This window comes from Centruroides vittatus, unplaced genomic scaffold (assembly GCF_030686945.1).
Source record: "Centruroides vittatus isolate TY-2023 unplaced genomic scaffold, ASM3068694v2 contig_357, whole genome shotgun sequence".
Taxonomy (NCBI): Eukaryota; Metazoa; Arthropoda; class Arachnida; order Scorpiones; family Buthidae; genus Centruroides; species Centruroides vittatus.
In genome coordinates this window covers 1,533,407-1,677,585 of record NW_027122180.1, presented here as the reverse complement: position 1 = coordinate 1,677,585, position 144,179 = coordinate 1,533,407, and the positions used below count along the sequence as shown (strand labels likewise).

The following is a 144,179-nucleotide window of genomic DNA, read 5'->3' as shown; positions in this document are numbered from 1 at the left end:
GACTGCATTATATTACAGAATGTTGCCAAGTAAAACCTTACATCTAAAATGTAACCCACAAAAAGCAGGATTAAAACTAAGCAAGGAAAGGATAACAGCTTTATTTTGTGTAAATAAAGCTGGTAATCACAAGTTGATGCCATTCATTATAGGTAAAAGTCAAAACCCACGATGTTTCAAGTCAATTAATATAAAATCTCTGCCAGTTGTTTATAAAAACAGGATATATAAATGCTTGGATGACTTCTAACATATTTCATGACTGGTTTCACAATTCCTTTGTTCCCTCTTGCAAAAATTTCTGAGAGGATTGAGTCTAGATCCAAAAGCTTTTCTTTTCTTAGATAATTGCCCAGCTCATCCACCAGCTGATAACCTTGTGTCTGATGATGGTAAAATAAAAGTAATGTATCTTCCAAAAAATACTACTGCTCTTATACAACCCTTAGATCAAGGCATTATTAGTGCTTTCAAAACAAATTACCAAAGAGAAATGATGAAGTCATTATCAGCATCAGACATTGATGTCAGTAATTTTAAAAAAAAATGGATCTCAAAGACGTGTCCTACAGTATTGGACTTGCCGGCAGGTAATCACATCAGAGACAATTAGAAACTGTTGGAAAAAATTAAATGAATCTAATAATCAAGTTGATCTCGACCAAACCACATCACATTCAGATTCAGCTTCAGGTAATATCTTCCCTGAGGCTGAAATTTCTCGTATCTGGGAAATATTGAATGAGCCAGAAATAACTAATGATTCTTTGACTGATTGGTTAGATGTGGATGCTAGAGAAGATATTTGTCAGAATATGATTGATAAAATGATTATCGAATCCATTTGCAGTGATGAAGATTATCAAGAAGAAACAGATGATGATGAAGAAAGTGCCAGTGGGATAGCTGATATGCTACCAACAACCAAAGAAGAAATAATAGCCATGGAAACTGTTATAAAATGAGTTGAATCACAAGAAAATATTAACAGTGTCAGATTGTTGCAATTAGCATCTTTCAAAAGGGAAATGATACAGAAATTATGAAAAAGCAAACAAATAAAAATTACTCACTTTTTTAAGTGATGTTTTGTAATTGAAATGATGTCGAATACATAGATTTTAGTCAAGTTATAGATAGTGTTTGTTTTTACATACAGTACTGTATTTTCAAGCATACCTTATGTATGTAAATAATACATATACAGTATGTACTTATTAAGATGTATAACTATGTTATGTGAATTTTAATAAAACACTTAATAAATAAATTGGTTTCTTTATTAAAATACATAATATGTATGTAGTTGATAGGAAAGTTTCAGTATATAGCTCAAATCGTTCTGAGTAAATTTATTGTGTTGCCACTGCGCCGCTCGGTATAACGCGGTTCACCTTATAACGTGGGTGTTGTTTCCTGCCCGACATGCGCATTATATCGGGGGTCCACTGTACCAAGTAGAGAGATAATACATGGTATCAATATTTGAAAATAATTTGATACCTTGTCTTTTGATATCATGTCTAACACCAGTATGTCTTTTTATAAAGTACAATATCAGTTTTAATTTAATTATCTGTGTTGAAATAGTTTTTATTGCTAGCTATTTTAATATAGTAAATTTATTATACATTTCATTTAAAAACCTTACCAGAAGTTTTATCAATATTAAAATATTTATTTTCTGAAACCAATTCATATCCAGCAATATTAGAATCAGGATCAGTAGCAACCATTGTTGTTACAATACTTCCCACAGGTTGTTCTTCCATGACATTTATTGTTATTTCTGGATGATCTGGTGACCAAGGTTTTGCAAACATTGGTGGAAAATCATTAACATCAATTATTGTTACAACAAGTGTTCCTGGAAATATATTAAATTATACTGATAAAAACGTTTAAATTAATATAAAAACATTTATTATATATACAATCACATCCACAGTAATAGAAATAATAAGTGTCATTATGTATTCATTAAACTAAAATAATGCAATATTATCTTAAGTATCAAATTGAAAAACCTCTTCTGATATTACAGTCAAGATCAAAATAAATATATAATAAAAGTTCAAAAACTTTTAATAAAAAATAATTTCTTCAAGAATAAATAGAACTGTAAATAGAGCAGCATTCTTACAGAATATTAAAAGATAAATTTCAATATAATTGTGAGAATTGGGATTTATTAGGTTATTTAATGTAAGAAAATATATTATTTCTCTAAATATTGTTTACAAGAAGGGAAGTTACATTCATCATTTTTGAAGAAAAGGGAAATCAACTTCCTTTCCCACACGGCCTTATCTGTAATTTGGATGGCCAATGTCTGTTTACCCTCTCTGCACTCATCATACATCCTGTAGAAACTGCCGTCCCCTTAGATGCCATTGGCTAGAAAGTGTGGTAAGAAGGGCAAATTTCCTCTCTTGTGAGGCAGTCACCAGGGCAGTTCACCCAGAGCAGTAATTACTACATAACTCCGAACAGTCCTTGAAATCCTGAGATGCCATAGGAGGCATTTCCCAAAAAGTTCAAATAGACCAGCATTTCTCAAAGTGGGCGATAACGCCCTCTTGTGGGCGGTGAGTAAATCTAGGGGGCGCTGAAAGCAGGGTACTGAACGGTGATCAAAGGTAAAAGTTCCCTTTCCTCTGTCAAACAGATAAGAGGAAACATTGCATTTAATGGTTTCCAGATGTTGAGAACAACGTACGGTAAGGACACAAGTGTGAGATTCATAGAAAAGTTTTCTTAAGAATATTTCCAATTCTTTCTCACATGGGGGCGTTGGGTATAACTTTATGGAACAAGGGGGCGGAGGATCGAAAAAGTTTGATAATCACTGAAATAGACCATAGAAGATGGTCTGCTGCCATAAGAAAGTCCTCGCCATATAATTTCATTTGTGCACTGAGAAGCAAGAAGATTGTCATGCATCCACCTCCCATACTCCTCCGACTACAGAAGAAGACTACTCACCGACCAACAGTCATAGTAGTGTACATTATATTTTTGTAAACTCTCTCTCTCTCTCTCTCTCGAGGAATAATAGGTTTTGTTACTCTCGCAATTAGGATAAGAAATATTATTCTCTCAATATATCTGTATTTACTTTGTTAACCTTTATTAAATCTTTTTGTTTTGTTAATTAAACATGGTCTCGTCTTTGAGCTCAGCTCTACGTCAGCGTACCCTCCCCACTTGTGGAATAAGCCCTCCTACTTAAATTTATTCATTATCTTATACCATGAATTAAACCGTGATTTCAAACAATAGTTTAACTGGTGTCGGGAAATCCTGATAGGAAACAATTGTCTTGTCTCTGCCTCTTTTTTTAATTAATTTAATGTATCAATGCCATCCTATGACTCTTTGGACAGATCCTACAGATCTGTTGCCGATAAGCAGTTGAGATTAATATACATCTACCCCCAGTTATCCTCACATAATTAATGAGAATAACTCAAACATTTACATACAGATAAAACATGAATAATAAAAATATTTAAATTGTCATTAACAAAGGATGCAGGAAAAAAAATTTAAATGAAATTATTTAAATAAAGTACTCAAGAGAATAGATTCAAGCTACAAAAGATATGTAGTCAATGAAATATAATACATCATATGATTATCTTTAAACAATATTGTTATTGAAGGAAGATAATTATACAAATAAGATTCAAACATGTAAAAACAATAAAAATTAATTAGCATAAAAATATATACAGTTAATATAACCATAATATAATGATATATAAACTTTCATAACCAGAACTATTTTTCTCCAAAAATTAATAATTCAAATTAAATTAGAAACATGAATGCACAAATAATATAGAAATAATCTGATTGAACGGTAAAAGTTCTGTAGAGAGTATATATGAAATATTTTGAAAGTTACAAGGAAGGATCAATAAAGATAAAATGTTTATATTAAGGAATAAATGGATTCAAACAAAAGAAATGACTGGAATAAATTTGACAAAAATTTATTTTTGTAAATATCAAGGAATTTAATACTCAAAATTTCTAATAAATATCCATAATCTAGTATACACACTTATTTATACTTGTTATTGTCATATATTTGAGCCAGGGGGCATGGTGTGATTGCAGGAAAATAAGTTGCAAGGTGCAACTCTCTACAGTTGTTTTATCTAGTTTTATGTAAACCCATACATATCACACAGTATAACAGTTCCTTAAGTAAATTTAGTAAAGACAAGCTCAAGCTATACATGAAAACTTCTATTCAAATGAAATTATATTTATAGAATAATGTAAGAACTTATAAATTCTGTACCATTAAATGGCTATTTCATTTAACAAATTTAAGAATTTTAAACACTACTGTTAATTTAGATATTGGCACATTCACTATTTATTTAACAATAGAATAAAGCATATTAATTTAAATAAAAACAATAATAATAATAATTACCAGTTCCAGTTTGTTGTGGAATTGCACTGATATCAGTAACAGTGACTGTTAAAGTGATAATAGCTGCTATATTCCTGTCTAATCTTCGATTAACACGAATGTCTCCAGTATTTGAATTTAAGTCAAAAAATGACTAAAAATAATTTATAAATATAATTTATTTAATAAAATAAAAATATATTTTGATAAATATATTTTTCATTACCTTATAGATTTTTATAGATTGATCAATTTGCCTTCCATCCTTATCAATTGCAGTTATTGGTTCTGTTATTTGAAATTTTAAAGATTCTGGAGTATTTACATCAGGATCTTTAGCTTTTAATTTGTAAAACACATATCCTGGTTCAGCTCCTAGAAAATTAATATAAAATATGAAAAATTAAGATAAATCTTTGAAAGAGAAATATAAAATGTAAATTTGTATATTAGTTCATTTCAGAATTAACAATATATTAAAATATATTTGAATTGAAATATATGTTAAGATTATTGAAACTGAATAAATAACAAAAAATATATGTTACAAAGATTTACTTTACAAATAAATATTATAAAGATGTTATGCAAATAACCATAATAAAGAAAATTTAATATGAAGCTAAAATTAGCAATATTTGCCAGATATAATCAGTCACTTTTATAACCACTTAACATTGGTTTTTTTGGACAAATAAACTGAAGTGTTATGTCCTTTGAATCTTCTTGAACTCTGATGAGCATTGGATTCAAAGGACATAACAATTTGGTTTATTCATCTAAAAAACTTCTTTTAAGTGGATATAAAAATGAAAGAAAATTTAAAATAATAATGTGTATTACAAAATGATTTCTTTCTGCTATCATTTTATCATTTAACTTCAATGTGAGACAAATCATTTATATTAAAAATGTAACTACAATAACACATTTTTATTTTTACAATTATTCTATATTTATATGTGTATAACTGTATAATAAATGATATAAAAAATATTGTTCTTATGTATGATTAAATTCACTAAGATACAAAAAGAGGCTTAAAAGTGATACCATATAAATCTTTTTTATTCATAATTTTAAATCCAAAATAGCTGTAGACATTTGTTTTATCCAAGTTTTCAGTTATCTGAGAATAACTGGAATTTTACTGTACTGTACATATAACTGAAAAATTTATTAAAAATATGTTAAAGTTATAATTAAATACAAACCTTCTGAAACTTGTGTTCTTTGTGTACTTGGAGTAAAATAAGGAGCTTTATCATTATTATTTAGAATGTGAACATTTAAAGTAGTAGTGCCTGTTCTTACTGGAATCCCACCATCTATTGCTATAATCTGAAAACAAAAAAATAAATAAATATCATACAGTTATATTACAATCCATTCAATTGTTGAATACCATATACAATTTAAATTATTCAAAACTAAACAAAAACACATTACAACCTTCCAAAAGATGTAGTGTTATTTTGTGTTCAATAATTGAACTGCATCATTTTTATATTTAGTTGGTGAGATTTACAGGTTCAAACTCTTTTTAACATTTTCCAGACAGAAATTCTGCTTTATTGGAGCTCAGTCAAGTAAGGTGCAGGGATAGTGGAAGAAATAAAGGAAAGAGGATGGTTTAGGAGTTTCTAAGAAAGTATAAATATACATAAAAAGTTTGAGGTAAAATAATTAATATAAAAGACTGTGACATTTCACGTATCTAAAAGCCTTTTACCGGTGCGCGTCACTCTAAACCAATTAGTTACAAACGTTTTCGAACCTTAACGGTTCTTCTTCAGGTAACGATCCCCTAATGGAATGCGCTTCAATTCTAAGTTGTAAAGAAATACGATCCGGAACGTTGTCCCGTCCCGATGACGTCACTACAGACCTACATGCCACGCTTGTCGTGCTCTAATTTATCGTTTTATCTAGTAGAGCCTGCCATGCTGTCGATAGAGCTATCTTGTCCTTGTAGTTAATGCAATTACCTTCATTAATAGCGTTAAGACATATGTAGATCGCCTCTAGCCATCTGAGGTGGTTAGTGCGGTGGGTGGTTGAATGACCTTTGCCTGGGTGAAAATGGGTTCAATGTCAGGGTCCGAAGAGTAAATGGCTAGAGCTGTGCTGTTTCTTCCATTGTTAATATCAGCCATGTGTTCTTTGATCTGCGTTTCGAGGTAGTGTTTGGTAGATCCTATGTATATCATGCTTCTGTTACACCTGTGATCCATAACGGGGATGGTGTAGACGCTGGGAAGCTTATTTCGGTCTGCTGTATCTTTTCCATTCCTTAACAATTCAAAAATTGTAGCACATCTTCTAAAAATAATATGGATATTCTTTTTCCTGGCGATCTCCTTGTACAAGGATTTGAGAACCGGGTTATACGTGATAGGGATGCTGTTACTCGGAGTAATGTAGGGAAGTATGTTACGGTCTGCTTCCTGATGTTACATATTGTTGCGCAGCTTCTTAATAAGCCCGTGGTAACCGTGTCATTCAGCAATGGCTTCTATACGTTTCATTTCAGATCGGAGCTCCCTTTGGGAATTTTCACCCAGGCAAAGGTCATTCACACCACCCACTGTGCTAACCACCTCAGATGGCTAGAGGCGATCTACATATGTCTTAACGCTATTAATGAAGGTAATTGCATAAACTAAGGACGAGATAGCTCTATCGACGGCATGACAGGCTCTACTAGATAAAACGATAAATTAGAGCACAACAAGCATGGCACGCAGGTCCGTAGTGACGTCATCAGGACGGGACAACGTTTCAGATCGTATTTCTTCACAACTTAGAATCGAAGCGCATTCCATTAGGGGATCGTTACCTGAAGAAGAACTGTTAAGGTTCGAAAACGTTTGTAACTAATTGGTTTAGAGTGACGTGCACCGGTAAAAGGCTTTTAGATACATGAAACTGTACTGTTCTCCGGTTGATATTCTACATCTTTCGACTGTGACATTACAAACGGCTTCAAAATGGTTTCTAAATGAGGAGTATAATTAATTAGGGTTAACATCTCATATCCTTTTGTGATTGTATGGCAGACTATAAAATCCACAGCATATTGTTTGTTACACAACATAATTTGTTAAACATATTGCTGATACACATAACACTTTTTAACTACCATTTGATCCAATTAATCCATTCAAATAACTTTTTTTTCTTTTACAATTAATATTATTATATATACAGTAAACAGTTAGGAATTTAGGAAAAAATTTTAGTGACATTCTTTTAAAATTTTTTCTTAAATTTTTTTTTATTATTATTAATTTTGATTTATTTGTTTATTATATTTTTATTGATTCAACAGTAAAAAATGATATTCTCTTTTATAAATTAAAAAATAATTATATTTTAAAATTTATATATAAAACATTATCTTGAGAAAGCAAATATACTGCTATGAATTTAAAAGAAAATAAAATACTTTTATCAATACTTTGATGTTTACTTGAAGATTTATATTTATTTAATTCATATAAATTTGTTAAACTTTTAATCAATATAAAATTTATTTACTTCTATGTTATATTCTCTTCTATTATCATAATCTAACTTTGAATCTTTTGCTACTGTGACAATACCAGTTGAAGCATTTACAGCAAAATCTTCATAAGCACCTTTTTGAATTCGATAAGAAATTTGTGCGTTAATTCCAGTATCATCATCCCTTGCTGAAACTTGTTCCACAATTGTACCTAAAAATTATTTTTAATAATAAAAGTTAATTAGTTTAAGTTATATTATAAAGCAATAGTTTGAAAATATTAATATTAATTTGTAAAATTTAAAAATTTTTAAAATCTCATTTTCTTACAATTTTAATAATTATTGTCATATCAACTAAGAATGGTCAATGAAATCAATATAATTAATTATTTTAAATACAAACTTATTGAAAATAAATGAGCAATTATTTATTGTAACATCATCATAATGCCAGGCTGCAATTTTTAATCATATTTTTAATTTAAATTATATGCTCTCCATCTCACATGGCTTGCCCCTGTATGGTACATCATACTTTTCCTTTAACAACAGAGTCATGCTAGTCATCTATCTAACACCTTCGGGGGAAAATTTTTTGAATTGAAATAACATGACTTCCGGTTTGCATCAGAAGTTCATATATAGTTAATTTGGGTTTCCTGCCCTTAAGCTTTCCATATCTGGTCTTGTCTTTCACCTATATAACTGTTCTCAAGATTATGGAAAGAAAAACAGCAAACAGATGATAGTGGGAATTTATAGGTCTACAATTTTTCAAATTGCAGCCCAATTAATGTTGTTATAATTCAAAACCAAACTCGAAATAAATAAAAAGTTTAATTAATTGTTATCATTTCAAATATTAAAATTTTTATATAAACATTGCACAGAAATAAAATATAGTACATTAAGTTTAATGATTCAATCTATTTTAAAAGATGATTTTCTATGTTGATTATAGTTTTCTTTTAAAAACATGTTACAAAATTGAAATGCACTGTACATAATTGAGGAAACATAATTATGAGTTCATCATAGCATATACAGTTTAATGTCACATTAAAAATTTACTTTATTTTACCAATCTGAAAATATTTTAATTGTTATAGTCATCCCAATAAGAATTAGATGTGAAGTTATATTGGCTTTCATTGATCAGTAGCACATATACCAGAAAATTATTTTATTGGTATCTATTGGTTTAAATAATTTATTCACCTAGAATACTAGTAGAAAATTCTATTGGTTTATGAGAGAGAAATCACACTTAACCGACATTAAAAACATGTATTTATTAAAAATTCTGAGTACTTCAAAGACACAGCCTTTGTCATCAGGCAAAATCAAACACAAACTTTAAAACATAAGAACAGAACATAAACAGAGCATATCTTTTTTAAATTCAATTAAGGCACAAGATTGGAATAATGAAAATTCAATAAAAATTGGAACAGTCTAATAAAAATGTGATGCATGTAAAATTATCAACAAAATAAAACTCCCAAGTGAAGATCTTTAGAGCATCTACAAAGAGAAATGCTTAAATAATTCTATTCATAAATATGGAATATTGATGGTAAGGGTATTACAGGATAAAAGTGATCAATATAAAGATTTTCCCATTTGAACAGCATTCTTTTGTCCATAGCACCATCTCAGTAACCTAGTGTTAGTCCAAAGGGGCACATAGACATGCTCTAATACCCTTTTTGAAAGCTCAGTTGCGAGTTTATTATTGGCAATATCCTCTTGATGTTCTGATACCCAAACTTGCAACATCCTAGATGTAGCTCCATTGTACATTAATGTTGTTCCTGAAACCAGCTGTTGCAACAAAATTGCATAAACCCCCAATTTTTCATACATGACAACGATGTCCCTATCATACATAACAATCCACAAAAGGTAGACTGGAGAAAAATTGGTAAAATGAATCCATGAGTTCTAAAGAGATGGACTCTGTGTAACAGTAAAGAGCTCACAAAAGGAATTGGCAGATGAACAATGCAGTGGTCTTGTTTATTGGAAAGGAACATCTGAGGATATATTGAATTTTTGCCACAATTAAGGAGATACCTAAATTTTGCTTGGTAATATCCTGCCCTGCATACTACATCTGATATAGTTCACACCTCTTTGTTATATTTTATAGTATTTTATTACTTAGAAATCAACTAACCATCAGCCAAATTAATTGGGCAGAAATTAAGCTACAAATATTAATTTAGAAAAATTGTAGAAAAATTTTAAAATACATACCAGCAGGAGATGATTCTGGAAGAGAAGCAGAATATTTTGGTTTTTGAAAAAATGGACTGTTATTGTTTGAATCCTGAAATATAAAATTTTAATTTAAATAAAATAAGTTTAATATCTACATTTTGATTCTAAATATTATAGTTTTTTATTGTAGATATTGAAATATATTACTACTAAACCTGTAATAAAACAATCTTAAATTTTTAAAAATAATATACAGTAGACCCCCTGTAACACGGGTTCATATAACCGGATTTGTATAACGTGGCAAAAAAATTGCGATCGTGTTTGTATAACACGGTAAAACGTCATCGCTGACTCGTGTCACGACAGGATTGGTCGAATCTGGACCAATTGCGGATATTGTACAAATCCTTGAGTTTAAACAAGCACTGGACCTACTAAAAAACATTTATCCAATGGCCATAAAAATTATATTTTTATTAATGATGTCTCCAAAGTTAAGTTATTTTTCTGCGAAAAATTCACTGATCAGGAAACACGCGCCCGCTGTTCGATGAGCCACTCTGCGACAGAAGCAAGCTTAAGCAAGGGCGTCATCGAACTGTGCACACTCAGTAAGTAATCCTACAATTTTTTGTTTATAGCATAGTTTATATGGATTATCCCAGAAAAATTATACGTGATTTGAAAATGTTGAATCAAATTAGTCAAGAATCAATTAATTTTATGGAAGAAAACCTTTCAAACAGCTGTAGCCCCTAACTGCACACGTGCCGGGCTGTGATTGGCTCACATATTTAAGTGACTCGCACAACATGGATTCATATAACACAGAACGTATCTACCATGTTATAGAGGGTCTACTGTATATATTATTTTTAAAAATTTTTATATTATATATTTTTATATATATATATATGTGTGTGTGTGTGTTACCGGCAAAACCCGATTTTACGCCAAACTAGTTTGGCATAAGCATGTCAGGCCAAACTAGTTCAGAATTATTATTATTCAAGTATATTAATGGTTAAATATATTAATGGTTAATTTAAGTTCATCATAAACACAGATAAGTCCATTTTCAATTTTAGTTTGATTTTAAAAGTTATTTTTATTATTTCGTTTGAATTTTTAAAAATATTTTTGAAAGTTAATTACCTTTAAAAGTGCATGGCTTAATTTAAAAAACCACAAACTGATAAGTACTGATTAGCTTATTTTTATTTTATAGTTTTGTACAAGTGTTGTGTGACTTCTAATCAATACCGTTTTTGGTTAATGTTACCCTAGGTATCGAAGATGGCGGCTCGTCTCCGATTCCAGCGATCAGAAGACATAATAATTTTGTTGCTAATAATTATGGTAATTTATTAGAATAGGTTAGGTTAGGTTCAAACGTGCGTCCCCACTGTTCCCTGTCTTCTGATTGCTGGAATCGGAGACAAGCCGCCACCTTTGATATCTAGGGTAACATTAACCCCATTTTTTATAATTAAGTAAACTATGTTTGAATAAATATTGTTCATCTAATTGATTGCCTTTTAATTTTATTTTAATTATTAATATATTTAACCATTAATATACTTGAATAATAATCTAAACTAGTTTGGCCTGACACACTTATGCCAAACTAGTTTGGCCTAGGCCAGGGATGGCAAACCTTTTTGAGTCCACGTGCCATATTGCAAACATACTTAGCTTTAAAGATATTAATGCATGCCAAAGTCTTAGACTCCTAATAATGATATTTAAAGAAATTAAACGAATACCCTTTAATTCGAATAAATGTCAAAAATCTGATTGAAAAAAGGATGATCAGGTGATAAACAGAAAGGATGATTAAAAAAAAAAAAAAAAAAAAAAAATCATATGATACATTACGTGCCAGATGATTTCTCTTATGTGCCACTTTAGGCACGTGTGCCATAGGTTCGCCACCCCTGGTCTAGGCAAAACTAGTTTGGTGTAAAATCAGGTTTTGCCGGTAACATATACACACACATGCCAAAATTATATAATTATAAAAGATACCATCTTTTGGCATTATATTATTTTAATATTAACAAAAAGATTGCTGAGCTAGTATTTTCAACATTCAACATTGCTTGAAGAAAACATTAATGCAAGTTCAGCTATTTTTTATTAATATTAAAATAATACTGGTATAATGCCAAAAGACAGTATCTTTTATAATTATCTTAAGGTTTTACTTTAAAACAATTTATTATAAATTATATTTTTTCTTTATAGTTTATAGTGCTTGCTTGATGAAAGAATGCAAAACTTTTGATTTCATTTGCCTGCTAATCTGAATGAATATATAATTTTTCCTATCTTCCCACTTCAAAAAATCAAAGTTAAACATATACTCAAAATTTATTCACTTGTATAGTATAGCTGGTTTAGTCCTTAATAAGTTATTAATTTATTTCTTAGAAAGTTTATAACTAGTTTGATTAGTTAGTACCTTTAATTAATATTAAATGTGTGGTGAATCAGTGTTAATTTGAACCCAATACATTGTTTATTTTTAAGTATTTTCATTTTTGTAATGTTACTTTTGTTGGAATCAACGATTGAAATTATTGTCAAATGCTATACGACATTGTTATGTACAACGAATTGTGTTGCGATGTTTTGTAAACATTCTTCTGTTACGCAATAAAAGGTCGGTGGTGCTGTTGACCCCTCTGAGACGGTGACCTCGTTTCACACTCCCCTTTCCAGCACTGACCTTCTGTGAGTCAAGACAGTGTAATCTTTGTATATTCTTTCTTTCTTTGTTATATAACCAGTTACTCGAGTCTAACTAGTTTTTACTAATCTCTTCGACAAGCAACATCTAGTCTAACAACTTTCAGTATTGCTTATTTTAAAATACTGTATATAAAAAGATGTAAAATATGTTTATATTTAAACATAAAATATATTTAATATAATTGTTAAATAAAAAATTATATTATATTGTAATCAATTATACATAAAATTAAGAATTGATTTGTGGATTTTAAAGTCAATGCTCTATTGAAATTTAAAAAATCAACATACCCGAATAGTAATTTTAACAGTTGTTGTTGCAGGATTTGGACCTCCATCAGATCCTTGTATGGTTAATACAATACTATCAAAAACATTATTTTATTATTTAATGTAAATATCAAAAACTTATTGGTTATTTTGTTCAACTTACAGATCTGTTCGAAGTGAAGAAACATCTAATCCTGAAGGATCAGTGATTGTAATTTCACCAGTTTTTGGATGTACTGCAAATAATTTCCTATTATTTCCAGCTATTATTTTGTAAGTCACAACTGAAGTAATATCAGCATCTTTTGTCTAAAATTAACAAAATATAATAATTTAAATCAGTTATTGCAAAATAATATAAATTAAGTTTACTGACATTATTTCATAAGATAATTCTAATTTCTAATAACAATAAATATTTTCAATAACTTAATCAATACACTTTTAATAGTGGGTAAAGTTAAAGGAACGCTTTAATTTCACTCACTGTTAAAAGGTGCATTGGTTAATTGAGCAGATTAACTATAATGGTTAGTTTATCCTTATTTTGGATAAATTTCAAGTAATAGTTTCAATAGGAAAAAATAAATAAATAATTTTCCAGAACATTTTTAAAATAAGATATCTAAATAGCATATTTATTTCTATAATATTCATTAAATAAAAATATAATCTAAATAATATAATTATTACCAATACATAAATTGCAAATAAGCAATTCAAACTATTATATTAAAAATCTTCTTTTGATTAAACATATTTAAATGAAATAAAAAAATTATAAATTATTGTAAACTCCATTACAGTGTTTTTTTAATTCAAAATTTACAAAAAAAAATTCAAATTTTAATAATGATTTAATTTTATACCCTTATGAAAATTTTTTTTCTAGAATAAACTATATTTTGCTAGAATAACTCATTTAGCAAATATGATTTGATATTCTATCCATTAGAATAAAGAACAGATAAATAAATCATCCAAAAATATTTAATTGTTAACATTCACATAGATCAAAATCAAAGCTGTGCAAATGAGGGTTTGAGGTTAACCCCTATTTGGGAAGAATTAAAAAATAAAAAATAAAAATGCACCTCGTTAAATTAGGTAAAATCAATTAAAAATGTTACCAAGTAGAAAATAATATAAAAAGAGTTAGCAAGTTCAAGAAAATATAACAACAAATGCATTGAAAATTTTCACAACAGTTCTAGAATGTTTTGTTACCAAACAAAGTAAAAGGTTATCAAAAAGAATGATGGTTTGTAGAACATAGTGAAAATTTATAGTGTATTGTATGAGGGTATATAAACAATATTTCTGTATAAAGTGAGCTACTTTGTAATTAGAAATCAGCAAGTTAAAAAGTGAAATAATGACTTAGAAATATTATAAAGAATTTGTTGAGTTATTAAATAAAAGTTTTGAATGAAGAAGGCTATGTTCAATAAAGCAGGGAATATCATTGATGTAAACATTTTTATTTTTAATTCAATCTCATTATTTTTATGTGTTCTTAGTAAAAGATGTCCAGTGTACAACTGAATTCTTCATTAAATTATTATTTTTGCAAAAAATAATGGATCCTTAAGAGATAAGTTATTTATTTATTGGAATTAAACCTATCCAAATAAATAAATTGAAGAAACAAAATTAAAATATTCTCTATTTTTTTACAGCTGAAACCAGAATGCAGTTCCCACTTAAATTTGACATATGATGCCAGTGAAGTCTCAAACTCAGCACACTGAACTGATGAAATGTTGGTCCTGCTGACAAGAATAAATACCAACTAACCAGCAATAACTTACACAAAATATATCCTTGGAATGTGGTTTCATTTTTTAAGAAGAAACTGAAAACAACTATTCCAAATGCATATAAATTTGTCTGGTTCTCTAAAAAAGTATGAATTCACTTGTTCTAGAATAGAAATATTCATTTCCAAGGACACTGGCCAAAAACTTTCCATTGTTTGGATTACTCCAGGAAAGAGGATGTAACTTTTTGTAAAGCTGGTATTAGTTCTCAACTTGTCAAGGAATTAGTAAGTGAATCACACAGAAATTGGAAGAAGAACAAATTCACTGTTTATCATGAATGTAGCATAATGGAATTAGAAAGTTTTAGAAAAATTAGTAAAGACAAAATGTTGTCTATTGATATATAATTAAGCTTTGAAAAAGAGGTAAAAAAGAAGAAACTGATGGACATTGTAGAAACAGTAAAACTTTGTGGATAGCAAAGTTTAGTCTTGAAATACTCAAAGAAAGGTTGTCAAATAACACCCAAAGTGCTTGCTGTAAATGATGGCAATTTTCAAGCCCTTTTTTTAGTAGTGAACTAGAACAGATGACAGATTATTTCATATAAGCTTCTTTAATATTGGTGAATAATCTAACCAATACTGTCATTTTATTTATTTTATTTCATTTAGAATCATTAGTTGATAGATAAATAGGTGTTTTACAAATTTTTAATGTTATTTGGGAAACGTAGTAAAGTGACTAGATTATGTCAGAATGGCGTACAAATTTCAACCATAAGAAATAATGGAAAAACTCTGTTGGAATCAATGATTCAAGATGTTAATAAATATATCAATGTGTACATCGTATTGTGTCATGATGATTTTTGTAAAGTTTTTCCATTAGGTAATATAAGGTTGGTGGCACTATTAACACCTCAAGGAGCCATTGGTGATGATGACCTCATTTTACTCTTCTTTTCTAGTGCTGACTTTCTGTTTAGTCACGTGAAGTCTTTTACATAATCATAATCTTTTGTCACACAACCAGTTATATGAGCATATCCAGTTTTTCACAAACTCCAATAAGCATATCAAGTCTAACAAGCTCTATCCCTATTTACAATATTTTGATTTACAAGATTTTGATTTACAAGAGGCTTTGACGAACAAGGTATGCTCGTAAATAAGGGTTACACTGTAGATATACATACTGTACTTGTAAATCAATATAGTTTTGCATAAAGTGCTATAATCTTTAGAATAAAGAATAATAAACTGATATAAGAATAATATATTAATTTATTATTTAAATGAAATTAATTCATTTTAAGCATGTCATTACTGATTTATTTATATGAAAATATTACCAGTAAATATTACATTTAATGAATCCATTATAACATTGGGCTGCAATTTGAAAAAATTATAGACCTATAAATTCCCATTATTGTCTGCCTGTCTGCCCTTCTGTCCTTAATCTAAGAATGGAGTTAAATAGATAAAAGTTGAAACTGGATATGGAAAGCTTAGATGCAGGAGGCTCCAATTAACTATATATTAACTTCCAGTCTAGACTAGAAGTCATGTGATTTCAATACAAACATTTTCCCCAGAACAAAGTTACATAGATGCTGGCATGACTCTGTGTTATCAGGAAAAGTATGATGTACAGAGGCAAGATATTACTAATTTGAGGAGCAGAGCATATATTTTAAATTAAATAAATTAAAAATTACAGCAAATTAAAAATAATTACATTTAATAATTATTGATTTGTTTTATGTTACTTGGTAATACAAATAAACAACAATTTAACATAGAATTTTAAGTTATTCTATTAAATAGTTATTATGTGAGAGGTAAGCATTATTAATACTTGTACTTGCTGCTACTTACCTTTACTTGTAATGGAGGATGGAATTTATTTGCTGCCTCATCAATTATAGCAGTATAAACATCTTGCAAAAATACAGGAGGATTATCATTAGCATCTACAAGAGTAACAGCCAAAGGAACAACTGCAGTTTTTCCTTTTCCTTTATTATCAGTAGCTTGATATGATAAATAATAAGAAGGACGAAGTTCATAATCTAAACAATTTCCACTTCCTGGTGTTTCACAAGGTGCAACTGTAATAATTCCTGAATTTGGATTCACAGAAAATCTAAAAAATATAAAATATTTCCTTTTCAGAATATAAAATTTAAATTTGTCTTTTATGGTTTGAAATATAACTTTAATGGGATTATTTCAATCTGAATAAAAAGAATGCTAAATAACTGAAGGAATTAATAATTACTAAACAATTGATCAATGCAGTATTCATGATAATGAAGGATAAAAGATTACATCTCCATCAGCAACAATTACTTCTTTTGTACTTTTCTTATATTTTCTAATGAATTTATAACGTCTAAGCAAATTTACAATAGCATGAGGTGTAAAAGAAAAGTAACACTAGAATCAATTAATGAGTGAAAGGTTCAACTCAGATTAAACATTTTTCGGTACAACATATCTCATCATCAGATCCTACATAAATTTGAACAAGAATATTAAAGATACATTCTAAAGCTTTTGAGCATTTGGAATTTTCAAATATTTATTTAAAAACAATTTAAGGTGATTCTAGAAGGATGAAATGGGTGATTTGAGTCTAATTATTTTGTTGTTAATTTATAGTAAATTTTTTTTGTTGATGTGAAAACACAGCTCTTGAACAGAGAATAGGAAATGTCATATGTGTAGTGAATGGAAGATGTTAAGTAATTTTCTTGGCAGAAGGTAGAGTAGTTAGGAGTAGATGTCAATGCTTGTAGATTGTTTATATCTGGTGTCATTTAAACTTAGGCGGTGGTTACAAAGTTAATTCATTTATGCATTTCCTGATTGGTTGCGTGAAACTACTTGAGAGAAACTTGTTAATAAAGTGAACTAAAGTAAAGCAGTTTATTGTTTTTTTATATTTTAAAGACATATGATTAAGAGTATTTTCAATAATATTTTCAACTTAGATCTTAATTTTTAATTATTGAAAATTTTCATTAAATTTTCACTTAAATTTCTTATATAATTCTTTGCTTATATTTCAGAAATTACCAAATAAATATATATTGCTTAAATGAAAAACACATTGTGAATTAATAATAAATAAATATTTCATTCATACTTTTCAGCTCCATTACCAAACAATGAATATACAATTCCCTTTTCTCCATATATTCCTGTGTCTCTGTCTGTTGCCTAAAAATTTGAAAAATTAGCAAAATTTTAATATCTGAAAAATTTTATAGTTTTACATTTATTAAGTTTAATTTGCATATTTTTATCTTAAAATTATTGTACAATAACTTTACTATATCTTATTATATGAATTTTTTTCTAAGAATCTGATATAGGTCTAAAAATAAAAATTAATTTTAAATATGTATGGAATGAAATCTTGATTAATATAGAAATCTAGTGTTACAATTAATAACCAAACTGACAGATATACTTGTTATGATATACATGTTTTATCAAAACATGTGAAACATGTAAATATATATATATATGTGTGTAGTTTATCCATAAACTACATATATATATATATTTGCTTTCATGTGGAATATCTGTAATCATAAATAAAGTTTAATTAATGTATTATATATTTTATAAAAAATACTGTAAAACTCTATTAAAACATTATTGGTTTATTCAAAGTTAGTATTAATGTGAAATAGATTTGCAGTCCATGGACAAGGATAGGCATTTCAATGTTAAGGAGTTTAAGTGCAAAATATTGGTTAATATGTAAAACAAAACTTCTTGTAGCCACATAAATTTAATAACAATTATATTACAATATATAAGCATAAAGCTCACTGCTTCCAGTTTCCACAAAGTTACATGAGCCAAAGAGGAAAACACAAGACATATGACCATGTTTTTCAACTATAATGTTGGCCACAATACTTATAATATTAATATTGTTGTTGTTGAGCATTACCAACAATCCTCATTCCAACTAGCAAAATTACTCTCTCTTAAAGTCAGTGCTTTGTACACTGACAATGCTGAACAATTTGGTTAAGACAGTTGACATGCATTGGAAACTGAAAATTTTGTTGTTTACTTTTTATGTCCTGTTAGCACTAAGAGAACTTTTTCCACACAGGCCTACAAAGGGATGCCATGTGTTAAGAGATGGGCCTGACATATCTGGGACAGACTGTCCCTGAATAGTTCCTGAGTTTTTCAATCTGCCCAAATTCTATCCCAGGCATCCCAGAATAGTAGATACTTTAACCAGCTTGTCCATTTCACTGGTGAGGAGGCTAAAAATTTATAGGATTGGGAGATTTTTGATTAAAAATCTGTAGTTTTACAAAATAGTTATTATTGTTTATTATTTAATAATGAAAATAACAAAACACCTAAATTACAATATTAAATACTATAATTAGTTTGTAATTTTAAAATTAAAAACAAATCATTTCCATCAAAATCCAAGCAAATAATTTATTTTTAAATTTGTAGTTTCAGGCTTGCACAGCTCCTGGTTTCAATTTGGCCAAGTCAACCTATTATATTCAGCAGCTTTTATCATTGTTCTACCAACTCTAGCTGATAAAGAATCAATGCTAATTTTTTAATAAGTCATTGTATCTCAATAAAATGTATGTTTGGAGTAACACAAAAGTTTATTTGCTTATTTATTTTTTAAACATATCTAAACAAGATACATCAATATAATGAAATAACTGAAAAAAAATTTAGCTTTTCTCTTTTGATGGTGTGATCATTATTTTTGTAAAGTTTGTTTAATACAAACCTCATTAACACAAAATGCCAATTTTTAAGTCCCTTCAACTTTGTATTAACAGAGTTTGACTGTATATTTATTATACAGTCATTATAAATCATTATATTGTTTTATTATATTGTTATATTGTTGTTATATTGTTGAATTATAAATCATATCTTTAGATTTTATATGAAAATATACAGTGTATACTCTATATCAGTGATTCTCAACCACTGTGCCACGAGATTTTTGAAGTGTGCCACTACTGCAAATATCCATACATAAGCGATGTCAGACAAGTAGTTTAATCGGTTCTACCTTCCTAGAGTGCATTTGGAAATTGTAACCGGTGTTACCGTTAACTGTTGGTAGACCTACACATTTAGAAAATGTGATCTAAATAACCAACTGTGTTTAAAAATCACTGTTATGTCATCACTGGTTGTCCTGCAGTACTTACCGAAGTAATCGTGTGTGCCACCAAATTTTTAAATTATTAAAAGTGTACCATGACAAAAAAAAAGTTGAGAATCACTGCTTTATATACTTTATATATATATATATGCAGTCAAACCTCCATATTATATGTTTCTCAGTTGTATGTTTTTGTAATTATATGTTAAGTATTTTCCAAATGATATTTTCTCTATTATAAAACAATTCAGTTATACATTTTCCATTTATACAACTTTGCACTAATATATCATATTTTACAGTACTTTATAGCAGTGATTCTCAAAGTGGGGGTCATGAAAAATATTTGGGGGGGTCGCTGAAAAATTGATTCCAGATCACTTTTTTTTCAAATATTTTATAAATTTACTAAGGATTCATGTTTAGAAATAATAGAAAAAATATATATATAAAATAATTTTTACTTAAATAAATTGCATGTATAAACAATAAAAATAATATAAATATTTAAATACGAGCCTAAATATAATATTCATAAATTTGTGCGCTATTGGGGAATCCCCTGAGTTCCACTCTTTGCCTAAACTATCGTAGAACAACATTGTAATTTGGAACAGTGTTCACTAGCAGCATTGCGTCTGTAGGTAAGTCGAGTTAGAAATACAGTAGAGCGTCGATTATCCAAAAATCGATCAACCGAAAGCATTTCAGTTGGCAAATTCAAATTTCCATTAGTGCTGTGGCGCTACAATATTTGGCCATGTCTTGGGATACTTCAATATTATTTTAGTTGATATGCGTTTTTAGCTGGCAGCACTGGCGCAACCATGAGAGGGTACTTAAAGATGTGCCAGTATTTGAATGAGAATTTTTTCCCATCGTGAGTGGTAAGTTTTGCTTGTTTTTCTGAGGACTGTGTTGTGCTGAATTGGAACGTTTAGAGACTAGATTAACTTCTGAAATATAACTTTTTTTTGTTTTTATATTTTTCAATATATTTATTTTGTTTGTGAAAAATAAAGAAATAATTAAAAAAAAATTTTGTTAGTCTTAACATTGACAAAAATTCAATGCAAAGTGACATGCAACAGGGAGAAATTTCAACATGGAATAGATTAATTAAACAAAAGAAATTAACTTCTCCTGAATTTAAATTGACCCCCTACCTCCGGAATGTTTTTCTACACATACTCATTCTTCGGGGGTCGTTTGAAATTTTTCAGTGCAAAAGAGGGATTACAGACCAAAAAGTTTGAGAAAACACTGCTCTATAGCACTTTTTTTCTCACTTATGTGTTATTCACTTTTTGAAATAGAAAAATAAAAATGCAATTATTAAAAAAACCAAAAAAGCAAATTATGAATTCACTTTGAGTTAGTCCACACTGATAGCAAAGTGCTAAAAATGAAAAAAAGCAGAGAAAATAATATGCAACATGTTACACAATTTCTGATAAATTTTTCTGTTCAAATTATTCCACCAGTCCAACACATTGAAAATTTTAAATTTCCATATTTTGTAGTGTGAATAAATTTTGCTAGGCAAATAAAACTTGCTTTGCAGTTTCTTAATTGTTTTTGTTATTTGTTGTCAGTGTGAGCTAACCTTTAGAATGAATATTCATTCTTTCACATAACTGGAGTTTTGGCAGGAGAAGATATCAGTTATCCATTAAATAAAATAAGAAACAAACAAAACTTGATCAATTTAAAAGTATATGACTTAATTTTACAATATTTTATACGTTGTTCAAATATATTATATATATAGTAAATTGAAACTTCTTTGTTAAGAATTACACATACAATTCCAGTTGTACAGTGTTAATATGTGTTATGCTATACTTTTGTAATGACTAAAATCATTCTGGAAACAATTCAATACCAGTTTCACTTGTACATTTTTCTCACTTATACAAACAATATTTTTCTTGGTTTCTTTGAAAAAAATATAAATGTGATATATATAATGATTTTAAAATAATCTGACATCTTGTTTATTTGTTTATATTATTATTATGTTATATTGATAAAACAAGCAATATTTTAAATTTTATATAATAATCCTAGTTGAGTAGATTCTATAGATAAATAGTTGATAGTATTCTATTCCTATTTTTTACTAATTATTATATATTAAGAGAATACTTTCTAAATTATTGATTATAATTAACTGAAAATGATAATTGATGCCAGATAATTATGTTTGCTTTATTTTTAATTATGTACTATATGCTGGTGTGAAAATTCGAACCCGCCCAGAACTAAACCGTTAATAATAAAATATTTAATTGCTTGGTTCCCACGGAGAAAATATGAATCAGGAGGAACAAGAGTTGAAAAACGCGGGTTAGCGAAACTGGAAAACGTGACCGAGACGATAAAAGGGAGACGAGAGCGGGAAAAGGGGTCGGTTACGTTCTGTCACTTTGACGGTGTGTGTGTGTGAAAAATCGAGGGGAAACTGCCCGAAATCGAAGGAATACGTTGACCTAAAGGACCAACCCGGATCACGAGGTATGACCCGAATTTATGTAAACTCTCCCTCTGCGGATCCGAAAAGAGGAGACTGTCGCGCGCCTCTTTTGTAATTGTAATGTTAGCCTTAATAAATCGTTGTTGTTGTTATTATCCGTTGTAATGTCCTTTATTCGAATACTGTCACCGCCGCTCTACCGTCGAACCCATCCACTTCCTCCACTCGCGCAGAACGCGTAACGCGTAACACTTCAGAACTGCCATCTTGACGTGGGCAGGTCTAATGGACCTGTGAGCCGAAAAAGGAGGAACGAGACTCCGTCCGTCTCCCGGCACCCACAAATCGGTGTCAGGAATGGGGTTCGAACCCCACGTATATATGTAAATTGCATACCTCTATCCGAGAACAAATAGAATTCTCATGTCAATGACTGTTTATAATTAACTTTTTGTGAGTACCAAATAGGACGACAGCCTCCCCTTAACGGAACCCTCACCGGAACCTCCAACTACCCACCGAAGTTAGACACCGACACCACTACCCTACAACGAACTACGAAAAGTCACTACTCCTCTGAATCCTCCAGCCATCAAGCTCCTGTTTATCTCCAACGAACAAGCCAGCAAGGTAGCACCATCCAACGAACTCACTTCCACAAAGGAAATATAACGAACACTCAAGACCTTGAACTTTCACTCTCGTACCCCAGCGACACAAAAAAGCTACATTGACACCACGTGCCAACGGGAAGAACGACTTTACTTCCGGGAACTCTGTTATTGTTTACAAACTAAAGTGACTGTTTGCAACACAGAACTCTGTTTTAACACAGGAAATTATTGTAACGGGCACCCGAATAATCTTTTATTGTCGCGAAGGAATAATTTGTTAAATTTGCCATGTAAATCATTGTCGCGAATATTTAAAGTCGCCATGTAAATCACTAGTTAGGAAGGGAAAAGTGCCCTTAAAATAGCCATCCTCCCCAGCAAAAAAATCGAACCTGCCCTTCAGGGACAGCTACGATTTTAGAAAGCCCAAGGTGGTGTGAAAATTCGAACCCGCCCAGAACTAAACTGTTAATAATAAAATATTTAATTGCTTGGTTCCCACGAAGAAAATATGAATCAGGAGGAACAAGAGTTGAAAAACGCTGATTGGCGAAACTGCAAAACGTGACCGGGACGATAAAAGGGCGACGAGAGCGGGAAAAGGGGTCAGTTACATTCTGTCACCTTGACTGTGTGTGCGCGCAATATCGAGGGGAACCACCTGAAATACACGGAATACGTAGATTACGAGGACCGACCCGGATCACAAGATATGACCCGAATTTATGTAAACTCTCCCTCCGCGGATCCGAAAAGAGGCGACCGTCGTGTGCCTCTTCTGTAATTATATCATTAGCTTAAATAAATTTTTGTTGTTGTTATTATCCGTTGGCTATGTCTTTTATTCGGGTATCATCACCGCCGCTCTATCGTCGGACCCATCCACTTCCTCCACTTGCCTAAAAACGTGTAACGCATAACCCTTCAGAACCGCCATCTTGACGTGGGCTGGTCTCACGGACCTGTTAGCCGACAAAAAGGAGGAACGAGACTCCGTCCGCCTCCCGGCACAGCCACACTTGTATGTAATTTGAAAAAATTATAAAATGCTATTAGCATTTCATGATTTTTCCACAGTAAAGATTATTAATTTAACTTTTAATTCTAGATTTATTAAAACTTTAATTCAATCAAGATTAAATTAATACTAAAGATTAAAACAAATATAAAAATTTTTGTATTAAATCTGAAGTTTAATAACATTTGATTTTATAAGTTTTAGACTTTCAAAATGAATAAAATGCATTTACCATTATTGTTCCTACTACAGTTCCAGCAGACGCATTCTCAATAATAGTTGCTTCATATTTTTGTTTTTCAAACTGTGGTAAATTATCATTAACATCCAAGATGTTAACAGTTACTGTTGCAGTACTTGACAATTTTGGATCAGTAAATGCTTCAACAGCTGTAACCTAGAAAAGTATGGTACTGTATACTAAGCATTTAGAAAATTCTAATGTCAGCAAAATTGAAAACCATTTGTTATTTATTCATGAAAAAATTTTTAAAAATAATCCAAAATGTAAGAAAAAATAAAACATAGAAAAGTTACAAGTTAATTATAATTTATGTTTGAAGTAAGGGCTGATTATAAATACTGGTATGAAAATGTGATAATGTTTATTATCCCATTGTTACCATCATAATTAAAATGTATTTGACAAGTACAATTTATAGAGTTCAGAGAAAAAAATTATCAATATTCATTAAAATGTTCATAAAACATTATCTATATTCCACTATCAATATTACTGAAATTAAGTTTAAGGTAGTCACCAATAACACTTCACATCAAACAAGATATAACTGAAAGAATAACTCCAACTTTCAATGTTAAATATTGAAAGTTGGAGTTATTGTTTCAGTTATAAAATACGTTAATCATTTATGTTAAATTTAATAGAGGAAAATTAGTTTAGATTCTCTATATATTTTTTCCATTTATTCTATTTTTTATTCATTCTGCCCCACAGGCACTAAGAGGGCCTTTGGATGTCCATCATGGAATAAGAATCACAAAAGCTGGGTTATGAGAGACAGGGCCTGACATATCAGGGACAGACCATCCATAAACAATTCCTGGAATTGCTCATTCAAATTCAAACCTGGATCCCCAGAATAGTAGGTTGATGCCAACTGCCTCAGTTGGCCAGTTGACTCTCTAATAGTTTTAGATTAATTAATAATCCTCTTGTTAGTAATTTGTTAATTAAAAAAATTAGCAAATAGTTAATTTTTAGTATAATTAAATAATTAATTTAATAAATTTTTTAATGTTAAAATTAAGTTACATAAATTTTCTTACCAATAAAATATATTTTCTTTGATTAGGATTTTCATAATCTAATGGTCCATTCATTACTCTTATACTGATAGATGTTGAGCCAGTGGCAATGTGTGGTTCTACACTAAATATATTTGATGAATCTATGATGTTTATATGAAATACTGAGTTTGAACCCTAAAAAATTTGTAATTTTTTAAAAATATTATACATTATTTCTATAATTTTCCTTATATTCTTGAATAAAGTTTTATACAAGTAAAAAAATTGTTTTGAACCTTACATAATTTATTATAAACAATAAGAAATTGCCTTGTATTAAATAAATCAAACTTTTAATGAAAACTTATTTTAGTTTAAAAAACCATTTTAATCATTTTTAAAAGAAAACTATGAAACTAAAATAGAAAATAAGAATGAAAGAAAACAAAATAAAAATCCTGGCAAAAACAATTGGACAACACAATTATAAACTAATCAAAAGTAAAATAACCTTTCTTAAATAAAAATTAATTCAGTCAGAAGTTAAAAAAAATAAATTGCGAGATTATATAAAGTACAAAGGAGTTGAACCAGAGAACTTTAGTGATTTCTTCGATAGGACAAATTGATAACAAACATGCTTGATAGAGCAGATGCTTAGAAGGGGGAATCCATTTATCTCAGTAGGGACTAGACAAAGACAACTATCCAAATTAACAAGATAACCCTTTAATTTTCCTTGGAACACACAATACATCCAGGGAAACACACAGGAATGTATGGAGTCTGACAATCCAATCTACTGAATAGCTTTAACACACAATTCTCCCGACAATAATATGCTACAGAATTCCCATAACACACAGACATAAAATGTATCAACAATGAGTTTAAAGTGTACCTCTTTTTTTACTTCTTATTGGACAGGAAACAGTTTGAAAACAAAATCTTACCACTGACCTAGTTGTACAGTCTTTACTTTCTGGCTTCCCGACTATTTTATTCACGCACTTTCACACACCACACTCTTCCCCACTGACTCTTCCTTCTCTCTCCACTTCTGTTCTAATTTCTCGAGACACACCCTCCAATAAATCTCCCACCCTAATTTACACACCTAGATTTACACAACTCCTCTCCAACGAGTCGGACCCACCACGTGGTGAAGGGGGGTAGGAAAAGACGTAAGGCACAAAATTATAGAATAAAGCAATTCAAAAGTAATTGTAGATTAATATAAAAACTGATGATAAAACATTGGATCTGGAATCTGGACTGAAAAAGTTATTAAAAGAAAATAATACAGGTACATAGACCTATGATGTGGTTATAATCTTGATGTTTTTAAACATAATTTTTATGTATGTAATGTATTTTAAAAATACTTTGCTTTTGTTTTTGATTTTAAGTTTTAATATTATTTTTATAAGCTTTATATTTAGATTGTAATGGATAATTCTTCACTCTAAAAATATTGAATTTTATCACTTTATGAATACTCTAAAGACAAATACTTTTATAAATAATATAATCTAAGTAGCCATTAAAAATTTATTTTTAATTTTTTAAATTCTTTCCACTCTTCAGTCACTAAGACATGTCCTTTTTCATATCTGTTATAAGTTCAGCCAGATGCACAAAGCATACAGCTAGGTGTTGAAAGATGAAGTCTGACATATCAAAATCAACCTAATGATGAAAATTTCTGAACTGATAGACTCAAATCTAAGTTTCCTAAAGTGGAGCCTTTACTGTTTCAGTCATCTGACTATATGAATTTTTTTCTTTTTAAATAGAAAATAAAAATACTGCTATAAAAAAAGGCAATTTTTGTTTCTCAGGAATGTATAGAAACAGAAATAGTTGACTACTGAATATTTATAATAAAATATGGATCAATTGAAAAGTGTTCATTGTAAATTTTATTTATTTTTTTAAACAGAATTATATGAAAAAAGTGAAGAAATAAAAATATTCAATTCAGAGATAAAACACTTTAAATTTGGATACATCTACTGTATTTTTAATATTCTAATTTCATTTATACTTCAAAATTGAAGTACTCATTTTCTATTCCATTGTTTTAATTGTTAAACTATAATTAAAAATATTGAAGATACTTACAACATCAGGATCTTGTACAAACATATCCAAATTAGGTAAAGGTGTACCATTTGGTACATTTTCATTAACATTTACTGTATAACTTATTCTGTTAAAAGTAGGAGCTTCATCATTGACATCTTTAATAGTTATTGTTACTGATTCAACAGAGACAGTTTCAGAATCATTTCCAGGAATTCCATCAATTAATTCAATAGCCTAAAAATTTTATTTATTTTTTAGTAAATACAAAGAGTTTATTAAAAAATATACTATTATTATTACCTTTATTTTAAACTTATAACACCATTAGTAGAAGAATATAGCTCTTTATCCAATGGTTTTATTGTTCTTAATTCTCCAGATTTATAATCAATTGCAAAAGAATCTTCAGGATCTTAATAAAGTTTATAATATTTCATCAGTGAATAAATCATCTAAAATTTTTATGGATAAATTTGAATAAAGAAAATAAAAAAGACTAATATTAAAAAATATTTATACATAGAAATATAAAATTCTAATACTTTAAAAATAAATCTTTATAAATATTAAGTTTTAGATGATAATAATTTATGTAAGATGTTACTTATAAAACTGACTTGTTAATAATTCATAAACTATTTCATGGGGTATTCCTTGATCTCCATCTTTAGCAGATACTGTCATAACAAGTGTTCCCTAGAATAAAATTTACCTAATTCATTAAGTGAGGTAGCATAACATATGTCTGTGAACTAATAATCAATTACAACAAACATCCCACTCCACTTTCAGACATTTTAACTCTTAATTTTGTATATTATATGGATTAAAAATATATTAAAATATTTTTATAGATTTTTTTATACATTAAAAGTAAATTAACTAAAGTAAGAATATAATATAAAATCAATTGACTTTTATTTTCAAAGGAAATAAAGTATAAACAAATAGCTGTAAATATAAGAAAATACAATATGTTAAAACTTTTGATGTTTTTGAAGTAATATTAATTCCATCTTCAAAATTATAAAAATAATGAAACTTCAAAATGGAAGGCAGATATTATATAGCAGAACATAACAAACAGTTATATTATTTAAAGATTTGTTTATATGCAAATTGCATTATTTGAAAATATATACAGGTAGGCCTCCTACAACGCCAGGTACCTTTACAACGCGTTTTCGTTCCAACGCGGTTGGAAAAATGCGGAAATTTTCTTACAACGCGGTTTAGGGTATTTTAGAAACGAATTATCTTTCATATAACAGAAAAAATCGCAACGGATCACATAAGTGCAGTGGAACTTGATGAAACAAGCACAAGATCTTGAAATAAGGCCAGTCAAACATTCTCAAACAACTATAAATATGTGACGACAAGGACTGAATTTGTGAGCATAACATTATGTTTGCTTTTTGATTTTGACTTGAATCATAATCTTGTTTAGTTTTTATATGATGTTGAATTTTATTTAAGCTTTTTATGTATATAAATTTAAAAAGTGATGAAAATGTTACACCATAAAAGGCAGTTTCTCTTTTTAGAACTGAATCCGAGTTTTTGTAGTAAATTCGTGTCTCCTATAACGCGATTTCCCACAACGCGGTATTTTCAAGGAACGTATCTACCGCATTGTAGGAGGCCTACCTGTAGTTTAAAATTTAAAATTCTGAACTGACTAAAATATAACTCAAATTGTAATTAATAATTAATTATTCTATTTAAACAAATATTCTCTTTGTAAAAGAATAAAACTTTTTCATCAAGTTTTTAGATAAAAATAATTAAAATGCTTAAAATATAATTACAGTTAATTTAACATCAAATTTTCCTTAAACTAAACCTAATTATTATACAGAATATTGCATTATGTAATATGTACAGTACTGTACATATACTTCTTTATAAAATTCAGAATTCAGTTTCAACTCAAAATTAGCAATATTATTTATTGTAGAATGGCAATGACAATAACAATGAATTATAAAAATATGCAATTTTTCAAAAAAGGTGTTTAAATTTAAACTTTATTATTTTAATATAGTAAATAATCACATTATTTAAGAATATCCATTTTTACTTTATTTATTTTGATACTTTGTCAAATTTACATAAAGAATGTTCAATACCAATAAGTGATCGCATAATCTGCATATTGGCTGAATAGAAACTATTCAAATTATGTTAACTGAGTTTAAAGAAGAATATTATCATTGGCAACAAGAAAAGTTACTATTGTTAATAAACTAAAGTTACTATTTAAAATTATTTCATGAATCTATTATTCTTCACTTTTTATATGATAACTTTAAGAATAAAATTATTAAATATTATGCAATAGAGGTATAAAATTATGATTAGATTTTATAAATAAAGTACTAATATAAAAGTTTTAGTTAAATCAGAATGTGTTAAATAATGAGGTCGTTTGGAGAAAAAGTTTGATTATTTAAGTTGCAAATTTTCAGTTAATTCGATTTAAAAATATTATTTACTTTTTATATAAAAAAAGATCTTTGAATCCATTTTATTTAGACATAATAGTTAAGTTATAAGGAAAAGTAAAAAATTAATAACTTTTAAGAATTAAATAACAAAATAACAAGTATCTTGATGTAAAAAATTAATATATTTTCAATATGTGCCTTATTTAGTTGAAGTTGAATTCTTAAACTGTTTCTTCTGAGAATTCATCTCATATCTTTTGTTTGTTAAAATACAATAAAAATATCAAAAATGTTAAATATCTCATCTCATCTATTAATCATTTCTTTTATTTTTATGATGTAGTAATTAAATATCTGCTCCTTTCTAACTAACTAATATTTTGTCTTATTTTAATTAAAATAATGAGCCAAAACAATAGTAAAATAAAATATTACATTATTTAAAACATGTATGATTGTTATTAATTAAAAACTTCTTTCTTTCATTGAATTTTTCCTATAAATTTTAATTATTTTCATTAGTATAGGTGAAATCAACAAAAAGCTGAAATTGATAGTTCTGCTGTTATAAGCAGAACTTTTAATTTTAGCTTTAAGATTTAAGACTAACCTTAAAGCGATTAATCTTATTAAATAAGCTAAAATTAAAAAAAGCTGTTTTATATTATTGTAATTATAATATATTGTTTCATTTCAGTTAAAAGATATGAAAACTTATTAAAAAAGATATTTTTACCACTGGATCATCTTCATTCACAATTCCTGTTAAAGAACTAGTGAAAATAGGTGGTTGATTTTGAACATCTCCAACATTGACAATTACAGCAGTTGTAACATTATGGCTTCCATCCTATTAAAGATTTGAATAATATAAATAATTATTAAAGTATCAAAACAATAAAAATATTATCTTAATGTAATAGATCTAAATTTTTAAAAAATTTTATATATTTTAATTATTTAATAAAATCAATGAATACATTTTTTATCTACAATATCTACTTATTTTAAAATACTTTCAAAAACACAATTCTTTATCTTTTAATGAAAAAAAAAATCCTATTTACAAATAAAAGAAAACAATTTCACAATAATAATATTTTTTAGAAACTTAAATCAGATTATTTTAAATTAAACTGTAATAACAATGATGAAAGTAATGAAATTTGGTATAAAGACAGGCAGTTAAGCTGTGATTAAGATTCTTTTGCATAGTAAATTAAAAGAAGTTAATGATTTTGACTTATATATTAAATTATAACAAATATAATTAATTATAATATTTTTATCAAGTTCAGCTGAAATGTTAATAGGTGAAAAAACATGTTTATATAACATTTATCAGATGTACTCAGTAACAGATTAAACAAAAAACTAATGTTTCAAATATTTGTATTCAAATATCAATAAACTTTAATCATGTAGTCTGAACCAATTACGGTGTGTAGATGATGAAAACAAATGTTTTTGAATTCCTTCCGAGTCCTTCATCAGGTTTTTCAATGATTCCTTGATGGTTTTTCATTTTGGAATAAAATTCAAACAAGAGAAAAGGAATTGTTTAAAAACTGATGAAGGATCGGAACGAGTTCAAAAATGTTCGTTTTTATTTGTTTTCATTAACTACACACCCGTAATTGGTTCAGAATAAGTGATTAACTATATCCCATTGTGGTGAATAGTTGTTTAATAAACTTTAAATTTGTATTAATAATCTCTTTAAACAAAAAAAAGAAACCTACAATCCAGCAGGAACTTCTAGAGAACAAATGTTTTCAACTGTATTAAACAGTCATTGTCAGCTTCAAAACTGCATATGGGAGGGAATGCAGTTTTGAAGCTACTATGTTACATTACTATGTTAGCCAGATCTGGTTAACATTAAAAGGATTGAATACACATTAGAATAATAGTAAATTGCAAACCTGACAGTGAAAATAACTACATTAAAAATGGAAGAATGGAAGAAGGATGAAATAAACAAATAATTTAAGAAGTAATGAGAGTCTGTAAAAATTAATATTGACGTTTATGTTAATTTTGTTAGTAATATTGATATTTCATTTAACTATTATATTGATAGGTGAAAGTTAAATATACTAATGAAATGATGTCATACTAAAATAAATATATAGATTTTGCACTGATATCATAAAAATTGTGAAAATTGAAATAAACTCTAATATACTATATTTTACTGGATATATTAATGAAATAAGTATTTGTCTACAAATTTTAAATCAATGTTTATCTTAATCACTATTATATTTCTATTATCTGGTATTATCTTAAAAATCATTCCATACTTATTGTTCTTACCTGAGAACCATTACATAAAATAATTTTTAATAGTTACAATAGAGAAACAGCTAATAAAAGGATATGATATAATACATCCCACATATCACTAACACATTAATATCTATCAGTATAAAAATAAACCAATACTTTAATTTTATTCTATATTTTAAATTAGCACTTAAATTGAAAAAAGAAAAATTAAATGTCTTATAAAACAATACCAATATTCATATATTATGTTCTTTAATTAATATTAAATTAATTTAACTTACTGTGGCAAGCAATTTAACTTGATATATATATGCCGTTCAGCATAATTTAGATGTTTTCTTAATACAAGATGAGCTAAAACATTGTGTGGTGTTGCAGAATAACTGACAATATTAAATTTTTCACATGCATCTGGAAACTTAAATAAATAACATTTATTATAAACTAAGTTTTTATATTGAGAATAGAATAATGTAAAAATAATGATAACTAAAGAGATTTTTAGTGTATTATTTTTACGTCATTAATTTACCTTACATTAATCCCCACCCTTTATCACTCCATTTACCCATTAGATTTATCCCTTTGAGAATATTAAGTATTTCTCAAGTTAAAACTGAAACTTAAAGAAAAATAAGTTATGGATGTTCCCATCATCCAAAAAGCAGTGACTGACAAATTAAAAACAATCCAAAAAGAAATTTTATGCATATCTCTGAAAATTATATGACCACAATAAAGCCTACATATTGACTATAATAAAGCCAATGGATTATACTTTAAATAAAAAATATGCATTATCTTTCCCTCATATACTTTTTAGTTTTTACAATTACTGTTCAAAAATTTTATGGTCTACACTGTGTATTTCATTAAAATGTAGGTTGTTTTACAAGATAATAAAAAAATTACAATTGAAATGTTTACTTAATGCTATATTATTGTAAAAATGGATTCAAAAATATTCCATTTCAATTAAAGTTATTGACATTTGAGACTAGCTTAAATTTTTATGAGTAAATATTTATAACTTATAAAGAAACTGTAATTTTATTTTCAATAAAAACTTACAATTAAAAGTTAATAAAGACTAAACTTTACATGAAGAAAATGCAGTTTTCATAATTCATTCATTCTCATATCAGAGGAATAATAATTCTATTTGGTGAAGTCCACCTTTCATTACAAGCTCTACACAATTTTAGCATATTGAGATGGGAGAGCCTAAAATAAAAGATGGACTTTATCAAATAGAATTATTGTTCCTGTGATGTGAATATGGATGAATTATGAAAACTGTGGTTTGAAGATTTTCTTCAGGTGAAGTTCAATTAAATTTGCAATTCAGTTTTTAATACTTCATAAAGACATACTTTATTTTATATAACAAGAGATTTAAAGAAATGCCAAATAACAAGTACCATAATCAAATTATTTGAAAAACTTTTAACCTGAAGATGCTTTGAAAGATTTCAATGCTTTCAGAAATCAAAATTTGAATTACTATATCCGAAATGATTATTACCAGACTATTAGAACCAATTATTAGTGCTTTCTAAATATCTTTTTTACTCTTTCAACCTTGTTGGCACCATTAACTTTTTTAACCATTGACATTTTAAGTTATAAAACTTTTGAAATCTCTTGTTAAACTTAATCTTGAACTTTATATTAAACTTAACTATGAATTTTTATTCAATACTCACTATATATTTAGAAATATAGAAATATTAATAAGCATTAAAAAAATGACTCCAAGTTTTTCTTATGTTTGTTCTAGTAAAAATATTTTATTTATATAAGATTTCATATAATTCCTTAAAATTAATAATAATACACAAAAATACTTCGAAAACGTTTAATATGCAGCTAAAATTATCACAATTAATCACAATTATCACAACTAATTAATAATAATTTTTTATTAAACTAAATTCCAAAAGATCTTTTGTTCTATCATAAATAAATAAATAAATAAATAAATGTAAATTATGTAAATAAATATTTTTGTGATATATTCAATTAAATTGCAATAAAAATTTTTACCTGTGCATGAAAAGAACAACTGACTTGAAGAACATTTCCAATATCATCAGCATCAGTTACATTAATTCCTTTGAAAACTATCATTCCTATTGATGCATCCTGCCATGGAGTATTTTAATTTTATATTAATAATAAACATTTAAATATTGATTTATTTTTGTAAATATTTAGAACTATGTCTTTCTGAAATTAAATAAAAATTAGTTCAATAAAATTATTATCTGAAAATAATCATTACTTAAACCATATACTGTATTTGCAAATCACTAGAAACAATATAAAGCTTTTATCATTTCAACTATTTATAATTTAAATTTAGAGATCATTTTAAATTAATAGTAGACTATCTGACATATTTAATTACCGTATTTTACGGACTATAAGCCGCACCTTAATTTTTAAGCAATCTTAAAAAAAAAAAAATACCTATAAGACGCTATGGACTATAAGACGCACCTGAATTTTGGAGGCAATTTTTCGAAGAAAAAAGTGCGTCTTATAGTCTGTAAAATACGGTATACATGATTAAATCTTACATTCAAATATTTAATTTTGAAATTTATTAGCTGAAAACTAATCACAAAAGAAAAAAATTTCTTAATTTTTCAAAAAAAAAGAGTCTCCAAAATGTTAGTCATTTTACAATAACAGCAATTAATAACTTTTTGTCATTATTTTGTTTGATTATTCTAAAGCAATAAAATATTATCATGTTATTTTTGGATATCAAATCTGTTTTTGACAAACAATTATCTATTGATGAAGTTATTGAATTCAATATTTTAAAGATCAATATATATTTTTTTTTTATTAAATACAGGGCTATATTTTAGCCAGAATAGAATTATTAGGCTAAAAAATTCTACATTTTCAGGCAAGAAGTCTGGTGACTGGTGCAATAAAAAAACTTGGCCACTCTATTGGTCACAACAAAGACAATGGGCTGATTGAAGTTGACATAAAAAATAAATGGGATGGAGACTTCCCTTTTGTTGAAGGCCATCTTTTGATGAATGGATAATACTTTCTGATAATTGTATATCCACACTACATCTTATCAAGAAATGAGGTTTATGAATAACTGCTAATGATAATATTTTGTAAGGTAAAGGTAAAAATACAATTACTAAAAGGGAACCATTTAGCAACTGATACTAAATCAAGACACAACTGACAAGATAGGGAAAAAAGTTTAGATGGAGATATACAAAAAAAATATGGAAAATACTAAGTACTAAATGATATAATATAAAAATATATACATTTATAAAGAAAAATAACAAATACCTAGTGGTACAGTATTAAATACTGTTTTTTAGTTATTGTTACATTTTTCCTAAAACAGAACTTTACTTTTAGTCACTATATACATATACTGGCAGTAATATTTTCAGAGAAAGAATACTGGTTAAATATAATTGATTTTGTGTTTTTGAATTTAAATTTAAATTTTTCTATGAAGAAATAAGTTTCCTATAAAGAAATATGGCAAGTCCTGATTTAATGTCATTTTGTTTAGCATCACTGTGGAAAAACACAAATACATTTGTAATTATTTACAATTATTGTTGTATAGTCTTTATAAACAGTAAAATTGATTCTATGAGGTGGAAAGTAAATACTGTAGGTTACAAACATAATCCAATTAAAATAATATTAACTGATTTATATCTTGTTTATATCATTTAGCCTATGATAAAATTGGTTTATTGGGCTGTAATTTGAAAAAATTATAACCTATAAATTTCTTCTGTCATCCATCCATATGTCTTTCCTTAATCTTGAGAACAGAGTTGGATAGATGAAAGATGAGACCAAATATGGAAATCTTAGGAGCAGGAGGCCCCGATTAACTATATACAAACTTCTGCTGAAAACTGGATGTCACATTAATTCAATTCAAAAATTTTTCCCTGAAAGGTGTTAGATAGACGACTGGCATAATTCTATTGTTAAAGGAAAAGTATGATGTGCAGAAGTAAGCCACTAATTTGAAGTGGAGAGAGCATATATTTTAAATTAAATTAATTAAAAATATGATTAAAAATTGCAGCCTGGCATTGTGATGATGTCACAATAAATAATTGCTCATTATACATTATGTTACTTAATGTTTCCAAGAACCTATCTGTGACCGTTGGTCATATTACTATTTTTGTAATTAATAGAATTTTTAATTTAAGTTAGGCTTAAGGTTTCCTTTGTTTCTTTCTCTATCTTTAACCTGTTGACTAAGAAAAACAATGCTGTAAAAGAATAAAGTAATAAAATAAAGGGGGAGACAGAAGGCAGGAGCGGGGATCAAAGAGTTCCCTCTTAATTGCCCTATCATCTGGAGGGGAGTGATATCTCCGACTAGAAAAATGACTTTTAAAAACAACATTGTAAAAGGAGAGTAATAAAAGAAAAATATAGAAGACAAAGGAAGAAGGATCTTAGCTCTCGACGAGGAAGGTCGAGAAGAAAGGAGCTCTGGATCGGGATGAGGAAAGTGAGGAAGTGTAACTCAATGAGAAAGGTTGAGGAGAAGAAGCCATCTGACTCATCAAAGGAGGCCAGGAACTTCCCATAGAACTACTGATTGTATCAGACAGACTCGACACCGACGATACCGAGGAAAGCGAGTAATCAACGAGATAAATTGGACAGATATATATATATATTAAGTAAAAGAAGAAAGAGCCGGATAAAGTGTCGGCAACAAAGGTAGAAGAGTCCACAGTAGCCCTGCCCAGTACTATGGAGCATCAAAGGAAAAGCCCGGGTATTTGTTCCTTCCCCTTGTTCTATCCTTATATTCTCCAACTTTTTTCCCCTCATAGTTTATAATTATAGTTTGTAAGTAGGTTAAGTATAGTTATAGATGCTTGTAATAAGAATAGAGTTTTGTTTTGCTCTTTCATATATATAAAGTTCTGTATTTTACCACCTACATGTTGGGATCCAATGTATAAAGAACCTGATAATATAGCAGATTAAAGAATAGTTTGTAAGTTAACAAGAAAGTGTTTGTTAATTCTCGTTTTGTTCATGAAAAACGAAACAAATAACATTTCATTCTCTGTCGGTTATCACATATCTACATGAGGACTTGCTGTAAATTACACTAAATTAATAAGATAATACTAATATTTAAAAATTTAATAAATAAATAATACATATATGCATCAATATAATTGTAAGGACAAATTAAAAGTTTACTTAAGTAATTAAAATGTAATCATAAATAAGACCTATTAAAATTTATCAATATTTACTTGCTTGTATATTATACTTTTTTAAAATTATTCAATCATTATATAATTAAATAAACTTCATGTAAAAAAATAATTTGTTTTAATTTTAAATTAATGAAAATTAATACTAATTATTTAATATTCTCTTAAATGAAAATTAAAGAGAATATAAGAAAATTACATTAAAGATAATTTATTTTGTTCAATTTAAAAGTATAAATCAGTATATTCTCCAGTAATTTATGGATATTGTGGATTCAATGCCAAAACACTGAGGGAATCACTTCACAAATTATCACTAATCAAACCAACCAAATTAACAACCATTAAAGATAAGCCCCTAAACCATGGCTTATCTAGTATATATGTAAATCTAAATCAGGGCTACCCACCTTTTAATGAAATGTGAGCTACTTTCAAGAGTCAAAAATACCACTGACTTACCATCATATTTTAATTACAATAAAAATATAAATATAAAATAGTATATGATCTATATCATTTCCATAAAAATTAAAAGTGTTTTTCACAATTTAACAGATTAATTATCCACAATCACATAAAAATGATGCTGTGATTGACTAGTTGGTCATGCTTGATCTATAGTATATGATCCAACTAATCAAATTATTAATAAAATAATTTTGAATTTAAAAAAAAACATTAAAAATCAGTTTAAAATTTATATAATTGAAAAAAATAAATTATAAGATGCTAAATAATTTAAGATGGTAAAAATAAAAAATAAATTTAAGAATGAGATATAGATAACTTGTTCTTTAATTACTAGAAACTAATATACCATAACAAATTGAACACTTCTAAAAATATTTAAAATTATACTGAAATAAAGAAAAGGTTAAATTTTATGTTTTTAATGTTTTTATAAATTATAAAAACTTTAAAGAAATTTACCTCATTAACTGTTGCTTGATATGGCACTTGTTGAAAACGAGGAACATTATCATTTTCATCTAAAATTATAATTGTTACTGGTACCCGAACCTATAAATAAATCAATCATTTTATAAAATTGATATGCATTCATTACATTATTTGATAAACTAAATATTTTTTAATATATACTATAAATTATTTCAAAAACAAGGAGTTTCAAGTATTACATCAGCAAAAATTTATCCTTTTTTGTTTTATTCCATCCCCCATCATCACCAGTCATCAGAAATCAAGATACCCTGTTGCCTGTAATCAGGTCATCAGGCATAAATTTAAACCATTCACAAATTTTACATCTCAAAGACTCACCTTCTTTCCCTTCATCACCTGCAATCATCAGATATAAACTAATTCCACCTTCCTCATAAACTGCTGATATAATACTTGAATGATTCCTATGCAGACTCAAAACTTTCATTAAAATAAGTGTAACAAATTAAATAAGTATATAAATAAATAAGTATTAAAAATTTAGCTAAGCATATTAATCATCATTTCTAAATCTAAAATGATAAAATAAAGCTCATAATGATGAAAACAGATCAAAGATTTCAGAAAACAAATTTCAGAAAACAGATAAAGTCCTTTCTATTGATCAGTAATAAATTACATTTATAATAATTTAAATTTAATTAGAAGAACAGCATATAAAATATATATTTTATTGTTTTTTTTATTTGATATATATATATATATATATATATATATCAAATAACTGATTAACTTTTATATTGAAAAATCTAAAATGATATTTGTTTGAACTATATAGATATATATATATATATATATATATATATATAGTTCAAACAAATATCATTTTAGATTTTTCAATATAAAAGTTAATCAGTTTTTAAAGAATTACTGTATTTAAAATTATATATATATATATATATATGCCTGTATCAGATTGCTATCAACAAAACTTTCAAATACAAATAATTCAAATTTATTTCAATTATTAAAAGTCACATTAAATATGATAATTTTATTTTGAAATTCCTTGAACTTATTTTTACTTTATTGTTTTATTTTAACTTACCAAATTATTATCATTTCCACTGCCTACTACATCTTCTAGAGTCACAAAGAACTTTAATGTGTCATTTCTCTATAAAGGATGAAAAAAATAATTAATTACACAAATCAATATGCAATTTAATAAAGCAGAAATTATTTTAAAATTAACCAATTCATTGAAATTTGTACTTTTTATGTGTTTTAGTTATCTTTGCTGATCGGCTATATAAAACTTTAAAGTTACAAATCTTCAGATTCTTAAACTTAAGATTTATAGAAAGTTGATTAAATCTATATGAAAATTTAATAAGTAATCTTGAAGATATTTAAGAATATTTTGAAATTTTTACTATTATTTTCTTATGTTCTAATATACTTAGAAATTTAGCCAAGAAATTTCAACATTTTAAAAATTTCAGAAATGTCCTCAACAATGCATGACAAAATGTTTTTTAGAGTGATTTATAATGTTTATTTTTATTTTGTTTTTTTGTTTTGAAATAACTTTATTTTTAATATATTCTTTCTTTCACCAACTAATTTTAAAATTCAAATAGAAATTTATCACAATAGACTAAGAAGTCATTATAATTATTAACATTTTAAAATTTTTATTTTGAATTGGAGTCTTTAAGACTGTGTGATGCTGATAAGAATAGCCTCATTTCTCAAAAGAAAAAAGAGAATAATAATGGTTATCATATCACATATCATGGTATCTGTAACTAGAGTTTGTGTCATCCTGAAGGTTCTAATGGATATACGAAACTTTTAAGTTATTTTAACAAAATATAAGTTGGATATAGAAAATGTAACATTGTCATCATACACGTAATTAAAAACGATTAAAAATTATTTTCGTTAATATTCTTATAAAGAATTTATTTTTCCAAATTCCTAAACACACAGCTATCTTTTTTTCCCCGAGATCAAGATGTACACATTTTCATTAAACTGTAAGATTTTTTGGCTTTCCAGCCCATCCTCAAAGTATTTTTACAACTTGTTCTGCAAAAAAGCAAATAGCTGTATGTGAAATTAATAAATCCAAAACAAGTAAGGAATGAATCTGTTACATCTAACAATCTATTCTAAATTAACGTTTCTTTCTTACAACAATAATTTAAAATTAGAAGTACTAAATCTGAATCATTTTTAATTGAAAATCTATGAGGACTTATCAAAACTATCCAGGACAGAATTTTTTATAGAGAAACTACTAATAGTAGCAATGCAATAACCATGGAGGATATTTGACTATAACTCCTGATGCCATGTGTCAGAGTAGTGACAGCACAATTCAATTGTCAGTGGGTTGAGCAACAGTGCAGAGATGTTTCCCTCTGTCATGTTGTGAAATGGACAAATTGAACAGTGTGTTTGCATTAATTTTTGCTGAAAACTTGGTAAGAAGGTCACCAAAATGTATGAAATGTTTCCACAAACATTCAGAAACAGCACTTAGTTGGTCCAAACATTTGAACAGTATTCATTTATCAAAAATGGCTGCACTTCAACTGATGATGACTTACACACAGGCTGATTAATGGCACGAGACTGTTGATGTAGACTGTAGACAATCTGATAATCAATGAGATTGATCTACAGAACTGTTCTGCAGTGCCTCAGAAATGCAATTTGTTAGAAATGCCCTTACAAATGTTCTTCTGGTGACTTGTTTCTGCACCATGACAATGCACTATGCCATACAGCCCTGAGTGTCACAGAATTTTTGGCTAAGCACAACATCTTTGTATTTCTCCACCCACATTACTCATCAGATTTGGCCCCCTGTGACTTCCTCTTTCCAGGCTCAAAAGCACCCTAAAGGAAAAAAATATCAGATGTCACAGAGATACAACTAAATATAACACAACAGTGGTAGGCATTCCCAAACAAGCCTTCAGACATGCATGGAAAAGTGGAGAGCTCTCTAGAATCATTGCATACAGTGATTACTAATTATTTTGGTTTCCTACTGTTAATTCTGTCCTGGATATTTTTGATCAGCCCTTGTATTCTATATATATTTATTAAGTAAAAATTTTATAATTGAAGTAAATTAAACAATTGTAATTTGTTAATTCAAATAATTTTTATAATATATGTAATAACATTAGTTATTTATTTGTACATTTCTAAATTCATGTTTGTTAAGTTTCATTAATGCTCTATAATTTCAATAAGTAATGTATTATTTAATTTTTGTACCATTAATTAGTTCACTGTAATTTTTATGTAAAATTATATTTTACATCAATTTGTAAAATGTAATTTTACAAACTGATATAGTTTATATAATATAATAAGTTCAAGATCACTGATTAAAAAAGCTACTTCTAATATTTAATACTATAAATCATATAAATCTTAAAATCTGTTGCCATAATCTGTATAGAATTTTCAAAATTCTAACTGATTATGAAAAGAAATTTTCTGAAGAAAATACTCAAAATAAAAGTATAAAAAATGTTTATTTTTCAAAAGAAAGAAATAAAAATATGGATATTGAAAGTTTTATTCATTTTTTTACACCCAGAAATGTAAATTAAAAATATAAATAGCATTAGAATATAAAAATAAACCATCATATATAAGTAATTCTAAATGTAATTTTTAAAAATTGAAATATATGCTTTTTATATAAAATATAAAATTTGTCTCTTCTAAACAATATATTAAAAAAATATATTATTATTTATTTACTATTTTTTACTTAAAAATAAATTAATAGCATACATTAATTTGATTTTCAAGTATTGCAATTTCAATATCAAAGTTTATATTACTGTATTCACATAAAAATCTGTAGAATGTTGTATATACCTCTCTGTCAATTGAACCTGTAACAGTTACTACTCCTGTATTACGATCCACAGATAGCTTATCAGTTCCTTCTATTCCATAAAGTATGGTTGAGTTTTCATAATCTTTTCCTTGTAATTTAAAAACTGAAGTACCTTTTATTTAAAAAATAGATATTTGTTTAATTAAATTGAAAAAAATTATTAACTCAATTAAAGCATAAAATTATTTTACACAATTAAACTTTGTATAAATTTAAAAGTAATAAAATGCATATAACTTTTTTACCAGATGAATAATTGTTTAATAAATATTTAATTATTTTAATGCATTGCCAATCTTAAATTCATTTTAAATGTAATTTATTATAAAAATAAGATAACATTCAAAATAAAATATTTCATAGTTGTAAAGCTTACCAATGGGGGTATTTTCTTTAATAACAGTTAAATCAATATTTTGGATAAATGATGGTGGGCGATTACCATGAACTAGAAACATAAAAAGTATATAATTTAAATATAAAATCTGTATTAAAATAAATTTACACATAAACTATAAACAAATTTATTGATTGATTATTTTGAATTTAATAATTATAAATAATTATCTTTTCAGATTTATATTAAGCTAATTACTATAAATTTTGAATGGATGTTAATTGTAGTACAAAATACGGAAATTCTAGTCAAAATAAAATTTCCTTGTCTGACTTCCGTGAGAGTATTGAGGCAGTACTTTATTTTTATTTTTTAATACTTTAAAATATTCTAGAAATTTTCAAGAAATGTAATGGGCCATATTACTTGTAAAACATTATTAAATGAATTAGATATAACGAAATTAACTACTTTTCACTAATTTATGAAATTATACTGCATTTTAATTTACTAATCATAGTTTTATTTCGTTCTGTCAAAGTTTTCTCCAGCAAAAACATGTTGATTTCAATAAATAAAGAAATAAAATCATTTTATCGTTTATGTTTTGATCTAATTATAATAAAATATTATTTGTAAAAATGATTGACTGATTAAAATCGTTACATATCTTATACAAAAAATATAACTGATATTTTGTCCTACAGAGTATAACTAAAAATATACTTCCGTTTTGAACTAGTTTCTTTGTTATCAGTACAGCAATTAATTAATAAAACTTTGCTAAATGTTTAAAAAGTATATATATAGTATACTACGCATAAATACTTGTTAAATATACAGTACAACTGTAATTAATATTTATATATTATAATAATTTAAAAACATATTTTAAAATTATTACTTACCTAAAACAATAAATAGAAATATGAATGAAGTGATAAGAAAGTTCACCTTGAACATCTTCCTAAATAAAAGATAATTTTTATACGTTAGTAATTAAACTATTCTAATGAAAAACCATTAAATTCTATAGTCTATTATTTAATGTTTTTTTCTTTTTTAATTGTGAAATCATACAAATGACAAAAAAATCCAATTTCTTTAGTCTGAAATTTATAAGAAAAAATAGCGCACGATTGTAAATCACTAAAATGAAAGTAAAAATCGTATTATTGATATTTTTTTCGATTTGTGATATTTTCTGTGTGATAAAAGTTCGCACGAAATGAGGTCAATGTCTCGGTGGTTATAGTCTACTATGCAATTCTTTATAGCATCCGACGCCCACTTATAGAAAAGTTTCTCTGCTCAATGAACATCTATTGTAACTGTTAAGCAGACAGTAACAAAACAGAATGTAACTTAGCGTAAAAAATTAACTTAGAGCATAACAACCCTAAATTTCAATAATATTGTCAAATCTTAAAAACTTTCGAGTCTTACCTTCTAGACGATCAAAATAGGAATTCGCATAGTACACGTACTTAAAAATATTAAGTCACTTTCTGTGTAATATCTAAACATAAATGAGCAAGTAGTGATAATAATGAATTAACACTTAAAATTATATGGCGTTTACTTTTCTGAAATCTGTACAGGTAAAACATTGAAGTACAGGTGGCCCCAGGCTGTGGGAGAGTCTAAGAAAATCGTTGATTGGTGACGACGTGGCTAGTTTCCCTTCATGCCTCACAAACCGGTTCATGATCCTGAAATGAATAAGTGTTAGAAGAGAATAACCAAGGTCTTTCCGGTTTATTTTAGCTTGTGGTTTCTTTCAAGTAAAGTTTCTAATATTCTCCAATATTGAAAAAATATTAAGAAATTGCTTTAATATTTTATATAAACGCAACAGAAAACTGTGAATTCAAATAAAATAATTTCTTACTGATTTAGTTTTTATGAAAGGGAAAAAAAAAGTATCTATATTTATCGTTAACGCTCTGAATCTCCGTGCTAATAATAATTCTATTGTTTCATTTTTTTTAAGTAAAATGAATAGTATAATATATCAAATTCAAAAATTTTTCCATTGGAAACCTTAAAATTCTCTTATCAATATCCAGAAAATAATCGATTATAATCATAATATTGATGTGTAATTTATCAGATAATTTGATACCTGAAGTGAGATAAACATTATTTGCAATATAAAAAGCAAGAGCCATGAAATTGAATTTATTATTAATAATAATGATCTTAAAATTCTTTCAAGCAAGAAAATGATCTTATAAATGATAAATACATTTAGTTTAATAACTTTCAAATCTTTATATAATAACAATAATTAACAAAATTTGAAATATAATCCATAAAAAATTTATTTGGACATTTTCAGCTTGAGAGAACAACTATAATAATTGAGTTAATTACAAATTATATTAATTTCTTATACAAAAAGAAAAAATGTTGTAGTCTAAAACAAATATGTTACTTATATATTTCTAAACAAATTTTATTTAATATAAATTTATTTTAAACAAAATTAAATATAAATTTATTATAAAGTAATAATTGAATTTTTTTTAATTAAAAATGAAAAAATTACTTAAAATATTTTGTGTTTGCATATTTAATATTTTTAATATAATCTATAAAAATTATGAAAACAAAATTAATTCGAATAGTGTAAAAGATATATTTAATTTAGTATAATTTGCATGCCAAAAATTTCTCTACATTTTTATAATAATTCAATATATTAATTTTGATTCCTACGATTAGCCTAAGAGAATATATAAAACAGGAAAAAAGTTTGAACTTTTTGCATTCTTGTGGTTTTTCTACTTTTTTGGTTGGATAGACATAATTATCCCGTGATAAGTCATACATAAAATGTGAGACATTCTAGACCATTTAGAAGAGAATTTAAAGTTCATAAAGTATATAAATTTTTTTAAATGTTTTATATAAAATGTTCAGTTTCATTATAAAAAAGTTAATCATTTCAGTAATTTCAATTTTTATAATTATTTTAGTATGGTATTCTCAGACTTATTTAAATTGCACAGCAACCGATTTTTTTTTAATTTTATTGAAATTATATAAAATAGTTTCGATCTATTTTTTTAATTGTATTTTTGATATAATAATACAAATAGATACTCATTAATATTTACTATAGGCTTTATGGATAAAGTGATCCTTCTATGAAAACAAAAATCTTTGCGTATGAAAATGCATACGTCAGAAAATAATGAAGTTTTACTTTGTTTAATTTTTCTCTTCCACTTTTTTATATTTTTATAAATTTAATTTTTATATGTGTTATTTAATGTTAAAGTTTGAAATATAACATTAATAAATTTCATAAATCTTTATTTTTGATCAGGGCCTGCTCAAACGTCGGTTTTCGGGCTCAGAGGAGTCTCGCACTTTCAAATTTCTAATAAAATTTGATAATATAACTGTTTTGTTTCTGTGATCTTTGTCGAGTAAATAAATACATGTATTTAATGTTTGTAAATTGTGTTTAATAAAATTATATGATTCTTCGATTTAAAAACCAATCCTTTTTTGCAAATATTTTGAGGCTCCGCTTATAATTTTTTCTGAGGTCCCTCAAACCTCCAGTCGGCCTTATTTTTAATTATAGTCGAATATATTGTCACTGATAAATGGTGGAATAATTAATCGTGTCCTTAATATATGTATTTCTTAATAATAATTTCGATAAAATATTAATATAATTGTAAAACATTTTTAAAATATATTTTATAAGAAACCACTTTTTTTCGTATATACTTATAACTATATTTTTTTGTATCTACTTAAATCATAACAATGAATTTAAACTTTGTTAAACAGTATAACTGTTAATTACATTTTAAGAATTTAATTGAATTTTCATTCTATTTTCAATTAAAATCTATTATATACTATATTTTCAAGTTGGATGACTGAGCAATAAAATCAAAAAATTAGTGAATGTTCCTCTCCGTACGGTTTTTAAATGACAAAAGTTTGACAAACTTTATTTTCAAAATCTGATTTACAAATTAAGGGCCGTCCATTAATTAGGCTATGTGTAAAGTATACTGTACAATGAAATACTTTATGAAAGGAATGGAGAGATCGAAGCATTGTCTATGTGGAAGTTTTTTAGTGGTATTAGTGGTAGGCGAATTTGTTGTTGCAAGTCTACTTACTAGTCACATTGTGAATAAACTATTAGTAAAGATTTGCAAAACTTTAGAAAGTTATTTCTTCAATATCGGTGGGGTCCATTAATTATGAATTATTATATAAGTAATTACAGGGGAAGAATTTGCCAAAAGTACTGTACATCATTATACTCAACAGGAGGAGAGAAGTCAGAAGTGGCTTAAAAACTGTGCACGTAATTAATGGACAGACCGTTATGAAATTTTTGCATTGGGTCATACATATGCTTATTTTGATGTAATAAACATCATTCTGTGGATATCTTCTAAGAATATTTCAAGTTTTAAATGATGATGATATTGAATATTAGAAATAGATAAAGTTAAATACAGTCAAACCTGTTTTTATGCGGGGGATAGGGACCGCATTAAAAAAAACGCATTAAAAAAAATCTCACGAAACTTCACGAATGGCTGTAAATAATAGTTTTCGCAACACAATTAAAAAATAATTTTTTTATGCGGTCAACAGGGACCGCATAAAAAAAGTCTCACATAGAAAATAACTCAAAACCGTACGAAATAGAATTTATTGACAACAGATGTCAGCACTTGACTGCATCGTCTGGTCTATCGTCTGTTTTACATATTTTTGTCCAGGTGGTGTTTTGTTGACTTAAAAAGTAAATTATTTCATTTTTCGCATATTCGTGCAATAATATTACTATAATAAGTGCATTTATGCTATAATAAGTTTATTTAGCTATAATAAGTCAACGTGAGACATGACGAATCGCACGAGACTAGTCGCCAACTATACCGCACAAATTAAAAATTCGCATTAAAAAAATCGCACAAATAAAAATCGCACATAAAAAGAGCGCATAAAAACAGGTTTGACTGTATTTATATTTTAGAATGAACTGTAACTATAGCTGTTGTTAGTGTTTGATATTATTCACTAAATAATTAAAATGTATATTAAAAATAAATTTCATAATCATTGAAAAAAATTTTATTTCCAGATAGATATTGTTACCGTTCTATTTTGTCAATTCATTTGTCTCAGGTTTACCTCTAAATCTATTCGGATTTGAAACTTCAAATTTTTCAAATAACTTATAAATAGTAGGAATTATATAAATTTTATTTTATTTTTATTTTCATAGAAAATTTTAAATCTAAAATAATAAAACATTTGAATATGCAGTATTTGAAAATATTTATTAGAATTTTATTGAAATTTTCAACTTTTTTAAATATTGTTTTTAATTATTTTCAGGAATTTATGACTTAACCAAAATATTATTACGTTTAATGAAAGCGATACTGTACTATATATCAAAGTTATACTGTATAATTAAACTATGTAATTAAATGTAATATAAGTTTAAATTAAAGTTCAGTAATTAACTAAAAATGCATTCTACAAAACCTTATCGTTTTTGAAAGAACTTTTCAAAGTTCTTTGGAGTTTGGTAGATTGAAATCTTTCGAATACAGTCAAACCTGTTTTTATGCGCTCTTTTTATGTGCGATTTTTATTTGTGCGATTTTTTTAATGCGAATTTTTAATTTGTGCGGTATAGTTGGCGACTAGTCTCGTGCGATTCGTCATGTCTTACGTTGACTTATTATAGCTAAATAAACTTATTATAGCATAAATGCACTTATTATAGTAATATTATTGCATGAATATGCGAAAAATGAAATAATTTACTTTTTAAATCAACAAAACACCACCTGGACAAAAATATGTAAAACAGACGATAGACCAGACGATGCAGTCAAGTGCTGACATCTGTTGTCAATAAATTCTATTTCGTACGGTTTTGAGTTATTTTCTATGTGAGACTTTTTTTTATGCGGTCCCTGTTAACCGCATAAAAAAATATTTTTTTAATTGTGTCGCGAAAACTATTATTTACAGCCATTCGTGAAGTTTCGTGAGATTTTTTTAATGCGTTTTTTTTAATGCGGTCCCTATCCCCCGCATAAAAACAGGTTTGACTGTATTAATCTTATTTATAATATTTTAAAGTAAAAATTACATCTTAAGAATTTTAAATTCTTTTTGAATTAAAATTGATGTAATTTTGTCGTTATATATATATATATATATAAGATATATATATTTATTAGATATATATATATATGTTTTCTGAATGGTCTTCTAAAGTGTATATAGTATATTTTGGTGTTTAATCCAAGGATTGAATAAATACAAATATTTTACGTTCATTTTAAGAACTTAAGTTTGTTTTAAAAATAAATGTCATATCTGTCTCGTTTAATTTTTAGTTTATTTATTCTTGGCTATTCGCATTTTTATAAAATGTTATTTTTGATTAGCTGACGTTTTTTAACTTATATTTTTTAAAAATCATAATTAAATTACTTGAAAAAGAGTAATCGATTTTTTAATAGCTTGATTCACCATATTGATATCTGCAAAAAAATTACAATTTACAAAAAATATTATTGCATCTTACTACTCGTATCTAACACTTAATTAGAAGCCAGTTTCCCATAGAAAATCCTCCCGGAAGACAATTCCTCCTGGCAGATTGCCCATGTGTTACGTTTTGTTATCCTTTCAATTCAATCCAGTTTATTATTATTATTATACTTTATAGATTAACATTTTAACACGAAAAGACAAGTTTCAAGTGAGAATTTTTCTCAAATCTTTTTAAAAATAACTTCTTACTGTTAAGAGATCAAATTTTCACGCGGTTTCTTTAATCTCAAATGCATACAATACGTTTTGTATGTTATTTTGAGACATTGAAGATCAGCTCTTATTTTAAATTTATGAGGTTTTAAATTATATATTTTTGAACTTTGTTATTATAAATTAAGTCAGTTAAATTTATTTTCATAGTGCCAATAATATTTATCTTAAAATTCTGTCATTTGAATAATTAAAAACTTCACATTTATCATATTTAATACATTTTTTTAAAAAGTTTTAGGACATAAAAATCAGAGCTTAAGAACTAAAATTATTTTATTCGTTCACATTATGAACTTAATTAAACCTCGAGTCCGTATATATTAAAATGTAGATTCGTTTGAATCGATGAATATATTTTAAAATTTAATTTAATTTAAAAAAGTATAAAATTATGCTACTTTATTAACTTTTAACTTTTTTCAGTCAAAAAGAGTCTAAAATTTTCTTACGAATAATGTCAATTCAATTTAATTTCCTTTTCTCTAATGTAAATTATTTAAAGTTTAAATTTAAATTTAAATTTACTGTATTTATTTTTGAAAAAAATATGTCTACCATTTTTACTATTATTCTATTTAAAATGTGATTATTTGAACATTACATTATTTCAAATTAAAATATATATATGCATATTGTTAAATATGAATTACTGCTTCTAATTGTTCCCTACTCTGATTCAAACTTAAATTTCAAATTATACTCGTTTGTTGCTTTTAAAATGCGATTGACATCAATTTTATATTATATTTGAATAAAATATTTAATATCTCATTAAACAAAATTATTCAACATCAAAAAACATTAAAATTTATCATTATTACTTCCAATTTCGTACCAATTATCGAATCATTATTTGATCTGCGTGTAAAAATTCTTATACTAGGAAGGGAAAAAATTATTTCTGCATATAAATTCATTTAAACCCATTACTATTTAGATAACTTGTTATTAACTATATTCAAGCGTTTTTTAACTTTATTCCCTTTTTTTGCCTCTTAATTTCCCCAATTTTTTGTTTTAATATTAATATAACTTGTTATGGTCGTTACATCCATTGCATTACAATTAAAACCCATTATAAGTTATTCTAAATTCTTAATTAAAATTTATTCTATGTTACTGAATATTATAAAATTAGATTTGTTAAATATCAATGTAATGTTTTGCTTTGAACTCCAAGAAGCGTTAAAAATTAAAACAATATACTTTTTAATACAGTATATTAATTTTATATTCGTATCTATGGATTAAATTCATTAACTACTTTCTAAGTTAATATAATAATCTAAGCACTATTACTTCCCTGAATTTTAAGTTTTTATAATTAAATTATACAAAGTTTTGAACATATATTAAATACAGAAAGGAAGTGATTCTTATAATATTAGTTTCAAAATTTGTAAACATAAATTATGTAAGTGAATTCAATTAAAATAATTGGACGAGAATAATAGAAGTAATAACTTAATTATTATCATTAAATGTTTAAAATATATAATAATATATATATATATATTTTTTTTTTTTTTTCAAATTTACATCTGAAAATAAGCTAATTTAAACGAGTTTAAAATGTATTTTGCATTACATGCATTTGGAAATAAAGAAAATGAATAAAAGGTACTGTACAAGGCATCGTCTTGTAACTTTTAATCATGTCGAGTGATCAAAAGAAATAATTTGTAAATTTAGAAAATTATGCAGATGATTTTCGTAATATAGAAAATACATCAATAAGTTGGTTTGGTTTGGTTCGTTCGACTCGGTTTTATGGGATACAGCAACACAACACTTGGCGGCCTGCCAAAAGGGATGCCTCCCGGGAAGATTTTAGTATTATTATTCTCTTTAATATTATAGTCTACGTAATGTAATATTATTATATTGTCAAATATTTTAAAATTTAACAAGATGAAATAGTTTTATTTAATTTCATTACATTATAATTGCACGTGTATAGTATATATAATCTTAAAACCTCAAAAATAATCACCATCAAATAATCACGATGTTAATTAAAATATAAATTTAATATTTGATTGCAAATCAATCTATTTAATTTTACAGAATAATAATTAATGTACGAAAATTAATAGACAGATCATCTATTTAATGGTTGAAAATGTGATAGGGCATATTAAATTTCTTGATATAAACGATTGGAATTCATTTATATTGATAAAATAGATTTTTAAAATATAATAAATTATAGTTTATTACTTGTTCTGTCATCTATATAAGAACATATTTATCATTACAGAGAATAGCAAACTGACATTTAGATATTTAAAATGGAACTAGAAGTAGGATTAAAAACCGGAATTTTGCGATGAAAAATTAGATATCTACCAACGCTTTAACTTCGTATAAATTTTAACATAGTTATGATTTTAACATTATTGTTCTACTTAAATATGAATATTACATTTAATTCTCTTGTCGAATTATTTTTATTAACTATATTTATAAAATTTCTAAGATATTTTGAAAAAACGGAATTTTTGTTTAAAAATACATTACATTACAATATTTCATTCGTTTTTCGGAAAAAAATGCTGAATCTATAATAAAATCAGATAACAGACATTTCGTAAACTTTCTCGAAATTTCAACTTTTATTTTATAAAATATTAAATATTATGTTCAAATAAGATATTTAAGCTATTTTTGTTGCTATAAAATTGTGTAAAGTATTATAAACAGGATATAAGAAGAGCAAAAAATCGTAACTCTTCTCCCACATCGTAATAAACGCCCATTTATAATTTAAAATTAATTACTTAAATTAATAAAAATAAAATAACATGATTAAATCGGTTTTAAATACTATATTTAAATTTATAACCTAGTTATAGGCTGATCATTAAATTAAAAAAGACTAGTCTGTAATTTTATATTCTAATTTAACATTAAATTAGTTAAGCTATGATTAAATACACATTATAATAGTTATTTTCAAATATTGCAATAGGTTTATAGACCAGTGCAATAATCATCGTCACGTTTAAGCTGTTTCTTCAACTGTAATTTCAGAGATATAATCTTTCCGAGATAGCCTTGATCAAAGTATCATTATAATATAAAGAGTAAGTCTAAAAAACAAGAACTTATTGTAATCATTATATTCTTTTTAAAAGACCAGGTGTTTTCTCTCTTCCGGCAATTAAAATTCTGTAAAAACTGTGATGATTTTTTGTTAATGATTTCTTTTTACCTTAACCTAATTTATAAGATTACAAATTGAAAAAATAAGTAATTCGCAATTCACTAGACAGAGAGGTCAATGTAACATCGTCTCGATAATTCTAGTTTATCAAATCAGAACTTTTGTAGCCTTCGAGCAACATCTCACAATTAAGGCGAACTTCGAACAGGTTGTTGGAACTTCACTTACCTTGATGGTGATGTTCACTAACCTTGCCACCTGCATGTGTTGCGCATGCTCTTCAAGTAATGAGACAGTTCGCATTAACATTGTCGAAGCTACAACTTTATAGTATCGCATGCTCTCCGCTTATTCTCCTGTCCTATTTATTTTCCTCTCTATAAGGAAGGCGTAAACAAATTCTTTACGGTGTTTTGACGTGAGTGAAAGCATTCATTTATTGTGTTTCCCAAGAAGAAAGACACACACAAGCATGCAATTGGTAACGAAAGAAGTAGGTTTACAAACTGAGACTGTTTTGCCATATGAGATATGAGGTAAAAAGTTTTGTGATAATTAATTTTAATTAAAGTAACTTTTAAATATATTTCAAAATATTTCGAATTAAAGAAAAAATCTAAATTAAATCGTTTCGTAATTATTTTTATAGAATACATAGTCGTTATAACGAATACAGTAGCTATTATTATCGTATGTAGATCTATTATTTTTTATGTCACTAGGTCATAAAAACAATTCCATTTTAGATCTTTATTATTTATGCTCGAATAATTTAAAGATCGATACAGAAGGATTCAATAAATGTCAAGTTTTCTAAGTAGGTTGTAAACCCATATTGAATCCCACAATTGTAGTTGTGAATGTAGGACTTACGTAAGTTAACTGAAATTATTCATCATTTCATCATAAATTGTTTGGAAAAATAATTATTAACGCAATGTCACTTTATTTAATGACTCAATTTATTATAGAATTTATTATTTTTGCATTTTGCTATCTTTATTTTATATAGATTAATAGTTAAGATATTAGACAGAAGCAATTTACAGTCAAAGTTTTAGACGACAAAAATTAATAGTTAAAGTACAAAATAATTTAAAAAGTCAAACAGTAGACAAAATATAAAACATTAAATGAAATGATTATATAAAAACCGTTTATGTAAATGGCTAACATTGTCCTTAAAATAAATTACGACAACTTTATGACATTAAGCCATAAATTTTGTAAACACAATTAAAAATATTGTAAGCTTTAAATAACACATTTCTTTATCAGACTTATTTAAGAAGATTTATTCTGTAATTTATTTTGTTCTTTACGGTTTAAATAGTCAAATTTATCTATTTGCTCTGACAACAATCATTAATGTTTTTATACTTTAAAGAAAGGTAAGACTTTAATAGAGTTTTATACACATGAGCGAACTTGGAATTACTCATAGTAATTACACAATCTTAATTATAGTATTACTTTTCCTTTACTTGAGTTTATTTGTAATTTTTTTTTTATCTGATTTTCCTTAATGATGATTCTAATTTATTTCAAATCCCTATTTACTTCGGTATTATAATCACTGTAATGTACTGTACTTCAGTTGAAAAAAAAAAATGTGAAAAGCATGGGAGATAATTGTAATTACAATAAATTTATAATAATAAACTAATTTTTTGCGAAATTTCATAATTTAATCAGCCGAAAAATTGAATAATTTTAACATTATCTTCGATTGAATAAATTCATTAATTGGAAAAGTTTTTACTCTATTCTGTTAAATGAATAAAGTACCCGATTCTTACAACGCAACAAATTTATCAATTATTAAATTTATCCAGTTTCTGAACTTCAAATTAGACAAAAGTTATTAAACTATTTTAGTCACAATAGAATTTTTCGATGTATTTATATTCATATTTTATTGCAGAACATCAAGAACATATATTATTAAGAATGATTTTAATCTTAAAAATGAAAATTTAATAAATATAATAAATAAAAATAAATAAATGATTCATAATTGAAATTGAAGTTTTAAGAAATTGCAAAGAACTTAAACTGTGTAGAAAATTATAATTAATTTTTTTGTAGGTCTGTCTACATTATGTGGAAAAAAGTAAAAAGTTTTGTTTTGTTTCGAATAGATTCTCTTTCTTCTTTATTCATGATGTAATAAGGTATAATTTTAAAACAAAATTTGGTATATTTGATAACTTTTAATAACTTTCTGATAAATAGCATTTTGTTTAGATTTTTACTAATGACAACCTTTTAGTTTTAAGTAGATTATAATTCATGTATAATTTCTTAATGTATTTTGGTATAAAACCAAAATACATTTGTAAAATAGTTGACATCAGTTTTGGGAATACGAGCTGACAATTTATTCTTGAATTATTTTATTTTCTGGATATTTATTTTAGTAATATTTACTGAATTATAATTCCATGTATTAATTTACACGCAAGATGAAATCATACGAAATAGAAGTTCTGTAAATATTTACCAATATTAATGGCTTTGGTAAGATAGTAGGTTGAAAATTAAATTATTGAGGTTAGTATATATATATATTACTTTATTATATATCATGTTATAAAATGAATTAAAATCTTTCTTTTAATACATCAAAAGGAAAATTTGTACTGACAATAAGAAAAAAATAAATCTATTGACAGTATATATATTTTTTTCTAATAGGACGGTTCATTTCGTATAATTAATAATATAAATATACGATGAAAATAGCTTATTTATTTATTTATGAAAGTTCTAAATCTTTATGAGAGAATTATTGATTGAATCAACTTCTAAATATGATATATTACCATTCGTTTTAATTCTGCTGCATTATTCTACCAATTTTTGGCGAGGAATATAATATATATTATATTATATAATACATAATATTATATATATATACATGCCTATAATAAAAAAGTTGTTGCTTCCGTAAAACTCGCTTACTAAAATTATATGACAATATTATATGGCATCATTAAAAATTTACAATTCGTTTAATTTGTTGTTACTGAACTTCAAAACTAAAACCGGTCTTTCCTAATCTCACAAAACATCCACTTAAAAACTTCTGTTTCATATTTTCAATTGTAATTAAAGTTACAGTTGTACTTTATAGCTAGAGGCTTAAATCAGAATGCCTGGGAGGCAAAAGCATTCAGCTATTAAAACATGGCTAGAACTATTCAATGAACATTGTAAAATATGAAATATGAAATTAAGAGAAAGCTTACATCTTTCTATACAAGCCTATATGAAGACAGAGCTAAGGATGTGTTTTTTATTTGTGATAAATAAGAAGTAAATTAAGCATTTAAATTAAGATATTAAGAAGTAAATTAATATATAAAATATTAAAAATATTTTTTGAAAAGAGTTTGCTAATTTGTTTAAAAATATAAACTCATATTTATTCAAACTCATATCAACACAAAATATTAATTTTAATTAATTAAGATTTATTTAATTCAAAATCAATTGAACAAATGGAAATTTCTCGTACGAAAGAAATAACAGATCTAGGAATAAAAACATTTATTCGATAATATTTTAAAATTTTGATAGTTTTTTTTTTAAATTCAAAACTCGCTTAATGAACGAAATAAAGTTTTTGGTCCACAATGGTCCTTCTAGGACGAGGTGCATTTAACCTATCGGCCTCCACCTGTACAATAACAATGAAATGAATAAATTAATTACATTTAATCCTTGATTAACATTATAGGTTTGTTCCGTGTAAATCGAAATTTTATAAATTTTATAAAAATAAATTCCAATATTCAAATTTTTATTAACCAATATAAAATGAATGAAGGTGAAATTTCTTTCCGTATCTTCTTCATAAAGAAACAATTTTCTTCTGTCTTTTTATTTGAAAGTCTTATATCTCTTCTATTACAAACTTCTTCGATCCAGTCAATATATAATGAAATTAGAATAGATGATACGAATTTTCTTTAAAAAATTAAAATTAATGTTGCTTTGAAATAAAATTACTGAATTTAAATATTCCTAACTTTTAGAATAGTTTATAATTTGTAATACAAATTTCAGATTGTTAAGTATAAAAATAAACGAATATTAACTTTTCATTTTCAAATTATAAAGAATTGATTAAAATATCATATCTTTTCTGATTGTTTTATATTGCTAAACAAACATTTTTTGACTGTTTGTAAACACCTTCATTCAATAATTATACTTTAGTTATTCTTCATTTCATTCATTGAGAGGTTCTTGAACTCTTAAAAAAAGTGATAGTATTTAATCATCTCTAAGATAAAGACCTACAGACTTCCTCCTTATTTTAAAAGAAACCATTATTAACAATAAATATCTTGGTACAAGAGAGCTATAGCAATTATATTAGATAAAATATCAATAAGATTTTATTTTTTACAATTTAATCTTTTATAGGGTGTACTATAAAAAATTCTAATTAGTGAAATGAAATTTTATTTCAACTAGTTTTTTAAAAGTTTTTAAAGTTAATTTTGAATTTTCGTTACGGTCGGAAAACACGCAATAGTACTGTACTTTTAATAAGATTCAAATGACTTTTTGTGAATGTTTTGTATATATATTTACTGAAAAGATATAATTCTAATTTGTTCATATCGTGTCACGATCATCACGGATGTTTACGATTGAATGATCCTGGTATATTAAGGTCAAACTTAATATGTTGACAATGAAATAAAATATTCCAGCTATAAATTAAATTTCCATTATGTTTTATAAAAAAAAAAAAAAAAAAAAAAATTCAAATGGGTTAATTATTAGCTGAATTAGAACTATAATATTGTATAATAATATTTAAATTCAGTAAGTTTACAATAAAAATAATTATTTGTTATGTACCAATATATGTAAACTCTTTGAATAATAATTACTATACGTGCAGAACGTATTTATGTATTAATTCCGCATTAAACATTTATAAAATATATATAATCCTATGTGTTATGAAAAAAGTAATAATATAATAAAATAAAACTAAATAGTTATATTTAGATTTTTTAATTTATTCATCTGTTGACACAAGGTATATAAAACGATAAATTATATTTAGTTTTAGTTTATTTATTTTTAAAATGGTTATATATACATAAAATTTATTAGTTTATCTTGTATAATTAATACAGCGCCAAAATAAAAGTCATCATATTACTTATGTTTTAGGTTAAAATTTTTATGCTCTACATCCCATCATAGTTTTGACCAGGAAGTGTGACAATAATTCTTTGTACAGTACCTCTTTTTTAATTTATTGAATGGCATTATAGAAATGAAAAAATTTAGTCTTCATATTTCCGTAATTTCTGAATTAAGATGTTTCTTTTGAGAATAATCAATCCCTCTTGGACTAAAACAAATGTATTATTAGATCATTTTATAATTTATGAAATCAACGTTACATTGTTTTTATTTTGATTTTTTAATGTTTTGTTATCTATAAAATTGATGTAATGATCTTGAAACTGTTATATCTTAGAGATAATATCTTTTATATCTTACTAAAAAAATTATTAAAAATCTTCAAAATATAAAAATAGAACCATCATTTTTTGAATAAAAATATATTATTTATTTATATTTTCTTGGAAAGTTATTTACTATGCATGCATGTTTTATTTTATGAATGTAACTCATATTTTGGAAACTTACTCAAATCATTTTTGTAAATTAAAGTTAGAGACGTCATAAGTTTTTTTTATCTTAAAGCTGTACCGGGGATTTTTTAATTGAAAAATTCATATTCCAATCGATTAGATTTACTACAGTTTATAAATAATCATCAGTAAAGTGATTATTTTCGAATTATACAACGAACATACAACGTTCTGTAACGAATTTAAGTTTTGAAACGCATGCAGTTTTTTACATTATTAATAGTTATATTCCCATAATTTTATTTTTAAAATACAGTATCCCCTCGTTATATCGCACATCCGGATATATTGCGCTTTGTTTGGTCCCCCAAATTTCAAAAGCACTTGGGCCAATAAATTTTAAAATATCAACTGCCATTGAATTTCTTTTTGCAATGAAATACGGTATTTTATTCCTACCATTATTGTCTTTGAAACTTCAACTGCAGGTGAAATAAAAAAAACAAAAAATCCGTCAAGATCTAAACAAGCAAAACGGATTGGCAGATCAATTATCTTTTACGTTTCCTTTTGATATTAAAAGTTGTTTATTTATTGGTTTTGTTTGAAGTTATGACAGCGCAACACTTAGGCGATCTGCCTAGGGGGATGCCTTCCGGGAGGTCTTTTAAAAAGAAACTGACCCTTATTTAGGCGTTACAGACGTGGAGAAAACCCGGAAAACTCTACGTGGCCAGCCCGTCCGAGAGAGGCGCTGAATTCCCAATTTCAGAGAACGAAGACCACTTGCCACTGGTGGGCCCCTATTTATTGGTTTTAAGTACTGCCTTCTCATTTACAAGTTTCTGTGAATTGACTGCGTAATGTGTAAAGGAAAAGATTTCTGTATTTCTGAACGGAAATTTTTAAAATTTTTATGCAGAGTAACTTTATTTTGTTTTTTAGAGAATTTTTACTCTGTAATTTTATGTTTTGATGTTCTATTATATGTTGAATATTTATTTTTTAAATTTTCAATTACTGTATTTATAATTTTTATTGAAAAATATAAATTACACGAATTTTTAATAAGTAATTTATTATGAGATATAGTATTGTATAATAAAATCGCAACTGATATTTTGTTTTTATATCGACAGTATTTGTCTTTAAATGTCATTGTTAAAGAAACAGTAATGCTAAATGGGCGTTCGTGATATCCATGTTTACGTAAATGTCATTTAATACGATATAAACACGAATAAAATTCAACATTGTAAAACTAAACTTATTTTATATCAGAAACACTTGCTGATGAAAGAATAGAGGATAGAGATTCCATAGCATGTATAATAAGCCCAGAAGTTTTAGTACTTGGTTATAACGCGCCACCGGATATATCACGCTTTTTTTGTCTCCCGACAAGCACGAAATAACGAGAGGCTACTGTATTTTTAAAATAAAATAAAAAATTAATATAAAGCACTTATTTGACTTTGTTACTTAAAGTTATACTAACATAAATTGCAACAATTTTATATCTTTCTGCCAGTATTAATACTTTCACACCGAATCTTTATATTTCCACATTACAGTAAAGTCTTGTTTTACACCAAACTGATATATGCGGATTCTTGCTTTTTCAGATGGCAAATGAATAAGCTAATTGTAGAATAAAAGGAGTAATTCTGTCTACTAATGCATACGCTATTTTTATTATAAAATTTAGTATATAGAAGGTGTGCAAATTATTGGATGATTTTTTTAAAGATTGCATTTTTATCAATACTAAACAGAAGTACTGTACAGTACATGATATTATCACCATTTGAAAGAGAAATATTTGCTGTTTCGTACTAACCTTAAATGCATTCGATGTGCATTCCACATGTGGAACGGCAGATGTCCAGGCGGTACTCCCATTTTCACCAAACTCTCTCAAGCATGTTTTGTATGACGTTCTCGATGGTGGTGTTGATGCGTCGTTGGTGCAGTGTTGTTAGAAATGGAGAAATGTAAACATTGTCATTGACGAAACTCCACAGGAAGAAATCGCACACTATGAAGTCTGGTAACCGGATAGCCATGTGCAGATGTCTTTGGCTGCTACCGACCAATCCATCGACCTGGCAGGTGTCCATTTAGGTACTCCCGGAAGTCCATACACCAATGTGGTGGATCCCCGACTTGGTAAATGAACTCCTATCCCTCCTTATCTGCGAGTTGTGACATTAACCAGTTTTCCAGCATGTCCAGGTGTACTGTACTTGGACATGCTGGACCCACTCTTTTCGTAACTCTGTGCTCCGCAAAGAATGGGCCAAACAGGCGGTGTGACCAGGGCTGGCAAAAGGCGGTAAGTGAGGCATGAGATCACCGATACAAGAAGGGCGCCAAAATGGTGCAAAGTTAAGAATATATTTTTGTTATGTTACGAATATTAATTAATGAGACATGATTCATTATTTCAATAAAATAAGGAAATGTAAACATATTAAAATAAACAATCACTTCTTGAAATGCGATTTGTTGACGATTCACGAAAATGATTTGACCGTTTCGTTCCCAAATTTGAGCATAACTTTAGCGAATATTACTAACTCTTCTTACAAGTGTAGCTGGTGGGAAGAGATCACTTTCGAAGTTAAAAATATAAAAAGTTACATTCAACAATGTCACAAGATCCGGCTGGTAAATTTGTCAGTAATAGCTACAGAGAATGGCACATGCAATACTCTAAATGTTGATGACATTGTATATAAGTTTAGTTCTGTAAAAGCTCAGAAAGTAAGTTTATAATTATGTAATAGTAATTTTTTTTTGTTGTTATTATTAATAAAACATCAAAATATATATAAAATCACGTAAATTTGTTTCCTTTTTTGAGGAAGGAGGCACCAATTACTGTTTTGCATAAGGGGGCTGACAATCCTTCCTCCGGCCTTGGTTGTGACAGTAAAAACTGCAAATATTCCTTTTTCAATTGGTAATAATATCATGAATTTCTGTTCAGTATTGGTGAAAACCAATTACTTCGATATTAATATAGACATACCTACAGGCATTAGCCTATAGTGGGAATGGCGAATCTATAGCACGCATGCCAAAAGTGGCACGTCAGAAGAAATCATTTGCTATGTAATGTATCATACGATTTCGATTTATACCTGTTTTTCAATTATACTTTAGGTTTATTAACTGGTCATTCTTTCTTTTTTTTCAATCAGCTTCTTTTCATTCTAATTAAAGCATATTCGTTTCCGTTCTTTAAATATCGTTATTGCATATCTAAAACTTCGGCACGCATAAATATTTTTAAAGATAATTATGCTCACTATATGACACGTGGACTCAGAAAGGTTTGCCATCCCAGGCCCATAGTAACTTATCGAATGGAGTTGAGTACGTGATCTGTCAACTGAGAAAACACTCAACTTTTTATGTTTAGTAAAAACTCCATTAACTCAGACAATGATAGGAAAAGGGAGTGTCTAGATAATCGAGAAACTCGGATAATAGATTCTCTTTTGTAGTATTGTATTTTCATTTATTTTACAACATGCATTAGGCTAATCGTGCACTTGATAAAAGCAAAAACATTAAAACACTATCAAAAAGTTTTAAAATCTTTTTAATTTTATCCAGCGCACGATTAATTACAGAATTCTTTGCTCTAAGGACAGCATAATATAGTTCCTATCTAGTAGCCATCCTTCTGTACAAAAACAGTACTGGAAGGAATGAGTGTACAGTACATTCTTATTCTATAAAACTAATCCATAATGACTACATTTCATATCCTCTATTATTAAATTGTTTAAGATTTATTTAATATGTAATTTATAATATTTTTAACGACCTTTAGTTACTTACAAGTAAGACCAGGATAATTAGATGGAATTTCTATTATTTTTCTTTTCTATCAACCTATTAGAAATTAAGTATTAAAACGTTATTTTCGTTCTCTAGATTTTTATTGCGGTTTTTTTTTAAACATTTAAAATAAAAATCGATGTTTGCATTTTCTACTTTCTTTTTTTCTAATGGTTTCTGTTAGATCACTTTTCCTTCCTTCTACTGTAAATCTAAACATAATTTATATTTAAAATTTTTTTCAAAAAGTTCTTTTGGACATAGATGATAAAAGTTATTTTTCCCCTTAATAAATGTTTATAACTTAAAAATTAGAACATTATTTTCACATTATTAAGTTGCTTTTTTTTAGGTTGTATTTCATACAATGATAGTTTCAAGTTCAATGTTGGAATAAGGCAATATTTCATGGCCAGTATTCAATTGCAATCGATTTTTTTTTTTAAATTATTAGCTAAAGCACTTATATATTGGAATAAATTACAAAAACACCGCAATATATCCGAATGAGTGATATAATGAGGAGCTACTGTTTTTATTTCATAAAAAATGTGCAAACTAAAAACTCAAAGATTTATTTATAAAAAATATAAGCAAATTAATAAAAAATGTTATGCAATTCTCTAAATTTCGTAAAATTTAAAGGTTTGTATGAAATAAAGGATTATAATGCAAAGAATTAAATTTATATGAAAATTAACATTAAAATTTTAAAACAAGTAAGTTATTTTAAATAAGAAAATGTCTAAAAATTATGTATTTAAAAATCTTTTGTGCTAAAAACTACCGCTTTAAAAAAGAGACTCTAAAAATCAAACGATGGAAAATGAGAGATACCAAAATTGACGTAGTCTGAAAAATATGAATTTCGAAAATAATTCTTGAGATAAATAAATAAATAAAATAAAGTTTTTATTTTGAAGTAATTTTGTTATTTAAACATTATTAATTTTGAAATTAGTCTATTTAAAGAACAAAATTACTTTGCTCGTTATTATAAAAATGCCATAAACGTTAAATTATATTTAACGTTTATGGCATTACGTTATATAGAGAACCACAATAACAGTGACTACAAAACTAGAGCTTTTTTGTAATAAATTAATCATTTATAATAATAATCACTTATCTAAAAAAGTAATCAGTTATTACGAAACTTTGAAATAAAAATAAAATGATAGTAATAATTTTCAAAAACATAAAATTTAATTTTTAATAATAATAATTTATCATTGAACTCTGCAATTTTAAAAAAGAACAGTCATGAAAAAATTCGATTATATCTCTAAAACTATTTGATACAGAAGGATATAATTTAAGAACTATTTCAAGCTAACGAGGATAATCGACTGGTACAAAGATTTCTCCATGTCATACAAAATATGTGAAGGCCAATTTTACAGCATTTGAAAATTTTCTGGTAAAATTCAAATAGAAATAAAAAAAGCACTAATTATTATTTACTGAAGTTGTTAATTTATGAAATAATATAGACTATTATAGAGAAACGTTTGAAAGAATCTTTCAAACGTTCAAACGTTCAAACGCAGTAACTTATTTTCAACAGTTCATATCCATTGTATAAATGTTATACTTAATGTAATGTATAAATGTAATGTAACGACATAATACATATTTCAATTATAATTTGAATTCTTATATATATCGTTTATTTATTCTCAAGAAAGATTATTATATTTTTTTTACAAAAAACGCTTTTCAGTATCTAGGAAATAATGTATAGGCTATAATTTTAGCAAGTATATTGAAATATTTTGAATTAGAATAATAAATTTTAGAGTGAATATCACAATCTGATTAAATTTTAAATAATATTCATTTATAAGAAATATAATGTTATTACTATCTTATTACTGTTAAATATCTTATATTATTTGTTTTACAAATAACAATAATTTCGTTGCCAATTAAGAATTTTTTAATAAATGTAATTGCGACTGATTAAACAAGTTCAATAAATAATTATTACATGATTTTCACAAATATAATCATATGATTAACTGAACTGTTCACAAAATATAAAAAATGTATTGCTTAACAGATCAGAATATAATTTCTGATGTATTTAAGAAAGAGATATTTAAATAAAATCAAAGAAGAAATTTTAAAATAAATTCAAAATTATTTTCTTCGCTATTTTAAACGTTAAATGCTAAAACACGTGTTTAAAATACAAATACATGTACTAAAAGTTTATTTTATTTACCAAGTTTTTTCATCTTTAATGTCATTTAATGTTAAATATTTTGTGACATTGTTCAGATAAAAAATATTAACAACAATCCACAGTCAGATACTTATTTTTATAAAAGGAAAAAAAATGTAAATGAGTTTTCATTTAAATTAGTACAGTACATAAGTAAACAAACATATAAAAACTTTGAATGTAGTAAAATAAAGCTTAAATTTCATACGAACTATTCTAAACTGTATAATTTTTTCCTTAAAAGTCTTCAATAACCAATACATGTATATTTTTAAACGTAGACGCAGTAACCAGAAATTTTTTAAATATGTAAATATGCAACAAAAAATTTAAGATTTGTTAACGTCTATTTAGAGTTAATGTTTACGTAATTAGCTTCACATCATCAAAAAGTTGATATTTCTTTATGGATTAATCCAATAATTAAAAAATTTTAAAGTAACTGACAGTAAATTGTTACAAAAGTAATTGAGTTCATCGAATTAACGAATGATTCTAGCAGAGCGTGTAGAAAGACATTTTTGAACTTTTCGTAATAAAAAATCAGAACGATAAAATTGCTGAAATTTCGATAATTTACAATATAATTCTGCAAAGAAATGATCTCGAGATAAAGTAAAATTCATTTTAAAAAATTGTAGCCTATAAGATTTTCTTTCCTTTATTAAACAACGTATAAATTATTAAGAAAGAAGGTAACAATGCACATTTCCTTTACTTTTGTTTTTAAAAACTTTCCTTGCTGCTGCTATTTTTAAACTTTTTTCTGCATAATGAAACGGAAAGAATTCAAGAATAGTTTAACGCTTCGCTATTCATTGATGCTAATAGAACTTTTTATTTTATGTATATTGTTGATGAAATTGGCATGATAAAATATGAGGTGCATGTTAAGAAATGTGTATGAAAATTTAAAGTGAAATGTTGATTATTCTCGAATTTCTTAACGGACAAAATATCTGATTGATTCAAGAATTATACTGAACTATCAATAAAAAGAAACTTCTATAATGAATCTTTTAGATTATTTTAGTCTTTGAAATATTAATAAAATATTTTAAATTATGAATTCAGTCGAATGGTGAGGAAAGTGTGGATAAAGTACTTGTTGTCTGCCTTGATTGATTTGGTTATATTGTATTGACCTTGATATATCTGTGAGCATCAGACTGACGACTCTATCCACGAAAAATTTCTAAGGATCTGATTTGGACTAAAACTAGAGTCCCTCACAGCAGCAAGTTGATATCTTCATTATCACCGCTTTCTGGCGTCTTTAAAATAAGTTATTAATTTATACAGATTATATACTACGTACATTTATTCAATTTGTGCACTTGTTGCAAAATACGGATAAATATACAAATTTAACAACTAACTGTTCATTGAATCTCTTTTATTATGATGCAGAAGTTAAGCTATAACTTAAATAAAATTTACTACGTTAATCATTGCATAATACATCTTGAAGAATGGTCATTGGGCTGCAATTTGAAAAAATTGTAGACCTATAAATTCTCACGGTCGTTCGCCCGTGTTTGTCTTTCCTTAATCTCGAGAACGGAGTTATATAGATGAAAGATAAGATTTTAACATCTTAACATCATTATAAAATAAAAATTTACATTTATATTCCAAACTCTTTTTTAAATGTATAACAATTCAAATTCTTATATATAACAGACTAAAAAAGTATACAGGTCTACGTTAAACCCTATACACAGTTTATTTTAATTCTGTATTAGTTATTTTAACGTTTATTAACAAATATAATACGCACATTTCTATTGTATCTTTCAAAAAATTAAAACTTATTTATATAATTTTAATAAATAAGTTTTAATTTCTTGGAGAAGTATCAACACATTCTATGTCTAACTTCTGTGTACTGTGCATTATAATATATTTTAATTCTCAGAAGTCTTATTTTTTACTTTCCTTCTAACCAAAATTAATCTCTGACAGAGTTTTTTTTAATATAATCTTAGAATTAATTAAAATTCGTATGTAAAGTAATATATATTTAATTTATTCGACTATAATATAAAAAAACCAAATATTATACTTGTATTACCGTATTTTACGGACTATAAGACGCATTTTTTTCTTCGAAAAATTGCCTCCAAAATTCAGGTGCGTCTTATAGTCCGTAGCATCTTATAGGTATTTAAAAAAAAAAAATGCTTAAAAATGCTTAAAAATTAAAATGCGTCTTATAGTCCGTAAAATACGGTATTGATTAACGCCCAATTAAGAAGAAACAGGTAGACTATAAACTTTCTTATTATAATTTATAGTTTAGCCAGGCCCGTCTTTAGGTGTGGGCCTACCGGGCCTGGGCCCAGGGGCCTCCTAACATTCGAGACCTCGAAAATATGCAAAATTGAATAGAGCAACAAGTAATAAAATTATTATAAACAGTCAACAATCAAAAGATATGTTTGATAAATTTTATTAAACATAAATATAACAATGTTTAGCACAGAAAGCTAATTGAAAAAATTTATGAACATTAACCCTCCATTACGAATTCCTTAAGGCGGCCTCCAAGCTTTTCACGCACGTACCAAAGACGGCCTGAGTTTAGCCTGCAGGTTCTCGATTGGATATTACTTAGGCAATATTATTAATTGAAAATATGTATTTTCTTTAATTAAAGTATTATATACAATACCAAAACTCTTTATGAAAATGATAGTAATCTTACTTTATATATTAATTTTAACAAAGACAAAATAAAACTTTACTTCTCTTCGCTTGGAAACTATTGAAAATGGCGGTTTGAAGTACTCATTCTTCTACGTCACAAGACTAGTTTTGACGTCAGGATCATGCCTGGTAGGATTTAGGTGGCCATGTCTCGTCGCCACTAACTTCTGAATCGTCAGTCCCGTCGTTGATTGGTCAGACATCAATTTTCTTTAACACAGGAAGTAGAGTTGACCGTCTGCGTCTCTCTAATTTGTAGCCGGCTCTTACCGAGTAGCTTGTTCGGCAACCGAGTTATCGTACGGTAACTGGGGCAAATATGGCGTTCAAAATTTTGTTCGTAAACCGAATTGTTCGAAAAGCGAGGCGTTAAAAACCCAAGGTTTGACTGTATATTAAATTTTTTTGTTGGAACTTTAAAATGTTTTTAAAAACATTTATGATGGCAAATATGGTTTATCGGACCGTCTTCAATACGATTGTTGTGCAGGTATTAATAAAAGGTACTTATCAATTATTTAAATATTTTAAATTACTTCTTTGGCTGTTATATATATCAGAGAGGGAAAGTATGGCAATCGGTCAAAAAATGATTCTCCGTGATTTTTACATTTTCCAACTGTGTGTGTATGTTTGCGTTTGGTGACACGAATTTGTTCACCCACTTTGAAGGTTAATAATTCCTCTTTCTTCTGTCGAAAATTTCTGAAATTTGTAACGAGGTTTGTGTATTAGAGGCATTGATTCTATTAATTTTTAATGATTAAAAGTAAAAGGAGTGAAAAGATTGAGGGGAGTCGTGTATCATATCTCGAGTGGGATCGGAATTAATGAAGATTTTACTTATTATTAACATTTACAATTTTTTTTAGTTGTATAAAATTTATCACTGTCCTCAAAATTAAGTTGTTCACCATTTTATAATAATTAATAATATGAAAAGTTGTTAAAATAAAATCTCATAACACACAAAATTTTAACTTTTTTGCTGGGAAAGTTACTCAACTCGTAGTTGGATATATATATTGTTTTGTCTTTGAGTTAGTCCTCGCTTTGGTACTTTGGTACTTTAACTCACGTTCTAATTATTAATAGATTAGCATTTGATATATTTTAAATAATTATTTAAGCTTGTACTATACTTTCTAATAAATTTTTTAAATGTAGTTCTGAGTATCGACTAAACTTCATTAAATAAGTATATTTAATTCAACGGTAATATTTTCAAAATTAATTCACAAAAGACGTAATGAATAGCCTACTCTTTAATTGATATTTTAAAAAGAATATCTACAGTACATATTCTATATTAAAAATACAAAAACAATTTTACCTAAGATAATTATACATGCAAATATTCGGGCTAAGATTCCCACATAAAATCAGTTTTAACCATCTGACCTACTTTTTCTATTTTTACATGCACTAATGATGTAGATTTTCTTTTTGATTGTATAGAGTAAAGAATAAATAATAACAGTAGGCAATAATGTCGTAGATAGCAGTCGTGGGTCCATACATCCATCTACTGTTTTATCAATTGCAGTTGTTATTTAAATCTGTTTAAAATAACTTTAAAAAATTGTTACTTTAATACGAGTATTATATCTTTTGTTTAAAATGTTTATATTAGTAAACATCATTTATTAATATAAACGAAAATTTTGATCTTGTTTAATTAATTTTGAATTTAAAGTACTTAAAAATTTAATATAAAAAAGAATAATAATTAAATTAATAACCAATTAAGTAAGTCTATAGTTCTTAATTATAATTCTCAGAAGTCTACTGACTTATCTGGTAAGGGTGGAATGACCAATTGACCATCACTCTTTGTAATGTCTTTGCTAGAAAAAAATTATGTAATTGGATATATATGATGTTTGATATTACTGATAGAAATTATCCATTGTATTTAACTTTAATTGGACTAAGTTATTATCCAGATAATAGTCACTAGGATGTATACTTCGCAATGGCATTACCTATTAAAATAACATAGCATCAATTGTACTTTATAATTGTATCAATAATAGGTCTACTGTAAGCGTTGAAATTAAATAAAAATCAAATATAGAGTAGACCGTTTCTATAATGTTATAAGAAATTTATTAAATTAAGGTTGATTTTTTAAAGCAGAATTAAAAAAGAAAATTAGATAATAATAATTTGGGTTAATTTTTTACGCTTGACAGAATTTTATACTATATAAACTTTTAAATGTCTATTGTTCGTCACCACTATGTTAAAAAAAAAAAAAAAAAAACACTACAGTTAGTAAGAACTTATGATGCATTCATCAAATTACTTGTCCATTGAAATGAAAACAAAAGGCTAACGCTTTTTTAGTCGATAACATCGCTAATCCATTAAAAAAGTTAGGCTACGTGTTATTAGCAAAAAATTTATAGGTTAACATATAATTTAAGTAAATATCAGCATTTCGGCAATAATAGCAAAATATAGAAAAAATAAATTCTTTCTTCATTTAATTTGCTTTATTTTTTCGAATTTCTTTTAATACTTTTTTTATTTTCTGCTCTTTCTGGCATGTAGACACTAAGAGATGTCCCGATTTCGGGCCTTAAATCCTTGTACCCAGAAAAGAGGTTTCAGGGTTGGTTGAATATTCCGGTTTATTAAAACTAATAAAAAAATTCTGGAAATTGTGGTTTTCCCCTTGTTTTGCTATTATAATTAATTATTAAACAATCTAAATACCTAAAACTTTAGTTCGTTCTATGCGATATCTATTGTTCTTTTAAACAATCATTCATTGCATCGTCGCGTCGGGGAAGCCGAGAAGCCCTATAGGATTTTCATCCTGGCTGAAAGTGTCTTTAAAACTGAATCTTTTAAAAATTTTACTTAAACCTACCCCCGAGCTGGAGGATGGGCCATAAACACTCTTCTTTTGTCCCGGTTATGATATTCACGAATCTGGCAACGCTATTGATGGCTCTTTTATCCTTCATTGGCTTTCATTTAAAAGGTCCAATGTATCCAAGACAGACCACTCCTCGAAAAATTCCTGGAGTTTTTCGATCTGTCCAGATTCGATCTCCGGTCTTCCAGAGCGAAGAACTGACGCTACCTCGACTGGCCATCGTCATTTATTTGTTCTCGAATACGGGAGTTCGTAAATTTTATTTTTATAATAATAGTAACACAAATATGCATTTATTAAATTAAATGTGTATAAATATGAATGAATAAATAATTATAAATTAGAATTAGATAGAAATTATAGAATTAATCAATTTTTAGTACATTATGTTACAAAGATTATTATTGTACAAAGACAAAAAATTTCTTCCTTGATCTTATTCAGATTTTACGATTACATTCTACAGAGCCTAAATGTTTTTAATAAACGTTTATATATTTTTGATATTTTTAATAATGGTTATTCTACAACGATTATATTCTTAAAAATGCGTGAGTGCAACTATTAAAAATAATTTTAAAATAAGTCGCTTGAAAAATAAACGCAGCTATCGATTTGGACTAGCTAAATAACTTTTTTAAGACAGATTTTTAAAGATCACAATAGTAATTTTAAAATTATTTTTTCATTATTAAAATTAAAAAAAAAAAAGATATTTGCTCTTTTTTATGTTTTTCATATAGGCCTATAGAATCTTGGCATTATAAACAAATTGATCATGCATGAAATCATTTCTCAAGAATTTCTCTCAAAACGCATTCCAAGTAATAACGTGGAACGAAACCTTTATTCTGTCTTTCAAAAAAAGTAGATAATTTTAACTATTGTAAATATAAAGCCGAATAGCATTGCGGTAAAGTCGCCAACCTGCCTTGATTTGGATCTATTCGGATTTAGACCCATCAGAGAGAAATTTTTAGGAATTATTTAGCCAGATATATCAGGTCCTATCTTTCATTGTCGTTCTCATTGCTATCCTGGTTGAACTGAAGATAGGTTTGATATAAAGGCCCTTTCAATGTCCATAAAGTGAAAAATATTTTTTTTTTTTTAATAAAAGAAAAGAAAATAGATGACAACACAAAAGTGGCGGGCGTTCCTAACAATAGGATCTGAGTTAGCACTCATGATCAAGGCTTTTCCGTCCTGGATCCTTAACGCATACAAGAAGAGGTAAGAAACGAAATTGAATGTTTTATATTTTATATTTTAACGAGACCAAAGATTTGATTATACAAAATGCCATACAACAGACATTTTTCCAAAATAGATATTTCAGATTTAAATATTTATAAAAATTATTTGGAAAAATATAATTGGTTATTTTATTACAATGTAACTGACTTGTAACAAACTAATCTGCTAATCTGTAATGATATTCTTTTTCTTCACTTAATTCTTTCATTTGACTGCCCACATATATATATGGGCGGTCGAAAAAAGTCCCAGGATTTTTTTCGACCGCCCAGAAACGATTTCAGGGTCTCCAGAGCGGTAGTTGGTGCTTTAACAGTCTTGGCCACGAGACCGACTAGCGGCAAGATTCTTGTTTTTGTCGTGAAAGATCCGATTCCAATCCATTTTTTGTGATTTTTTTAAAGTGGTTCTGGCCATACGTTATTTACAATCACTAATCATAATGAATGCTTCGATTAATAAGCAAAAAAAAACATTGTTTTTTACGGCCGGATGGCCGAGCGGTCAAGGTGGCAGCCTACCGCTCTGGGGGACCCGGGTCGAATAATCCCCAGGAATTTTTCGGGGGGTGGTCTGTTCGGATATGTCGGGCCCCGTCCTTCACCACCCGGTCGCCCATTGTGGGCCTGGCCGAACCCATAATGGGCCTACTAAAAGAGACCCTCTTAGTGCCCACAGGGCGGAAAGAGTTAAAAAAAAAAAGCAAAATTGTTAATATTAATTTAGAAAAAATCGACCATCATTTTGCTTAAATTACTTTCCTTTAATAACTTTAATATTCGGATTATAAACTTACAAGTTCTATCGGTTAAGAACTAATTCAGTTTGAAGCATTTTCGATTTTATTAATTTTTACTTTCCCGGCGCTGTTATATATAACACAGAGAGAGAGTATGGCAAGCGGTAAAAAAATTGGCCCCCGAGATTTTTACATTTTTGGATTCAGTTTGGAAACGTCGAGAAATGAAAAAAAAAATTTTAAAAATGGGTTTTTTTCTGTGTATATGGATGTATGCGTGTGGTGGTTACGATTTTGTTTACCTATTTGAAGCTTAATAACTCCTGTGCTTTTGTCGAAAATTTATGAAATTTTGCAGGAAGGTTTCTGTATTAGGAGGATTGATGCTATTAAGTTTTGGCGATTAAAGGTCGCGGGGATGGGGAAATTGCCGGAGTCGTGTGTCATATCTCGAGTGAGGGCGAACTTAATGACGATTTTATTCGTTATTAGCATTTATAATTTTTTATAAAACCCGTCCCTACCCTTAAAATTCAGCTTTTAGCCTTTTTATAATAATTAAAAATATAAAAAAAATAATAAAATATCATAACAGATGGCGCCACATACGAAGTTTTAAATGTCGGAAAAGTTAGGTACTCGTTGTGGGATTTATTATTACTATCATTATTGTTGTTGTTGTTGCTGTTAACTATCATTCTATATCGAATGTTTCAGAAGAAAGCCACATTTTAAACCGTTTTTAACCTATCAATATTATTCAATAAATCATTAATTTGAACTCAGTAAATTACTATTGAATTAATAGTGTTTGAAATTGATTTCAATATTTATTTTGAAATTATTTCGGATCAGACAACCAGAACTTTGAAAATTCAAAACTCAAATACTAATGATGATGTAAAATTTAAAAGTACTGTACAAAGTGATTATTTTCTCAAATTTTGAACTTTTAAAATCGTGTTTTAAGTAAATAGACAGATGCAGTCTAATGGATTTAAGAGAAAGCCATGTGTACTATACTTCAAATATAGCTTTATTGATACAAATCTACTATGTAATTCAGCGCAATCAGTAAGATTTATATGTTATTTACATGTATATAATAAATTGTCATTTATCGTTTACATCTTATCTGACAACCTCATTTATTGAATGATGTGAGTTTTTTAAAAAATAAAAAATGTAGTTTGATAAGAATTTGTTTCCTTTTTATTTTATGAATTATCCTATAAACGGTTAGGCAAATAATGAAACCGAAAGTACATTTTTACCAAAAAAAAAAAAGTACAGTAGAGAACCGAAAATCGGAATCAATTGGGGACTGGGGGTGTTCAGATTAGTCATTTGTTCCGATTACGGTTTATGTACGAAAAAATATATTAACCTGTCCGATGTTCAAATTTTTCTTCGTTGCGTGTCGCTTCCTGTTGAATTTTTCTCCGTTGCGTGTCGCTTCGTGTTGAATTTTCGTCGATTTTAAGCCTAACGAAAATTTTTATAATAATAATCGAGGCTATCGTATCGTTAAAAATTATTTCTGCATTTTGTACAAACAAAATAAATATATTGAAGAATATAAAAACATGAAAATTATACTTTAGAAGTAAATTTAGTATCAAAAACGTTCGATTCAGCACGACACAGTCCGACTGAAAATCGTTCCGATTACCGGCGATTCCGATTACCGGAGTTCCGATTAATGAGTCTCTACTGTAATTTTTTTCTTTTATTTATTCATTCTCAATAATTTATGTATCGAAATTATTTTTATCAGCAAAAAACAAGAGAGCTACCTAATAAGAAATTTTACACTTATTCATAAAAGTATAACGTGAATTGTTTTCTGGGTGCAAAATTTCTAATAATGAAATTACTCAAAAATAACATGAAAATAATATTTGATTAAAAAAATAATAATAATAAAGCGAAAATTCGTAGAGACTTTTTCTATTTTCTACTGTAAAAAATTCCCGTATAAAAATTCTAGTCAATCTTAAAGTACAGACTTTAACAACTTTACTAATAATATTTCTTTTTAATCAATGATATTTTCAAATATAAAATTGTCCTGAATTTCTTTTTAACCATGTATCGATCAAATAATCTAATATCTAAAGACTATTAAGAATTTTGAATTAACCAATTCCTATTTCTTATGATATTTCGTTTGTTGAAGTTTGCACAACTTCAGGTATAACTAAAAGGATCTCATTACGGAAAAATAATGCTTCTATCTCACTAGTCAGGTAGGTGCATGACTAAATGGATAAAAATGTCAGCCACTGCTTTTTTTTTTCAACTCGTCCATCCTGTGAGAAATAAGAGGGCCTTTCTAGCAAGCCCATTATGGGTTCGGCCATGCCCACAATGAGGTCGGACGGATCACCCTCCGAAAAATTCCTGGAGTTTTTCTATCTATCTGGATTCGATCCTGGTTCCTCCCAGAGCGGTAGGTTACCACTTACAGTAACTGCTCGGTCATCTGACAATCCGTACCTATCTGCTGGGAGACTGGAATTTGATTCTGGTTCAGCTCAAAAATTCTGAGATGTGCTGACCAGGTTACCCCAATTGATGAGCATAAAACGTCCTCTTGGTGTCTGAGAAGTGAAAGGAGTGTAAAAATCTTCGCTGTTAGAACGACTCGATAATTTTACACAGATTTGTAAAATTATATTACACAACATTACATTATTTTGATGTAAAAACGTTTTCGTTATATTGTAAATCAGAAGAAATTGTGATAAATACATTTAATTAATTTATTTATATAAAATAACATATATTTGATAAATCGCTCTTAAAATGTAGGTTGCTTTTAGATGATAAACAATTTTCGTTAAGGATAGAAGTCATCGTGATATAGCTGTACTTCTGTAGCACTTTTAGATGTCTAGAAAAAATTATAATCTGTTATACAGATTATAATTTTGTACAGTAATTTGACCGAGAATACTGTAAACATATTGTTTTTAATATCAGTTACTTTAAATTTGTTCATTTTCTGTTTTTTAGGGATATTTTCATATTGGTAATTATCATTATTATTATTTCTTCATTCGTTTATAATGAGTGACATCATCAATGATGTACTGAACAAAATTAGCTGTCTCAAGTTAGTTTCTATTAGTTTATCGTTTAGTTGTTTTGAATTTGATCATAATTAAACTAAAGTATTTTTCAATTACAAACATTCATATTCTAGCTAACTAATAATAAATTATTGCGTGTAAAATGATTAACATATTTTAAATGATATAAATTTATTAAAATTTAGGTCGAATTGAATCGAGAAAAGTGATGGGTCAACCACTTCGGGACAAATCTGAGAATCACTCAGTTCTATCTCAAGCCAAATCCACAACTACAGCTAGTTTTACGGTAGCAAACGGAGAGACGATAAAATATGGATATAATTATTTACGAAGACTTTGCAGAGAGAGGGGTCTTTTATTTGAAGATCCGGATTTTCCTCCAACACCTAGAATGCTATTTGGAAAGAACAAAAAAAGTTATACGTATATATCATGGTTACGTCCCTTTGTAAGTAGACTTCACTTATTTAGTTAATTATATATATATCTATTTTTGACTTCCTTAACTTCTTTGACTCCTTTGACTTCCTACTGTTGTCTGATTCTGTCTGTTCTTCCTTAATCTCGAGAATGGGGCTAGATAGATAAAAGTCGAGATCAGATACGTAAAACTTAGGGACAGGAGGTCTCAATTACCCAATTAATTAACTATATACGAATTTCCGATGCAAACCGAAAATCACATTATTTTTATTCAAAACTTTTCACCTGAAAGGAGTTACCTAGATGACCGGCACGAATCGATTGCTAAAGGAAAAGTATGATGTACAGTACAGTGTCAAGACACTACTAATTTGAGGTGGAGAGAATATATTTTAAATTAAATAAATGAAAAAATATATAATTAAAAATTGCAGCCTGGCATTGTGACTCTGTCACAATGATTTTTGCAAGTTTGTGTTTAATTCGTTATCATAATATTTATTAATATATTTATTTATATTTTTTTCTTAAATCATTTCTGCACTGCTGGAATCAAGAAAGTGTTTTTAATCATCATACTCATTATAGATTTGGCCAGAACCACAGTGGGGTGGCTAGACGACCACAGACTGGATCCGATGTAATCGGGACAGGCCGGCTCTGACAAATTGTTGAGATTTCTCAGGTTTTGACAAACCTGGATACCCTAGAGAGGCAGGCTGACGCCTTTACCATCTCGGCCATATGGCCGTCTATTATCTTTACCTGAAACTCTCTGGTTTATGAAAAATCATATTATACAGGGTGGGAAAGAAAGTCACTTAACACCCCTGTTAAGTGACTTTCCCAAAATATAGAATGCACCCAAAGGATGTACTGTACAGTATATTGAGCACATCATGTAAGCTTAACGCGCATAACTCTGTAACCGTTTGAGATAGGTCAATAAAATTCTTCAGGAATCAATTCCATGTGAAATTCTGACTCTAAATGATTTTTCACATGACCCCTTTCCCAGGTACAGTTTCGGAGTTGCATTCAACATGGCCGCCATCAAGATGGCGGCCGTGCGTGTAACACACCATTGTTTCCTCCTTATTTTAATGTGTTCCTGAATGAGCGAATTAACTGGGTACAGTACATTGTATATTCTGTAGCAAGGGTGTTAAGTGACTTTCTTTCCTACCCAATATTTATAACTTACTGTAAAATTAGTTATGAAATTCTAAACAGAGTACTTCACTGATAAACAAAATATCTGCACTCTTATCCATAACTGTAGATATTGTGCAAGAATTTTATTATAAATAATTAAAATTTATTAAATACCTTCCCTCTGGAAATAAATATACGCTCATCCCATTCGTGATTGTTATAAACATTAAGAAAACTGGACTCGTTTGCATTGAAACGAAACTCGTTTGATTAATAAATAAAGTACGCTATTTGAGCATGGTTTACCAAAAAAAAAAAAAAAAAAAAAAAAAAAAAGGCTCAATTAGTATAACAGGCGTCTTCATGTATACCATGTCTCGACATTTTTGTTTTAGTCTACTGAAAAAAACAGATCAAAGTGAAAAAAGTCATCCCAAAAAATTTCCTAAAATATCTGTCGGTCGACGAATAATCCCAATCTGGAAACGCCGGGAAAACGCTGGAAATTCTCAACATCGCTTCCTACTTTTCTGCCTGAACTTGCCACGTGACGTCATGAAATAGCTAGACGGGACTCTCATTGGACGGAAACTCGATATTTTGCTGCTTTTCCTGAAGTGTGATTTGTGATTCAATTTCACCCCGAATGTCGAAACAAGCGACTAGGATTTTTATCGCCAGTATTATATTTCTATCGCCACTTTAATAAAAAGATCGCCAAGTGGCGATTTGGCGCTATGCAGAGCACTCCTATCTATCTTACCGGTCGCTTCATCTAACCAACAGGCGACGCTTTTCGGAGAAAGAGCTGCAAAGGCAATAATCTCCATATGAAACCATACTAAGAAGAAGAGCACTCCTGCTGTTCATCAAGCTCAGAAAATGAACTACTCCCTACATAAGATGACATCATTCTGTTATTATAATTTTATCATTATGATAATGAAAACTTTATGACATTCCCATATATATATATTTATTTATTTATTTATTTTATGAATTATGATCAATTTCAAAAATTGTAGCCAAGGTTGACAAGACAGAAGGGAAGCCAGGGCTTGTACTGGAATCTACAGAAAAAAAAATTTTAATTATACTAGAAACTGAATATTAGAAATTGATTTTAATACTAGAACATCAATTTATATAATTTCAAATGTGTAAAAGAAGAAAAAGAAATGTAATAAACCAAGAGCACTTATTGCAGCCATAACTATAGAATGTAAAGTTAGCAGGGATTTACAGTTTAAAATAGCATAATGTATTAAAATTTTTGCCAGAAAGAATGATATATTTTAATGATTATTTGTCATTAAATGTTATATTAGTAATAATTCAATCATTAAGAGATGAAATTATATACATTGATAGACTAATTATTTATTTTCAGGAACTTTGTGGCCATCCAAAATTTATTTCTGATGGAGCATCTCGCTTTGAAATTGAACAAGGAGATTTAGGTATTTAAGAATTTTTAGCATTCTTAAAAACTTCAGAACAATAGATACATAGTCCCATTGATTGGAATAGTATCTTGATGGATGCTTGTATCAATTAAGATACAAATCCAGTTTACATGTAGATCTATTTTACTTGAATCAGTCCAGCATCTTACCAAGCTGATATGAATAACTTAGATATACTTTAAGTAAACTCTGAGAAAACAGTTTAATGACTATCTAAGTTGATATGCATTACTAAACTTTTGATAAATGAGTAGGTTGGATGTGGCATAGGTTAATTTCTGTAAATGCATTCTTCCACTAACAGTATAAGTAAACACTACTTTTTAATTGTGCTGATTTCTACTGTTTTGCTATGATTTACAAGCAAAAATGTTATTTGTTGACAGCAATCAAAGTAAAGTATTACAGCCAAATTAGTGCCTTCATTCAAATGTCAAATTTTTGATTTTGGTTCATGAATGAAGTCTACCTATTAGGTTTCCTTTTATGCATTTAAGATACTCTATTTGTGAAACTTAATAACTTGTATTTGTATCTCAACTTTCACACTAATTATTATTATTATTATTATTACTTTTCAGGAATAATTAAAATTTATTGTTATTAAAGTAATATTCTACTGTGATCAAAAGGTATTGGGAATAGTTCAATTAAACTGCATGTGTGCAAGAGGATGCTGTATAATTTTTTTGACATTTGGTACAACTTTCATCGATATCTAGCAGCAATCTGTATATCATTGTCTGTTTTCATTTGCAAATAAATGCTTGTTTTGTGTGTAAAGAATTTTTGTGCTGGAAGATTTTCAAAATTTCAAATGTAATTGAGAAGAGAACATGTATTAAATTTTGTTTTTCAACAGGATTACTGCTACAAAAATGTTGGAAATGTTGCAAAAAGCCATTGGTGACAATAGTCTATCAAAAACAAGAGTTTGAGTGATACAAGACATTCAAAGAAGGCAAAGAATGCATCTAAGATGAACCATGCTCTGGTAGACCATCCACTTCAACTGATGAAAAAAACAGTTGGTCAGAGAGTTGGTGCTCAATGATTGTCATTTAACAATTAGGGATATTATTGAACATGTTCCAGTATTATGTTAATTTTCTCAAGCAATGTTAAAAGATCATTTGGGCTTGTGGCACATTGCTTCTTAAGTCCTGAAAATATTGAATGTTTTCCAAAAACAACATGTTCAAGTGACCAAGGAAATGTTTTCTCAACACGAATTGTTCTTAAAATGCATCATTATGAGTGATGAAATATGGATCTATGCTTTTGACACTGAAACAGCTCAACAATCAAGTGAATGGCACTTGAAAGGTGAAGCAAGACTAAAAATAAAAAGACTGCACCAAAGTCAGTCAAAAATCAAGGTCATGTTGACTGTTTTTTTATTGTTGTGGTGTTGTGCATCGCGAATTCCTTCTGACTAGCCAAACTGTCAACAAAGAATGTTATTTGAGCATTTTGCATTGTTTGTGTGAAGTAATTTGTAGAAAACAACCTGATTTGTAGTGAGAAAACATGGATTTTGCATCATGATAACATACCTGCTCACAATGCTCTTGTCTGTGAATTTTTGGACAAAAATTCAACAAATATGGTTCCACAAGTTCCATATTCACCAGATATGGCATCATGTGACTTTTTCTTGTTTCCTCAACTAAAATTTTTACTTTGTAGTCACCATTTTGAGTTAATTGATGTCAAAAACAAAATTCATTGAAAATACTGAAGGGGTTTTACAAAACTGACTTTAAAATATGTTTTGAGATTGGAAAACATTTGCATAAGTGCATTGCAGTGGGAGGGGATTACTTTGAAGGGGAGGAAATAAATTTTGATGAATAAATTCAAATCTTGCATTTTATTGAACCATTCTCAATACTTGTTAATCATATGGATATTTTACTTGTTATTAAATGTATTTTATACATTACAAAATTGTAAAATAAAATATATTTGATACTTTTATTTTAGGTGATTGTTGGTTAGTTGCAGCTATTTCTTGTCTTACCTTAACACCAAGGTTTTTAGAACGTGTTGCTCCATCTGACCAAAATTTTGGTTCTGGTTATTGTGGAATTTTTCGATTTAGATTTTGGAGGTTTGGAGAATGGATTGAAGTCATAGTAGATGATCGTTTACCAACATTTAGAGGTCGTTTACTCTTTCTTCATTCTTCTGATCCTGAAGAATTCTGGGCAGCATTATTAGAAAAAGCTTATGCAAAGTATTAATTTATTTTACATTAAATTTGTATTAGATGAGGTATACAATTATAATATTTGTATAACATAATTTATATTTATTGCTTTTGATTAGATTTTATGGAGGATATGATAACCTTCATTATAGTCATACAGGCCAAGTGTTACAAGATCTAACAGGTGGTATTGCTCAAAGTTTTCATCTGTCAGAACATGATCCTCATGTTGTATTTCAAATGATTAGCAGTGCTGTTACAAAATCTACATTACTGGCAGCTAGTATATTGTTAGTAAGTTCTACTTGTTTCATAAATAACCAATGGAATACAAATATATTTTTAATGATTTTTTTTTATTAGATAGTAATTTTATAATTTTTTTATAATTACAATTTATTATATATATCTAGCATAAATATAAATGATTATCATATATTCATGCGTGTTACTAAAGGATTGTGTGTTTAAAGACAATTTGAAAGGGCTGTAGATTATGCGATAGAGTGAGTTATTTGCAGTGTACAATTTGTAAAATTTCTAGAGTGGGATGATTACTTGGTTTATGTTGTACAGTAATCTTACAATAGTACTTCATTTTACTATTAGAGATGAGCACCATCAAACTGGCCATCTGGTAGTTCTGGCAGATATATATATAGTGTTACAGTAGCATCACTGTCATTTTAGTGATATTAATTAAAATAATAATAGTCCAGAAAACAAAATATAAAATTTAAAAAGTCAAAACTTAACTTGACAATTTTTCATAAATCTATAAGAATCTGTTCAGACAAAAATTTTACACCCAAAAGAAGGATATATGATAATCCTAATATACTAGATATAATTTTTGTGTATTTAGTTATTTGTTTAGTCAGTTTAATATAAAAACATTAAAAAATCATGTGTTAGATTACAAAGTCTAAAAGAAATTTGAAAAGTTGTTTTTCATTTTATGAGTTATTTTTTTTTAAATTATCATATTATTAGTACATTCATATAAAAACATTTAATGATTAAATAATTGTGAAAATCATCTTAAAGCATTGTAATATAAGCAAAGTTTAAACAGTTTTTAAATTAATGTTAAACAGTTGTTTTTTTAATATCTCATTTGACTAGAATAATTTAGATCAGTTTTTCTTAAACTGTGGTTGCATCTCCCTTTGGTATTGTGTAACTAAGTGTGGAATCACAAAAAACTTGACAACAGTAAAATTTTGTATTATCTTCATGCAAAGTATCAATGATTATAAAATCAAAATGTTAGTTAACACTGAAAAAAACATTGAAGATGTCTTGCATCCTGTAGTATCAAATATCTAGCCAAGATTTAATTCTTCATGTAAAAATAAACAAGCACATCAATCTCATTAGTATGCAAATTTGCTTTTATCTTTGATAAATGGTAATAAATAGTAAAACAATATATCAAAAAACTTTTTGGAATGAATGAAAACTGTTTTGGAATGAATTGTTTTATGATTTGTTATCAGCAAGTAATTTTATTTATATTTCTATTTTATTTATTTATATAAAGTGGGTTGTGTAAACTTTTCTTGGATAAAGTGGATCATGAATGGAAAAAGTTTAAGAATCCCCTAGTTTAGATTAAATAAATGATGATATTAATTTTTTCATTGGAAAAAACTAGCTGACTAGATAATTTTTAGAATCACAAACTATACTGTATATGTCAATTACTATAAATACCATTAAAACTTAATTTGATATTTCAGAATTTTTCAAAAGATATATTTTATAAATCTGTTGAATAAATTATGAAATATCAGAGTAATAAAAATGTAATTAAAATTTGAGTCAAATTACTGTAAACATTGTGCATAATAAAAGTGAAATTTTAAAATTATTTCAGACTCACACTTCTCCTATAAGACTTCGAAATGGTTTAATGACTCAACAAGCTTATAATATCACTGGTATGGCAAAGGTTCGTATCAACATTTATTAAAACATTCAAATCATATATTTGAATATTTTAATAATTTTAATTTAATAATATTTTTCATAATTATATTAAATTTATGTTTAAGACAATAGCATAGCTAGCTTATCAGCAAATACAAGAAGTTCTTGATTTAACAGATCTGTTCAGACAAAACTCAAGAACACCAATACAGATTGCCTCCTCCTTATCAAAGACTCATACTCCTTAAGTCTTGTGTTCAGTAAAATAATAATAATCAGTGCAGAGCCCAAACAGTTAGGAGTCACAATTTAATGGACTTTGGATTTAAAACTGAACCTTTTTTCTTATTTGTGAATAGAGGAAAGGTTGGGTCAATGCCTCAGCATTAGTAGTGGAAGCACTCTGTTACTGTAGTTACATTGTATAGTTTGACATGTTTAATTAAAGTAAACTTTGGTTCCTTTTGTAAATTTATTAAAACATTTTTAACAGATTTGGCATATATAAACTACTTGATTGATATGATATAAATTACTTGAATTATAATAATATTTTATTCATGCTTTATACATTATATAAGCATTTCAATATATCCTGTGTATATTAAATGCATTATTAACCTTTAAACTTATAATTACATATATAATATGCTAGTTAGAAATATATCATAATATTCTTACATCAAAATTAAAGTCCTTCTATGAATGTATTCACTCCAAAGATTGTATAATAAATGCTTAAAAATTTAACATGATATAAACAAATGAAATTAAAGACCCAATTAATGAACAAATAGTGACAAACTAACTCTAAGGTTTTTTATTATAGTACTTCTGTAGTCGTTCCGGAGAAATAATAATGTCTCTAACCGTTGATGCGACTTCCGGTGGTAAATGAGCCACTACGTAGTTGAACTTTGTGGCACTTTCCGTGATCGGCTTTGGAGATCCTAGAGCAAATGTGCTTTCGCACATGTGGAACCATAAGGCTGGGTCGGAAAAGTTGTACGGAGGGATTTTTACTGCTCCAATCTCGGCCATGATCTGACGATTGAAGTCGTGAACAAGGAAGAACGACGTACCTGATGAAGGTTCCAATGGGTGGATTCGGTAGTTTTCTTAGTTGAATTACGTTATTAGTCCGGGTTCGGGTCACCAATGTAGTGTTTTTACTGCTATTACTTTTGCTTCTCGTCACTGCGCGCGATTAAAAAAAAACGAATGAGCCGAACAGTAACAAAACTACGTTTATTTTCTGCTCGCGTAACAGTTACATGACTCGACGATGTGGCTAACAAAAGGCAACTGGCTGACCAAAAGGTCCCACAGGGTGAGTCCGGTCCCGTTCCAGGAAGTAATAACTCTTACCACCTGGGGTTCGTTACGACTGTTAAGATGTGGAGGGTGACGTTCCCCACACTTCCATAACATGATATCCAAATGAGGAAGATTGCTCCAAAATCCTTATAATTTATTGATTTACCCCTTCTATATATATAATCGAGATGAGTTGATAATAATAATAATCAGTGCAGAGCCCAAACAGTTAGGAGTTGAAAGTTGAAATTTGGTACACAGTTAGGGTACGTCACGAGAACGCACTTTAAGAAGGGATTTTTCGAAATTCCTCACCACAGGGGAGAGGGACAGGATTAAGGCTTAGCACTTCCATCAACAATGGAAGTGTTAAGAGAAAGTGACATGCAAGATGCAGATGCAGTTTTTTTCATTTTTGCGGGAAATCGAACATATTTTTAGAACCATCTAAAAATTCTCTAATTTGTCTGGAAACGGGGACCCAATTCTTGCATTCTGTGAAAACGGTAAGATTGGCTATAACGTAATAATCTTAATCTTCGCTATCGTTACTTTTGCCCGAGCAACATTGGGCCTACCTGCTAGTTGATTTATATTTATCTTTAGTTCTTCCATAGACATTAGTTGATGCTGTCTTGTGATAGTCTAATAATCTTGTCATCCTTTAAGTTCACTTTTACAGATTGCTCAATAACATTCGTGATGAACACTAAGACAGATTGCCTCCTCCTTATCAAAGACTCATACTCCTTAAGTCTTGTGTTTAGTGAATGGGCAGTAGTCAATCATAAACTTTCCATTTCTCTGTTAAACTGTGATCCAACAGAGGTACTTAATATATCTCAGGAATGTGTATTGGGTTCTGGGATTCTTTACCAAGAGTTAAAAGATCATAGGGGCTCTTCTTTTAATACATTTAACATAATTTGCCTTGACAGTCTCTTTGTGAAGGTTTTTAACTTCTGATTGTAAGTTATAAGCTTGTATTCTTACTGGAACCTCTTCACCTGAATAATTGTAGTATGGGACATTCACTGGAAATTGCATTTGCCTCATATATTCTGCAACTACCAATAGAATTTTTTATCCAACTTCATTCAATATTGATGTGAATGTACCATTCTGCAATTATTCAGGTGAAGATGTTCCAGTAACAGTAAATTGTTTGCTACAGCATGGCCTGAAATTTATTGCAAAAGCTTGTATTCCTTAGGGAGCTTGTTATTCTGACATTGATTGATTAAACATTATTGTTTTTGCATTTTAATGAGAATGTGCCAATTATTAAACAATTGATGTTATCATTATGTAATATGCCTTACATCCTTTCTTTAGTTTTTCTTTTATATTTGATTAAAGTGTGTAACATATTTGGTTCATTATTCTGCAGGATTTACTTGTTCTTTTCTAAATTTGGTTGCTAAACCATACAATTCCTTATATTATTTCATTCTTTTATTTTCCAGATGTATTTTTAAAAAACTGTGGTTCAGCAACTAAATTTAGAAAACAAGAGAACTGGTAAGAATTCCTGCAGAATAGTGAAACAAATAGATTACACACTTTAGTCTTTTTTTAAGGAAAAATTTATTTTATGTTTTGAAAGGCATTTATTCAGTTTTTATTTTTAACAACTTTTTTAAAGTGGGTTAAAAAATTTACTTTTGAATGTCTAATAGACAAATTTTAACTTTGATCAAAAGATTAATATATTTTTTTAACGTTTATTTGATTTAATGGACCTTTCCCCTGTTAGTCTATTAAATCAAAGGCCTACTGAACTTCAGAGAAATTAAGACAAATTAGTCATATATTATTGTAATACAGGCATACATTGCTAATATGACTGGATAGGTTTCAGAACATCGTCATAAAATGAAAAAAATTTTTTTTTCGTATGCTAGTGCATGTAAGATGCTAAAAAGTTAATTACAGTAGTATTGTTTATTAAATACACAATAGCAGTAGCACACAATAGCAAGCTTAAAAAATGATATAAAAGTAAAAATAAATACAAAATCATCAAACTCCCTTAATAGCAAGGCAAATGCCAAAAATAACAAATGTGAATATAATTGAATGGTATCTTATTAGCAAAACACTGTAAAGTGAAATATACTTATATATTTTCTTAATTTGTTTATTTACCACAAAAGAAATTTATAATTTCTTTCTTGATAAATGAATAAAAAAATTTCGTATATTCTTCTTTATTTTAACTTATGTTTATAGAATAATAACTTTATAACTATAATCATGTCAGAATAAATAGAGACACTAATTCTGAAATTGCCTTTAATACGTAAGTCTTCAAAATTAAAAAGAAGTTGCATTTTAAATTTAGACACAGGATTTTGATTTCTGTTGTAGATAACATTTAAAGCATGGAAATTACAAAATAAAATAAGGATAGAATAAAGTATTTATAAAATTTAATTTTGTTTTCAAAAACTCAAAGTTTTTGAAAACAAAAAAACACAATGAAATATTTTAAAATTGCATTAAAGAAAAAATGGTATATATTAAAACCTAATTAACTACTTAATAAGTTTTCAGTATAGAATAATGACATAAATAAAAATAAATAAAATCATCAATCAATACTTAATATGTATCGGGATAAAATTTTACAAAGTAATGTATTTTATGTAATTTCAAGAGCTTTTTTTTTGTTTTTATAATTATATTATTCAGGTATGTATATCCTTCTAATTAATGAAAATAATTAAAAAATAACAAAAGTAAGGAATAATTGAAAAGATTAAAAATTGTTTAGGTAAGAACTGATTTAGATGATGTAATATTAATAAGAATGAGGAATCCTTGGAACAAAAGTAAATGGAATGGCCCCTGGAGTGACAGATCCTGGGAATGGGATAGAGTTTCTGAACGGGATCAAGAATTACTTGCTCTTCAATTACAAGATGAAGGAGAATTTTGGTATTTTAACATACATATATATTTAATTAATCTTGATTATCTAAAGAAAACAATAATATTTTATGTGTAAAATAATAACTTAATTTATAGAAGTTTGAAATCAGAATCAGAAGCAAGTTCATTACTAGAGGAGTAAAAGTTGGAGTTGGTAAAAATGAACTGACTCCGACTGTGGTTTTTTACATACTCTATATTGATTTAGATTAAGCTCCTAATAACTTCCTAAATTGCATTATAGGAGTTCCTGTAATGCATGATCTTACTTTTATGATGAATTAAAAACAACCACAAAAACCTATAAACCAGCAGTTTTTAAACAAGTGCAAATGTTTTCACCCATGTTGAACAGGCAGCATCATCAGGCAAACAAATGCTGAGATTAACAGGGGATTGCTGAACATGTGTGCAGGGGGAGGTGACATATGACGTAAGATGAGAGAACAGGGAGGGGGAGGAAAATGATTTACATTTCGTAGAAAGACTTCTACACTGTGGGGAAAGAGTCAACATCATGAAAATTTATGCCTGTGTTATTGCAGGCGACCTTATATATTTCCACCTGCTCTACATGCTTGAGAAAGGGTTGCCTGGATGAGTTATGTAAGAGGCATGCTTTGCGGAATTCCACTTTGATGTCTGGATTGGTGGCATTGCCAATGCTTCCAACCCAGTCTATTGACTACAGGTTTGGTATTATGGATGGGCAATTATTAACCATCTATAATACTGTTATTTAGATTTATTAAGAACCTCACATTTTTGGATGTTCCTGAAAATGTGATGCTTTTAATTATTGTTAAATAAATGGGTATAATATTTATCGTACAGGTATCCCTCATACAACATGGCAGTTTACAACACTGTTTCATTCTAGCACGGTCTGAAAATTGGGGATATCCTCATACAATGTGGCTTCTGGTTTTGTTCTAACACGGTTTTGGAAATTCTTCATACAAAATTTCACTTCACAATTTTTAAGTGTAAACTTCGTTATTTGACATTTTTTTAATTCAAGTAAGCACATGCTGCTTCAAATTTGGCCATGGATTTTAGAATATTGAAATTTTCAAATTATTTTGTGCTTTTTATCAGGTTTACTTTAATGAAAACTGATAGTACAAACTTTTTTTCCTTGTCCTAGCTTTCCTATCAACCAGGTGTTGTTATCATTGCTTTTAGACTTTAGCCTTTAATACTGTCATTGTGATTTGTTTTTATACATTAATCTTCCTATTTACTAAAGTTTATTTAAATGTTTTTAGATAAATGCTTATTAAACTTTTTTTTTATCTTGGTACTCAAACAATTTGGTATTTGAACACAAATTTTAGAAAAAGGTGCTCAGTACTAGACTGAACAAATGCAACCCACTAGAACAAATTGTACTGACTAAGGCTATACCGAAATGTAGCCAGTCTGGTTGTGGGGTAACTCGACTGAGGACTTTACAAATAAAAGACACGTGTTGTTGGCAGGAATAATTTAATAATAGAACAAATAAAAAATTAACAAACAGCTAATGGATTTAACTAATATTCTTAAAAAACTATACAATGCTTATCCACTAAGTATAAGGTAATGCTTGGAATAACAATATTAATAAAATTCACTTATTCTAAAATATATACAAATATTTACAGGGTCGCATGCTTGGTCGTCGCATTCTCTTAATACAATTACGTTACAAATTTGATATCCTTTGTTCATGAGAATGTGGTCGAACTTACTTAACACGATATACAGTGCCAAGTGAAAGAATTAATCATCCAGATGGTTACTCCTAGTTCTTACGTATAAGTTTAATTAAATTTCTTGCCAATTCTCACAAAATCCAGGTTGATGGGGTTTGATTGCCTTCAAACACCCAGCGGTTCGTTCTTCTTTCATTCCGGTTAACCCTTACCCAGAATCCTCTCTTCTAGTTTCATTCAGATCAGAGCTCGCAGGTTCAGTCCCATCCCCAGAGTCCACAAAGACAAAAAAAAAGCCTTTTCTCACCTGTGACACATGTTTTTATATCTCTCGCCATCTGGGAGCTGTTAATGGGCACGTGACCCTCACTAAACCAATCCACATTCACAACTGTCGTGACCTCAAAAGGTAACACGGAACTTAAAGCAATACAAACGCATCACAATCAACAGAAAACCCGATACAATATTAATAAAAAAGAAAAAAACGGAATGAGTCTACATAAATTACAGCTATTAATTTCTTTACAATTACTATAGTGGCGGAGCACTACAAAATTTTCAATTAATAACATGTTATTATTTCATCATCCATTAAAATTTTTTTATGATAAAAATGAAAAATATGAAAATGTTGCTGATCTTTCTGATCAAGATCAACAAAAAAGCTGAGATGATGACAATACTTTGTAAAAAGAAAATGTCCTCATTTAACTAAAATTAATATTAATGCTTAATACAATACTTTTAATTGTGAATGTTAGTTAATTAATGATTGCTTTAATAAACATATTTCTCTTAGTGATGAAAAAGAATAGTATACTTTTGTTAACCTTTGGAACCTAACCCTATGTTTTGTATAGCATGGATTTGCAGAACATGGCACATTATTGGGACATAACTACTGTGTTATAGCAGGATACCTGTATTATTCTGTTTGTGCTTATTACTTTATTTTTCCTTTATTGTATTTAACTGTTTATACTTGAACTATGGCTTTTACATTATTGGAAACATGAGAGCAATTTGCAATAAGGTCTTTTAAATTGATCGCACTGAATTTATTTCTTATTAATTTTTATTATACTTTTACACAATTAGAATTATAATCTTATTATTTATTATATTTAAAGTTATTATTTTTACAATTATTATTTAATTTATTTTGCTTTAATAATTTTAATTAAATTTAATCATAAATTAAAATTTATTAATTATAAATATTGATTATGATGATTATACATTTTTTTTAGGATGTGCTTTGAAGATTTTATTCAAAACTACACACATCTAGATTTATTACATATTGGTCCTGATGATTGGATGCAGGAAGGTACTTTACATAATCGCAAACCTTGGAGAGCAGTTTTAGCTAGACGACGTTGGCGTCGTGGTTATAATGCTGGTGGTAGTCCTGAATTTAAAGGTATTAAATTTATATTTTAATATTAATAAGTACATTTGCATTAATATTTCCATGTGATTATTTGTCACAAAATATCAGTATAAACTTAGATTTTAAATCTGTATTATGAAAAAGTTTAATGAAATATATTTTTTAATAATTAACTATTTAAATATTTTGATTTTTTTAATTATCAAATAAACACCATTGCAATATATTATAATTTATTATAACAGTTTTTTAGGTAACATAACATAGTTTTATGTACGAGATGAATTATAATGTATGAAATTATTTTTAAAAAATTAATCCAAATAATGGAAATAATAATTTGTCAGGTATATTTATGAATTTAACACATATAAGTAAATTTTGGAGAAGTGTATATGTTCATAACAAATCTTTAAAATTTTTAAATATTTATATTCTTTTATTGAATTATTAATTTCAAAATTAAATTATTCTCAAATTATGGTTGTTTGTAAAAATATAAAACATTATCTTCTTTTGCAAATGGTAATTCTCTCATATCTCAAAAATGTCTAACAGTGCTTTAACATAAATAAAATTTAAAATTTTTGAAGTTAGATTATAAAAATCTTAATTAATATATTAGATATAATGGAAATTTCCTGCTAATCTGATAATAATAATTAAGAATCCAAATTGTAAAATGGTATACAAAACAGTTGCCAATATGGGAGTTTCCCTTCTATATGTTGTGATTGGGTTTGTTGAATGTTAGAAAATGTCAAGATATCTGACATCAGTTAATTTTTTTTCTTTCTTTCAACTACATACCATAGAGATCATCTCTTTGAAGTTAAATTTTAGTTAAAAAAAAATATTAGCTATTCACTGGCTACTTTCAAATTAGTGACATTTACATTGTGGCATTTTGCAATGGCAACTTGGAAAAAGCTTATATTCTTTGTTAACATGTAGTATTGATGCTATTATTAATGTCAAGTGTAAATCAATTTATGTTTTTTAGTTTTTGTGCCAAGAGGGACTCAGCAGTGGCAGATGCCTAAAAAATAAATGTTAGTTCAGAAGTGTTAAAATGTGTCTTGCTGTACCTCAATTGTTTAGAGCGTTTTCAAGCCATTAATAGAGTGACCTGTTAATATAAATAAGTGTTGCCAGTGAAGAATGATAACTTATTTGATCCAAGTGTTAAGTAATAGAGGCAAAAATTAGATTACAAATATTTCCTTTTAATAACACAAAGAGTTTGAGTTATTGAGATTCGAGTTTCAGGACTTTACTGTAAAATAATAATGTAATTTAAAATAATGTAAGCAAATTAATAGTTTACATTGTATAATGCAATGCATAAAACATATATTTCAAATGATTAATTTTCATATATTTATTCCAATACTGTTATAATGTTATAAAATAAATTTTTCAGATACAACATCTACAAATCCTCAGTTTCGTGTACATATTCCAGATAATGGAATTAAAAAATGTCACATGGTTGTATCTGTTATACAAAACTATCATCCTAATTATAACAATGAAAATAAAAAAAAAATTTTTGTTCCTATCGGATTTGCCATTTATGAGGTAAGTAATGTGTAAAATTTCTAAGCAATACATTTATTTTTATAAATTTTTAATTAAATTTTTGCACTGATATATTGGAATACTTATAATTAACATATTAATTTAAATAAAAGTATTTGAGATACCTACTACAGAATGCCTCTTTTTAAGACAAAATTAATCCTAAAAGTTTGTTAAATATAATAAATAATTTAAATTATAACTTAAAGTTTGAAATAGAAGAGCAACAAAATAATAAACTTATTTTTAGATGTGTCGATATTAAGAAAACCTAATTCAGTAATAGTACAAAAATGTGTAATGTCAGTAAAGTGATGGATTATTATTCTTATTCCCCGATTTATATAAAAAGAAATATTTTAGCTAATTGTATCAAAAAGATTGAGAATATAACTGCATTAGAACAAGATAAAATGAATGAAATTGTTATTTAAATGTTTTTATTAAATAATTACCCAAAGAAACTTCTTGAAAACTGGCTGGAACTCATATTTGAAAAAATTAACAGTATTAATACTAAAGATATTAATGAAAGGGATAATAATCAAAGTTTAGTAAAATATTTTAAATTGACATATGTTAAAAATATGTTTGAAAAAATAAAAAATGAATTTAAAAAGTTTAATATTGTATTAGTCCCAGATCAATGTAGTGCCAGATTTAACAATCAGAGGCCCCTGGGCACAAATACGGTGGAGGCCCCCTTTAAGAGTAGGCAAATTTGATGATTTAGAAAATTTACACAAAATACTGTACTTTCAACTAGATTTCAACTAGGAAGTTGTAAATTTCATTTAAAAATAAGGTTATTGTAAACATACATATATTTTATTGTGTAAAACTAATTATTTTAATTTAACTGAAAAATACCTATGTGAAATTTTTTCCCGAAATTTTCCGATATGTTTCATAGGTTTTTTCCCCGGGTTTGGTTTTCTCTGCCTGTGGCCCTCGTGATTAGGCCACACTAGGCTGTTGTGGTAATAGAAAAAAAAATTATGTTTAAACATAGTTTTGTGGGGGCCCTGGGCACCGGCCCCAAATGCCCTTATGTAAATCCGGCCCTATCTGGCTTATGTAAATCCGGATCAATGTAATAAAGAAGAAAAACATATTGTGTTGAATAATGTAGAAAAAGTGTAAATGATTTAGAAAAAAGTAATGTCATTTACAGATTTAATTGTAGCTGTGCTGAAAAAATAATATATATAAGAGAAACAAAAAGAAATTTAAAAGTATGAATTAAAGAACATATAAAAGCAATAAAATACATTATGCATAATTCTGCTGTTGCTAAGCATTGTAATTTTAAAGGATGTGAAATAATGAAAAACAGTAAAGGCAATAAAATATAAAATTAATGCTAAAAAAAGGAAATGCTATGAACATATAGAAATTTTAAAAGTAAAAGCAGAAAAAAGAATTAATGACAATTTAGGAGTGAAATTAGATACAGGATAGTATGACTTTATTGATAATTATAAAAATAAATTAATAATTAATGATGCAATAGTTGGTGACACATGATGTGTGTAAATATACAAATTAGTTGTTGTGCTCTAGCAGTAGTAGTGTGCAGATTAATGCAGTGTTTCAGTATTGTCATAAGATGTTCCAATCAATTCAACCAATGTGAGTATATGTCCATCACTTTACATTTATAATATCAGGTCAGTCCATAAGTCCGTGCGCATTTTTATGACCTTGAGAAAAATTTTGTTTTGCTGTTAAAAATGTCAGTCTAATGTGATAATTTTTACACCGAAGTGTTAAATTGGATCTCATTCATATAATACTGTTCAGAATTGTGAACATTTCAGTTGTTTATTTTCGTTAAAATGAAAGTAACGGACGAATACAAAAGACATGTTTTATACTTTTTACTTTTAAGTGGTGAGAATGCTACAAATGCAGCCAAAAAAATAAATACTGTACATAATCAAATCGTAATTAGTGCAAGGACTGCGCAGAAGTAGTTTGAAAGATTTAGAAACAATGATTTTAGTGTGGAGGATAAGGCTCGTACTGGAAGATCCATTGACTTTGATGATGATGCTCTCTCTGCACCAGTTGAAGCAGAACCATCTTTAACAGTTGACGAAATTGCGGAACGTTTAAATTCATCCCACGGAACTGTTCATAGACACCTACGACAAATCGGAAAAGTTTCAAAGCTAGGAAAATGGACACCGCACGAACTGTCAATAGCTAACCGACAACAACGTGTAAACATTTGCACGTCTCTTTTATCCCGTATTGCTTTAGAACCTTTTCTTGGTAGGCTGGTTACCGGAGACGAAAAATGGATCCTCTATAATAATGTGACGAGAAAAAAACAATGGATGGATGGCGACAAGCAGCCAAAACAGACTGCAAAAGGTCGCATCCAAAAAAAATTCTTTTGTCTGTTTGGTGGGATATGTCGGGTGTAATTCACTTTGAGCTGTTAGAACCTAATCAAGCAATTACAGCTCAAATGTATTGTGAGCAATTAGAGCGTTTAAATGAAAAATTGAAAAAAAATCGACCGTCGTTACGAAAAATACGCACGAACTTATGGACTGACCTGATACTTTAATTATAGAAATAGTAATTTTGGTAAATTGTATTAGTGTTCCAAGGCTAAGAAGTGATGATTGTGAAGTCATCATGTTTACAATAACCTTTTAAATGTGTTTATAATTTATTTTTATAATTTTATATGTATGAACATCAACTGAAGAGGGACTGTTTATTATGTCTGAAATGCATTTTGAGTGTTCTGTTTACATACATGTTAAAGGAGCCACAGTTTATTGTAAATTTTTATTATTATGGTGTTAAAAATCATTAAAGAATTTACTAATTAATCTCATTTGCTGGTGTGATTAGTTCATTGTTGATTTAGACTAATTGTTAAATAGTATTAAGGGCTAAAAGCAATATTTATTTCATACTCTTATTGCCTTTTTTTTATAAATTAGCACAATAACAAATCAGTCCAATTCTTTGAATCATTTTCTTCCTGTATATCCTATTAAATGAATTTAGTTTTGAAGTTTTAGTTGCTGGTAGTAATAAACATGTTAAATTTAATTGATATGATATATGATGCATTTAAAAACTCACTTTTTAACTGCATCATATGTCAAATGCTTAGTGAGTTTAAAATTTTTAAACTTACTATAATAATTTATTTCTTAAGGATTCTTTACACTTAATTATATTTCAGATATAATAAAAACAATATGTTATATATTTTTTAATATTATTTTGAAATAGGTTCCAACAAATATGTCCAGGCTGACAACACAATTTATTTATTCTCATCATCCATTAGATATTACAATACATTCACCTGCTAGAGAAACAGTTACATTTTTTACCTTACCTCCTGGTGATTTTATTATTATGCCATGTACAAACTCACCAAATTGTGAAACAAAATTTTTATTGCGAATTTTGATGGATGAACATTGTACAATATGGTAATATAAAATATTTAATTTTTAACTTTATAGAATTATAAAATGTTATAAATTTAAAAAGTATATACAGTGACTTCTTAATTTATGTAAGAGTTGTGTTTCAGAACATTATAAGCAATTTAAATTCATGTCTGATGTAAATATTCACTAAAAAATGAATAGACCTTTTGAAAGTAACTTTCATATTTTGTTGGGAATTAAATAAAACTAAGTAGAAAAGTGAAAAAGTTATGCACTTTCAATACAGCAATATTCAACAAAACAAGAAAATGACAAGTTATGAGACTGATATATTTACCTAGTGCTTTCTGTAGGAAGCACCAGGTAAATATGGTTGCCACATGTTATTTTAAATTATGCAAATTTAAAACATGCTTAACTTAAGAAATCATTGTATATAAGTTTATTTAATCTACCACCAACCAAAGCTGAAATTATCGGGCTGGAAACTGCTGTATTAATTATAAATTACAAGATAACTTGCTATTAGAGTGTGGCGTTAGGCACCATCTCTTGCTAAATTTATAATTAAAATGCTGGAAGGGGAGATCGGACCGAAGGTCCGGGTAGCGTAACTGGTAACGTGTCTGCATGGTAAGCAGGAGTTGCGGGTTCGAGTCCCGCTTCAGACCGATTCTTTTATTCCAGTTCAGTCTAAATTATTTAAATTATTTTAATTAAATTATAATTATTAAATTTAGCAAGAGATAGCACCTAACGCCACACTCTAATAGCAAATTATCTTGTAATTTATAATTAATATAGCCGTTTCCAGCCCGATAATTTCGGCTTTGGTTGGTGGTAGCTTTATATGTTACGGGTTGGCTGTTGTTATTTATTTGTTTATTTAATCATTAAATAAACAGGTAAAATATGTGTTAAATTTTCCAAAAATATTAAATTAAAATATTTCTTTTATTTTTATTTTCTTAACATAGAACAGATAATAGGCCAACATAATGAATTTATTTTTGTTACAGCTATTTTTTAATTTAAGAGATATATTATGTCTATATCATTTAAACTAAAGTTAGTATTATATTATATATTGTATTATGGGTACTATTCTGTTAACTGGGCACCAGTCATTTTTACTACTGCTTTTAGCGAAATTGTTATTTTATTTTGTAATTCAAACATGTTTAAAATTACAATGAAATAATGAACAATTAACAAAGGAATAAACTTACAATTAATTTTATGTTTTGAGTATGACATTTCAGGGTCTACAAAGTTTATACCTGTGGTTTACTCGGAAATGTTCATATCTGTCTTCTAACTCAACAGTTTTGTATGATTTCTAACAGTCTGAAAATATTATACTACCTTCTTTCACGTTATTGCGTATTGCATCAATTGATGTTTTAGCCCAACAGGGTCGCATGTTGACTGAAAAACACTCTTTTGACCCATGGCAAATTTCATCGAATATCTACTGTTGTGGAAGAACATGTCCAACATTTTGTTTTCTATGTGTAAATCAACTTCTGTACACCTCAACGAATCTTGTTTGCACAACCTAATTTTACAATGATTAGAGATATTAAAGAATTGGTACAAATGTAATGCATATAATTATTCCAATCAACAAATGTGCTGGGATTATTTTCTTAATCACCATGTAACATTCCAATTTCTAGGAAAAAAAAACAAAACACAATTTCTTTGCTAGTTGACAAATGCCATATTCTAAAATCCATTTCAAATTGAAGAATAACGAACTGACCAAAAGAAACAATTATGGCAAACATTGAAAAAAACATTACAGAATGTATGATGTATACATCACTTTTATCAATAAATGTAATTTACATAACCACATGATGTTGAATGATGCAATTACAAGACGCAGAACTATGCAAAATAGGTTGAAAATAAATTTTAAGAAATTTTTAAATTTTAACTTTTAATATTATTCTAATTTTGAATTTACAACCAAATAACATAAAATAACAAGTTATATGTAAAATATACAACTAGAAGTTGAAATTTAACCTTTTTAATTATACCAACACGAAATTATGCTAATCGTTTTCAATATCAAACACGTATCAACAATCATTGTTTAAATTCATAATTGACTTTTATAACTTTTATACAAACTTAAAGGAAAAGGTAAGTTTTATTGAAATAATCTTTATACAATTATAACTAAAAGAAAGCAAATATTAGGATGTGAACACAAATCAGATTTGATCGATTGACTGGTGCCTAGTTAACGGAATATTACCGTATTATGTATATGAGGGCTAAGATCCAAATTCTGGCCAATGCTTGAAATGCTATTTCTAGTTTTGACTAGCTGACCTAACCAAAATTCAAAAAACACCTACTTTCAGGCTTGTACATTAAATTTCAGTCTGGCCAGCCAATTCTAGTATCAACCAGAAAATTTTGGCCAGAGTAAGAAGCTTGTTTTTTCCTTAAAGGGAACTTTTAAATTTCTTGAAATGTAAACTCAACACTTATAAATGGAAATCAATTAAAAAATTTTTTTTCATTGCTAACTTAGATGTGTATCAAATTTATCAACACATTGTTGTACGTTTAGAGTTGATAAAATATGTTCTGTACATCAATAAAATTTCAGCAGAGTATATTGATTAAATTCTGACCCTTATTCTTGAGAATGAACACATATTAATATGATACTTTGGGCAATACAAAAAGCTAATAAATATGAGATATTTTCTAGTTTTTATATTCATTTACAATTTTATATTTGGTATTATATGTTTTAATTACAAGTCACTAATATTAATTAAAATATAACAAAATTGCTTTTAAATTTAATATGATAATGTGACTCAAAACTGGTGCAAATGGACAATAATAAAAGCCAAGCCTAAATTAATAATAGTTTTCACTTCATTCATAAGTTAAAAGTATTTCTCTTTTATAAAAAAATAGTAAAAAGTGAATTCACAATTATCTTGCAACAATATACTCAATATATCATTATATTGGTTTTTCATGACATTCTTCAGTTCTGTTTTACTGCTAGCCTTCTCATCAGTGGCGCACAGGAATAATTGTACCACCTGCTTCTAATATCCATTTTTTTTTTTAACAATTGAAATTTCTTTACATGTAAAAGTAACCCAAAACCATTCACTGCATTAATATATATTTAAATTGTAGAATACACAGTTTTCTAATATTTGGTAATGTAGTAAAATTAGTAAAATATGATGTTTTTTCCTTTCATATTCATGTGAAACTAATGACTCAAACCTGTGTGTGTGATTTCTTCAGTGATTTCATGTAATTATTATTTTATATATAGTAGGGCGTTGATTATCCGAAAGCTGATCAACTGAAACGTCGGTTAACCAAAAGCTTTCCAGTCGGACTGTGTTGTGCTGAATCAAACATTTTTGATATTAGATTAACTTCTAAAGTATAATTTTTTCTGTTTTTATATTTTTCAATATATTTATTTTGTTTGTACAAAATAAAGAAATAATTTTTAACGATACAATATCCACAAATTATTATTATAAAAAATTTGGTTAGGCTTAATATCGACAAAAATTCAATGCAAAGCGACACGCAATGGAGAAAAATTTCAACGTGAGATATATTAATATACTATGATTGGGATATACTAATATACTATATTAATAATGTATTTTTTTGTACATAATCGGTTATCCGAAAAATCAATTTTCCGAACAATCCCATTCCCCAATTGATTCGGATAATCGACACTCTGTTGTAATGGATTAAATTGCTATAAACCACTCATATACAATATCAGACATAACATGTAATCTGTTTATTTTTGCATTTCAGTTTTATTTAAATAACATACAATCCTTCTTACTTTGTTTAGTTGTACCCTTGCTAAATTTTCTGGCTGCAGTACTGTACTAACTTCTCCTTCCAAAGTTGACATTTTTTAAGGAAGAAAAGATGTTTGAAACAATAATTTATTAGAACATGAAAAGCTCTCAATAACACTTACACTATAACAAGACAAAAATTGAATGGCAGCAAACTGGCCATACATTTAAACATATCCATTTGATGTAACATGTCAAATTTTGGCCACATCAGCCAAATCCTGAATTTGCCAGAGAGAGCACGAAGTAATAAATTTATAGCATATATGTCAGATATTGGGCATTATAAAGTGACTGGTCAAGTCAAGAATTTGCCAATTTCAGACATTATTTTTGATATACAGTCGAGTCCACATAAGTCGACACCCGGATAACTCAACACCATCAGTTAAGTAGTCAGTTTTCTGTGGTCCCAGACAACTTACATAGACATTAATGTTAAAAAACTCCGGTTTACTCAACACCATTTAACTCGTCACCACTGGATAAGTTGACATACTTTTGCTGTCCCACACTCCAATAAGTTGTCACCCCCTCCTGAAAAAATGAAATCACTCAGCACATGTGGTGCAAACTCTATTTTTTTTTTTCAGGAGGGGGAGTCGATTTATTTATTAATATATAATTAATATATTTAATAATATAATAATATATTAATATTATTAATATATATATACATATTAATAAAAATGCCTTAACATTTTATGTATAAAATAATAACAGATAAACAAAAAGAAAATATACAATCTACATCAATGTCACACCAGAATCCAATTTTGCCTTTTCTCACACCAGAGGCATTAAGAATCTTTAGACGTTACTTGCCAACAATTGACAATTGCAAAGATGATGTTTTAAAGGCGCTCATGATCATTGAAAAAGAAAGTCGAGACAGTTAAGTGCTCAAAACAAACAACACTAAACAAATTTTTCAGTTTTTCATCTACAGAGTAATTGTAAATGGAGGACACAATGTATTGTAAGCCCATACTAGTGTATAATACACTACTGTATTTTATTAATTGTAGTTTTGTAGTTTTTTTTCCAACTTTGCTTTAGTTGTCACATCGGATAACTCAACACATTTCCACTTCCCCTTGGGGTGTCGACTTATGCGGAGTCGACTGTATATTTCAAATACATTTCTATATACCAGGGGTGGCCAACTTTTGTGCACATAAGATCTACTTTTTATCGTAAAAATGTGTTGCGATCGACTTGTTGTCATAGGCATAGTCTAAGTGGGGAGGGGGAAGTGTGAAATACATACTATGTATATACACAGTTTCAGTACGAAGTGCACTCACTGCTTATGAGTCGAGTCATTACTGCATGCATACAGTTGCGTTCGATTACAAATATAATACATTAAGTCAAAACATCGCTAGCGATCGACCAAAATTGGCTTGGCGATCGACTTGTTGGCCACCCCTGCTATATACCATATTTACTTGAATATAAGATACCGACAAATTTAAGACACACCTTAATTTCCAAATGCTCACACATGAATTTTTTTTTTTTTTTTTGAAAAATAGACAACTTGAGACAAATTTATTGTACAGTAAAGTAAGTTATATATCACTTCTTCCATGATATCAAAAAGTTGGAAACCTTTTCACTTTCCGTGTTAGACTCTTGTGAATCAACACTAGATTTGATCTTTCCACATGCAATCATTATCAATGTCATTTGAAGCATTGGAAATGCAACATTCCTTAAGAGTGCTAAACAACATTTTCTGCAATTGTTTTATTATTATGTTGGGTTAAGTGAGAGATACTCGGTTAACACCGGTGGCTGTGTACTATGCCGGACCAGAGTCAAGGCATAGTAACCAAAACAGAAATTAAAGAAGTGTATCAGTGTGTGTCTGTATTCAGGAATTTTCTCACAATATGACATGTATTCAATATAGTGGCCTTCTGTAGTGTGATGTATGTGTTTCTATTCAATTGTAATGTGCCCAGGCTTTTGTGTAGTGTGTGTGGTATGACACCTGTAGAGGAGAGAACAACAGGTACAATAAGCACCCTATCCATCCTCCACAGATGCCTTATTTCCTGGGCGAGTTCTGTGTACTTGCTAATTTTTTCAGTGGATGCGTTTTGTATATTGTGAGTGTTTGGAATGGATATGTCTATAATGTATGTGATTTTATTGTGTTTGTCAATGACTGTGATGTCTGGTCTGTTGTGGTAAATTGTTTTATCTGTGATTATGGCTCTGTCGTAGTACATTTTGTGCGTGTTGTTTTCCAATACTGTCTGTGGAATGTATTTGTAATATGGTTCATGGATGTCTACTAATTTGTGTTTCCTTGCAAGCTCTTGGTGTATTATATTTGCTACTTGATTATGTCTGTGTAAATAATCTGTTTGTGCCAAGAGCTTGCAACCAGAGGTGATGTGTTGTATAGTTTCTGGCATGATGTGACATTTTCTGCATGTGTCATTTGTGAGTGTTGCATCTTTGAGTATGTGTTTTCTGTAGTTTTTAGTATTTATGACTTGATCCTGTATGGCAATCATGAATCCTTCCATCTCCCCAAAGAGGCATCCCCGAGCTAACCAGCTGTTTGACGCCATTTTGTCAACAAAATCATGGGCCAGATCATAAGGATGCCTGCCATGGAGTGCCTTTCGAGCCCACGATTGCTTAATGGTGTCTATGCTTTTTATATGTTGTGTTGTGTCCATATGATGTGAGTGTAAGTTTAATGGTGTGTTATTCGAGTCTGCTAGAGTTACTGCTTTATGTAATTGTGATGTTTCTTGTTTTTTGTAGAAAAACTCTCGCAGTGACTGTATTTGTTTGTAGTGAAGGTTAACTATGTCAATCAGGCCACGTCCGCCATCTTTACGTGGAAGGGTTAATCTTTCTGTGGCGGATTTAGGATGATGTTGTTTATGCTTAGTAAGTGTTGTTCTTGTTTTCCTTTGGAGTTGCTCAAGATCTGTGTGAGTCCAATGTATAACTCCAAAAGAATATGTGAGTACTGGGATGACATATGTGTTTATTGCTTTAACTGTGTGTTTTGCATTTAACTGTGTTCTGAAAATAGCATTTAACCTACTTTGGTATTCTTTAATTAATCTTTGCTTTATTTGTGCATGTTCTGTTAGTTTGGCCTGTTGGAATCCTAAATACTTGTAGAACTCGCCCTCTTCCATGAATTCAATAACGTCTCCATTTCCAAGTGCAAAATCTTCTTTCTTCAGGATTCCTTTTTCTATGTGAAGTGTTTTGCATTTATCTAGGCCAAATTCCATTTGTATGTCCTTTGTGTATGAATGTGTGATTTGTAGGAGTTGATGAAGTTGTTTTTGTGTGGATGCATAAAATTTTTTGTCATCCATGTACATGAGATGTGACAGTGTATACTGTGTTGTTTTTTCATCCTGATATTGTAGCCATATTGTGTGTTGTTTAACATGTTGGATAATGGATTCAAGGCTAGGCAGAACCAGAGAGGACTCAAGGAATCTCCTTGAAAAATTCCTCGCCTAATAAAGATTTGGTTTGTTTGTATGGAAGTGTTATGAACCCTGAGATGTAGTGTTGTTTTCCAGTGCTGCATAGCGTTTTGAAAGAATGTAATGAGTGATGGATGTATTTTGTACATGTGTAGAATATGTAGCAGCCAACTGTGTGGAACACTGTCGAATGCTTTTCTGTAGTCTATATATGCCATGTGTATGTTTCTGTGTTGTTTGTGTGCTTGCCGTAGAATGACTGAATCTATGAGTAACTGTTCTTTGCATCCCTTGTGATTTCTACGGCAACCTTTTTGTTGTTCTGTTAGAATGTCGTGTTCTTCAACATGTTTGTATATTTTGTTTGCAATACAGGATGTCAATAATTTGTAGAGTGTTGGAAGACATGTAATTGGTCTGTATGTGTATTGTTGTTTTTAGGTTTCATGTAGGTGATGCCCTGAGTAAGAAAATTTGGCATGTCTTGTGGATTGATGATGATATGTGTTAGGTGTTTAGCTAGTTCCTGGTGCAGGGATGTAAACTTTTTGTACCAGAAATTGTGAATGTTGTCTACACCAGGTGTCTTCCAGTTGTGTGTTCTGTTAACAGTGTATTGGAAATCATGTATGCTTATTTCAACACAGGGCATAGTTGGTATGTTGTGTAAGTTTTTGTTCTCCTCCTCGATCCAGCCTGCTTCAGCAATGTGCATGACAGCACTGGACCAAAGAGAAGACCAATATGTTGTGAGTTCTTCTTCTGTTGGTGTGCCACTGTGCTGTGTATCAGTGTTTGCTTTGTTATTAATTTGTCTGTAAAAGAGTTTTTCATTGTTTGTAAATAATTTATTTTGTTGTTTTCGTAGTGTACATGTTTTGTATCGTTTGAGTCTACGTGCTTTGGCAGCAAGTTTTTGTTTTAGTGTATCAACGTATTCTGTAATGTGTGTGTTGTGACGTTCATGTTTTGTGTGTGTTTTTATTTTCTTGAAAATGTTTTTGAGCTGTTTCCTTAATTTAGGTGTTATGTTGTTTTTAGTGTATTGTGTCAGCCTGCCTAATTGCTGTCTAATGTCATTTATTTGTGTTTCTATTCTTCTCTGCCAGGCAGGTTTGTGATAGAATTGTGTTTTCTGTGTATTTGTCTGTGATTGTACTTTCAGTCCATGTTGTGTCACTACTGTGACTGCCCCAGCATAAACTAATGTATGAATGTCTGAGAGTGTAGAAATTGAATGAATGTAGTGTGGTAGTAAGTGAGTGTTTACATAATTTAGTGTTTTTCCTACTTCCTTCGACGTGTTGATTTTTGGTATTCGTGGTCTTTGTGTGGGATCTGTGCCTGTATATTTAGTGAGTGTTTCCTGAAATATAAGTGAGAGCGTATTAACTAAATCCATGTCTATGTTATCAGTGATGGATGAGGAAGTGTCTGTAGTATCATTAGTGGTAATTGTTGTATGTGTGTTATTATCAATGCTTGTTGCTGGATTATCCTGACAGGTTACATGATCTTCATTAATGTTAGATGTTTCTGTCTGTTGATGTATTTGATCAGCAACCTGTTGTTTGATAAGTTCAAGTGTTGTTTGTGGAATAAGGTTGTTGTGTATAATTGTTCTTTTTTGATCAACAACCCTTTGTTCGGTGACAGTGAGATGAGGATACTGTTGTGTGAATCTATGGTGTAGTTGTTGTCTGTATGCTGTCATGTTTGTTTCGAGTTTTGTGATCGTGTAGTAAGTACGGATGATAAACTCATTCATTTCTACCGTCCATTTCATCCGTTGGCGTGGTTTTCCAGCCTTTGTGGTCTGTGGATGCATTGCCACAGAAACACCAAGGCTGGGTTGGTTCCTCACATCTGTTGAGGGCATTGCAGTAGCCATGCTTGGGCCGGTGCTGCTTTCGCCACCGGTAACCAAGGGAGATTGTGGCCTATTTTTCGAACGTGAGCCTCTGCCTAACTCACGAACGCGGACCTTGTTAACCCGGGCGACGTCCGAGCCGGTATCACATTTAGATCTGGTTACTACCATGATACATATCTCCGCAGAATGTGGGTGTGTGGTCACTCTTAGCTTCATTTCTCCCCATAGACCTTACTGGCATGGGTGTCCCTACCAGGAGCTTGTGCTCCAGCCTGCATTGCCCTATGGATCAGTAAAATTACTGGGCTCTCCCACCACGACCAGGTGGTGACCATGGGAGAGTTATTATTATTATTATTATTATTATTATTTTATTTATTTTTTTAATCCAAATATTTACATTACTACTGTAATAGCTTAACAAGACTGAGCTAAGTTGACCTCTTAAATATTTACTATTATAAATATTGGTGTGTTAAAGTGACACAGTAGCATTAGTGACAAATAAGATAAATGGTACCAGGGGTTGCTAATTATGATGTATTACATCAAATGTGATGCCTCCCTGTTTTCAGACACTAAAAGGTATTTTTCTATGCTTCTGTCAACAGATTGAAGTAAGTAAACATTGTCTAAGCACTACTGTATAAATGTGAACAAAGCCTTACCACCTTAAGATTATGTACTATCCATCCACTTTACAGTAAAAAAAAAATAGTTGGAAGGGAAGAGTTTTTCAATGTAAATTTACTTTGAATAATATTTGTTGTATACAAAATTAAACAGAATAATTTACAAGAATTGCTCAAAGTAGCCTCTACAGAAACAGATGCATAATTGATTTTCTGGCTGGTCATATCTTGAAAATGAACTAAATTTGAGAATCTTTATAGAGGTTTTTAAGTTTATTTTTGAGAATCTAGCCCTAAAATATTGGCAGAGAGTTTTGTTACACCCTATATACTATAATGTATTGAATATCCTGAAAATTATTGTTTAATTATTGATTTGATATTTTATATAATGAAATTAGAAAGTGCTATTCTTAAATACAGGGAAGTTGTAATAATATATGTTAAAATAATTTTAACAACAATTTAATGCAAGATTCTGAATTCTGAAAAATACAATTTACAAGTAAATATTTTAGGAGGGATCGTTACTTAAACTGTTCTAAAGATTCATATCGTCAATAATCTCAGTTTACCTAAAATATAATGGTTAAACTGTTTTCAGAAAATTATTTAAAAAATATATAAATATACATTATGAGTTAATATTTATTTGTTTATTTTTATAGGGAGGTAAATGATGACAACATAATATATCGGGATTTAAGTTTCTTCAGAGCTGAAGATTTTCAGTTAAATCAAGTAAAATAATATTAAATATTAATTTAAAATCCTGTAAAATTTTATTTTTAAATAATTTTTTAAAATTTTATTTAGAAAAGAAGAAATGTTGTTATAAAAATAATAGAAAAAGTAAATAATTTTTCATTAATTAATTTATATTAAATTAAAACATTAAAAAATATAATTTAGTTATTTTTGTTTAGTTTCCAGATGATGTAGATTCAGTTTTACTATTAAAGATTCTGAGAACATATTGGAAATGTAAGAAACCTTTTTTTTCTTAAATAAAAAAATTTGGTAATCTCTTAGCACATTACTCATCATGCTGACATGCAATACAATTCAAAGCACTGTGTTCTTTGACGGCATGTATTGCCACATTGTTTCTTGTGGGAGTTTGTAACGTCAATGTTTAAACTGTTGCAAAATGTCAATTGTGCAGTACTAAAAAAATATGATGATAACTCAAAAATGGCACACAGTGATAACTGTGACTACATTCTTTGTACCACCAAATTTTAACTTAAAACTCGTGTTTTAAATTAAAGTGCATAGGTACAACTAAAAAGGCTTTCTAAATGACAGGAAATGCCACAAAATAAAACTACCAAAAGAAACCATCAACTTGATAAACATCATTAAAAAAATAATAATTCTTATTAATTCTCTACATCTTATTAAAAAGAAAAGCTTAAACAAGTCTTCATCTACCATTTGAAATGGTAATGTTTTCCTTGATTTCTATACATAGCAAATTATTCCAATTATGAAGGAATCCCAATATACTTTCCTTGAATTTGTTTTAATTTTTACATACGTTAAACTGAACCAAATTGTTCAAATGCAATCAAAATAGAACCTGAAAAGCATACTTAGAAACAAAACACAAAGTTCTTCTTATGCAGTTATGCTTCAAAACTGGAATACCTCAAATAAATGAAAACAAACAGCTCAAATCAGCACAAATTAACTCAAAACTAACAACATTAGTACTTTTACTAATGTTTTCATCTGTTTGTAACAGATATCTTCAGGTAATGTTTATTTTACCTGAAGATATCTAAGATTTACCAAGGCAAATGAAACCAATTTCCAGCACAAACATTTGACTATGTTAAATAGATATCTTCAGTAATCAAACTTCTTAGTAATGTTCAAGACTTAGCTAAGCACCACCTTAACATCCTAGAGCTTTCTGATCTGCTGTGTGTAAGATATATGATTTTAAGTGTCAGGTTGTGAATACAATAAAATCTGTACAAACAAAAATTTTATTCAAAATGACCACAGATTCTTAACAAAGTAACCAATGCACAACCCATGATGCCTGCTGAGGAGTGCACTCTCAATAAACTCTCAGATGCAATACAATGAGATAAAAAAACTCTTAAATACACATACAAAAATTTATAAATAAAACCAACAACTTAATTTATCGCAAGGACAAAAAATGGATTAAATACTTAAAACTAATTATTAATACTAATCTTAATTCTAAAAACAAGATGATTTTGGCTGATAGAGGGCAATTTTAGAGATAGAAAGATAAGTTATAGAAAACAAAAGGAGTATCCAAGTCCTTGTCTCAATTCCTTCTCAAACAAAAATGGAAACATACGTTCATAAATTCTTTTTTCTATCTAAAAAACAGAATGGAGACATCATCTACTCTCGATAGATTCACCAAATATCAATTATCCAGCATGCCAAGTCTCCACATGGCGAGAACGAGTAAATTGCTGTTCCACACAGTTCGTTCAGTTGCAGTCCGTCTCCTTAATCCATCACTCACACTTGTTACATATAACCATATAACACACATACATATATATATGTGTATGTAAATGTATATCAAAACTCCACAATATACAAAGGCTTCGATCTTCTCAGCTTCTAGGACCTCAAAGATCTTTGGCCAAAAAATTACAATTTTTCTTCTACTTGGGGACCAGCATTGTTCTCTCTGGCTCCCATTCAAAAAGTCTTACTCAAAGTTCTTTCTCCCCCTTTTAGTGGACCACAAAAGCTGTTGAACCAGTTCTTATTTGGAAAAAGAAGGTTCAACTCCAGAATTGGAAAGAAATGGAATAAAAAAGATAAGGGAAAATAAAAATTAATACAAACACCTATAAATTATAGTGTGTAGCCACATATGCCACACTTTCTTTTTTGCTTTTGAGGACCTGACTTTTCTTTAAGGTAGGACCTTGCCTATGGGAAATTTCCTCTCAGGCAAACTTTGTAAACTAGTCATTCAGCAGCTTGAGGTCTCTGTCCTTCCTGCCTTTGACTGCCACATTCTCTTATATGCACATTATATTGATGACATTCTTATCTTGTGATGGCAAAAAATCCTGTATTCAAGATTTTTTGCATAAAATTAACATCAGCCCCTATGGCCTCTGTCTGCACCTGAAACAGGACAGTGAGCTGAATAAGAAGTTCACTTCCTGGATCTCCAGCCTTCTGAATCCAATAAATTAAAGTCTACAGGAAGCCTACACACTCCCATGATTTGTTTTATCTTCAAGATGGCTGGCTTCAATGCCTTAATTCATCAAGCCTTCACTCATTTGCCTGAAACTCAAGATAGGAATAAGAAGCTACAAATTATCTCCCAGTATGCCAGACTACATGGCTACTCTCCAAAGACAATCAAAGGTCTAATTCGTCCTCTTTCCTCTGCCACTTTCATCATGCCTAACAATCACTCCCAGGACACTATATACAAGGCTATCACATATGACAGAAGACTAGCTGCCCTGTACAAGGTATATATACTATTCCCATTATGGATTACAGAACCAACTATAACTGAGAACATGTGGGTGCTACAGGGTAACCTTAAAACACCTTCCTCAAAGTACATCAGACTTCCATCTTGACCATATTAACAACAAGAGCTATGTAAGAGACGTGCAATGTTGAAGTGCACACCTCTTACATAGCTCTTCCTGGCAACTCTTTCTCAAACATCTTGAGGCTACTCACAATAACACTGCCATGAATTTTTGCAATGTTGACTCCTTCCCCATAGCATGGAAGTCTTTCTTCAAACCATAAGTCTTACTCTCCTTTTCCCTCTCCTTTATCTCTTTTTATGTCACCTACCCTCTTCACACATTTACAGCAATAACCCATTGTTTCAGCAGTTGGGGGATTAGTTTGCTTTATATTCCTGTTCAACACATGAAAAAATGTTAGCACTTATTTCTTTTACTCTGCTGGATATTAGGTTTTTTTAGTGGTTTTAATTTAATTTTACAACCCTCTCCTCTTCCCTCTCTCTATCTTACGTTACCCCTGTTAACACATGGACAGTAATTCCCTAGTTTTAATAGCTGCAAGGATCAGAAAGATGCCATTTAACATGGTTGAAAATGTTTGCTTTCTTATAATTTTGTGCTGGAAATTGGTTTCATTTGCCTTGTTGATTAAGTATACCCAGTTTTGTGTTGTTGATTCACGTAAAATATGTAAAATGCAGAACTAAATGAAAAAATTAAAATTTAATACAGTTCTTCAAAAAAATTACAAATTTAGTTTAAAATGATTTTTTTCAAACTTATTGAGTACAGTAGAGCGTCATTTATCCGAAAGCTGGTCAACCGAAAGCATTCCAGTCGGACTGTGTCGTGCTGAATCAAACGTTTTTGATATTAGATTAACTTCCAAAATATAATTTTTTTGTTTTTATATTTTTTAATATATTTATTTTGTTTGTACAAAATAAAGAAATAACTTTTAATGATACAATAGCCTCGATTATTATTATAAAAATTTTTGTTAGGCTTAAAATTGACAAAAATTCGACACGAAGCGACACGCAATGGAGAAAAATTTCAACATCGAATAGGTTAATATATTTTTTCGTACACAATCGGTTATCCGAACAACCACAGTCCCCAATTGATTCAGATAAACGATGCTCTACTGTATTTACATATGCAGTTACCTGAAAATGTCTGTTATAAACAGACGAAAACATTAGTAAAAATACTATTTTGAGTTAATTTGTACTGGTTTTGAGTGTTTGTCTTCAGTCCTTGTTATGCAACACTTAAAAAAGCTTTAAACAAATCTAAACATAAAACAACATAAAAAAGAGAAAATATGTCAAGAAGTTGTGAGTTCTTGAAATATTTTCTCTTTTTTATGTTGTTTTATGTTTAGATTTTTTCTGAAATTTTATGCATTAAAAATGCTTTACAGTATAGAAAACCAATTGCTTTCCAGGTTCTATAAACTTAACCTACAATAACCACATACAAAATCTTACAAAAACAGATATAACTCCTGAGAACCACAATGTGCAATATAACTATAGTTTAAATTTCAGTTAGCCTATTAATAAAAAAAAAACTAAATTAATGCTGAATGAAATCCTTCCTTTTTACATCATTTACAAAAAAATTTAATTATTTATGGATTTTTTCCCCTGATTTACATAAATCACAGGTTACTTTTAAGAATAGTAAAATATGTACCTTATGTTAATTCCAGAAAAAATATGTTCCTACCCATAATTCAAAGCACCCTTACCTAAAATTGCTCAATAGTTAAAAGTGTCATAAAAATACTTCTGCCCAAATTTACAAGCTCCCTTTTCCAACAGTACACCTAACTCCATGAATGTAAAACAAATAGAGCAACACAATGACATTGTTATGAACCTATTACATGACCCATGGTTTACACCAGCTAAAATCCTCAATGGAGAATTCTAACAAATTCAGTGGTCACCATACAAAACCCATAAACACTAATAGAAAGGCAGCCCATTTGACTAATATTTATTAATATATTTATATAAATACAATACAAACACATGTAGAAAATTTTTCTTAAATAGAAACTGATAAAAAAAAATTAACAGGCAAAAGGAATTTTTAGTCTTTATGATACTGGAAAGGAAATAAAAAATGTAAAATTATTGGCATATTTCCTTTGTGATTAACATAAATTAAATGTTTTCTTTTAATTAATAGATACAGAATGTAAAGTTGCTGACGGGTGGAAATGTCGAGAGGGTCGAGGATTCACTAAGAGGGTATGTGGGTGTGATGGTCACCGAGACAAACTCTATGGTTACAAGAAACCATTTATTTTGATACAAAAGGAGCTTACAAGATTCCTGCAATCTTGGAAGTTCTAAGTTGTTGGCAGCCTTTGGGTCTTCTTCTCCTTTCCAGGATAGTCCCAAATGAAGGAGTGTCTCTGGTTTGCGAATGGCAGTTCCTTCGATGTCTTGACGACTCCAGGACAATGCAGTTGATTCCTGGTGATGGGAAGATGTTGATTTGAGGACAGGAGATGGAGACGAAGATGGGCACAAGACTCACACACAACAATCGGTCCAACAGTTGGGCTTTTGGTAGAAGAAGCCATCACAGTTTTGAATTCCCGGGTTTTTATTAATTTCTATCCTCGATCACCCATTCTGATTGGTTGCTTTTCCTCGTTCTTGCTTTCTAAGAGGTTGATCACTCATTACTAAGTCTAATGAGATATCAGCTTAGATCGTGGAAGAGGTCAAAATGATGATTAATTCAATTCCTCAACCGTAGATGGTCACTCTTAGGACTTACATTCTTCTATTGTTTTATAAGTTTTGTGTTGCATTTTCATATAAAAAAATTATTTCTAGCTTCTATGTTTTTCTTTAAAAAATGATTTTAATTTAAATTTCAGTGAGGATTCAGACCTATCCAGATCCTCACAAGAAGACATGTAATTTCTATTAACATATAGAAATTGCAGCAAATCGATACAACATTCCCCATAATTAAAATTGTCAAAAAAAAAAAAATCTATTAAAGATCCACACATTTACAACACTATTCAACCAAGCACTTTAATTTAGTAGACTGAGTTACAGCTGTTTACCTTCTGAGGATAACCAGGAGGTAAATTACCTGAATTGGAACATTTTCTGGCCCAGCAAACACAAAAGACCTGAGAGGATCACAATATAGTACTGTTATGATCTTATTATGTTGCCTGATAATGACCCTTCTAAAGCCCTTCTAAAACTATGACCTAACATTTTGATGTTAGGTCATAGTTTTTGGGAGGATCACAAGCTAGTACTATTTTGATCTTACTACATTACTGCTAAAGGCTGTTTTAAAGCCAAAATGATAAGTCAAAATTTTGGGAGATCACAAGCTAGTATTCATGCAATCTTATTACATTACTGAAAAAGAACCTTCACAAATCACATTCAAATGGAACACTTTTTACCTTTACTTGCAACTTAACATATTTTCCAAAAAACACAAAACCCCATTTTTTATTGAATTGCCTATTTTTTAGAAACCTCATATCATGCAAAAATCATATGCAATCTTAACATTAAATAGCCTACTTAACAAAGTAAAATCCTACTTCTGTATTTCATCAAAAATGAATGAAAAAATATGAGCCTATATGGTCATGACTATACATGCAGACATGCATTTCCACAAGTTACTTTCATGTTATTCAGTAGCCATGATAAGTAATGAAATAGGAAATTACCAAAAATTCTAATTCAATGAATATTGAAAGGTTTACAAAAAACTATACTTATTTGATATTATTAAAGAGAAAAAGACTTTAATAAGAGATGATGATATAAAAATCTTTGAATAATAGCAGGAATTTGGAATATAAAAACAGTTTTTGAATTATAATTAACAATATACTATGTATTATTCTAGATAAAAATAACAATAGAAATAGAACAATAAAAGTAGAAACAAAAAATAAAAATAGAAAATTCTAGATAAAAATAACATTTTATAGCATAATATAAACTATTAGAATATTCATTAATTTAACAAAGTGCGAGAAGTTTTTTTATTCATTAATTTGTATTATGGTAATAATTTTTAACGCAATACAAAAAACTATATTCAATTCCATTCATTAAAATTTGTATAAAAATAATATCATTATTCTAATATCTGAAATATGTTTAATATGTAAAATTTTAAAAATTTTCTGAAAAAAACATATTTTTCAAATTGTTGGCAGAGCAGTGGCATAGCAAACATAACTGGTGCCCGGGACACAACACTATTGGCACCCCTCCCCCCTCCAGAAACACATATAGTTTGTCTTGGAGACCATTTGGGCACCCCTGTGAGTGGTGCCCAGGCATGATAGACCCCCTTGCACCCCCCTCGCTACGCCACTGTGGCAGAGTACATAGAATTTATTGTTATATCATTTTTAAATTACATATTCTTATACAATATGTAATTTAAAAATAAAAAATATTAAATATAACTTATGCATTTTCATGATAACATGTCTTGTGAATCATTATTGATGCAAATAATCATCAATATGTTTAATACAAATTCTTTTTAAATGATTCATATAATAAAGTTCTGTAATTTCATTTGAAATAACAAATCATAATATCAGTAATTATTAGAAAAATGTATACAAGAAAAAGCACCATAAATTTTTCCTTTATTTAAGAAATATTATGAAATTATGATATGTATCTTAAATGATAAAAGTAAAATATAACTGTTCACAACTTTGAGGTTTAAAACAAGGAATTATATTAATTTAAAATTTTTTAAAAATTGTGCTATATCCAATTTAAGGTACTTTACACCATAGTTTAAAAATTGTTCTTGTATTATGTATATTATTGTATATTTGTGCCTTGAAAACTGAATTGGCAAATATTTTCAGTATGTTTAATTACTTTCATTTATGTTTATTATTGTTGAGACTTAGAAATTCATACAATGTCGGTGCATAATTATAAGTAAGAGGTGCACCAAATTATGCGTGTGATCTTGTCTCTTCCTGCCAAGAACGGCACTCTATATGATCAAAGTTAAGTTCCTGTTATGTAATTTAAATAATGCAATTTATTGGTTTTATCTTCATCTAATTCATAATAAAGCATATTATGAAGACTAGAGGCCTGAATAATTCATTTAACAATTATCATAAGAAATTACTCTTAAATGATCTATTTAGATTTTAAATTATAAATGAAGTATTTTTACAGGATATAAACTTTTTCTTATAAGATTCTAATTTTTACAATTCTTACTGTTTAATTTGTTATTTCAGCTTTCCATTTATTAGCTGAGAAACCAGGTCTAGAACTTTGCAGAAATCTAATTATGTTGAAAGATGTATCCTTTAATAAAAATAATATATCCTTTAGTAATAGTAAATTAATAATTCCCATCTTCATGATTATTTTAAGTCTATTCATATAAAATAGAAATAGCAGTTTTAAAAGTAGTTTTATATGATAAAGTTTTACATTTAACATATCTATGTACAATGAATATCTATGTTACAAAGAAGTATAATCAAACTGCTGTTAAGGATCACATTGAAAATGATAATTAAATATTATACTCTTGACTTGATGCAAAAAAATTTTTAATTGGAAATATTTTATAATTAAATAAATAAATGAAATTTAATTGAACTGCTAAATTACTTTGTTGTATAAAATGTTTCTAAAACTGAAAAAAAGAATAAAACCTAAAACTGATTTTATTAAAAAACATTGCTCTTTTATACATTTTTTGAATAATTAAAACATTCAAACATTAAATACTTCTTTAACTTTACTGCTAGCCATTAATAACAGGAAAAATATACAAAACTGATATTGTTTCTCTTTTTTCTGCAGTTCAGTTTTGGAGAGTAAGTATTTGAATAATAATAATAACCTATAAAATGTATGATTAAAATTTTAAATATCTAAGTTAGTGTTTAAGTTTTACTTTCCTAGCTCTGTTATATAAATTGAAATGCCAAAAAATTAGAGACAGCAGCACATACAATGGTGTTACCTTCTACCCACAGAGGAAACACTTTGAACTCAAACATTTGCATTTGGCATCATAGGTATGATACTTATTAGTTATGTGTTAGCTTGGTTAGAGTAGCAATGGGCCATGCAAAGGATTTATTGCTGTTTGATTGTAAACAAGGTCACTCTATCAGCAAGGTGGCCAATGCTCTTGGATTTTCTCTTGCAACAGTTTCAAGGATTTATCAGGAATACTTAAGTTCCAGACAGACATCAGAGCAATGTGCACAGTGTGAGTGCCCATGGCTGATGCAAGACTGTGAATGCTGGTGGCTAACCAAGTTAGTAACTATGTAACGAAATGGAATTTGGTATCAAATCACATTACACTTCAACAGGGGCATTGCTGAACAAATCAGTCAATGCACTGTACAATGTACACTGCATTCCTTGGTGTTTGGTAGTCACCTACTCACTATGGTATCACTACTAACACCCAGGCATCAGGCAATGTGCCTCATCCGGGCCAAAGAATATTGAAATTGGACAGTGGGTGACTGGTGCAGTGTTATGTAGTCAGAAGAATCTTGTTATTAGCTCTTTCTAGGTGATAGTTGTGTTTGTGTGTGGTGACAACCACATAAAGCCATGAATCAATTGTGCCAGCAACGTTTTGTGCAAGCTGGTGGTGGCTCTGTCCTGGTTTGGAGTGTGTTCTATTAATCTAAATAGAGACTAATGGTGAGACTGTAGTTGACTTTGATAGGTGCAATGTATAGTAATCTTGTGACATGTTTTGAACTTGTTTATGCTTGCTATGTTCCCCTGACAGTAAAGGTTTGTACCAGCAAGTAATGCTACTCCTCACAGGGTACAGGTGGCACAACATTGGCTGAAGAATACTTGACAGATTTTCAGCTACTCTCTTGGCTGCCTCAGTTACCAGACTTGAACCCCAAAGAGCATTTATGGGACACTGTGCAAACATTACTCATTGCCTTGCAGAAGTATCCAACAAATGCAACTGAATTAGGGAGAACCATTGAATGTGTCTGGATTGAAATACCTGTGCAACAACTCAACATCTTGTAGAGTCTATGCCACATCGTCTAGTTGCTGTTATTCAGACTCAGAGAAGAGCTACACATTATTACATAGGTGTGTCTAATTTTTTGACACTTCAGTTTATAACAGAGGAAAAGTATGATCATCAGTCAAAAAATGACCATCCAAGATTTAAAAATTTTTGGAATCGGGATCTTGAAACATTGAAAAATGCAAAAAAAAAAATTTAGGGGTTTTCTCTCTTCTCTCTCTATATATATATATATAATGTTTGTTTGAGTATGTGTTGAAGCTTAATAACTCCTAGGCTTTTTGTTGAAAATTTCTGAAATTTTTCAAAAAGGTTTGTGTATTATGGGGATTGATGCTATTAAATTTTGGTGGGTAAAGGTTGATGGGATGGTCAGATAAAGAGATGTCATGTGTCATAACTTGAGTAAGGTTGGACTTAATGACAATTTTACTTTTTACTTGCATTTACAATTTTTTATAAAACCTATCCCTACTCTCACCTTTTTGTCATTTTATAATAATGAAAAATATAAAAAGTTTTTAATAATAAAATACCAAAATAGATGGTGCCACACATGCAGTTTTAAATGTTGCCAAGAAAGTTAAGCAAATTATTGCTGGATTTTTTAATATAGTATATTACAAATACTAGAAAAGTAATTTGTATTTAAAGAAATTGTCCATAATTTTCAGCAGATATGTTTAATAACTTGTAATTTTATTTGGAACAACTATTAAGAATTTATTTTTATATTAAAACATTTCAATATATATTTATATATCAGTAAAATGTTTTAATATTATGTGAATAAAATTGTAGAAAGAGAATTAATAGAAGATAAGATAAGTAAGAAATCAATCTATTTTAGTTAATTTTTCAAGATAACAATGTCAGAATTTAAATAGATTGCGATAAAAAGATTTTTATATAATAAATACTTGTACATTCTAAAATGTTTAAATACATATGAAATTTCTGAATGATTAAACCAGATTAATTTTAGGTGTAAATTTTAATATAAAATTTTAAGTTAACAGAAACTTCTTGATTATACTATTTACCTCATAAATGTAGTTTGACCAAGAAAAAATTTTCAGTTTAATGTGATATATTATGTTGTCTCACCAGTTATATGCATTTTCATTAATAACAAGTGTAAAGGATTTACAAATGTCTTTAACACATTAAGCACCACAATAAAGGAGCATAAAATATTATATTACACTGGGCCCTTGGATATTTTAGAGCTTTTAGAAATCTAAAATGTCCACAATAAACAGCATTGTGTCAATTACTAGGATGTAGACACTTTGTTGTCTGCTTGGCAGTCTATACTTGAAGTTTAATTTATTCTATAAATCTATCTGTCTTGTAACAAAATTTTGTAGCTAGAGTATGAAGATTTCTTATCAAATACAGATTTATAAAACTCTGGTATTGTTTTCTATTAAATAATTTTTGATTGATTACAGTTTCCATCTATTATGACAGTATGTTTATTGAAATCTATTAAACTTCTCAAGATTGAGTATTATGTTTATCTGAATTGGTTGTAATTAAAAATTGCAATCATAAAAATTTTATGTGGCAAAGAAATGTTATTGTATCTGTTTAAGTATAAAAATCTGTAAGCCTGATAGTTATATTAAAGCCAAACAATTGCCAGATTAGATTGGGCTTTAATATCTGGCAATCCGTTTGTTTATTTTAAGTCTTTATATTTGTATGATCTCTTCCTTCTAAACAAGAAATAGTTAATTTAACAATAAAAGATTTAGAATCATATTTTTTTTATTGTTATTTTTCCTTTTAAAATTATGGTTGAATCCATTATGAAATTCCAAAGGAATACATACAAACCAGAATAATATAAATGTTATTTACTTTAATAATGTTCTGACAATTTAGTTGTGATTTAAATATGCTGTTGAATCAATGCATATGTAGTTTTTATATTGAAGTTATATTATAAAATTTAATTAAATTTGTTTATGAAATATTATAATTGAATGAACTCAAGATATTTGAAAGTTTCTTCCTCCATGGATAGTCTCTGAAGAAAAGAAACTTTCAAAATTTTAATTCCATTTTTGAGAATCTATATATATATATTTGTTCTTCAATATACCAATTTTTAAGAAAGGTCTTGAAACTTGTTGACAATTAGCAAGATATTGAAATACTGAATGAATTACTTTTAGTTTCACTTAGTACTAATTTTGTTATTACATTCAAAAGAGTTCAATATTCAGATCTCTCTATTAAAACTTCCACAAGTAAATTTTATCTATATTGAAATAAGAGTATTAAAATCCCTACCTCTTAACTGCATTATGTTTAGTATACAAAGCTTTGTGAAGCTTTTCTTTATAATTATTTAATTCTTATGTTACAAGATTTATTTTCTACTGCATACAAGAAAGAAGACTCATTGGATATTTCTACATTGTTGTTGTTATATATTATTATTATTCTTAACAGTAATAGTTGTTTTAAATTTTTATATCCAATTATCTATTTATATATTAAATTTTTATCATAAATTAGAGTTAATAAAAAATATATGAAGAACTATTGTTAATTTTTAATTTATTTTAAAGACAGTTTTTTTGAAATTCGATTCAAGTCATAAGGAAAGAATAAGTAGCTTTCATCTTCGCTCATTACTAATGGAAGCAGGTAAATAATTACAATCTGGTCTTGTTTTATGAGGTTTGCATGTAAGCAGGTATCAGTAAAATGAAATTCATAGCCACCTTAACACTGTGCAATGCACCAACATTAGAAATCCCGCAATTATGGGTAAATTTATTTACACGATCTAGATTATAAATTGTCTCTCCACAAATACGGTACCTCTATCTTTATTTTATATTAGAGTAGCATGTTATATGTTTAATTGAATTCCACGCATGTGTTTTACATAATTTAAATAGTCCGTTAAAAAAGCTAATTTATTCCAAAACTGCAATGTTCCATTTCGCCTGAAGATGACAACAGTAAGTTGTTGAAAGTACTTGCGTTTAAATGTGAAACATTTCAAATAACTGTTAATAACGCCGCAACACAAATGTGTTAATTACTCTTTAAAATGAAATTCTATGTAAATTTGTGAGAGTAGTCCTAGATGATTGACCAAATAGTTATGCAACTATTTATATTAACAGAAAAACATTAAAATGTTTTACTTTTGTTTTTATTATAATGAATGTACAGATCAGATGTTTCTGAATATAGAAATAAAATTTTATTATACTGTATTAAGTACACTGCATGAAAATAGTTCAACTAATAATTCACTGTTGTGAATTCTGTGATTCACAACAGTGAATAATATTCAGTAGTTTTTCATGTTCTGAATATCAGAAGCTGGAAAAGCATGGTTTGCTGATTCAAAAGTCTGATTCAGTGACACTAGGAGTGTTATACATTGATGTGAGTGTCTGCAGAAAATTTTCCAGAGAGGGCAAAGTTTGGAGACAAGTAATTATATCAATTAATTTTTATTTAATTTTTGGGACTTTTTAAGAGAGAAAAATTTTAAGACAGATAAAGCATTAAGGGTTAAGGTTATATATCTCAATCACTTTTATGATTACAATTTGTGGAATTTTTACTTGATTTGAGAGAGGGAAAAGTGCTCCATTTGTTTTCCTCTTCAGATGCCCATGTTATGCTTTCTTTTGGAGGAACACAGTGGTGCAAAGTTGCTGCTTCATTCATTTTAATTCTGTACACATAATTGTGTGTAGTGTTAAAATACTGTCAAGTGTTTTCATAAATTTCATTGAACAAATCAAATGGTTGTCACATTCATAAAAGAAGGCTTCAAGACATTCACATCACACATTGTCTACATGAAATTTTTAAGCTTGAGTTTCTTCTCTTGAAATTCTTCCTCCTCAACTTCATTCTCACCTTCAGAATTTGAGGAAGGTCTTCCAAATCATAATCTGTTAATACTTTTGTCTGCGCATCAGTTAAATCCTTGATGTCCTCCTCTTCTATGTCACCAATTCTTGTTACCAACTCCTTTATTTCTGCTCTTTTTACGCTTGTCTCCATCATAGATGCACTTCTTTCAGAACATATGGTATTCATTTAAATACAGTTATTTTGTATGCAAATAGCAGTATTAAGAAATAGCAGATTTCATCCTCCTGTTATGGTTTCAGTGTTATTACATAATGTCAAAAGTTTTAGATTGTTTTCTTTTACACAATTTGCATACTGTATGCATATAACTTTGTTTTTGTGTTGTGCACAATTATTTTCATTTTATCTTGATAACTTCTTCAAAGACAGGCTGAAGAAAGTTGCTTTTAACTTTTATACCATTATTTTTGGTTCACAATGAATTTCATAATAAAATAGTCAGGGGTTAACCTAACCATCCTAAATATTTTTGTCATCTGTGAAAATATGGATCTGCATATATCAATCCCAGATAAAATAAGACCATATTGTAGTAATTTAGACTTTTATAAATTATATATTATATTATGTAATTTTACAAATTAATTACGAAGAATATATCTGTTTGTGATTCAAATATAATGGTTAGATGGTATCTGTCAGAGATATTATCTGAAATTATAATCTAAATATATAAAATTACATGTCCTGACTGACTGACTGACTGACTGACTGACTGACTGATTCATCATCACCCAGAGCAAACCGCTGAACCTAAAGAGATGAAATTTGGTACACAGGGTACACTGTGAGAATGCACACTAAGAAAGGATTTTTGGAAATTCCCCGTGGGCGGAGAGGGAGAGGATTAAGGCTTAACCTGAAGAATGGCTTCTACTGTACTATTTTAGATGCTTTTTTTTTTATAGTAGTAACTTAATTTCCAAATGTACAATATTTACCAAATCATCTATCCAAATCGTTTTATGTATGTATGTATGTATGTATGTATACATACATACATACATACATAGCCAAATGATTACCTTAAATATTTGAGCTATAAATCTGCTAATTTTAATAATTAATACTAAGTAATTATTATTATTAATTTAGGTAAGAGATAGCACCTAACATCTACCTCTAGTAGCAAATTTACTTAGTATTAATAATTCTTTATTGCACGGACCTTAGTTTGTTAAAAGGGGTTAAACTATAATTTAAAAGTTAGGAATATTTAACAAATTAATATAATAACTTAGTACAAGATAACACAAAATAAAATACAAAGTAATAATCAATTTTTGAATAACATGATAAATTAATTATATTTTTCCAAGACTTAAATCTCATCAAATACTTTTTGCTATTTGTTTCAAATTTCACACAATAGAAAAATATTCCCAAGTTTCATACACTTGCATGTTACAATTCCTACAAATTCTATCAAAAATATAATTTTCACCACATTTTAGTTGAAGAATTAATTGTACAGTACATTGGGACAATCCTCCTCTTGTCATTAGTTGCCCTTTTCTTAATCCTGAAGGGAATTCTAAGACTTCATTTTATTTAAATTAGTTACTCATTTTTATCATAAAAAACTTTTTTACTGATGACAAAATAAAAATATTTGTTATTAACTGAAAATTTGTTCTAGTAGGTCCTGATTGTTCAGTCAAGTACCAACATACCACTGTATTTGATTAACTTGATTTTGATATACATTGTAGCATTGAAGGATTAATTAACGCAGTTAATTAAGTTATATATATATATATATATATATATATATATATATATATAAATTTTATATTATGTATCTTACTCTGTATTATGTATTATTATATTATATTATGTATCTGATACTCTTTTTTATAACTTGTGCTCCCTTTTTTTTGTAGTCTGCTTGTACCACTGTGTGCAATAGTACAATCTTATTGTGCTGCATACAGATAACAAAACAGAAGATTGCCAATATATTTATATAAGTTAGATTAAATTTAAAATTTAATAAATAAAGCATTAATGAAAATTCATACCTAGATGCTAATTCCAGCAGTAAATGAACAAGAAACTTTAATGTTCAAACGTTTTTGGCTTCTTTTAGAGGCCCTCCTCAGGAATGTACAAAAAAACAGTTCTATCATTTGAAAATTCTTTAACCATTGAATACAGCAGTGTTCCAATTTTTTTATTTTTTTAGGTGTAAATTTTGTTAGTATAGTTCCAGTTTATATGTGCTTATTTTTTTGTCTAAAGCATTAATTTCATAAAAGAAACTTTTGTTATTTAGGAATTACAGTTAGTAATAAAGTTTTGGAATGTTTAATTGTACGATTTGCCAAAAATGACTACTTTCTATTTGATACGTTTTTATTGGCTCTAGTCAAGATCTATCTAGCTCATGGTAAGTTATTTTAAAAAGTTTAAGTTAATTTTTATTTGTGCCAACTTCTGCATAATGAATATTGATTATGATATGAAAAGGTGTTCTATAAATTCACATCAGTAGTTAGCCAGCCACCAAGATGATTTTGATTATTATTACAAATTATATGATTGAGTTATAATATCGTTAATAAATGCAATAAATTATGCTTAATTTGTTAATAAATATATATAAAATTTTAAATTTTAATACATTTTAAAATGAAATAAAATTCATAAAGATATAGGAATTTTCAATGGGATTCCTTTTGTCTTCATAAATAATATAGAATAAATTATGTGAATTATAAGCATTTCACATTGGAATTGGAGTTTGAATATACAGGCAGTCTTCTACTTTTGTACAATTTTCATTTTCTTACACATTCACACTTGCAATTTTTATCAATATATATGGCAAAACTCCCTTTCTCATGAACTATTAGTCACTAGTCCCTCCTCATCTCTCCAACATTAATCATGTCCATTTTCAGCATCAAAGTTCAGTCTTGAGCACGGACGTCTTTAGTTAGCCTTCATGCATCTTGACAAATTTTTGACCATTATAGAAGAATGAGATCCCAATGGAGAGTTATATCTCATATACTAAGGGCAATAGAAAAAGACACATGTTACAGAACTCTTTACCATATTTTTGTGGAATGACTGGCATGCCGCATAAAAACGGGGGAGACCAACATGCTGGAAACCCTGAGGTTACCGGCATGCTGTTTAAACTGCAACTAAAATATAAAATTAATCAGATCTAACAAAACTAGTTAATTAAACATTAAAGAAAACATTCTTCAGAGTACAATAAAATAATAACATTGTAATTTGACCAACTTAAAATCAGGAAGGTTTCATTTACAAGATAATAAAACAATTAACTACTTATTGACATTAGCAGCAGCAGTTGTTAGTCAGTGTGGGCTACACTGACAATCTACCATGACTTTAAAAACACCTTCCTCTTAAATTTCATACAAAGTGATCAAGTGGACTTTAACTGGTGTAAGTGGAGATAATTTACAGAAAGTTTCTTAAATTTAGTATGTTTATTTTTGTATTTTTGAATCAAATAATAATAAAATACATATAAAAAAAGCACTTTTGGAATTCCAGGAGTATTTTAAGTTGTTAGAAAGAAGACAAAATGAAGAAATTAAACATATAATTGTAATTTTTGATGTAATGCTGACAGTTTCACAGTTTTAGAATAAAAACTCTTTTGTTTTTATGTGATGTAACTGGTTCCTTTTTTTAATGCACCCTCTAGAGAGGGATCTATAACCTCACTTAAACTGGCATGCCAGCATTCCCCAGGATAAACCAGCTTGCCTGTTTTTATCATATGGAAATATCTGATTTCATGGTCTCCCCAGATAGACCAGCATGCTGGTCATTCTGCGAAAATAGAGCATCAAGAAAAGAAAAAGAAGAGTACAATTCAATTGTCTCCTGACAAATTTATGAAGAAAATACCAGATAAGTTGAAAATTCTTTTTGATGTTTTTTTACATTGCTCTACTTTCTTTCATACACATTTCAGGAACCAATTAGGTATGAAAGTAGAGGACCACCTGTATTTAAGATCAACATCAACAAAACATCTGTTACTGTTATAGTAATAAGATTATTGATATATATTTACCTTGATTAGATGGACATTGCTATCAGCAGACAATGAACAAATATTTCATATCTTTTCTGGTCTCCAAAACTTCTGTTAAGCAGAGAGTATAATGGATTACATGTTATCATAAATATCATTTAAAAAATAACATGTTTGTTTTCAGTGTCATCATTCTGTAGAATTTTTATGTCCTTAAACTTGTTAAATGAGTTTTCATAATTCCATGTTTAGATGATAATCTGACATTATCTGCATCAAATATTAGTAGACTGATACTAGCATTTCCTTCCATGATGGAAAGAAGCATTAAGTAACAAAGGGAATTTTGAAGGTAAGAATAACAAAACAAGAATGAATCAAGTAAGGTGTTGGGAAAATTACCAAACATTCTACTTTGGAAGCTTAGGTAGCAAAGTTGGTAATGTTGACTATCTAGCTTGTTATAGTTGCAGTTTTGAGTTCCACTGTAATCCAGATCTTTTCTTCTAGATTTCTCTAAATTAATGATTAATTAATTAATAATTTGGCACTAAACACTGTTAGTGCCAAATTATGTTAATTAATTATCACATAAAAATAATTCCATAATTTTGATGATTCTTTGACTGTTTTTGACTTGTTTTTATCACAAATTATTTTAAAAAATCAACAAGTGTTTTAAAATATATGGCAATTTTTTAACAGACATCTATCCTAAGCCAGTAGTTCCTGACCTTTTCTACAGTATTCCTCCCCTATTGGGGTTTGCATGCAATAGTGTCTCTCCCAGCATACACACAAGTGTTTATTGCTGTGTATTCAGTATTTATTTTCTTTTATTATAAATTAAATGATACCAGTAAGGTTTGACTGAAAATATGAATCAAAAATACAATTGCTCTACTAAAAATACAGTTATAACTATCTGTACACTTTCCACGAGTAAAATGGGTAATATCTGTACAACCAGGAGTTTGTTCCTCTGAATAAAGTTATAATAATGTAAATTTAAAAAATCCTTTGCATATTTTCATAAACTGTAAACATCAATGTAAAATTTCAGCTTGTTTTGAATTGCACAAATGATTGATGTTTAGTTCTAACTCTGTCAGTCCTACACACAGGTCATTCTCCACATTAAGCAGATTTCTGTACTTCATTTTAACTGCAGCCATTACTGAAAATCCAACTTCAGGTACTCATTGGAAATTTAAGGAGCCCTTCGGAGCACTTTTTGTAATTTCTATACACTCACTTCAAATTGAAAGCCAAAATTCTGGAAGTGAATTTTTGCAAAAGACTATTTTTAGTATCTTGTTGCTCAAAAGTTCGAGTAATTGCTCTTGACCAACCATGCTTGATTAATTCTGGAATATCACTCACTGTTACTCTTTTTATAACAGAATTTATAGCTATTATCAGCTTACTCTGCTATGAATTTTGTAAGCAATGAAAACATTTCAGTAACCCCACAGTTAGTATGAGCTTCCCAAACATCTAGCTTCTTCATGAAGCCTTTAATTTTGTCCTGTGTATCTAGAATAATTGAGTTTTTCCTTTCAGTGACTCATTCAAACTGTTTAGTTTTTCAAAAATGTCTGCCAAATAGGCCAGTGTTGCTAAAAATTCGACATTACACATAAGTTCTACTAATTCCATTGTCCCAAACAGAAAAATTCTAAATTCATTACAAAAAGACACTGTAGAACTTTTCCATGCAAGAGCCTGACTTCACAGTAAAAAAGCAGATTCTCATGTTCAGATCCCATTTCTTCACAAAAGTTCAGTAAAGCAACAAGTCTATATTGGCTGAGATTTGATGTAATTAACAATCTTAAGCTGCATCCATAAGAACACCAGGTATAATTGACTACATTTTTGGCAGTCAAAGCATCACAATGTATCATACAATGATTCCATTTTACTGCTGAAGTTATGGCTTTCACTGGAGTTACAAGCCCCTATTCTTCCATCATACCTCATAGCTGCTGTGCCATCAGTGCATAAACCTATACAATCAATCCAAGTCAAGCCTTCAACATAGACAAATTCATTAAGTAAGCAAATATGTCTTCACCTGAAGATGTTGGGATCATTTTACAAAACAGTATCTCTTCTCTTATATTTCTTTCCATAGCATATTTCATATAACAAATAAGCTGAGCCTGTGATGAAATATCGGTTGATTCACAGAGTTGTAATGCAAATACAGTATTTGACTTTCTTTTACTTGTTAAATTAACTGTTTTCAAATCCATAGCCAAGTCATTGATTCACCTTGAATCTGTATTATTTGACAGTAGAATAGTTTGTAATGCCTTCACAACTGCCTCTCCATTCATAATGTAACACATTTCTACAGCTGCTGGAAGCAACAAATTCTTAGCAATAGTTTGTGATTTCTTACATTTAGCAATTTTTATAGCCAATACATAAGAATCTTTCAATGCTTTCTGCAATACTATAGCTTCTTTTGACATTACAATCTTCTGCCATTTCAATTCCATCTCTTTTCAAACAAAAGCTCGTGATCCTTGTGTACATAATCTTCATGCACTGTTTTCAGATGTCTTTCAAGCTTCACAGGTCTAAGGCTGTCATTAGCAAGAACTTCAAATGATACACTGGGACTGTTGAATGTCAGATTTGCTATGAAAACAAGAAAATCCAAACTTGGTATAACTTGTGTCATATTGCCTGCATATTTTTTTCCTTTATCAGTGGCTATACTTGGGTTAGTAGTAATCCTGCTACTATTACTAGATTCACTTTGGTTTGCAGATTCTTCATTACTCATATTTCTCTTTAAATAGTGGTGCATTCTAAATATCAAGAGGATTGGTTTAGTTTAATAGGTAGATTAATTAAGTAGAATATATGGCGACAGTTCCAACAAATGTTATTTGTGCAATGATAAAAAACAAATTAGAGTGTGATGGAAAAACATCATGTACTTGTGGAGGACTATCACATTGTGTTTGGAGGAATGTCTGTTTTTATCCACATACACTCATTCATCAGTCATACACTGAATAGCATTGCATGCTTTGGCTCACACCTCCCTTGAAGATTGCAGTTCAATAATATATTGTCAATATATCTAAAATCATTCTATAAACACCTTTTTGGCTGCTTGGGTTCGTTTTATTTAACTAACATTTTCAGCCTAGTCTAATAAAAATTGCAGCCTGAGGATGGCCTATTAGACTAGGCTGAAAATGTTAGCTAAATAAAAGCAAACCCAAGCAGCCAAAAAGGTGTTTATGGAATGATTTTGAATTAATCTGCTGAGGTTGATGTAGTTTATTGGTCAATATATCCACATTATAATTTCAAGATGATATGATGATTTCACTAATAAACATTAATGATTCACATAATTTTTTCTATATCTTTATTTATGAATTCAGTTATTAAAAGTGAGGTAATTATTCTCAAACATATGATTAAAAAAACAAAACATTTGTTAATGGTTAATGAGTTATTTACATTGAATTTTTTAAAATTTACTAAGCAATTCAATGTAAATAAAAACAAAATTAACTTTGTTTTACACTAACTAAGATTTAATTTTCTAAAATTAAAAAGTATATGTATATTAATTAACTATATTGTGAATTGACAATATATTAATATATGTAAATTCAATAATATAAATGATAGTTCTATAAATATTAAATTTGCTAATTTATTAATCTGTATGATTTAATTTGAATATTTAAGATTTGATAATATCTTTCTGAAAGATGATTACATAAAATTTTGTCATGATAAAATGATATATTACCAGATTTGTAATTTCTATCGAAAAGTTTCATTTTAAATTTAGTAATAATATTAACAATTTAAATAATTATTATTGTTTATTAGATAGATATCATGCAATAGAATATAAAACTGGAGAAAATACAAGTATATCTTTAGAAGAAGTAAGTTCTATTATATTAAATATTTTAAAGCTTAAAGCAATACAATTATGATTATATAACATTATTAAAATATATCTAGATTAACAATAATTTTTTTTACAGATGATACTGATGACTGTATATTCATGACAAAATACAACCATATTTTTATAAAGATTTATTTATTTGTTTTATAAAATATATTTTTAATCAGTGTATTTAACAAACTGATATATTGTAATTTTTTAAAAATTATGTTATAATAAATTTAATAAATCAATTTTTCATGTATATTATTAAAGTAACTGATTGGCATCTTGATTGATCCCCTTAAACTCTAGATGGACAGTAATCCAGACCTAGAACACTTCTACTTTTGAATTCCTTCATTTTTTCTCTTTTTTCCCCTCCATCTTCTCTTTTTCCAGACCTGGGAGTCTTTTTATCTTTTATTTTCTTCTAATCATCTAGCATCTGCTGATTGGTTGGGCTCTGTATTCCATCAGCTGATCAGTTTGTGATTGACTTTGGATTGCAAATAGACAATAAGAAATAAAAACAAAAAGAAACATAAAACAACAACAAAAATTTAAAACAAATAATAATTTTGGTCCCAAACAGTTTACATATACAGGTACTCCTCACTTTACGACTGAGTTCCGTTCCGACGACTACGTCGTTAAGCGAACTGGTCGATAAGCGAGGAGCTTGCGGTGGGAATATAGGATCGTTGTAAAATTATGCAAATTATGCAACAAACTTTAAATTTATTCATAAAAAGACTATTATAGTACGCTATTAGCCTATTATAGTACTATAAGACTATTATAGTACGCTCAGTGATGATATTCAGCGGGTTCGCACAGGTTTGCCCGAGCCAGTTGTTAAAATTTTCAGTTTTCTGAACCTTGTTAAACACACGGAACATTTCTCAGTGGTTTTGTTTTTTTTTTAAATATATTAAAATATACGTATTATACTCTGTAATACTACTAAACTAGAGCCTTATACCCCGTTCACACTGAGCATTTCAATCTAGATTGTGAGCAAGGTCGGGGACTGTGTCTTGGTGCAATCTCTCTCGACCATTTCAATCTTGACTGAAACAAGGTTTAATCGCAATCGATTCAAGACAGTTCTTGAAACTAGATCCAGTCATAAGAGATCCCAGAATTCCATGCAAGCGAGAAAATATAAGATGGCTGCGGAACACGTGTCGGGCTATGGGCAGTGAAATAAAAAGGATATTGTATTTTGAGAGATGATGACATCTGTTTATTATCAGCAGTGCCGCACATTCGGGGTAAAAAATTTCTCTGCCTTAAAAAAAAAAAAAAGGTTGACAGCACTAATATACTATTGTCACCTGGTCTTCGCCCAGGGCCCCTTACATTCCAAATATGCCACTGATTATTAGATATATCGCAAGAAAAGGTATTGTATTTATTTCTAGCCAAACTTGCATTTCATTTGTCGGTGATTGGATTGTCAGGGAAAAATTTTCTACTAGTGAACCCTTTGTTAACTATTTCGAATATCGCCACTGAGTACGCTTAGTGCACATGTCACCATTCGCCACTGACCAACACTCAAGCCGAGAAAGGGGATTCCCCGAATTACAGGTCAAAACTCGATTGGTCGTAAGTGCAAGTGGTCGTTAAGCAGATAGGTCGTAAAGTGAGGAGTACCTGTATACAATATTATATAGTAATTTTCTGAATATCTCAAAATTTTTATATCAAACTATTAAAATGTATACATATCTATTACACAAAAGCAAAACAGAAATTTTTGTATTACAAATACATACACAAATGTAATATGAAATAATCATTTCAGTGTTAGGTATTCAAAAACTGGCTGAATGGCCAAGGCATTAAAAGTGTCAGCTTGCCACTCTGGGGACCTAGGATCAAATCTGAGAGGAGAACCTGAAGAATTTTTCATGGATGATCTGTCCAAATATATTGGGATCTGCATCCCTAACAACCCAGCTACTCAAACTGTCGGTCTGGCCAAACCCATGATGGATCTGGAAAAAGATCCCTGTTAACGTCCACAGGGCAGAGAGAAAGAAAAGTATTCAAGAAGTGTCTAATGAGAAACAATTCTAATTCTTTTAAAAATGTAACAGTAAAGCAGATTTTTTGTTATTGTTGTATTTGTTGCTGTCAAAATGTGAAATATAAAATGTGAAATTCCATTCACTTACATGAATGACCAAAGTAGTAACATGACAATGATACCTTTGATGAAACATTCATATCATTGTCATAATTAATTTGATATTTAATATAAATATTAAATTTATAATTGATTAATTGCTATAGATACAAGTAAACTTTTCATGTGTTTATGAAGACACTTTTAATGCAAAGTTAAAATTTAATTTGTATGTATGCAATAAAAAGTTTAATCATTACTGTTAATGATTTCTTCTATCAATTCCAATCCTGGAAAATCCAATGCAATAATTCCCCAGGATCTTAAATCTTGATATTCCAAAAATTTCAGAAGTTCTTGATTTAAAGTATTGGCCACAGAATATGGATAGGCAAACCAACTATGTCCACAACAATAAGTAACAAACAACTTATCAGGATTGTATTCTATAGATTTTAAGTGGCGATTTATACCCTCCCAGGCAGAAGCAACAGAAAATAGAGTACGAACATGTTCGTTTTGGAATAAGTCCAGGTGACCATTTCCTATTCCTATTTCTGCATTAACAAATGGTTTCAGTAAGACAATTTTACCTCTGGCCGTTTTCATTTCTGGTATACTATCATTAAGCCAAAAATTTCTTTTTCCGAATGCATTTATATAAGAATGTAACAGATTATTCCAGTTTTCGATATTTTCGTTTTCATCTGGTGTTACATTTAAGATAATGCATTCACTATCATTATCATTCAAAAAAGCGAAAATACTACATAAAAGATCTCCGAAACTTGTTCTCTGGTTGACACTTCTTTGATAGATATAAAGTTTTTCTTCTTTACATTTACAACTAACGTCTAAGAAGCGTATACCAGCCTGGAATTGTTTTTTAATGGGAAATGTTTGACATTGATAGGCGTCACCTCCGTAATAAACTAGAGATCCGTGAGAGCCTGCTATTGATATATCGGCTAAGCTTTTGTTATCTGGAATCTTGGACATCCAACGTGATCGATCATTACTTATATCCGGATCATACGAGGTATTATAATGATTTGTAGTTGTCATTTCCGTTCGCCTCTAAACATATCAATAATTTGATCATTAAATCTAGTTAATATACTTCACAAAAATATCATACTTACCAATTTTTAATGTAATGGTTGATCTCAAACTATAAACAAGCTTTGCTTCGTTTTCGTTTTCGTGTTTCCGAATCGATTCGGAAGTTCCGAATCGGAACTACTAGGAACAGTTCCATACCGAGTATCGACATAGTTCCGGTTGGAACTACTAATTCATTCCTCATTTTGTACTTTTATAAATTAGTTTTGAGTAATTTAAATTTATATTTTTTTTATTAGAGTTTGTAATTATTTGTTTTAATTAGTAAAGCAGATATGTCCGGCATTTCCCGGTCTAAAAGTAAGACGGATAAATGTTAAAATGAAAATCATATTAAACGTTTCGTTCTTTTTGCTTACCATTATGTTTATTACAAAGTATCGAGGATATCAACTCGGGACAAGAGCATCCAAATTTCATGGAAGTCTATACTTTTCCTCAGAGTTCCAGAGGATAAGTATAAAAAATTTGGTGCAAATCGGACAAAAGGTTTTGCAGTTAATAGCGAGGTTGAGGCCGAAGTTTTAAACGCGAAAACGTGTACGACGGACGTTCAGCGCCGGTTTCCTGTAAGCCTAGAAGTTTGACAATGACGTTTGGATAGTCAGTGGAATCATGCTCGACATTCCAAACGTCATTGTAAAACTTCTAGGCTTTCAGGAAAGCGGCGCTGAACGTCCGACGTACACGTTTTCGCGTTTAAAACTTTGGCCTCAACCTCGCTAATAAGGGGGATGAAATCGGGAAAGGTAGGGTGTCCAGGTTTCATAGTAGTATATATTTTCCTTCGACTCCCAGAGAATAAGCATGAAAAATTTGGAGCAGAGTGACCAAAAAGCTAAGAACAGAAAGATACATTTTATTATCTATATACAGTATATATATAACCGACGAGGAACCGTTTAGTACAACAGATTAGGTAATTCCGACAGAACCGTCTAGCCAGACAATAGGTAGAAGATCAAAATTAAAATAGGCTAAACTTCTAAGATTGGTTTTTAGTGACTCACTTTCCAAGTAAAGGTACAATTAATGATCAGGAGTCACAGCAGTGACTCCACGCCAAGTGAAAAGTCACTCGCTCACCAGTGGCCGAGTGGACTCCGTCTGCGCTCATAGCGGCGGAGACCAGACCCGAAACACTGGGAAGTTCGGTCGTAGGTTCGCGCCGCGCTCGGACGGGCTGGCAGCATGGAGTTTTTCCGGGTTTTCTCCATGTCCATAATCGCCTGAATAGGAGCCAGCTTCCTATAAAAGTCCTCCCGGAAAGGCATTCTATCTCCCCTCGCGTACGTTTAGGCCGTCTTCTATAAGGCCGGGTCTTCGGTCGCCTAGCGATCAACCACATGTTTTTCGGAGTATACGGCCACGCAGCCAATAAACTGTATATGAACCTCTTGGCAAGAAAGAAAGAAAGTCACTGACTGACTATATCTACAGGAATCAGAGTTGCTGATTTTTCGGGGGTCGATTTCTCTGCCCTCAAAACATCTGAAGTAATTCGAATATCTCGTTCGAATGAAAATCGTTTTCTTAGTGTGGAAATTTTCAAGATTTTCTATAAAGCGGTTGACGAAATAAAAGCAACTGAAAAGTGCAAAAATCGCCAAAAAAAAAAAAAAAAAGAAAAAAAAAGCTGTATTTTCTTCTCCTACTCCCCCTTCTTCATTCGGCACTGCAGATGTTCGTAGAGAAAAAACTACTGGGTCTAGAAAGCTCAAATTTTTAAACTTAAGCCTTTCTCGTTATTAGTGAGGTGCCAAACTTCCGGGTCGATAGGTCAAAGTTTACGGGGGTTTCCCGTAGAGCTAATTCAGTTTTACGCTTTAATTTTATGCTTATAAAGATAAAATTGCATGTAAACAAATGAATTTTATTCGAAATGTTACTTAGAATTACAAAAGCTTAAATTTATGTGAATTAAAACTTTTCGTAACTATTTTTCTAAACATTGATCAGCGGCGCGTTCGGTTGACAACGCATTTGGTCGGTCGCCGAGATATTATATTCTGACGTAATAATACAATTATTAAACAAAAACAATTAATATCCAAATAAAAACATCTGAGATGTAAAAATATTTTGCCACGTCAAAATTTATGACAATTTACACGGCGGTCAAAATTTTTCGTAGGTGTTTTTCTTTGGTAAAGATAGACTTTGTGCTTGGAGGCAAAATGTATAAAACAATGATACAGGTAAAAATCTTGTGGGTATCACTTCCAAGCGCCAAGCTTATCTTTACCAAAGAAAAACTCCTACAAAAAATTTTGACCGCCGTGTCATAAATTTTGACGTGCCGAAATATTTTTACATCTCAGATGTTTTTGTTTGGATTAAACTATTTCGTAAATGGACCATATAAAAAAATAGCAACGAGTTGCGTAACTTTCCTGGTTGTTCAGATTATTAAAATTATTAAAAATATAACTTTTGTAATATTAAAATCATAATAAATGGACTTGTACGTGGCGCCATCTGTTATGAGATTTTATAAGAAAAATTTATATTATTAATTACTGTATTATGAAATGGCAAAAAGGTTAATTTTGAGGGTATGTATGAGTTTTATAAAAAAAAATTATAAATGTTAATAACAAGTAAAATCTTCATTAAGTCCCAACCCACTCGAGATAGGCTACGTGACCAAACTCTATCTCAACCTTTCCCTCCACCTTTAACCATCAAATTTAAAAGCATCAATGCCCGTTATATACAAATTACGGTGCTAAATTTCGTCTCTTAAACTTTTCCTCATCCTGAAATATTAAACGAATAGATGCCAACACATATTTAGGGTATCAGTTGTTTTGACTTTTATTTTTTTTTTTATTTTATTTATTTATTTATTTATTTATTTATTTTTGTTCAGAAGTGTCAAAACATCACGATTCCAAAAAGTCTGGGGGTCAAATGTGACACAATTACTATATTTTATTATAACAGTCAGGAATATAACTCACATTACATTAAAACAGCCACGAAAGTAACAAAAAAATAAAAATTTGAGATGATTACAGTACTTTTCCGTGTTATATAACAACCGGGAAAGTAGAAGAAATTTCAATATCAATTCATTACATTTCTTAAGATTTTTATAATAAAATCACATTAATATACTGGTTACATCCTTTCTTTTATATCCTGTATATTCTTCGGGGCCGCAAGTCGTGCAGGTGTGGTCTAGCCAGTGATTCTCAAAGTGGGGGTCGCGACCCCCAAGGGGGTCGTGAAAAATATTTGGGGGGTCGCTGAAAAATTGATGCCAGATCAATTTTTTCAAATATTTTATAAATTTACTATGGATTCATGTTTAGAAATAATAGAAATAAAAAATATATAAAATAATTTTTACTTAAATAAATTGCACATATAAATAATAAAAATAATATAAATATTTAAATACGAGCCTAACCCCCTCCCTCCGGGATGTTTTTTGACACATACTTATTCTTCGGGGTCCTTTGAAATTTTTAAGTGCAGAAGGGGGTCGCGGTCCAAAAAGTTTGAGAAACACTGGTCTAGCCCAACAGTTACGACGGAACAGTTCCACACTAGGATCAGTTCCAACAATGCAGTTCCAGAATTCCATTGTGTTTAAAGGTTGGCGCCATCTGATGACAGATATTTTAATTATCATAATTAAGCTATTATCAAGAAATATTACTTTAGATTCCGAATTTTTGTCATTTTCACTGTATCATCTAATTCGATTCATATTCTACACATATAAGATCGTTGCTTATGACTGTTGCATTTATATCTTTATAACCTATGCATTATAGTACTATCGTACATGGCCGTGCCGTGCTATGATACAGAGAGGCGGCCGCATCAGGCGGCATAAGCAACATTTAAGGACGGCATTTCGAAGATTTGCATTATACTGAGAAAATCTACCGCACGGCCTTGCTATCGTATCTTTTACATTTCAATTAGTTCCATTAAAATTTCTCAAAAATATATTTTATTAATTAATACTGTTTCAATTTTCGGAAACCAAATACAAAATATTGTCTGCAAGTTACTATTTTCAGTTTTTAACGGATTGTATTTATACTCTCCCCGTTGAGAAACGCAGTTATAAGATTACTAACGATATTTACTCAATAATTGGATTATATAAAATAAGGAAATTTCGTACTAATCTTCAAAATTTCACTTAAAAATTAAATTTATGAATATGCTATAATTTATGCCAGATTTAAAATATTGATTACAATAAATTCAGCAGTTTGTGTATTTCCTGTTACGGTTTCGTTTTATTAGACAATTAATATACAAAACTTGATAAGAATATAATTAAGACGAGTTACGTTCTCACGAGTTAATCGATTTTTTGATGTTAATAGATTTTCTACTGCTACAGGTTTTAAAAATAAAAGCCGAATAAAATTTACCTTATTTGATCAGCTGCATGTTGTATAATACTTTAACATTATTTTAGTAGAGGGATACAGTAGTGAATGATAAATTCTCTAGTATAGATTTTACTGTAGATAAAATAATTCGTTTCGAGTTAAAATTTCACATGAAAAATGTGAACAATAGAGTATATATATTTATATAATGTAATGTGGAATAAATAATACTAACAAAGAAACTGGGAAGTTCAAATTTATAACGGGAGTTGCGAAACATTTTTCCTGTTGTTGTTGTTGATCTACTACGATGAACGGTCGTATTGTCGTCATATTGAGTTCTTCGCTTGTATACAAATAGATTGGATTGAAGTAAGTTAATCCTTTTTTTTTCTTTGATATTAAATACATTTAATTATGCTATTACCTTTAATTAAATTTTAAGGTAATTGATTTTATAGATAATGTTGTTCGAAATGTAAATGTAAGAAAAAAATTCTAAAGTTTAACATATAAATATTAATTAAATCGGGAAAATGCTTATAATTTTAAAAAGTTCTGTAATCAATAGCTTTACTGATTAGTAAAAGTACTCGCTATATACATTGACCTCAATTTACTTTGGTTGATAAAGTTAAAATAAAAGTTCCCTCGTTCAAATGTACGAGAAATAATTTTCCAGATAAAACGATCTTCGTCTAAGTTTGTAATGTTTGTAAAGAAAAATAAACTAATATTTTATGAAGGTTTAATAAATATATTTAAAATAACAACGCTATTCCGATGACAGTTTATTAACTGTCATCGGAATAGCGTTGTTATTTTAATAAACAGTTGAACTGAATCTACAGTTTTTAAATCAGTTGTAATGAGTGAATACATTAATGAACCTGTTTATGTATAGTTTATAATTTGTTAATTGTAGTAGGCGTATATAAATAGTTTGCAGTTAAAATTCTGCTGTACGTTTGTATATTTTGATTTGATATATTTGATAGTACGAGAGTATATACGCAATGAAGTAATTCTGTATTAAGTATTTCGAGAAAAATATGAGCACATTTTGAATAGCTTCACGAACCGGTTTCTTTAGGCTTTTCCAATGTCCGGATTATCACTTTCCTTGATTATAAATGAGCTTTACAGGCGCACCTACGGTTAAAATATTCCCCGCGCGAGAAGGTTAAAATGCTTTCCTTACGTAAATTAACTAAGATGACTTCTACGTTTCTAATATGATCAAGCCATGTAAGTATAATTTACTCTGTATAATTATTAGATTTTTAAGAGAATTGTTTTACTTAAAAATCATCTAACTAGTTATTAAAATTATTATTGAAATAGTATTAATTAGAACGTTCAGGCAATCTCCATGTAATCATTTTTTAATTAAATTGTTATAAACTTTTACCTTGATTATATATATAATTTGTTTAAAATATTTTAAATATCTACATAACATTAAATAATAGGATACTATATAATAATGTATATACATATGTTTTGAAATATTAATTTAATTTTAATCTTTGAGAATATTCAGAAAGAGATAATAGGTATTTAGATGAATAGGTTCATTTAAATATTTAGAAAATAATAATTAAAGGAAGTCTAAAATTATTTATCATTTGTTATTGTGGATATTTTAAGATCATATCCTGAAGATAAGTTTGATACGAGTATATTATTTTAAATACTTATATAAAGGATGTGTTTAAGAAATACTGTATATATAGGCCTATATATATACATACAGTATAGTGCTGTTATCCTCTGATATCCTCTGTAACAAATTACTAAAATTAGCAATAAGATTAATAAGTACTTAAATAAGATAATTTTGTTTTTGCAAATACACAACATAGAAGTTAAATTTATGCTGTTAATTTTAATGGTTTTAATGAATGAAATACTTATTAAAGTATTGATAAGGATTTATTTAATTGAATATCTCTCGTGAAAATTATGATGTTATAAAATAATTACTGTATTTTACGTCACATGAGATCCATCTCCATTTCAGCATAGAATATTTAGGGAAAAAAATATTTAGTGTAGACTGTTTAAGCCATCCTACACCTTTAGCACTCGGCTTTAAATTTTTTACTGTAATTTGGTTTAAAAAAATAATATAATAAAATTAGAATGCACACGTTTATTTATTAGGGAAAAATAAGAGTTTAAAAGTAGTCATTCACAATTAAGATTTATTATTAAAATATTGTACACGAATACATGCAAAAACTGTTTAGCTATATTAATAATGCTGATAATATGTTTAACTAAACAGTAATGTTATATTCAAGAGTTGAATTAGCTATAGGTCATCTGTAACCTACTGTACAGTACGTTTTCGTAAATATAAAGAAATTCATTAGCTTGCGAAAGATTGCAACTTCACTCGTAAGACCTCATGGTAATGTTTTCGCTTATTTTTTACAAAAATTGCGTCTTATATGCCGTAAAATACGGTAAATAAAATTTTCTTTGTAAGATAATGATAAACTTACTAATGAACATTTTATAGACTCCATAGTAAAAAATTTGATCTTTGTAAACAAATAATATATTACTAACTTTATATACTAATTATTATATTCCTTAAAATGATGACTGTTTAAAATAAGTTTAATATTTTTTTTCAGAAAAAATTCTCTTGTGTTTTGAAAATGGACCTAATTTTGAATACAGCCCAATTATTGATTTTGATAGCCTTTATTTCGAGAGCAAAAACTCTAGATGTGATTAGACATTTTAATACTTATGGTCACTGCGATGTTCTTTCTGTGCATGAGTATTTATACATTTCTGGGAAAAAATGTGACAGTTTATATAATCTTCCTGCATCGTCTAATACTACTCATCTCTTCATAAATGGCACCTCAATTTCATCATTTGCAACCAATCATCTTAACAAATATCCAAATCTTTTACATTTGGAAGTTACTCATAGTAAGTTACAAGCCTTGGAATTTCATTCATTTTGCAATTTAACTGAATTGAGAATGATAAAATTCTCGTATAACAGAATATCGGAACTACGTTCGGAGACATTTTGTAGTTTAAAAAATTTAACAAGTCTTGTTCTTGCACATAACGATATTACAAATGTGAAGAATATAACTCATTTATTATCGGAATATACGCCATCATTAACCAACCTTGATTTGTCTGAGAATAACTTAATAACTATACAAAGCGACGATTTTCAATTTACGAACGACAACAACATTGAAGTTCTATCTTTATCATCATGCAATCTTAATCATATTGATCCGACATCATTCACGAATCTTCAAAAATTAAAATATTTAATACTTTCAAAAAATAATCTAACAATTGAAAATTTAAGTGAAATATTCAGAAATCTCGCTGGTCATTCGTTTGAATATGTAGATATTGCTTCAGCTCCCTCTTCATTAGATGCGTTGCCTGCATTAAGAGATTTAAATTTGAAGAAACTTAAATTTGGCTTTACGAATATTCCTCTTATTAAGAGGAGCGAGTTTAGCGATTTAAATAACTTAGAAGAACTTACTATCGTAAATGCTAATGTTATGAATATAACAGATGATGCTTTTGAAAATTTACCAAATTTAACCAGTTTAACAATAGTACCCAATATTCTAAACAGTTTACCTAAAGGAATACTTCTTTCAAAATTACATTATTTAAATATTAGCGGAAGACCATGGAGCCCCAAAAAATTTACAATATTCGATTTTAGTTTTGCTTCAATGAGTAATTTACATACATTGGATCTTTCATTTAACTTTTTAATACGTTTATCAGAAGCATCTTTTACGGGACTTTCAAATTTACGACATCTACGCATCAGAAGATGTGGAATACATTATATTCAAGATGTAACATTTGAACCTTTCTCAAATTTATTATCACTGGATATAAGTTTTAACTCCATTTTGATCAAAAAATTACTGATTAAAAAAATATTTCCTCATTTAAAAGTACTAAAAAGTCTTACTTTTCAGCAAGTGCCATTAACACTTTCTGCAAGTGATAAACTTTTTTCCGAGTTAATACATTTGGAACATATTGATTTATCAAATTCTTCGTTAAATCTAGTTTCTCAAAATATTTTTGCTAATTTAAATAAAATTAAGCATATTTATTTATCGCATAATCTTATCAGAGAATGGAGAGAACCTATTTTTTCTCCGTTTTCAAATCTCGTTTCTTTGGATTTATCTCACAACTACATTGTGAAAGTAACAAGCTCAATGATGGAAGATTTTGAAAAAATTCCAAAAGTGGATCTTTCAGGGAATTCTTTCAATTGTTCCTGTGATATTTTACCTTTTTTGGAATGGGTAAACAGCTCAGAAATTATCATATCTGATTATTTTAAACACGATTATAATGAGTACAAATGTGATAGTCCAAAAGAATTGTTTAACTCTGAACTATTCAAAGTGCACAACTTTCTGGATAAAGATTGCAATGCAAATCCTGCATTTGCTGCTTTGATAGTATTAGCTGTTATTTTAATATTAATTCTTGTAGCAGTAGTTTCTGGATATTTATATAAATTTCATTTCGGAAGAAGATTGTTAAGTATTTCTGATAAAAATTTTACTTATGATGCTTTCATTTCCTATAACGCTAATGATTCTGATTGGGTCTTCAGCACTTTACTTCCTCGTTTAGAAACAAATACAAGTGATTTAAAATTATGCGTTTACGATCGCGATTTTGTTGCCGGTAGAGGAATTAGCGAATGTATTATGGAAAGCATTAAGTGCAGCAGAAGAACAATTTTGATTCTTTCGAATAATTTTCTTCAGAGTCCTTGGTGTAAATTCGAAACAGATTTAGCCCATCACGTTCTGATTGACGAAGAAAGAGAAGGCTTATTATTAATCAAATTGGAAGAATTGTCAAACCATTTAGTTACTACTCAATTAAATTATCTACTAAAGACAAAGATTTATCTAGAATGGAGTAATGATCCTAAAGAACAAGACCTTTTTTGGAAGAAGTTACGCCAAGCTTTAAAGCCGAAAGAGAAAATAGTTAGTAAAATCATATAATTTTACATAAATTATAATGATTAAGACTTAAATTAAAAATATGAACAAGTTTTATGATAAATTATCTGCTTGCGGATCTGGACGTTTCGTAATATCTTATTGCACAAAGCATTTCCTTTGAAAAATGATTTGTGTATTTCGTAAAAAAAATTATAAAATGTGCAAGTAATGCTAGTTGTTATTTTTTAATTTATGTTTTATTTTTAAACTTCTTTCGTATTTAAAAATTGATTTTATTTTTAATTTTTTAAGGGGTTTTAATTTGATTTAATTTATTATGTTCACTATTTTTGTAAATAAATAAATGCAATGGATTTTATAATTTTCTGAATTTTATTTATTTTAGATATTCTATGTTTCAAGTATATAATTATGTGCACAGTAATGTGTTTATATGTAACATCTGTATAATATACAATCAAACCTGGGGTTACGAACGCCCCTGTTTACGAACAAAATTTTGAACGCTCTATTTGCTTGCGGTTTACGATATATTTACTCGGTTTCCGAACAAGCTACTCGGTAAAGTCGGTCACCGATGGTCAACTTCCTATATTTTCCTATGTTGGAGAAAGTCGACGGCCCGACCAATCAACGACAAGACTACCGATCCGAGATTCACCTCACGTCATTACACGTCATAACACGAACCATCGATTACGTTGTTATTCAAATTAGATTTCAATGTGCATGGGGGTAAGATGCTACTTCCGATTTTCGGTACGCGTCACAATTCAATTTAAATCATATTAATTAATGAAAAAGGTGTTAATTGACATTCGCGTAATTTAAATGACATCCAATAATTCGTATTTAAAGGTGCTTAATTCAAATTAAATAGCAAACATTTATTAATATATTATACCTTATAATATTAATGTTTAATATATTATTTATTAATACTAGGTAGCCAGTTAATTAAAATTAAAAATAATAAAATAACAATTAAACGATTTTTTTACACCGAAACTGAAACTAAAATTAAAATCAAAATTAATTAATTAATTTAAATCAAAGCAATTGAAACATAGTATTTAGGAAAGTGTGGATAAAGTACTTGTCTGTCTTGATTGATTTGGTTTTATTTCATCTAGGCAGAGTCGAGTCTTTTTATAGCACTTTGTGTAAAGTTAGTTGGCCTGCAATTTGAAAAAAAATGTAGATCTACAAATTCCCACTGTTGTCCGTCTGTCTGTTATTCCTTAATCTCGAGAAAGGAGTTAGATAGATGAAAGACAAGACAAGATATGGAAATCTTGGGGGCAGGAGTCCCCAATTGGCTATATACGAAAATCGCATGCAAACTGGATATCATGTTATTTCAATTCAAAAATTTTCCCCAGAAAGGTGTTAGATAGATGACTGGCACGATTCGATTGCTAGAGGAAAAGTATGATGTACAGGGGCAAGCTACTACTAATTTGAGATGGAGAGCATATATTTTAAATTAAATAAATTAAAAATATGATTATTAAATTAGATTAATAACTTAATCTATAAATATATTAATAGATTAACACATTAATTCTGGACGTTCGAAATTAGAATCGTTGGAAATCGTTCACTAGGAGCAGCGCCGGATTAAGCCTCTAGCGGGCCCTAGACAAAATTTAAATTGGGGCCCTATTTAAATAAGTTGCTTCTAAACAAATCTTATATAATGTGACATTAGCGTAGCTAGCATGGGTGACATCCGGTGAGGATATCGTGGTATTACCCCAAGTCACACCGTAGTGTCACCTTTTTTAACTCTTTTATAAAACACTATTCAATTGTAATATTTTCGCACTCGAGCAACTTGAACGCTATATCGAATATGCGATGTCGCGACGTATAAGTTTAGATTTAGAAAACAAATCATAACCATATATTAGGAATATTCCTAGATGGTGCGAGAGATCTCGTAGCGTACATTACTTCTGACGCACGGGTTGCTGTTGACCTTTTTTTTTTAGGTAATGGCTAGTCGGGCGGAGCTTAGCAGGAATTCTTAAACACAGCCTTTTCTGTCCTATCGAATTTCTTGAATAATTTTAACTCGTTTTGAAACAGAGAAATCTTCTGCACCGAAGCCGGGCCCCTCCGAATTACGGGCCCTAGACATTTGTCTACTTTGCCTATTCGATAATCCGGCCCTGTGTACAGGGGCAAGACACTACTAATTTCAGGTGTAGAGCATATATTTTAAATTATAATAAATAAAAAAATATGATTAAAAATTGCAGCCCGGCATTGTGACGACGTTACAATAAATATTTGCTCGTTTTTCTTGTACTGTCATACCAATCAGACGTTAAGAATGAGCTGCTATTTGTATTCATCAAAACCTCTTCTCTTATACTACTGGAGTTTCTTCTTTTTTTTTCTTAACCGAAAAGTTACCAAGTTTAATGCTTATTTAGAATATTGAACTATATAAATCTTGCATGAATATCATTCGAGCCAGCATATGTATATTATAATGTGTTTTAATGAAATTTGCATCGTGTGGGACTGGACTGGTTTGCATATTCTTCAGATTTGAATTATTAAGATTTCTTTTCATGGAATTATTAAAATATTGAACTGACTCCGACTTTAAGATCAAATTGTCTATCGAATTTGAAATCTTTCTATTTCGAGAGACAGTTTTCAGACAAATTCTGGGATAAAAGATTAAGACTTCAATCTTGATCTTTAGACAACGTAATGAACACGCCGCAATGTAACTTCAAATGCTGGTGAAAATGATATCTGAATAACCCTTAGTTTGATTGTAACCATTAAATTGCATAAGTAACTCTCAAGCCTTGTTTCCTTCCCAAACAGTCAAAATCGCGGAATTGTAATCATTTATAAAGCCTTCTTTTTGAGTACGTGGCAAATCACATAACCGACTTTGCTTTTTTATTTTTTTTTTCTTCCTGCAATAGACGTAACAACATCTCGCAAAACAATTTTCTCCGAGGCTGGTCTTGGAAATCCAAAGCGACAAACGCTAACAGTCTTATTTTTCACTTTCTTGTTTCGTTTGCAATATGAATTATCGACATGATGTTGATGAGTAACAACGTTTGTACAATGTAGTTGATACTTTTGAATTTTGTATTCGGCAAGACACATATTATGAAATAAATTTTGCTTCATTGGATGCTTCATCAAGTATGGAAGCATCTTTTATCCATATGTTATAAATATACTCTTAAATGTAATATGTTATATGTTCCATATGTTATAAATATATCCATATATATAAATATAATCCATCTGTTATAAATATACTCTTAATATGTAATAATAAGGAGTGCCTCTCCCTTGCAGACACAGGATCAATAGCAATAAGTTCGTTATCTGGTATTTTATCCATATCAAGTGCAGTGGCATCCCGAATGAATTGCAATAATCAAGCCATAGGTATTCAGCCGGGCTGAGTGTAAGAAACCATGTCGCAGGTCCATAATTATATATCATACAAATCAATTTGCTTCGCGGTTTGCGACAAAATTGATCGGTATTTGTCTGGTTTAATGTCACAACTTGGTGAATTTATAGACACTTGGAAAATAATTCATCAACAACTTTTTAATCCATATAAAGGCAGTATTTCCATCCATATAGATCGGTATTTCTTAGTTTAAAAAATATCGTAGTCAAATTTTTCTGTAATTGTTCTTCCTGCATTAACTCTAAATAATTACTCGCAAATCACACCAAACTATTTCAAAATTCGAATATACGTATTTAATAAAAGACAAATATGCGGTGATACCTCCTAGTCAGGGCCGGATTATCGAATAGGCAAAGTAGACAAATGTCTAGGGCCCGTAATTCGGAGGGGCCCGGCTTCGGTGCAGAAGATTTCTCTGTTTCAAAACGAGTTAAAATTATTCAAGAAATTCGATAGGACAGAAAAGGCTGTGTTTAAGAATTCCTGCTAAGCTCCGCCCGACTAGCCATTACCTAAAAAAAAAAGGTCAACAGCAACCCGTGCGTCAGAAGTAATGTACGCTACGAGATCTCTCGCACCATCTAGGAATATTCCTAATATATGGTTATGATTTGTTTTCTAAATCTAAACTTATACGTCGCGACATCGCATATTCGATATAGCGTTCAAGTTGCTCGAGTGCGAAAATATTACAATTGAATAGTGTTTTATAAAAGAGTTAAAAAAGGTGACACTACGGGTGTGACTTGGGGTAATACCACGATATCCGCACCGGATGTCACCCATGCTAGCTACGCTAATGTCACATTATATAAGATTTGTTTAGAAGCAACTTATTTAAATGGGGCCCCAATTTAAATTTTGTCTAGGGCCCGCTAGAGGCTTAATCCGGCGCCTGCCTGTACAAAAGACGTTTCCTATTAGCAATAGTCATGCCGGTCATCTATCTAACTCCTTTCAGAGGAAAGTTTTTGAATTGAAATAACATGACTTCTGGTTTGCATCAGAAGTTCATTTATAA

The 144,179-nt window shown here is 28.7% G+C and overlaps 4 protein-coding genes across 7 annotated transcripts in view; 2 read left to right on the top strand and 2 right to left on the bottom strand.

The window, feature by feature from the left end:
• The window catches only part of Cad87A (cadherin-87A), a 72,363-nt gene extending 27,980 nt beyond the window's left edge, over nucleotides 1–44,383 (bottom strand). Inside the window, 25 exon segments of the mRNA XM_067269839.1 lie at nucleotides 1,652–1,867; nucleotides 4,451–4,583; nucleotides 4,656–4,804; nucleotides 5,644–5,770; nucleotides 7,970–8,148; nucleotides 10,199–10,271; nucleotides 13,211–13,283; nucleotides 13,353–13,498; nucleotides 16,836–17,103; nucleotides 18,109–18,182; nucleotides 24,480–24,644; nucleotides 25,538–25,693; nucleotides 27,623–27,820; nucleotides 27,895–27,998; nucleotides 28,204–28,282; nucleotides 30,773–30,886; nucleotides 32,610–32,636; nucleotides 32,639–32,746; nucleotides 34,375–34,473; nucleotides 38,526–38,615; nucleotides 39,607–39,675; nucleotides 42,411–42,544; nucleotides 42,809–42,880; nucleotides 43,678–43,736; nucleotides 44,216–44,383. Of these exon segments, the coding sequence (XP_067125940.1) occupies nucleotides 1,652–1,867; nucleotides 4,451–4,583; nucleotides 4,656–4,804; nucleotides 5,644–5,770; nucleotides 7,970–8,148; nucleotides 10,199–10,271; nucleotides 13,211–13,283; nucleotides 13,353–13,498; nucleotides 16,836–17,103; nucleotides 18,109–18,182; nucleotides 24,480–24,644; nucleotides 25,538–25,693; nucleotides 27,623–27,820; nucleotides 27,895–27,998; nucleotides 28,204–28,282; nucleotides 30,773–30,886; nucleotides 32,610–32,636; nucleotides 32,639–32,746; nucleotides 34,375–34,473; nucleotides 38,526–38,615; nucleotides 39,607–39,675; nucleotides 42,411–42,544; nucleotides 42,809–42,880; nucleotides 43,678–43,732 (2,908 nt within the window). The 5' untranslated portion in view covers nucleotides 43,733–43,736; nucleotides 44,216–44,383.
• An 8,681-nt stretch (nucleotides 44,384–53,064) lies between these two features.
• Nucleotides 53,065–127,314, top strand: LOC136974821 (calpain-9-like). Of its 3 annotated transcripts, none has more exons than XM_067269771.1 (19): nucleotides 53,065–53,314; nucleotides 75,360–75,625; nucleotides 78,146–78,215; nucleotides 80,208–80,460; nucleotides 80,553–80,727; nucleotides 82,313–82,387; nucleotides 86,459–86,622; nucleotides 89,567–89,739; nucleotides 91,133–91,290; nucleotides 94,552–94,757; nucleotides 105,252–105,324; nucleotides 105,400–105,435; nucleotides 105,510–105,567; nucleotides 113,389–113,453; nucleotides 113,911–113,979; nucleotides 117,767–117,845; nucleotides 121,378–121,491; nucleotides 126,997–127,055; nucleotides 127,158–127,314. In XM_067269771.1, the coding sequence occupies exons 2-19, from the start codon at nucleotides 75,383–75,385 to the stop codon at nucleotides 127,182–127,184; spliced, it is 2,097 nt and encodes a 698-aa protein (XP_067125872.1). In that variant the 5' UTR covers nucleotides 53,065–53,314; nucleotides 75,360–75,382; the 3' UTR covers nucleotides 127,185–127,314. The 3 variants fall into 3 exon arrangements, with proteins under 3 accessions (XP_067125872.1, XP_067125873.1, XP_067125874.1); XM_067269772.1 differs by lacking the exon at nucleotides 53,065–53,314 and adding an exon at nucleotides 75,027–75,113; XM_067269773.1 differs by lacking the exon at nucleotides 53,065–53,314 and adding an exon at nucleotides 75,153–75,197.
• On the bottom strand, nucleotides 127,210–130,407 carry LOC136974830 (1-phosphatidylinositol phosphodiesterase-like). 2 transcript variants are annotated; one of them, XR_010880706.1, is made up of 2 exons: nucleotides 130,340–130,407; nucleotides 127,210–127,559 (listed from the first exon to the last, which is right to left on the bottom strand). XR_010880706.1 is itself a non-coding variant. In XM_067269788.1 (2 exons), the coding sequence occupies exon 2, from the start codon at nucleotides 130,260–130,262 to the stop codon at nucleotides 129,447–129,449; it is 816 nt and encodes a 271-aa protein (XP_067125889.1). In that variant the 5' UTR covers nucleotides 130,263–130,274; nucleotides 130,340–130,399; the 3' UTR covers nucleotides 129,375–129,446. The 2 variants fall into 2 exon arrangements, 1 of the variants encoding a protein (XP_067125889.1); XM_067269788.1 differs by lacking the exon at nucleotides 127,210–127,559 and adding an exon at nucleotides 129,375–130,274 and having other exon boundaries at nucleotides 130,340–130,399.
• A 5,201-nt stretch (nucleotides 130,408–135,608) lies between these two features.
• On the top strand, nucleotides 135,609–139,898 carry LOC136974814 (toll-like receptor 4). Its single transcript, XM_067269763.1, has 2 exons — nucleotides 135,609–135,928; nucleotides 137,326–139,898. The coding sequence occupies exon 2, from the start codon at nucleotides 137,350–137,352 to the stop codon at nucleotides 139,729–139,731; it is 2,382 nt and encodes a 793-aa protein (XP_067125864.1). The 5' UTR covers nucleotides 135,609–135,928; nucleotides 137,326–137,349; the 3' UTR covers nucleotides 139,732–139,898.
• Nucleotides 139,899–144,179: the final 4,281 nt, after the last annotated feature.

Bases quoted from the DNA above. Each gene is read 5' to 3' on its own strand.
- LOC136974814 (XM_067269763.1), top strand. From the start codon at position 137,350: ATGGACCTAATTTTGAATACAGCCCAATTATTGATTTTGATAGCCTTT.
- LOC136974821 (XM_067269771.1), top strand. From the start codon at position 75,383: ATGGGTCAACCACTTCGGGACAAATCTGAGAATCACTCAGTTCTATCT. The intron at 86,623-89,566 runs GTATTTTAACAT...CATTTTTTTTAG, and splicing joins CAAGATGAAGGAGAATTTTG to GATGTGCTTTGAAGATTTTA. The intron at 94,758-105,251 runs GTAATATAAAAT...TTATTTTTATAG, and splicing joins GATGAACATTGTACAATATG to GGAGGTAAATGATGACAACA.
- LOC136974830 (XM_067269788.1), bottom strand. From the start codon at position 130,262: ATGACAACTACAAATCATTATAATACCTCGTATGATCCGGATATAAGT.